The sequence below is a fragment of the Vanellus vanellus genome (genome assembly GCF_965231255.1).
Source record: "Vanellus vanellus genome assembly, chromosome: 1".
In the NCBI taxonomy this organism is placed as follows: Eukaryota; Metazoa; Chordata; class Aves; order Charadriiformes; family Charadriidae; genus Vanellus; species Vanellus vanellus.
The window spans coordinates 110,372,087-110,492,400 of record NC_138905.1 but is presented as its reverse complement, the minus strand read 5'-3'; the positions used below and the strand labels follow the sequence as shown (position 1 = coordinate 110,492,400).

Sequence of the window (120,314 nt, the reverse complement as noted above, 5' to 3'; positions counted from 1 at the left end):
GTGTATCAAATCAATAGAGAAACTTTTTGCTCACCAATTAGTCACACAATTTTCATAATTTAAGGCATTTTGCATTAATGTTAAAAAGTTTCCACATATTGCTGACAGCTTAAAAGAAAATCACCTTCAGAGGAGATGAAACATGGAAAGTTCCGCTCTAAAAAGAGTATTTCTGAAGGAGCTATAAACAAATGGAAAGATTTTCTCCCTTTCTTTTTTTTTTTTTCCAATGGAAATGCTTTCTGTAGTTTTCATGACCCCTTAAATGGCTACTGCTGTCAGACTCCTAATACACAGATCTGCCTTGAAGGTGATAGTATAAAAAGGGCAATTTTAGAAAATTGTAGTAACTAGATTTCAAAGCTTTGGAATAAATAATGTCTGTTTAGAAAAATAAACAAGAATGAGAGATGTTATGATTTGTTTCTGGTTTTAACTTACTTTTTACACTGGTGACAATATCGCCATCGTTTAGCAGCAATGACCATGTACTGCCCAGCATGGTGGGCATCCTTCAGGGATGAAGTACGTGAGAGCTTGTATCAAGCAGCTATATTTGGTTTTTAACACTTTCCTAACCAGTAGAGTGTCATGACACACAATACTGACTTTACTTTATATGACTTCAATAACTTTTTCTGAAATAATATATTTGGATGTTCTATCAACTCCTTATTGTAGGGAAGGACTAAAGTCAGCTTGAATTCCTCTAAGAGGGGCTTATGTTTTGGCTTTCGCAGCAGAGGTGTTTCGTCTTCAGGTTGCTTCTATCTAGACATCTGTGAAATTGCTGAATCTGTGAAAATATGTCGATGTGAGCTTAAATATGATTATGACTGTCAAGAAACAACTCAGCCAGGTCAAGGACTAACAACCACAGGGACCAGAGATGTACCGTGATACAAATACTCTGAGAAACGCATAGGTTTGCAAATGAAAATAGGCCTCCCTAACTCGGTACAGTGAGACAGGCATGGCTTTCAACAGAGCACAACACCCAACAGCTGCTGCTGTTTTACAGGAATCAAACCCTGCATAATTTGGGCTGATGGCAAGAGGATAAACGTTTATGGCCAACTAGTTGGTAACTATGGGCATGAGCTGTGGTTTAACCACTCCTGTCTCTAATCAGTAAGGCTTTGTCCAAAGGGCTTCTTGTTCAGAAAAATGTGTCAACTGAAACTTGTTCAAGACATTTGTAACTTCCTGCGAAGGCAGAGCAGATTAGATCTCAAACTGAGAAACTTCTCTCGAGCTATTCTGAGAAAAAGAATGAGGAAATTTCATACCACAAAGAAAAAAAAAAAAAGCATGTTTCCTACAAGAAGCACACCCAACCTTCTTTCATCTCTTAGTGGTCTTGTTAATCACACTAATCATGGATTAAACTGTTTGTAATAGCACAAACAGTCCTCTGACTGGCTTTAGCGCTGGATAATCTGAATAAAAGATAATTCTAGCAACCATTGGAGAAAGTCTAGTGGAGAACTGAGCTACTTTTGAGGAATCTTTAAAACGACCCAGAGACAGGGAAGAGAAGCAAGCAGCAGAGTTTTTTTTCCTCTCTGTCACTTGCTCAATGGTGTCATGTCCCTTTTCATTTTCATTAAACTTCCCCTACAGTTAAGGAGGACTACAAGGTTTGTAAGTAAGTCTCTTATTTGGAGACAACTGAGAGTCCACTGCTCCCCGCAGTCACAAAGCATACAAAAAGATGCAAAACCCATCAGTAATAGCAGAGGGGAAGCTAACAAGGCCAGCCCTAGTAGCCTTTAGCCGGTGGGGATTTCCGCTGCTGCAGAGGGCGTCAGTGCAGGTGCAGCAGACTTCCCCCCAGGGCTGCGGCGCAGGGCCGGCTGCTGGCACGTGCGCTGCCGCCTGCCCACAGCAGAAAGCCCATAACTCTGAAAGAACTGGGTAACCCACAGAGAAGTTCAAGTGGTGGTGGGCACCCTCATCCCCGGGGGAGAACCACCTCTGCTCAAAGTTAATGCTGCTTTTAGCAGTGTTGCCTCACGCTCAGCCGCATTTGACTGCCATCCACAGCTGGCATCGCGTTAAAGGAAGGGTGCTCTGTCATCAAAGAGGGTAGCAGAGTGCCAGGCCACAGCACAGTGGCTAGCTGGCACATCCTGGGACTCAGCATCCTTCTCACCAGGGTTTGTAACAAAACTTCTGAAAGTCAGTGGGCATTAAGTGCATCAGTGTAGAAGCTAGCAACAGGGGGGAGGTTGCATTTATTTTGCTGAGATGTGAATGAGCACATGAAGCATAAGGCAGAACGTGGGCATAACTGTGGAAATTCTGGAGGACACCAACCTCTGAGGGACTCAACTAATTACTGGCTGCCAGCTGGACTTTGCAGTGCTCGCACAACCCTCTGAGCCCAGCAGTCCAGCCAATTTTCCACCTACCTTACCGCTCATTTACCCATCCCATACTTCAGAGCCACGAGGATGATCCGAGGGCTGGAGCACCTCTCTTATGAGGAGAGGCTGAAAGAGTTGGGGCTGTTCAGCCTGGAGAAGAAAAGCCTCCAGGGAGATCTTATTGCGGCCTTCCAGTACCTAAAGGGGGCCTACAGGAGAGCTGGGGAAGGACTTTTTACTAGGGCATGTAGCGATAGGACGAGGGGGTATGGCTTTAAACTGGAAGAGGGCAGGTTTAGATTAAACATTAGGAAGAAGTTTTTCACTTTGAGGGTGGTAAGGTGCTGGAACAGGTTGCCCAGGGGGGTTGTTGAGGCCCCATCCCTGGAGGTGTTCAAGGCCAGGCTGGATGTGGCCTTGGGCAACCTGGTCTAGTGGGAGGTGTCCCTGTCTATGGCAGGGGGTTTGGAACTCGATGTTCTTCAAGGTCCTTTCCAACCTAAACCATTCTATGATTCTATGATTCACCAATCCTACCACTGAGCAGTCGGTCTCTCCTGTGATGTGAGGAAGCCCACAGCTTACTAGCTATGATATAAAAGGGGCCTTTATATCATAGCGCTTGCTCCCAGGTAGTGGCAATTAAAATATTTTCTGGCATTGTCAGGGGATCTGCATCACGCTGGTGGAGCCATTGGAAATAGACTACTACAGAAAGCACAAGGCAATATTGAAAGAAAAAAAGGATACTGCGCTTCACAGGTGCTGTGAACGAGACAGGCCAGTTTCTAGATGTCACTAGGTTCACAGGATGAGTACAACCTGCCCCTTCCCTGAAATCAGCTGTTCCATCAAGTCAAGGTCAGTACAGTTCTCTCTGCCCACAGATACACATATAAGTACACACACAAATCTGTGGTGTCAACAGTTAACGGAAGACATGCCATAGACTTTTTCAGTGCCTTGAGTCACATTAGCAGTTTGGTGTCTGTCCTAAGACAGCCTCAATGGCAGCTTTGCAACTGAGTCACGTGTCATCATAGATCGCTGAGCCTTCCGTCGTGTCAGAGGGAAGTAGTTTCATCATGCCTAGTGACAGCATGGCAAACCCTCTGCCTCTTTTTCACAGCTCAAAGATGAGGTTTTGGGTTACGTTAGCCACTGGAGACCTTATTTGCATCACACTCTGATGGCTGCTGGCTATGTATGTTGTACTACTGCTTTGTGCAATGACGCTCTTTGGTCAGTTCAAGAACGTTACATAGGACGGTATAAGCATCTTCTTTTGGTTTAAGAGTTCCTGCATGAGGTGTTCACTTGCACCCCTGATCTTTGGTTCCTGGCAGGCAAGGAGAAGATTTTTCCCAGCAACTCAGGGGAGAATGTGGAAGAGGCTATAATATGGCTGTGTAGAGCATTCAGTTTGTATGAGACAGTGTTTGTCTTACCTGATGAACGCATCAGCCTGTAGCTCCTTATCTGCCTCTGAAGTCCTTAGGGCTGGCCAAAGGGCTGGCACTAGCTAGCATCCTTGTCGCAGACTGACAACCAGCCAGTGATTCTGTCAAGCCCTATATCTTACCTGGCCCTAGAAAAAGGGTTTATCTGCCCACTGGAAGACCAACAAAAGTGGTGTCAAATCTTCTATTTCCTCCTGTCTCGGAAAGGACAAGAAATGCCACTACAAGCACATGGCAAAAGGGAGTGGGGGATAGTAGTACATTCAGGAAAACACAGCTGTTAAATCTACAGAGTGGCATCATGTATGCATAATAAACATCAGTCATTACAGTGAACCTGAATTTCTCAGGAAACACTTATTTTCTAGAAGGAGGAAACAGGTGGAAGGAGGTCCACGATAAGGTAGCAGGAGCTGAAACGGTCATTTCATTTTTTTTGGCTAGCCAGAATTTGGTTTGACATGCCCAGCAATCTCTGCTAGGCATGAGATCTGTCTGGGGTCAGCATGAGCACAGAAAAGCTGCCTGTGCCAGGAAGACATGCACAAATGAAGGACAAGAGGGCTGAAGGGCGAGTGGTGTTCCCTAACAGTTTGCATACCTTGGCTGCTTTAAACCTGGCCAGTGTCCCACAGTGTGCGTATTCCCCGGGCAGAGCCCACATGTCCTCACCTCCTAAAGCCCATTCCCCATGCCAACCAACTACATTAATGCCCTCACCACTCACTGGTGCTCTGATATGGGGCTGTGACAAACCCCAGCCTTTCTCATATGATCGACATTCGGGAATCTCAGATTTCCAAGTTTGGTTCTCCGTGGCTCCTCTGTGCTGACGGTGAGTGAGGATTAGATGCACCCTTACTATTGTCCCGTTACTTTCCCACTATAGAAGCTGTGCAACCAACGTTTTCTCTAAGATCTGTCTCCATTTCTCAGCCATGGTTTCTGCAGGTGTTCTCCACATATGGAAGGGCTCTCTTGTTGTGTGCCATACATGGGGTTTTAGGGTGGAATACCAAAGGTCTAGACATGTTGTGCAACTCGGCATTAGGACATGGAGACAGGCCAAGAGCGTGTGTGGCCATAGGGTAGTTTTGACAGATTCTGGGCAAGCTGATTGACACTGTTCGGCTACCAGTCATGTCCATATGGCCAAGAGAGGACATGGGAGGACTTCAATCATTCCCGAGCCTTAGCTTTCCAGCAGAAAGAGCCAAACTGTGTGAATCATAGCTACCCTGAGTGCAAACTAACATAAAAGTGTTATGAGTTACTCTGTGACTTGGGATCAAGTTTGAATACAGAAGTCTATACTGTGCTGTCATGACAGACAGCCTCTGCTGCTTCTACTCTCTCAGTTTTTGAAGCACCCCCATCTGGGTACTACTGACATGCTTTTCCTGGATGCCCAGTACTCAGTGCAGGTCTCAGTGACTTCTCCTGGAGCTGATTGGCTCAGCCAGAGCTTAAAAAACAGGCCCCAGCCTTTTGCCACTTTTCTGTGAAAAAAACCCACCCAACTAAGGTACTTTTAAGTTGTGCCTGTGACACACATTATATCACAAATCTCTTTAAAATGTTCACCGTCGTATTTGAGAGCAGTCCCTTGCTGGCTATCAAAAAAACATCCTCCAGGGAAAGCACTTTTAAAAATACTATCAGCAATAACCTTACACTTTACAGAGAGCGAGTAAAAAAGAAATGGAAAGAGAAAGCCACTCATGTGGGGAAAATACACTTTAGAGAAAAATGAATACAGCAAAACTGAGGAACTTGCATGATTTCAAAGAAATATCATTGTATATTACCTAACTACTTTGCCTCCTAAGTTTGCTCTCATCCCTAACATAAGAGGTGAATGACTAGCATCCTTCTTTACACCAGCATATTAAAACAAAATGTAACTTACTGGAAGAAGAGCTATTTCTCTTTAAATACATTTGTGGTAAAAATATACAGTAAATACTTATTTTACTTCAGTAAATACTTACTTTACTTCCTCGCCTGTCTGTCTAGTTACATGGCTATTTAAAGACAGTGATGAAGTATCAGAAGGAGCTAAAAGATTATTAGTGTAACTGATAGCTTTGCACTACTCAATTAATGCTATGAACATGCCTACAGGACATCTACCTGTCTTCTTAGTTCTGCTTTATTTTTAGACAAAATGTATTTGCAATCTTCGCTCATTTTAACTTTATAAAGCAAAATGTGCTTTGTAACCTAGAAAAGGCTTCCAGCTGGGGCTTTGGAGGGGTTGCTTTTTCATTTTGCTTTCAGAGTGAAGGGAAAGCCACCATTAGTCGAAGTGGTTGTGTGACCGATGACTTTGTCAGCTATGGCTCCCCTGCATTACAAAAAAAAAATAGGAAAATTGACTGGTTTGGACTGAATTTGTGGACATACATAAAATTTAGTTAAAGGATAAAAAAGTATTGTATGTTGTGAAAAGCATGAAGACTATGGCTATATAGGGCAGGCCCTACAGCATGTTAGTAAGGTCTATGAAAGGAAAGACGATGGCTGAGTGTCCAGCAGAACAGGACCTGTGTATGAGAGAAGCTGTACGTACTCTGACTTACACTTTTAACATAGCAGTGAACGCGTGTTCGCTCTAACACTGGTTTGTCCTGTGAGACAGATCAACCACCTCTAATTCTTGCATAAACTCAGTCTCTGCAGCACCATAATTTCGTGTTTTACTCTGGAAAAAGACCTAAGTCTTGCACAACGGGCAGAGAACATAGACACTATTTGCCAAAAATAAACAAATTTGTGTGAGACATGATTCAACAATATAAGATCCCAGATAACAGGATTAGCTACATACTGTACAGTACTTCACAGTTTCAAAAGTGAGTACAGGGGATCATTTAATTAAAACCTATTCAACTGAAAATCCTATTTATCTGAAACAAATGTTTGTCCTATCTATAATATCAACAAACTATTCACATGAGCAACTAGCAATAAACAACAGAAAGATGCACAATGAATGTCAATTAACACAATTTGCTTTCAAATAAACCTGCAGTTTATGTATACAGCTTTAGTACTGTCCTGTGTATCCATTATAAAGGTCAATTAACCTCAATTGCAGCTAGTCAGCTTGTTCTAAAACAAAATCAGCATAAGATACCTTTTTTTTTTTTTAAATCAGCATCGCAGCAATTCAGTTGCTTGGCACTGAAGAACTAAATTGCTGAAAGTCTTTGCTAAAAGTTTTACGTTAGGAAATGTCAAAAGAAAAAAACAGAGAGTAGGATTGGCTGAAATCGGTGAGGTTTCACAGTGTGGCTGCATAAGGCTTTTAAAAATATTCATTATTCAGCATATAATCAGGGATTCAGAACAAAGAGCTTTGGTATGTGTGTGCCTCAAAGGATGAAAATCTTCCTAAGTAAAGCTTTCGATGCATACACTAATCCAAGATTGCACTAACAAATCTCTTGAAATGGAAATCCTTGCCGAAAATGGCCTGCGTGCTCTAAACACTATCGAAGACCTTTTTTTTCCCCCTCTCCCCTTTGGCTGCAGAATGTCAGCATTTATGGTAAAAGTCAATCAGGTGCTCACTTGTTCTGCTTAATCAGGAAGAAATGGTATCACATGAATACTGGGAGCTCTCATCTGGAATTGCACAAGCATCACTAACTTAAAGGACCATCAATGTTGTAGAAAGCAAAGGCAAGTGGTTAGAAGTCTGACACATTGGTCTGTGAAAGAGGCATATGCGCAATATTTTTAAATGACAGTATTTATAGTCATACTCAGGCAAATACAGGTGAATCAATGGACTTAGAGAAATGCTTTTTTTCGCAGATGTTAATAATTACATTGCTAATTTAAAAAAAAAAAAAAAAAAAAACAAAACAACAAAGCCAAACAAAAAAACAAACACAAAAATCAATATGAATTATTGACCACTTTGCAGGACATCATCCTGTGGCCATTCCAGCCACTGACCACACCAACCATTGAGTCAGGCTTATATCCAACCTGTCAGTGTTTGAGAGGCTGTTTATCTCACTTCTCAAAAAGTAACAGGAAAGGAGGTGGCTGACATCATGAATCACAATGCTGGCCCTAGCAGGTGCTTCTACAGTCTTTTTGAAGCTGACGATAGTTATAAAATGACTACAGTGGTGTCTTCTTTCTTTAGAAAAGAAAACATATGAGACTGTACAAAGACCTAGGGGGGAAAAGATTGCTTTCTCGGAGTGTACTGACAAACCTTCATTCACAGAAGGTTAACAGGGGCTCTGTGCTTTCCGTGTGCTTTATGAACTTTGTCTTTGCTGTAGGCAGACAGTGTTCAGTCTACAGTGCAATTTTCCCATTGCTACTGCTACAGAGTCTTATGGAATATATATTAAAAAAAAGCTAAAACTTGAGAACATAATTATGCCGGACATAAAACTGTAGGAAAATGCTGAGTTTTCTGAGTAAAATTCACCTGTGTCCCTAAAGCCTCTGAAACACTGCAGTCTGAGACCTACAGAGTCTCTTGACTACATTAAAGTATCCTGACTCACTGCTTCATCTTACTTCACTGCTTAAGTCTTCCTAAAGGGGATCTTTACTTACCACTTCATTGCTATAGCAAACATCAAACTCTGTTACACTCTTTAACTTATGAGGATTACATCAGTAAAAAGAGCAACTACTATGCATAAAAAAGTAAGAGTCGCATCCCTGGGTGATGGGTATGCACTTTCAAAATTCAGCTACAAACATGAACATGGTTCATAACTACAGAAGAGACAAACCATTTTCTTTTAATTTGTTCACATTGCTAAAAGAAGCCCCCCCTAAAAACAAGTCAGTGTCTGACTCTTAGCATCATGGTTTCAGCGTGAGATAGAGAGAAAACAGATGCTTGGCTTGGCTAGCTAACAATGAATGGTTGATCTGTACAGACCAGGCTAGAAATCTTCTGCTAATGCTAAGTTTCATGTAAAAAGAGAAAATGTGCAGTTATTGATCCAGGATACGCTGAGATGCTGCAGTTCCTTCAACTGAAAAAAAAAAAAAAATTACTATGATTTCTCACTAGTTGAAAAACTTTGCAATGAAACAGTTCTCTACCCCGATAAGAACTATTTGTTAGAGGAAAGCATGCCTCATAAATCATGGGGTTTGGTCTGGTAATGTTATAAGAAATAGACCATCTGAGTCAGCCAGCTTGGAGTAAGGTAATACCTCCTAAAAGGCATCCTGAACATCATCAGGGTCTTGTGAAACAACATTTTGATTAGCTAAGTGAAAATGAATCACAAGTGTTGGCATACAGCTATGCTATCATTTTATTCAAAGAATGATCAATCGGTAGCAGAGTGATGAAACATTAAACAGAAAGATCAATTTAAGACATTATATTCTTACAAGACTCCCAGATCCTCTACTCAAGACCTGATAGTTTCCACAAGACTTATCAGACACGGATGATAATTACAAAGATATGGTAATTGAGGGCATTAAATCAAGCGTGCGAGCTAGATCTGCTGTCACAGCAAGAACTTCTTCATTGAGAACTGGCAGAGAAGGATTTTCTTCCCCTTCGACTGGCACAGCAGGATCCTCATCCAGCCACTGGCACAGTAACAGGTTCCACTTTAAATCTATCCTATCTACACCCTGTTGAAGTAATTCAGTTAATTGCGTGCATCAGTCTTTGGAGAAACCTTTCTTACTGCTAGTTATGTCCTTGGATAGGTACGGTAGCAATCAAGCACTGCAGTGACACACTGCTGCCTGCTAGATCTGGAATCGTCACTACAGAGCCAAGAGTCCACTTAAGCACCAAAGAACCAAGAAGCCCACAAGATCTTCTAAGCTTTTAAATGCTATAAATTACTCAAGAAGGGATGTGCTGTAAGCATAAATATTCGCCATGGCGCACAGCACTATATAGGGGGAAAAGCTAGCCAGAGTATGACTTGACAATTTAAAGAATTTGATACTAATCTTAGTTTATTAAATTACTTTTTTTAGCTTTAGGAGGGGAAAAAAAGAGAGAGAGGGGGGAAAAAAGGAGAGAGAGATAGAGAAAAAAAGAGAGAAAGAGAGAAAAAGAGAAAGAAAGACTGAGTAAAACCAATAGAACTGCAACAAAGGCCAGACAAAACATTCACCCAGACAGCTGAGACACAGTTCTTCTACAGACTGTGCCAATATTGACTTCCACATAAAGTCCTATTTTTTTATAGAAAAGGTTAACCTTCTACAATTTACTTACTCATGAAATATAAGGTGAACAGAGACACTGATGCAAATGATCCAGTATATTAAAAAATGCATTGAGCCAGGAAACACTCAAAGTTCTGTCATAAATTATCTTTTAAGGTCTGGGACAGTAGACGTAGCGGCTGTGCCAAGTCCTATTAACTGGAATAGCTGGATTTGGAAGGAATCTGCTTTTAGGGTTGGTCTCTAAAAGGTATAGGGGCTTCCTGTCCCACTCATACTTTAAAGATTATTTTTAAAAATGGTTATAGATAGCCTATTGTTGTTAGAAGTTGAGCAGCAAAGTAGATATGGGCAACTGGAAGTATATATTTCAAAGGGCAAGGTATAATAACAACTGTTTGATCTCTTCCTATCCTATAAAAATTACCACTATCATTTATAAGGGTGGGGGAGAAAGAAGGTAAGTTGGCTTGGTTAGCTTTTGATATGAACTGAAAATGTTAGGCTGTGGTGTTCTCCTTCCCCTACTGCCCTCAGACAGCAGGGTGGAGAAATAACCAAAGACAGGCAGGGAAGAACTGAGTTTATACGCTGCTGATCCGAATAAGAAAGGACATCAGAGAGATGAGTTCACACCCCCTCCTTTATTTTTAACTACTATTCCACTGAGTCAGAGAATTTGTGGTAATGCTGGGAGTTTGAAAGAGCAGGAGCCTACGAAGAAATTCCCCCAAACTTCCCACTGACAGGGGAGCTGAAAAGCCCGTAGGTGTTAGGTCCTAACTTAAGGCTTGATTGCATGAAATAGCCCATGTGGGGTAGTAATACTGGGCCAGCTTTCTGTGCAGACAATTTTATTCTGCTGTAATACAGCAATTCTTTCCTTTTTGTGAAGAAACTCAGGTTGTGGGGGAAGGTTTTGTACAGGAGACCAGTTCCAGTTAAGGCCCAAACTACAATACTCGTGCACATATTTATTGGAAGAGGCAAATCTTCACAACGAGAAAATTGCTAAACTCCAGAATCAGCGAGCTTAGAGATGGGACGAGTTCCTCTTTCTATAGGACTGTCCCTTAGTAGTTAGGCTTACAACTCGCCAGTATTTGCTGAGATGAATGGAAAGGTTTTGATACAGAGTCCTTAAAATGAATTGTACTTTTCCTTTAAACATGAGTAATGTGCTAGCTGGTGAGAAGTGAAAGGGACGAAACCAGAAAGGTGAAAAAAAAATAATCTTTCCTTGGGTACGAGATCTGATATAGAGATATTTGCTATGTAGGCTGTGCTGAAAACCCTCCAACACTTTGGAGGGACCACTCTGGTCTAGCTTACCCGCTGTGATTGAGGCAGAACAGGGTTAGTGTTGGGACAGCAAGTGAAATTCCCAGGGAAAAGGATTTCCTCTGGCAGGTATATTGATTCTGGATAACAAGAAATGCCAAAGAGATGCCGGATTTGAGAAGAGGTTTGAGGAGACATTGCTCCAGTGTCCCCACCATCAGTCAGCTTATGTGAATCCAGTGTCCCGTACTTTTGCAAAGCCAAAAGACACAGCAGACTATGCATTCAGCTGGGTTTGGGTTTCACAGTTCTTTGCTCAATATGTGAAGCTTTTGTGAGGGCCATGCAAGTTATCAGTCAAGCATGCAGCAACCCAGACACCATGTCCTCACATGTTCAGGCGCTCTTCACAAGGCGAAGTATTTTAATGCTGTATGAAGTAATACACCCAGCCAAAGATGGTTTCTCCCACTCCTGCCAGAAGGTCAATCAGCAGTAGCAATTTTTACAACTACACTTTCTCAGTTGTTTTAAAGTCAGTTGGTAACTTACGTGGTCACTTTCTTAGCAAGAAAAGGGCTTGTGCAGTACCTGCCATACATGCTCTAACTATCTGGCATTTAATCATTCTTTTTAATTTAACTTAGAAAGATAACTCCTCTTATGTCTAGTCTCTTCAGGAGGTGACTTACTTCCTGTGTAATTTCACTTTGTGTGGCATGAAAAACAACTACGGTGTTCATCTCTTCCTGTCTCCTCATTTTTAGCTCTAAGGTATAGAGCTCGGTACCGTTGCACGTTATGCCAGAGGTCTATTAAGCAGCATACTGGTGCACCGATCTGGAAAAATGTAGCAGTCAATGACGCTGGCTGCATTCAGCACGAGCCTCATAAATTGTGGGCACGTTCTCTGCATCGCTTAAGAGGTGCTGAGGTAAAAGAGAGAAGCTATGCTACCTGCATGCATGACTGATTGCCCGCACTGAAACATTCCCTCAGAGCGTGCAGCTGCTCCTTTGCCACCTTTGCTCTAAGGGGCACATCAGCAGGGGAGGCAGAGACGAGAAAGTGGGGCGCAGGGGATGCACCCGGGTTACACCACTGTCCATCTGTATTCATTGTGACAAAGGCCTTGGAGATGCTGCGAGATGCTACGTGTCATAGCAGCTCCCTGGCTGCCCCAACCCGGCTGTGGGCTGGCAGCCAGGCAAGGAGTTAGGAAGCCATAACCAGTTCCTCACTCTGCTTCAACAAACGTGGACTCAGCAAAGCTGAAGCTTTGGCCCAGCAGCTTTGCTGAACACAGAGCCTGGGATGTGGGTGTATTTTTACCACTTGCATTCTCCCTCGAAGTCTGAGACTGGAACACTTATGCAGAATTCATTCGCTGAGTTTTTAATTCTTTGCAGGCAAAACAGTGTGTCAGCAGGTATTGTCTTGCTCTCTGAAAGAAGTAATCATCTTCAGCAGCGCTTCCAGTCAGAGGGTCTCCAGGGCCGACTCCAAACTCTGCAAAGTCAAAGGGGGTGTTTGAAAGACAGGGCTCTGGATTCAGCTCCAAAGCCTGTCAGACATTTTAAGTATGTCACATGGCAGTCCTTGGGAAGTATCGTTGTCCCTCTATTATGGATGTAAATTGTAACATAAAGAGACACAAGTTTTGCTCAAGGCTCCTACACAAAACAGTGGTAGCTGCTATTACGACTGATACCCTAAGTTTCTCTATGTTCCCCATGCATCACGTACCTCTGAGGGTGGCAGCACCTCAACTCTCACTGGCGTGAGCTGGTGCAGAACTTGGAAATAACCTCTTAGCTGCCATCTGCGAGGGAATTTTGAAACAGTGCCTGCCTGGCACGGGAAGTGAGCCGCCAGCTGCGAGGCCGCGCTGCCCCAGCAGTTCCCATGCCGCTGGGCAGCCCTTGCAAAGTGTCCTCACCCCTCAAACCCTCTGCACCAAGTGCCCAAACAAGTATCAGGAATGATGCTCAAGTGAACCATTCACAGTATGGGCATGAAAACAAAAAAAAAAAAAAAACCCTTGCCTTGATAACCGTTTCTGAATTAAGACAAATACATCCTCCACTCGCTGGGTGTGACTGAAAAAATTAACGTCCTCTTCCTCCTCTGACCCTCCTATTTCTGTTACCACCGTGCCGGTGGCAGCCATCCCTCCTCCCCATACCTGTCCTCCCCATCTGTGCAAGGCTGCCTGTGCAGGTCTCCAGAGCTGCGGCGGACCAAGGAAACTTGATGGCCAAGTCATGAGGCCAAAAGGGTAGTGGTGAATCCTCCTTAAAAATGGTGGGGTGCATCTCACCCGAAGGTGGGCTCTCAGCAGGGCTGCCACACCGCTCTGCGACGTGGGCTTGCAGCAGCCATCTTGGGCTCAATGCTTGGTCTTGCCCGAGAAGTAACATCGAACTGCGTGGTGATGTGGGGAGACAGCGGGGAAACTGTAAGCCTCATGCCTGCATGAGAAAGACAGCCAAGCTGAAACCTCCTCACCCAGCAAAACCTCCTGGGGGCTGGGGGGTCTCGCAGCCCCGGGTGACAGCAGCCCTGGTCTCCATTAACGGCACACGGGGAAAGCACCCCCATGGTGGGGGCCGCCATGAGTGGCACATTGGGCATGGGTGAGGGGAAGGCGTGGGAGGTGGCAGTCCCTGGGCTAGCGCAGGGATGGGGAGCGCAATGGCAAGGAACAGCTGCGGGGTGGGGGGAGTGAGGGACCTCAGAGCCTCCTGGGCCTCCCCAAGACTTGACGACTTGGCTGACGGGTGCTCCTCCATGTTGTAAGTAGACAGGGAAGGGAGTGCCTCTCCTTTGGAAAGGGGGATAATTAAGACATGGGGGATGTAATTTATTTGGATTAGAAAGCTCCTGTTTTCTGTGGGGTTACAAAGGATAACAAATGGATGGAGAGGCCAGAGGACCGAGCTCTGGCAGACAAGGCGAGAGCCACACTGAAGAATACCTCATGTTAAACAAGCAAGATAATTATTCTGCTCTACTTAGCATCGGCTAGGCCTCGCTTGGAGAACAGCATTCATTTTGGGGCACCGCATTTTAAAACAGACAGAGAAATTGGAGAGAGTTCAGATGAGAGCAACAAAAATGATTAAAGAGTTAGTAAATAAGACCTCTGAGAAAAGGTTATGAGAGCAGGGCCTGCTCGGTCTGGAGGAAAGAGGACTGAGGGGAAGCATTACTGTCTACAAATATGCAAAGGGCTGTTATGGAGAGGACGTAGACCAATTATTCTCATTAGAGAACAAGGACAGAACAAGAAGTAATGGGTTTAAGATGCAGCAAGGGGGAATTTAGATTTAATATTAGGCAAATGTTATAACTATTGGAAATGTTAGGCAACAGAACAAGTTTACAGAGAAGACTGCGGAATCGCCCTTACCAGAGAAATACGTGGCTGAGATTAGAGATTCGTCTGTCAGGGATAGGATAAGACTCATGAAGCTCAGAGTCCTTCTCCAGCACACAGGGATATTACTGAGCCCCTCATGGGCAGATGATGAGGGCTCCTATCAAACAGAAAGCTATCACTTCAGAGGAAAATGAGAGGCTTGTGTACACACACATGCATGTGCGTGTATATGAATACTGCTGAAATTAACACTATACAAGGAAAGAAATGTTATCAGTGGCACAGCCCTTATTTTTAGCCCATATTTTGTCCCAAAATGCCACACCTCCACATCAGTCTTTCTCCAGCACTATGGAAACCATGACTGGGACATCAGTAAAACTGTATATATATTTTTGGGTCCTGGTTCTGCATTCTTTTTTCCCACAGGATCATGAGCTTGGCAGGAAGCTCACAGAGCTTGATTTACAACCAAAAGAACATTTCACCCCTACGCCTAGTTCAGGTACAACTGCACAACTAAACCCAGGTCCTTCCTACTCATTGACTACCTTAACTGCAAGCCAGAAATCATCAAAGATGGAAGCGGGGAACCACAGATGCTAATGGAAGGATTGAGCCACTCCTACTACTACCTGCAGTGTTTGAGCACTATAAAGCCTCATAAATGCCACTTTCTTGCTATGAAAAGAGAGTGCAAATAGCAAAATAGCAGATTCTGAAACTCAAACATTTGCTTATATTTAGATTATCACTACCACTCTGTGAAGTCCTAAACGTTTTGAAAATCAACATAAGCAACCATTGAGCTTTAGAAGTTTAATAGCTATCAATACATTTGGTGAAATTTTTCTAAAACAAGAATTTCACCTTTTGTCATGAAAAGAACATCCAATCCAAACCAGAAAGGCTCACACGCTTGGTCCACTGAATCTTCAAAGGCTATTCAGACAATTTGCAATTTTTTTTCCTAATAATACAATTAATTGCAGGCAGGCAGCTTAGGTACCATTTAGCCTAGAGAGAGGTTTTATGCTGAAGTTATAAATTCATTTGAAATGGAAAAAAAATGGGGTGGAGCTATCATAAACAAAGTGTTAGTCCAACTGTGAAACACTGAAAAAGGTGACAGTGTAGTCAAATGCAAGCACAAACTACTTATTTGCTAATATACCGTAGTCATCTGGAAACACTCCTCTCCTTGCTGTACGGCAGTGCTCTGCAGAGGTTATCATCACTGACCAAGCTCTTTGTAACGTTTTTTGAGGCTATCGTAAAGGCAAGCAAGAAGCATGTGTTGATAAAGAACTGATTTGAAATGTCAGCCGTATGGGAGAATGTGCCAGCAGTGCTAGCTGGTTTTTTGTGTTTTGTTTTTGGGGGTTTTTTTGTTGGGTTTGTTTTTTTTTTTTTTTTTTTTCACAAGTACAAGAGGATTAAAACCTTCCTGGTCAGGAAGCAAACCCCGAGGAAAAGAAGCCAAAAGTGTGACAGGGCTGTGAACCTCATAGCCATAGCAATAATTTTTGCAAATGACTAATAATAAGGAGTCGATAATCCAAAGGATGATCTCTGAAGTGAAGAGCACCAAATTACTTCGGGGAGAAAATCAATTATCTCCAATGCGGCTTTGTGGCTGCACAGCCTACAATATGTAAATGCACAGAAGTTACCATAGTCACAGAAACCTGAATATCAAACTTAAAGGAAAAAAATCCAAGGAATTTTGTAAGAATCACTGGAAAAAATATCCTCCTCATGAATGGATGCATATCTGCTTTATTGACACAGTTACAATGTTATTCTAGTATTCTTCATCACAAAGGCTGACAGCCATCTAGAGATGTCAGCATCTATGAAAGAGATACTGCACTGTGGTGAAAGCAGAACGGGGTGACTAGGTCTGGGAAGGAGTACAGAAATCAAATTATCATCAAATACTGTGGGCAGATTTTTAACATCTTTTCTCTTGCTGAGTGGTGTCTTACTCCATAACTGGGTCACTGAAATTAATGGAACTACTTTCAAGTAAAACAGTACTCAATGTGCCTTAGAGCACCAGAGTCTGACCCACAGTACATATTCAAATGTCACCTTGTATTTTAATGTATCTCAGACTTGAGGGGTTTTTAAAATTATTATTAATTTAGCAATAGATTCCTTATTGGGATCAGGCTCTTTCTTTCACTAGAAGCAAAAATGTCTTTAGAAGAGACATCTGAACATTTGGCTACTTGTTACTAAAAATCCTATTTCCATGCGTGTGTAATCCACGTTCCCTGAAGGTTTTGAGAGCAAGGAGCTTATTGTTGATGAAAAGGGGAAAGCGCAGCCTAAGGGCGGCTTGGGAACTCCAGATGGATGGAGGCCTCCAAGGGGAGGGTGCATTCCTCGAACAGCTGCTGGTAAGCCAGGAAAACGACTATATGGGACAGACCTCATTTACATTGCAGTTAAGGGTTTGGGCACTTTGGTTAAAACGCATTTAACCTTTGGATTTAAGGATAATAAAATGCTATTATCCCTGTTGGGGGATAATTGGCAAAAGGACTGTATCAATTGTGCTTGGAACGAAGAGCTTCCCTAATTACCAGCACCGCCTTTATGACCACACGAGGGAAACCTCTGAAAAGGCTGGAAAAGAAATGAGACAAGAAAAGTTTCTTCCAGAACATCCTATTTAGGAGCAAGGATTTTTTTCAGCCTCAGCGTATCACTCGTATTTTCTAAAAATGGGAACAGAATGGTGTCACTTCTGAGATGTTAAAAAGAGCTGAAAACACTTGGACTCAAGCCATGGAGAGAGAGCAACCTAACTACAGGACATGGATAAGGACCTCCTGGCTTTATTACATGATCTGAGAGAAGGGACAGACACTTCTCTTGGGGTTAAAAAAAAAAAGAAAAGAAAGCAGTGGGAGATCTTTCTGCCCCACAGGTGAATTTCCTCAATTCCAGACAATAAATTTTTAGATATAACATAGAAGATGGAAAAAGTATTTGTGAATTGCCTCAGTACTTATGGCTGTGAGAGACGGATTGGGGTTGAGACTTCACTTGGAGGAGGAAGTCTCACCTAATACTATTCCACTGTTTCTCAAGCTTATTCCATGACCCCTTTTACACACGCCAATAACAGGCTCTTCAGAGACGCTCACTGTCATTTAATGTGTGGGGCTGAGTAACACTGTCAGAGATATCTTCATTTAGTGTTCCAAGCTGCTGGGATAGGGCACTAAGCTGGAGTTACTTAAATATTCTCTAAAAAAAAAAAAAAAAAAAGTAACTTCTAAAAACTTGAATATAGACCTCATTATTACCTGTACTACTTCGCTGAAAGCATGGTGAGTTGTGAGAAGCTGCAAACTTGTCCAGTCCAAGGTCCACCCAAGTATATGTACTCCCCAGGCCACATGCCCGAAACCAAATATTGCCTCCAAGAATGGTTTAGGTCAGCCCATGAATTTCTGGGCTTTCAGACACCCTCCCTGCTAGGGTGTTGTTGCTGAGTGAATTTTCAGTCCTGAGTTAAACTGACACTGCACCAGCATAAGCATGAGCACTAAACACCCACTGAGGGAACTCTTCTTTTTTCATTGGGTATGCAGTATAGCTGAGTGGTTCTCAAAATAAACATTTATGGCAAAAAACAGTCAGTCATGGCCAAGACAGATGGATGAGAACTACTGTGTAAGTAGTGTCTCAACTACATTCCTCACTCTTTTGGAGCAGCACTGAGTTATGCACACTTGCTTACTATAGTATATGACGTGTTCTAATACTGAAAATATGTATATGGAAATAAATACTAATAGCAAGATCTACATACTACACACCATACTCCATGCCGCGGGGCTTTCCTTTACTTAGGCTCATTAGTATCAAGAATTACCATACTAGACAAATACATCGGTCTACCTAACATAGCAAGCGAAAAGAGCTGTCTCAGAACGAGATGCTATGAAATATTTACATATATGAATGCCGTGAAGGCACTTATTGCATACATAGGCCTTAGAAAGGTTTTGTCCTAACCCCTACTTTGTACAAGTTGGCCAATACTCTGCAACCTGAAAATCATTATCCTTTCCATCAGCTTCTCTTCTTACTCTTACCGTCAACCTGAAAGTCCAGTCCAAGGCACCCACAACATTTAGCCTTTTATAAGACAGATCTCATCAAGAATTCCGTTCATCAAATCTTGACAATAAATTTTATTTTGAGTAGCATAGGGAGTATGTATATATATTTAAAGATAACATCGGAGTTGGTTGCCTTAGTAACAGAATCTTTCAGCCATTGTGTTTAGTGTTTACTCAGCACTGGAAATGTACACTGTATTGAGAAGAAATGTGGTGTTTTTATTAGTCTACCCCTGTGCATGTGCCTATCAGCAGCAAATGCATGCTGTGTAGTTTGACTTTCCATTTCCGAGCTATATGAAACCTCTGAGAAGAGAGCATGCAGAAATGAAACCAGGGCACCTGGTGCAATGTATTATTTTTATAAGTTATTTTGAGAGAAAAAACTGTTGAGAGAGTTTAAAGCACTGCACTAAAGATATACCGTGTCTCACAATTGTATCTCCAGCAGCACAAGAGTGTAAAAGCATTTCAATTCCATAGTTTCATAGTCTGATGAAAAAATCTACAGAAAATAGTTATGAAATGGGATATTTCTACAGTGCCAGTTTCCACAACTGTACTAATGTGCAGTACAAATTTAACAAGCACTGTTAAATGCTGTTTTACCTGACATTTGGGGCGGACGAGTAAGGAAATATACATTAAAGGGCGGTTTCAAAGCCTGCTTCAGTCTGGGAGAAGCAAGGCAGCAGTTACAGCTGCATCGATTAAAATGCAGGAGAAATTAGATAGAACAGATCCGTTTAATTTTGGGTCCAGCCAGGACACCAAAAGGTTTATATCCCTTCTTCTGCAAACATGCCATGGGATTTTTCATCCTCCCAGCAAGACATCAGAGTTGCCTTTAGATGCTAAGCAAAAACATACCATCTCCAACTGCCCAGTGTGTGGGGATGGAGGCCCAGCTGACTGGGGACAGAGTGCCACCTACCGCGGCACCGAGCCCTGTCCTTCCCTCCGGGGCTATGCAGAGCCTGGCATCAGTTTGCTCGAAATCACAGGTAAAACTCCCCTCAGCTTTGACGGATTTTGTTTCAAGCCCTAAGGACTGCATCAGCCCCTTCCCATTGGGCTAGCAAGAGCTGACAGGATCACAGCATGCTGCCGGTGGTGCAACAGCATGTCACTCGGGACCTGACAGTCCCAAATGCACAGGGATGATGCTGGAGAAGACTCAACTGTGTGAACTAACACAGCAGTCTGTTCCTTGTAGTAATCTGGGCATTACCTCTTGCTCCTAGGTTAACCCAGCTATTGCACCAACAAGAAATCCACTCCTGGGTTGCTCGCTCTCATCATAATTTCAGATAGTGTAAAACACTTCTGTATTATATTAATTTAATATCTGATATGGCTTCTGTCATGGTATTGTGTCATACCCTTACAAGATGATGGACTCCAGTCTAATACGGCTTTTCCTTCTCTAACTACTGCAATCCTCTAACCATTTTGCCATTCAGATGGAACAGAGCCTGCTCAGATAGAAAAGCAGAATGTTATAGTCACATAAAATAACTGAAATGTAATGGCAAACAGAACATTTATGTTATATTAAAAAAATAAGAGCTGGAAAATAGACATGGAAAGGCACAACGGTAGTGAGAGGAGGTTGAATCAGACAGTTCGGCTGGTTAAAGCACTATCCGACAAATGCAGCCTTTTTCTTTTATCATGAACAGTTTTCTTCCCAACCCTGACTTTCTCAATTTTGTTTAGCTCTAAATATTGTTGCATAGATGGGTTTGCAATGGACTTTTTGGTTAACTGCGGAAAATGAGCCAGGAAGACTATGTCACCAGACGGCATTATCAGACTGTGCGCTCTCCCCAGAGGGGCCCGCACGTGATTCACCATGTTTTGTGTGCAGGGCTCTTCTGATGCTCCACGAGCTGGAAAAACCAGCAGTGCTACACAGCACGGGTGCAAGAGAGGTTGCAAAGCACCCAGCTGGATGGAGATCAGCAGCAGGAGGAGCAGAGAGGTGGATCAGTTTCCCAGCAACAATCACTTCCCCCGAGTCGTTTAAAATGTTTGTGCTTAAAAAGAAAACTGCCTTTTTTTTCTCCATTTCTTTTGCTGTCCTTTAGTACAGGATCAAGAAAGCTTCACGTGTCTGTCAAAAGAGGAGGAAAAAAAGATAGATGATATATGATGTTTAAAATGGCATAGAGATGGTAAGCTGATTTGCCTGACAGGCCCTCCATGAATTATCTCATTAAGATTATCATAGGCTGCAAACTAAACTGCATTTTTCTTAGGACTGCCTTTTACAGGAAGAGCTCTGCTCCTAACTGTTTATCACATATCTGGGCTAAAATCTATCAATCTGCACTAAAAAAAATAATAAATTAAAGAGTTCTTCTGAGAACTGGGGAAAGGTTTAAGCTAGTGAAACTTTTTGGCTAATGAACCTTCCAGAAAAAAATGAATAGGCTTTGCTTGTCCTGCTCAGATTTTAGGGCCATGCAATTCAAAACTAAAATATATAAACCAGTCACGCAGAAACAGGTTTATGCAGGCACAGATCTTTCCATTTGGACTATTTACCACTGAAATTGCAAAACCTTTCTTAACGTTTGTTTTTGTTTTATTTTGCTGATATACAAATATTGCAGGTATTGTAGGTGTGCAGCCGTTGCCTAACTATATTCTTTTTGAGTGGTACATCGTTATATATCTGTATCTATCCTACAGTTCTTCTATCATATCTAACTGCTTCTGAAATGGAAGCTTGGAAGATGGTAACCATAGCGTATGGCAGACAGAGGACAGGTAGCACGTTGTATTGTACCTTGGATCCTTTTCAGCAAAGTGAGGGTAAAGTATTGATGTTGTATGACATGAACTGAATCTACGTCACCTTGTGAGAGAGAGGACAGCTATGGTGGGAGTAGACAGGTAAGGAAAAAAAAAAAGGAATAGGTTTGTTGTTCCTGCAGCTAAAGCTGCCAAGGTCCTTAGGAAAGGGAAAATCTGAAAGAATCGAAATCTGTCAGCCTTGCTCACTTTGGGACTGACTGACAGCAAGAGAGCTGTTATACTGAGATGGGAAACATTTGGGGCTTCTCCAGAACATACAAGAGATGCATTCTCTGTTCAAACAATTCAGCAGAAATTAATATACTTCTATTACATCTTTCTGAGATTGCAAAATCCCTCCCTCACACCACTGTTGAATTGTAATTATTGATACTGTGGGAGCACCTCAGCATGCAGACAGCCCCAGCCCCCTTTGTGCTATGTGCTAAGAACAGAAAAAAAAAAAAAAAAAAAAGCACTTCTGCCCAATGAGACTGTTTGCACATAGTCAGAAATGTTTCTTAGAACCCCGACATAAACATACTGTTGCATTTTTATCAGTATTTTGTATTCGGTAAAAATATTCTGAAGCTTAAGGGCTCAGTGCCCACAAATATGCTGGCACACAGATTTCACATATCTTGCAAAGTCTACTACTGTGCTGGTGTGTGCATATGCAATAGCTGATTTTTCAAATAGGCAAAAGCATGCAGTTGAATATCTGAGCAGCAGGACTGAGCCAAACGCATGGCAACGAGTTACTGGCTGCAAGAAGGTATTGATGCAGTCCAGCAGACCTATACGCAGCACAATCATTCAAGAAAGAGAGAAAGCTGGCATGGGACTTTTATTTTATTGTGATTGCACAGAAAGAGTCATTTCTGCTTCTGTGGATGGATCATTTTCCGTAGTTGTGCACATTTCTTCTAGAATGGCTCTAACTTTACAGTATCTGCTTCCAACAAACTTCTCTCCAGGCTAAACAGACACTTGCTACTCACATGACAGTGCATGGGGGAGTGATGCTGAGAAAAGAAGACACGCTGTGGCTAAAATCTTTGCTTGTCTTGTAAGAGTAATCTGACTAATGTCGGAATGATTCCATCAATATTGTCAGAAATAGGTTTAAGAGCCCTCCAGGTACGTTGCAAGCCTTGGCACAGGCAAAGACTAATGCGAAGTGGATGCCAATTGACCAGAGGTTCTGGGAAGGTATGAAGCAACACTAAAGACCTTGACTTAGGCTGATGAGCCCAAGTTCTCTTCTTCTGTGCTCTTGACATTTCCCTCCCTATTTCAGATGGACTAGAGTATATAAGAGGCACTGTGGGATATGCTGTCAAGTGGTATTGGTTTCACATATTGCACTCAGAAATAAAACCAAACTGAATTTGTATAATGCTAGATGAGCTTGCTCACATCTTAGTCGTATTTGAACTGTGTATCCATTAAACTGAAGTATGCTGGATATTCACACAATAATGACAACTCTGGTTCCTGCAGGATAGATATGTGCTATAAAGATCACTAGGAAATGCCACTACTATTTTGCCCAAGCAGCAATTATAAATGAGGACACTTCTCTCCCATCAGATTTTTGCTGACCCTCCTTAATACAGACTCCTTTCCTTAAAAGAATGGAAGAAGGTTGATGTTGCTGTGAGCTCTCTGGAATGGTGTTTGAGACATCTTGCTTCAAACTGTATTTGGCCTCCAGGCTTGTTGTTTGTTCTTGAATCATTGAGTCACTGAATTTCTGTGTTCCTCTGGTTCACACTGTGCAAAGAGGAATAATACATTCTCTTACCTATTATTTCTCCTGTATACTTGGATTAGAAATAATTTGGGTCAGGGACTAGGTCTTCTATGAAAACAGGCACAGCACAGTTACTCCTGGAGTACCATAACACTATTTATAAGGGATAATTGAAATAGATCTTCTGTGTTAGTGGAAAGATTCGCGGTAAAGGCCCAAAAGTTCTTATCCAGCATACAAACCAACTGATGCACTCTAGGTGATATTTTGCAGAAAAAGAATAATCGTAAAACAGATTTTCTGAGACTTTAGCCTCAGTACCCCACAAAAAGAAAAGCAGGTCTTCTCCATCCACACATATTGCAAAACCTCTTTTCCTTTGCCTGAGGAGCTCGCTGTTAAGGCAGCTATGTTTGAGCACATTCCTCTGTTTAACCTTTTGTTGTCATTCCTAATATATAAAATTGACAAGCCTGACTGACATCTGTATGGATTTCATATACACAGCAACAACGTGAATGAGAAAATGGCCTCCTGGGAGACTGCTGGGACTCTTGTTCATTATCATTATCACTATCATGATTCATGCAGATGATGAGACTCTCAGCCACATCATCCTCCTTGTGCTCTAGGTTGCACTTTGCAGCACCTTGCTGTCACCAAATGGTTGTAGAGGCAATCAGTCTTCCTGTCAACTCCGGAGTTACTGTGGTATCGTTCTCCCTGCCTCCACACAGGACACCCAAGCTGAGCAGAAGGTGGATGATGCGGTCCAGACATCAGCACAAATCCAAGGCAAGATACGATTCAGCCCCACTAACCCAGGCTGCCAGTGGCTGGGGAGAATTCAGCCAATCTCACAACTGCCATTCAGCTGTTGGCCTTGCAACACCTACCCAAAATGGCACTTGAGTGAACCGGGAAGAGAAACTCTCAGTTACCAGACCAGTAAGTGCCAAACCTGCTTCATCTGTTCAATGAAAGGTCTCTGCTTTTTTTTTTTTTTTCCCCACACCACAGCAAGCTGTATCAGCATGCAGACCAACTGAAATTCAAATCGAAAAGTGGGAGAGAGACCTGTGAAAATCTCATTTCTCTTCCAGACTGTTTTTCCTGGACATCTACTGGGTTACATTATACTGCTATCACTGCAACTGTATTCATGAAAGGGGAAATAGTAATTTCATTGTTAACCTCAGAATGATTTTATGAGGGTTCAGTGAAATGGCTATGTTAAGGCAATTAAATAAACTGTAATGAAAAATGAGGTACCGTTTTCATGACTTATGCCTTTACAAGAATTTGGATAACAATTGCAAAAGCTTCATATGCTTTATATGAATCTGCAGGTATCTGTCGAACACCGAAAGCAGATCAGGGAAGCAACACTGCATGGCAGAGACATCTGCTGGAAGCTTCTCGCACTCGCCTCACACCTCGTAGTTCAGCTCTCCGGGGCTGCGAATCCTCCGAGCAGCCCCAAGCTGCTCCCGCTGCTTCCGGCTGGGGGGCGGTTTTCTGGCTAATGAAGAATTCAGCGCACACCTGCCTGGCGATGGCCAGTCAGCCACTCAACGGGAGCCAGAAATCTTTAAGCTATACGCTGGAATTTAAATGGAAACTTTTGCATTTAAATTGAAGGTTTTGCTTCTCTTCCAGCTGCCTGACATAGAACTGTCTGTCAGAGAAAGACTGGGCACTGGTGAAATCCTTTCCTTTCCCAACCATATACAGCAGGAGAAGATCAATGTTTTAATTAGGGAAAGGAACTATCAGTAGAGTTCTCTCTAATTTTGATGATGTGATTACGCTAAGGCTAAGAACCTACTTTTATGTAAGTTAAAACCTGAAAATGAGGTTTCAGATTCTAGCATCTAAATAAATTGCCTCCCTTCACACAGAGACATTGACTAAACTCTCCACCTAAGAAGTGGATCCAAATCCCTCTCCCTTTTCCTCCCTCACAGTGGGAAAACACAGTTTGATTATACTGTGTTGCTGGGATCATATTGTGTTTTGACTATTCCCTGGCACCCCATGTTTTGGTTTTGGACACTGGCTTGAAAATGATTGAGACGGTACAGAAAGAACTCACTGAATACACCCTAGAAAGAGGAAGCCCTGTTTTGTACGATGGCAGAAAAGAGGGTGCTTTGCAAATTTAATTCCCTTTTCTCCAAGTGCAGGGATACAGCTGATGCAAAGCATCCTACAGATGAAAATGAGTTGTATTTGATTCCATGCACACTGAATGCTTGAACTGCATTTAGCACATCACAGGTCTACGGTTTGAGCAATACTCCCCAGTGTACCAGGTTTCTTCCTGCAGACACCAGTTCACATCTGATGGGAGACTGCTTTAAAACCAGCCTCTGCTCTTACATTGTAAGAACAACTCTCTCCCTCAAGCTACTTGCAGACAAAAACATGTTTACCTCCACCTATCAAAGCACTGGGGGAAAGCAACAGCCCCTTGAAGGAAATTAATCCCCCAAAACCTTTTGAAATGTTATAAACAGCTTACTACCAGAGTAAATAGATGCACTAAGAAGGATAAACAAGCACTTGGCCCAGACCCTCAGAGGGAGTTAGCTGCATGCCCACCCTTCACTCACATCAGCAGCAGGCGAGTGTTGAGGGCCCAGTGGGTGGTTGCCAAAGGCCAGTGGATGCTGCACAGTCCGGGTATCCAAACCAGCAGATATCAGAAGCTTTTCAGTTCTATTAGCCCACTCCACCACAGCACCTTGTTTGTCCTCATTCAGCTACATCCAGGGGAGCTTTGTCACAGTGATGGGCTTTTTCAAAGCAGTTCTATGGGTCTGAACTTGCATTGCCCACCCACAGGGTGAAGATGTTCAACAAAACAGTATGCACCTTGTCTGCCATTACAGGGAATTGGCTAAATCACATAATTTCAGGAAAAGAAAACATGCCTTCCAGTGTCTGCCCCTAACCGTGTCTACATACTCCCCACAGGACAGTCTGTGGGGTAGGGGCTACCCATAGCTTTCCCCTCCCAGCCAAATCAGCCTCTCCCTCTATTGGCCAACAAATAATTAATTGTTCTGTGCAAAATCAAGCTATTTTTCTCCAGAAATACTGAATGTTCCCTTCCGCTCCTGAACAACCCACTCCTGGTTGTAGCACCCCCTCAGATAAGGGAAGAAAATGGAAACAGGTCCCACTCCCCTGGACAAGAGCTCTGTGAAGGCAGGTAAAAGATGCTGATACAGAAGACACTTTACTAATGCCCCACCCCCCCCACCCCCCGCCCCCGCTCCAAAAAGAACAAGCTCACTAGGATTAGTTCTGCCAATTTTTCAGATGCAAGAGAGGTCTGGCACCGCTGTGCAGAGTCCAGGAGTATCCATGAGCAGGTCCTGATAGGTCATGGAAAAGACATGGGAAAAAAATTACACATTTCCAGACTTCATCTGAGCATGTGTGCTGAAGATCAAATGTTGCCTTCAAGGGACTACGGAGTACTTATGGTGGATCCAGCCTTCAAATGACACAAAAGCCAAAACAGCTACAGGGAGGAAGGTGGCTGCTGAAGAAGTTTCTGGCATGATATACCTTTGCTGCAGGGCAGAAAGCCTGCTGAGATGCTCTCCTTGATTTGACTCCCAGGCAGGTGGCCTGTGCTGCGTAATTCTGCAGGGAACAGCCAGGCCTCCAAGGAGTCAGTCAGGTGGGGAGGCCTTGAATGATATGCTGAATTCATTAAGGAGCTTTGTTTTGAAGAAATAGAATGGAGGCTATATAAGAAAGGGCATTTGAAATCTGTCCTTCAGCAGGCATGTTATCAAGTGATCCCGATGTCTTTAAGAGTTTTAACCTCCATGATGAAAAGCAGAGCCTGGCCTATGCTTTAGAAAAGGATGAAATCTCTGAAATGAGGTTTTGTATCAGTATTTTTAAAAAACATCCCTATGTATCTGCATTCCACAATGTGACATTTCAGGGGCTCCCTATGTATTAGAGCATCTGGTTGCTATCAAATATCAAAATTATGAGCAAACCCCAGTTTCATTGTATGCCTTGTTTTCACTAAATCTTTTGTCCTTTCTGCTCACCATCCACTGACAGTTGCATAAAATACAAAGGGCCTGTGTTTGAGTTACACAAGTGAAGAAATACTGTAAACAACGATCACAAGTTTTCCCCCACTTAAAAAACTTAAGAACAACCACAATTACAACGGTGGCACTTCAAGAAACACGATTAAAGTATTGAACTGTGATGCATGGAAAATGAATTAGTTGGATGCATAATTAGAAAACAGATCATGAGTTACGAAGAAGGCTGAATGGCTTAACCTTCTCTTCCCTTACCAAGAAGCTTCCACCTCCTCATGCAGAGAGTGAATCACATCACTATGTTAATAATAAACGGAGGATGCATACTTTTTTTTTTAAGTAAAAGTGGTGCTGATTTTTGCATAAAGAAGCATCTCAAAAGAAGTAAGCTCCTGGGAATTACTTTCGGGTTATGTGTCTTTCCATCACTTAGGAGAAACAGAGGTGCTGGAGATGGTAATTGCAATAGAACTTAGTCTAACTTTTCTTTGACCATGCTGTTTGTTACTAGCTATTCCATCTATGAATATTTTCTGTTAAAAAGCATCTGACTTAAACCGCATTAAGGGAACACCAGATTCTCACACCTAATTCCTGCCTGAAACAGAAGCCCGATCTGCAGGAACCTGAAAATCCGTTACTCCGTATTAGAGCAGAGCTTGGCAGAGGGACAGCTTCTTGTCAAACCCACACAGCCCCTCACGTTGTATCCCGTGGATTAATTACTACTCCTGCTCCTCCCGGATGCATCTGAGGGGCAGGTTTCCTCCGCATTCTCCTTACTTGGCTAAACCTCAGGTGGGCAAGAAGGAACCGCCCCCCGCCAACCCGTGTCCCCCTCCTCCCCCCCTCCTTGCTGGTTCGGCACTGACGGATCTGCGGTCTCTAACGCCTCACGCCGGCGGGAGGCTGCTGGGGAGAGGTGGGGGAGCCGCGACAGCTGCCCGGGCTGGGCCCCCGCGCTACCTCCCTGCCCGGCACGGCGTCGTGCCGCCTGCCCCTGCCCCAGGGGAGGAGGACGGGCGGGCGGGAAGCTGGACGCTCTTACCCCCCCAGGCACCAGGCCGCCGGCACGGCGCCCGGTGCACCCCGCACAGCCATGGCGGCCGCGCCGCCACCAACCGAACTACCGCTCCCGGCAGGCACCGCGACCTTGCCGGCCCGGATTGGCGCATGCGCCGGGAGGGGTACCGCGCATCTTCCCCCGCTACCTGTTCCTCCCCTCCCTTGCCGCCGGACGCCTCTTCTCTCAGCCCATTGGCTGGTATCAGCCGGAAATAGCCGCGCCCCGATCCCCCTGGGAGTTATGGTTTTCTCGCCCCCTACAGTAGAGCGACGTCAGAAGGGCGGGCGGGCCGCGCGTACCACCAGTCCCAGCGTGCAGCGCGGCGCAGCCCGGAAGGAGTCGTCAGCAGTCGGCGTTGGCGGGCGCTGCTGGAGCCGACGAGCGGCAATGGCCGGGCAGATGGCGGTACTGGGTAAACGCGGGGGGGGATACACCCAGGGGCCCGGGCCGCCCCTCGGGCTGCTGAGGGGACGGTCTCCTGGGGGGCGGGCGGCGGTGGGGCCGGCGGGGCGCTGGGGAGCCCCCGCCCCGCCTGTGGCGGCCTCCGCCTGGCAGGGCCCAGACGCGCCTCGTCACCCTGCCTCAGGCGGTGGGCGCTGACCGCCACCGGCTGGGGCTGTCCCATTCGTTCTGCCAGCGTCATCGCACCGGACTGGCTTGTCAGGGTGGCATGGCTTCCTGTGGCGTGTTCGGTGTGTTCCTCTGTTTGGAAAGCGGAAGCGCTCTGTGGAGTATTGCTAAGAAATGCCTTGGCAGATTCACGGCCAAAAGTAAACCTGTTCTTCCTCGCTAGTCTGTTTCAAGCACAGTTGTGACCACCCTTCCCTGCTGTGGGAAACCGCTTATCCACTCTGAAACTTAAGCTATTTAGATTTCTTCTTGGCGTTTTGTTTGTTGGTGCTTTTTTTTTTTTCCCTCCTCAGAGGCATTGCTTTATGTTAGATGTTTGTGTTTCATGCTTTGATCTGTTGATTATATGTAAAATTAAAAAAAAAAACACCACTGCTCTGCACCTAAACGAGTCTACCCTTTGATTTCAAGGTGTAGAAAATATTCGGGGGTGTGAGAAGATGCTCTTTTGGGAGCTATAACTGAAATAGGAGGTGTTAGTATGGCTTTGCATCTTCTTATTTTTATACTTCCAGTGAAGTTGGAGGAGATGTTTGAATCGGGAGTTTGTCATTTCACTATGATTTTGTGCGGTCTCATTAAGTAGATGTCCCTTAGGGGTCATTCATAGGCAATTCCTCCAAAAGTACTAATTAGCCTAGATTTTTGAATTATCTTGCAGAGAGAAAAAGAATTATTACAGGGTAGTGGTATTTTTGGCTTTGCAGTACCTCTTGGGCTTTTTTAAATCAGTTTAGTATTTAATGCCTAAGATTTTTGACTCTTTTTGTTGAATTAGGAGACCTGAACTTGCTGGTGACCTTTGAAGAAATTGAAAACTAATTAGGTAGCTGAACGGGCTTCAGAGTGTGCAATAAAACTGCATGAGGTGTAATGTATAATACCATGTAATTTGCATTGACTTCTAAGTTTGCAGCAGTAGATACTCTAACCCTATTTTTTGAAAATCTGTTTTTCAGGTTCGGCTATTCTGGCTCTCTTGTTAGCTGGCTATCTAGCACAGCAGTATTTACCAATGCCTACACCGAAAGTAATTGGGATTGACCTTGGCACGACTTACTGCTCGGTTGGTGTCTTTCTTCCTGGAACAGGGCAGGTGAAGGTTATTGCAGATGAAAATGGGCACAACAGCATACCAAGTATAGTCTCTTTCACAGACAGAGATGTGTATGTAGGATATGATGGCCTAGAACTAGCTGATTCAAATCCTCAGAACACCATATATGATGCAAAAAGATTCATTGGGAAAGTCTTCACTTCAGAAGAACTGAAAAGTGAAAGTAGCAGGTATCCCTTTAAGGTAAGTAGCCATCTTCTTCAGTTCTGTCCAAGCAGTAAGCTATAGGACGCTGTAAACATGTAGTAGGTGACCACCTCTTATGACCATGAGTCATTTGTCTAAATCTGATATGCCTGAAAACCATAAGAGGTATCCAGAGAGGGGAGGAGGAAACAGTTGTGGAAGTCGCGTACCTCTGCATGAGAGCTGATCGCGATTTTCTAGAGAGCCCTATCTTCTGCTGTGAAATGTGTTTCTGGGTAACCTTCCAGCCCCTTATCTTCAAGTATGAATTTCAGCTTTAAATTCTAACTGTGCTTTGCTGGAACTTCACTTTTTTTTTTTTTTTTTTAAATCTTAGGCAAAAAGTCTTCTCTGTCCCAGTGCATTTTTCCCTAGTACTTTTCTAGTGCTTACTTGAGTAGCAGCAGATCTTGAGAGCTGCTTTCTAAAAAAACTATTACATTAATTTAGCATGGTGCAGTATTTGCTGAAAAGAGACAAATTTTCAGGTACTGCAAACAGTCTTTGAATTCTTTACTTGTTAAGAGAAACTGTTCCGGTACCAACCTGTTTGCCTTCTTTCAGAAATAAGACCCTGTGGGAAGCTTTATCAGTAGGGTAAGCCTAATGATCAAAAAGCATTACTTTTATCTTTGAATGTGGTGTTGAAGTTCATTACACAGTTGCTAGATCTTAACTTTTTTTTTAATGTGTTTTATCTGGGCACAGTGGGTGTTGTACTTGGACCCCTTAAGTGGCTTGTTTTTGCATAATACTTGTAGTCAAGGAATAAAAATGATTCAGGAAGTGGCAAAAGCACATTAATATTTTTCCAAAATAAGCAGACTATATGCAAATAAAATATTTGGTGGGAGGGCATAAGAAAAAAACTTCTCACCTCTGGGTTGTGTTGCTTTTTCTGCCTAGATTTTCAACAACAATGGATCAGCCGAATTTTCTGTGACAACTAATGAAACCTTTCGTATCACTCCAGAGCATATTGGCTCTCAGCTGCTACTTAAATTGAAGAGAATGGCAGAAGGCAATCTTGGCATGCCCATTTCAAAGGCTGTCATCTCTGTGCCAGCAGAGTTTGATGAAAGGCAACGGAATTCTACCATTAAGGCAGCTAACCTTGCAGGTGATGTCTCTTTATTCCAGCATTTTTCTATGAAACTTTCAGGTCTATGTCACTAACAGTGAAGTCTGTGGAGGATATAGAAACAGTGAATCAGTGACAGAGAATTTTAGGATGGATTTATTTTATTTTTTTTTTACAGACCATTAACAATTCTGAGGAACAGCAGAGAACTCTTGGGTACTGACAGGTGCAGTTGACTGATGCAAACATAGATAGGTAGAAGAAGTGAGTTTAACTTCAGGGAAATTAGTCTTTTTGGTAATCTCCAAATAAAAAGACTATACAGAGCATCCTTGGACAATAATTTAAACAGAAATAGAACATGTTAAATAAGTCTCCTTAGCAAGGTTTCTCTGGGAGAAATGTGTTTGGGCAAATCATGGTTCATGACTTCACCCTGACGCTGAAGTATACTACTGTAGACGTAAATAAGGAAATGAGTTCACTGAGTATTACTGCGTAGAAAACTATTTTCTTTAGATCTGACATTTTACTTAAGGTAAGTTTGATTTAAAAAAACCTCCAATCAACTAATTCAAAATGTCATTATGATGTGAGGACTGCAGTTTTCTTAAGCATACCTGACTGTTGCTTGGTTTCTTTGCTCTTCGTAGGGCTAGAAATTCTGCGAGTAATCAATGAACCCACAGCTGCAGCTATGGCTTATGGACTCCACAAAGCAGATGTGTTTAATGTTCTGGTGGTGGATTTGGGTGGAGGAACTTTGGATGTGTCTCTGTTGAACAAGCAGGGAGGGATGTTCCTCACACGAGCTATGGCAGGTGAGAAAAATGCTTTACTTTTTCATGGAGTGGGGGGAAAGGAAAGGTTCACCTGAAGTCACCATTAGAGGGGCTTTTTGAAACATACCAGCCTTGTCACAAAGTATTCTCCAAATGTGTTTTCGGCTGCCTTTCAGGCAAAATTAGGTTTGTGACTGGTTTCAACAATTAAGAAAAATTCAGAGGTTTTGGCCGACTCTGCAAGTAATAAGTTGTGGTTTCATTTTATCCATGGCTGTTAACTTTTGTGCTGACTAGTAAAAGTGCTGGTGCATATCACAATTACTTTGACTGGACTTCTGAGGGCTGGGGGTGTTACACATCTTCCTATTACCTTTGTCCAAACTGGCACTACTTCCCAAATCAGTGACTAGTGCTTTAGCCTTATGTTTGGCTCCAGCTCAGTTGGGCAGGGTTTGGGAACGTGCGTGCTGTTAACCCAGAAGTAAGTTTTGTGGTACATATGTGTGAAAGTGATTCGCCACTTGGCAAAGCGTTCTGGCAGCAATGCTTAGTAAAAATGTAGTGAATGCACAACTGCTTTTCAGATAACCTGGATTCAGACAGGTCAGAGATGCAGTGCAAACTGTCTGCATTGCCGTCAATAAACAGGTTTTGATGTGAGCTGCTGCTTAGTCCAGTAGAGTGGAACAGCAAGAAATATTCAGCAGCTTCATTCTGGTTTATTTAGACAGAGGTCCATGAAGTGAATTCCTGGTTTCAGTGAAAACAAAACGGTGGAAATGTTGAGAGTATTGTTCAACACACAGGGAAATCTGCAGGCCTTTTTTTAAACTCTGTTGAATGAAAATCACGAACAATTGTTTGAAAAGTTTGGAAAACATGATGCAAGAATAATCTTTCAGTAGACATTGGTTATACATTATACTTTTTTTTTCTCTCTCTTTCTTTCTAAATGCTAATATAAGATAAACCTGTTAATAGAGCTTGAAGTTCACTGTTTGCGTTTTATCACTTTCTTCAGCTTTCAGCAGGGTATATACATATACTTCAGTAGCATGTAGGTTTTTATGTGGTTGCATAAAGATGTTGGATACCTTGAAACTGTTAAAACAATAATCACAGTAAGCTGTACTCTGGAAGTGCTAAGAGAAAAAAAAAAAAAACATTCTGGGCAGAGAGTGAAGTTTGAAACATGGAATTTTACCTGGGAAAGCAATTCACTGTGAGAGATTGCACTTCAGTTACAGGGTTACAGCTAGAAATGTATTGTTACATGTTTTCTTCTGTAGAGAATACCTCTGAGTTAACAACCACTGCTTTTTTTCTGTTACAGTGTAGCAGAGCAATTCCAGGGGAAAAACATTGAGGGGGGTAGATGCTAAAATAGTTACTAAATAAAAGCCTGGAAATTACTGTCCATCATGCGTTCTTCAGTGGATAGCAACTATGTCTATTTCTGCAGCTCTGTGAGCTCTTGGGCTATGCTTTTGGTCCTAGTGTCACTGTTCTGGCCCTTGAGCACCGTCTCCCAGTAAAAGAGAAGATATGTGCTGCGTTCTGAAGCTTTGCAGGTGATGTGTCTGATGCGTTCTATTCTGATGTTTCAGGTAACAACAAACTTGGAGGACAGGATTTTAATCAGAGGTTGATGCTGTATTTATATGATCAGCTCCATCAAAGGTATGGTTCTCTGCCAACAAGAAAAGAAGAAATACATCGCCTCAGACAGGCTGTGGAAGCGGTTAAATTAAATCTGACTGTTCATGAGGCAGCTACACTAAGGGTGGTGTTGACTATGCCAGAAGGGAAGCTTACAAAAGAAATTCCAGAAAGTGAGGTAAAACCCACTGTGCTAAAAGGCAAGCCTTCACAAAAACCAAAAGATCTGAAAAATCTTGGAGACACTTCAAAAGTAGAGAATAAATTTGTTAAAGTTATGTTTGAAACAGAAATCTCTAGGAAGCTATTTGAGATGTTAAATGAGGACCTTTTTGAGAAGATTCTTGTGCCCATTGAACAAGTGTTGAAGGAAGGCCACCTACACAAAGCGGAAGTGGATGAAATTGTGTTAGTTGGAGGCTCCACCCGGATTCCTCAAGTACGGAAAGTTATTCAGGATTTCTTTGGAAAGGAACCTAACATCTCTGTAGATCCTGATCTAGCAGTTGTAATGGGCGTAGCTATCCAAGCAGGAATTGTTGGTGGGTCTTGGCCTCTTCAAGTCAGTGCTATAGAAATTCCTAATAAGCATTTACGGAAGACTAATTTTAACTGAAAAGAAACTCTTCCCCATTTTATTCCATCTCTCCAAAAGTGTACTCTGATGGTGCATACTTATCTGACTGGCAGTGGAGCCTAATCTTAACTGTATTATATTAATTTTTTATCTGTTCCAGCTTGGTGTTACTGGACACCTGTGTTAAAGCTAGATGTTACTTTAAAGGTACGAGTGATATTTTTTTTTTTTTTTTTTTAAGTCCTGAAGTGCCCTGTATTTGCTTGTAGATTTGGATATTGGATGAAAATGCTACTGATGATGCACCCACGTTTTCTTGCTAAATTTTATTAGCAAGTCCTGAAGAGGTGTATGTCTAAAACATAAAGGGAGTGTGACCAAAGGTTAGAGATAACGTGGTATGGTACTGTAGGTATTCCCAGGTCTAATGTATTTACTTTGAAAGAATGTGAAGCAGTATTAATGCACATAGCACTAGCAGTGTTGAGCTTAAATTTATTTATTAAATTGAGTCATTTGAGCATTTAAGCACCTTTCTAAAAGGCATGTTGCAGCTTGAATGAGACTTACGCACTCACTTGATTCTTCTGCTGTTCATAACAGCATAATGGTATTACTGAGGCTATATGGCACATTGTCTCATGGTTCGGCCAAACCATATTCAGAAACTTAGCTCTTGCTGATGTAGAGTTACTTAGCGCGTCTCCAAGGGTTTACTTCCAGATCTGGTTTTTATGGTGGACATACAGGTGCTGCTGTCATACCACTGGTATTCTCCGCAGAGAACAAGGGCATATCAGCAAATATTTATACCTCCCCCACCTTATTTGAATACTACCGTAATTTTATGTATCTTAAAAGCCACACCTGAACATCTTCCCTTGAATTTGACCAACATGTCTTTCATTGTTGTGCACCTACATGTCTGTCCCCTGGAGTACCTCAAGCTGTACTGTTTTCAGGGAGACAGTGTGGGACAGAAGGGACTGCCTGAATGAAGTCTAGTTCCTGTAGTCCTAGTAAATTAAAATTCACCCACCTGTTTTCATACCTTTTAGCTCACATCTCTGGCTTAAGTTTTGCCAAATCTCCACTTTAAACTGAACATAGATCAGAGGATGTAGCTGTTCTTTTGGGAAGGAAGCAGAGTGTGTAACTCGGGATTTGAGGTAGCACTTCTTGGAACTTGATTTTAGGCAAATACTTTGCTACCCAGCCATCTGGCAAATGCATGAGGAGAAAAAAAATAACAATTTGAACAAAATAAAAATTGATGACAGTTCTACTCTCTTTGGAGGATTAAATTGATACTTACAGGCCAGTTGAATTCTTTTATCTGTGTAGAACTTTCTAGAATGAAAACACTTCATTCAGCTAAGACTGGCTTCTACATCCATCAACCCAGTCCTAATCAGGTAGAATCTAGTAACAGGTGCTTCGAAGCGTTTTCTTGTATTCTCCAGAATAATTTTGTTTTTATTAATCTTGCCGAGATAAAGTGTGGGGCTTAGATTTATTGTTTAACCTATGACTGTATTAAAATAGGCTTATTATTCTCCTGGGAGTAGGCCTGGCACGGCCAGAAATCAATTGTGCTGATTCAGCTGTTTGCATAGCTATTGTCTAAACATATCTTTGAAGTAATCCAATTAAAAACCTCTTAAGTTAAATCTTAGTTGCACACAACCATTCCATCAGCTTTGTTTAACTTCACGGAGGATTCCCAAAATACTGCTAACATCTGTTTAATTTCCCTGAGTGGAAAACCAATTTGTTTGAAGATATTTGTTTTTTCCTTTATACCTCTCTTTTGAAAGAGACCCTGACTAAGTCTGTATGGAACATCCAGTAACTAAAACTCCTGCATTGAAAGAAGTGCCTCTTCAGAGAAATCATGGATGAATGCCAATATACAGTACAGTTCCAGTGCGTAGGTGCTGTCTGGGGCCTTTGTTTTGCAGTTATAAATGTATGTATTTAATTCAACATGTGTTCAGGGTTCTTTGGAGTCACTGTGGCCTTTCCTTCTGCCCTACTGTAGATTCATCTCAAAGTCTACTGGAGTTACAGTAGGTCTTTTTGTCTTCGTTGTTTGTTTTTTTTTTAATGCACTGTGTAAAATGAGCAGACCTGCCTAAAAGCAGAACTACATCACAGTGAAGTTAAACTATTAAAAGCTTTTTGCAATCTTGGGGCAAGTTAGGAGTGTGGGAATAACTTTAAACTGTTAAACTCTCAATGCAAATAAATGAAGTACTTTTTTTTTTCTTTCACGTACTCATTCATTCTGTAGGAGTTAAATCTCCTTCAGTGTTAATCTGGGAATTGTAAGGGAAGGGCAAGTTGTTTACTTGTAAAATAAAAAAAAAAAATCACAAAAGGCTATTTATTCAGATTTCTGTACAGATCTTTTTTTTTGAGTAGAGAAGTTACTGTACATTGGATATCTCACAATGCATCCTTATTTATTAAATAACTTTTCTGAATTCTTCAATCAAGTTATTTATTTTGTATCTTTTGATTTTAATACTGTATTTTGGCACAAACCGTTGAATTTTAAAGATGAGTCAACTGTACTCAATGGGTATTTCCAGGTATGCATATGTACTGCTTACCAAAAGTCTTTCTTAAACAAATTGGTATTTGAAGACTGAAATCTTTCTACAAACAATCCTTGAAATTGAGTTGCCTGTGGTGTTAGATGTGTAACGAGTTTATATAGCTAAAACTTGTTTTGTGAGTTGAAATTCTGAAAGTACAAGATGCCTCACCAATTATATGCTCCTGAATTGTTTCCAAGCGCAGATGATTAAATGCATTTTATAAATAATCTTTTAGAATGTTTTTAATAAAAGCAATTTCTATCCCTTGGACATGTCTTGTTTTAGTTTCTCAAGGAAATACTAACAGCACTATTTCCCTGTCTTCCTGGAATTCCTTTGGAGGTTAGAGGATGAGGTTGTAATCCCTCAATTTGTCAAGGGCTTGCTGTACCCTGGAGTGCTGGGAAGTGGCACAGAGGAGTGTTGGGAACTGGGTTGGGAAGGGAAAAAACCCTTTCTCCTTAAGCTGTGGTTTGGGGTGGAAGAATGGAACAGAAAAAAAAGTGCAGGTTTGTACAAGGAAAAGAAAGGGATGACTGGGAGGAAAGAGGAAACAACAGGGAGGGAAACCCTGGTCAAAGGGGGGAGACAGTGAACTTGGTCCCGAATGGAATGGGAGCAGTTCTAACCCCTCCTGTGCTCATGCTCCTTGTGCCCTGCCCGCGGGATTGCAGGATGTGGGGCAGGACCCTTCCTCCTGTTGGTCAACAGCTGCAGGATGGATGTGGAGAAAGGAAAAACAGGGCCATGGTGCCCTTTTGAGCCTCATTCTCCCTTTAGACCCTGCCCTGATACCCTGGATCTCCCACCCTTCCTTTCCCTAATCACAGCAACCTAGCTGGAAAGGAGGCTGAGCAGTAGCTCCTCAAAGGGATCAGCAGTTGGGTCCCTCATGCTATCTCCAAGCAAGTGAAGGTCACCTGCCCAGTCAGGCGCCCCTTTGAGTATGGCCCCAAGCACATTCTCAGCAGCTAGTGGCCCATACAGGGCAGAGCCTTTCACAGGTGGTGGGTGCTGTCCTGGTTTAGGTAAAACAGAACCAATTTTGTTCAGTAACTTTGCTGCTTAGCTGGGCCTCTTCTAACTACTGAAATTAACTGCATATTGTGCAGACAGTGTTCGCTCTCTCAGAGTGATAAGACCGGTTGTTTATAGCTGGTGCCCAGGCATGGGATGCAGAGAGGCTCCTGCTTATACTTAGTGCTGTAACCCCCAAGGCCAACCTTGTTATTTGCCCCGTTGGAGGGTCGGAAGCGGAAAAGCATAGTGGGGTCCCACCTGTGGGGAGAAGCGGACAGGACAGGTGACCCAAAACTGACCAACGGGGTATTCCATCCCATCTGCCTCATGCTCAGTATAAAAGCTGAGGGATCAAAGGGTCACTCTCTCTTCCTTCAATGGCCGACGCCTGAGGAGGACTCTGTTCGTCTGCCTGTGATCCCGACCCTGAATCCAGATCCGGAATCCAGTTCCCATCCATCACTGAGTCCAGCCTGGGACTGCCCCAGTGCCAGCCGGTGACGTGATTGTAATCTCGGGATCTTGATACGGTTTTGTATATATTTTTCATTATTTCTTTCTATTTTATTATTAATATTTCATTAAAGTAGTTTAGTTCCTTCTAAACTCATAAGTCTCTTTTTCCTTCTCTGCCTCTCTCTTTGAAGAGGGGCAGAGGGGAGCATCTGTCGGTCCCATCTGGGGTCCCTCAGGTCCCCAGTAGTGGATTTGGCCTAAACCACGACAGGTGCCCAACAGTAGTCCCACAGGATGAGTCTGAGACCTCATCCCCAAATGCCCTAGAGGCACAGGAGAATTGGTGTCTGGAGGAGAAAGTGCAGGAGAGGGAAGGTAGGTGCTGAGCTGGCCTTCAGGGCTACAACATGGCTTTGTCAGTACCGCCAAGGGAGTTCACCAGTGACACTGTGTTTGGTGGGTTTTGGTAGGCACTGCAAAGCTTGAATTTACGTTGATCTTGAGGCAGCCAAGCGGCCCATCTTTGTTTCTTAGAGTGAGTCTCTGACATCATGTGTGTGAGGTAGAGGTTGCAGACCCTGGGTGATATTCTTACTGCAAAATTGCCCTTTCCTGCTGACGCTAAGCCTGTTAGATGGTTTACTTTGGTAAGCTATTGCTTCACCATACCATAGCAGGGGCACATCATACTCCTTCTGCCTCCACTGCACCTCATTTTTCAAAATATTGCTATATATGAGGACTACGGCTTGCTGAAAGAGAAGGAATGGCTATTTGGCTTTTGCTGACACTAGTCCACCACTTTCTTTTCTCTCTGACTTTGCAATTATTCAGTCCGCAGCTTTTCCCAACTGTGGTCTGAAGGTAATCTGAAGCTGTAAGGCTATGTCAGCCTGCCAGTAAGCACTGAAAACGCTCCTCCCCAAAAATAATTAAAAAAAATTAAATTAAAAAGTAAAAACCACCATGGACTCATGCCAGTCCTCAGATTATTTTCTCTGGACCTTGCAAAAGTGGTTTGTCTCTGAGGTACTGCAGTCTACCTCCCCTAGCCTTATGCCTAAAACTTATTAATGCGTTTAGGAATGCCACTCATTTCAGTCCTTTCCAGTTACTCCTGCCTGAAATACTTCCAGGTAAGGGTGGGCTTGGAGGGGAGCACGAAGGTGCGTAAAGGATGGGGACAAGGTTGGGGGAAGCAGAGCCCCAGAAGAGCCTGCCTGGGGCACTTCGAACATCGTGGAGAAGTTAAATGTTGGTATGAGAAGGTTCTGCACTGTTGGGAAGGTACTGTTGGCCACACTTAGGGGAAAGAAGAGGAAAACAGATGAAAAGCAGAAAGCTGTTCTATCGCCACAGAAATGTTCCGCCATACCAGTCTCTCCAGGATTTTCAGAAGATAATAGTTACTTGGGCAAGTTTGTTCCTAGTCTAAAATCGTTGGATGCTTCTAATAGTTTTGTGCAAGTGACAGTATAATTGGCTCCAAAACACAACTAAATAAACTAGAGTACTCTGTTTCTAACGTAGGAAGACAGGCTTTCTTTTTTACCTTCAGGAAAGGATAGAGAAATCATTCGCCCTCACTGTAGTACAATCACATCTTTGAGGAACTCTCTTCAAAGAGCCTCCATGACTTCTCACCCCCTTTCTAAAACAGCAAACATAGTTTGCTTGCTATCAGGCAAGAAATTAAGATCCTACTTGATATTAACCAGGTGTCAATATTAAAGTAATACAACAGGGCTGTAGCCTGAAACTTTATTCATGTACTTTGGGTTTGTTATTTGTTTTTGTTTTTTTTTTTTTTTTAAGCAGTTGATGGGGATCTTCTCAGTTTTTGAAAATGAGATTGCATAGATTGAGTTGGTATTAAATTTGAAGAGTTTTAGGAACTGTAATAAAAATGAAAATTAATATTTGTGGCCTACAGAAGCATAGGCATGTTTAACTGACGCTTTCAGTAAATGTACATAACCTGTTCTGCTGCTGTAATTAGTACTGAGGTTTGCATTAAAATCTACTAGCAAAGAGAGAGCTGCACCTGACTCCACTTTTCTGGGATCCTTTCACAATGTAATTTTGTAATGCTCAATTAGATACATAAGAGATGGTTTTCAGTTATTTGACATATTTTCTTCAGTCATTTGAAATATTTTTTCAGTTTTTCAGAAATCACAAGAACATAAGGAAAATTAACTTAATGTTTTAAGTTTATTGCCTCAAGAATTATCTAAGTATACATGCAAATATGCATGCCCTAAAAACCAGCACCAAATGACATCTGCCTGTATGTCCACACAATAAGCAGTTTTGGTTTTTTATGAATTTGCAATCGTAATAAGAATATATTAATTAAATGGGAATAATGTCAGAGCAACTTAAGTAAGTACTATTTTTTAATCAAAACCAGTGTGCGAACAGAAAGATTTGTTTTTCAATTGGTTTTTACCAGTGCAACAGTTAAAACACACCATGAAAATTACTGCTTCATTATGTTGTTCCAGTGGCAATATGATCAAAATAAGTGATTTGTATAAAATCAGAAAGTTATTTTAAGAAATCTGATCAATATACACAGATTGTAGTTGTAGTAAACAGCAATGCTGAGGGGAGCTTTTGAGAAAGAGAGTTATTTTATATATGGAATATTTTATATTCCGTATATGTGGAATGCCCAATATCGCTTGAGTGTTTACTGGAGTAAGGAATTCTCATCTTCATTAAGAATTCATTCAGTAGTTTTCTTTATCTTCTTATCCCAGCCTCTGCAACCATGTCAGAAAAGGCACCTTTTCCTTGTAACAAATTGTGTGGTGTATCATATTCTAGAATCCTTCCTGTGTCCAGAACAAGCACTCTACAATGAAAAAGCAGAAAGATTACAGGAGAAGAAAAATCAGCTCTTCAACCATATTTTCTAGTCCTAATACAGATACCTCTAGATAACGGGAACTCTTATTTAAAAAAAATATCATTGCACTGGGTAATTCATTGGCTTCTAAAGCTAGGAACTCCTATATTAAGAAAGCCTTTTGAAAATGGCATTTTTGCTTAATTGGTAAAAATGCTACAGTATAGTCCATGTACTCTAGAGAATTAAGTGGTCTTAATAGTAGCTTATACCTGTACCTTAACAGCAAAAATATTAAATTAATTCTGTAACCAGAAGGAGGAAACAGAACACAGGTTATCGGTATTTAATTAAGATTGACACTCAAGTCTTTTGTGATACCTTGGATTGTACAGATACAAAGATACTACAGTAAAAAGTGTTGGAGCATAAAATGTATTAAGTCTGAAAACTGATACATTCAAAATAAACTATTTATTTTTGAAATCACTTACCAAAACATACATACCTCTCTGAATCCATGACTGTATGTAGCCTGTGGGCTATAGTTAATATTGTGCAGTTGTAAAACTCTCTTTTGATGGTGGACTGCACCAAGTTATCTGTTTCCATGTCAACAGAAGCTGTCGCCTCATCCAGGACCAGGATTTTTGTCTTTCGTAGCAAAACACGGGCCAGACAGACCAGCTGTCTCTGCCCAACACTGTTAAAAATACATTTGAGAAGGTCAGGTCAGGCACACTGTGGAAGGGAGAGCAATATAACGCTGGGATTACCGTGGAGCCTGTCTATCTGTTCTATCTTTCTTAACAACACTTCATACTTCTGAAAAGACTAGTGAAATATGTTCATTTTGTTTTGGAAGTTTCGAACTCTTCTTCCTCAGCATACCAATAATAGTTAAGGTGTGACTCCTAAACACCTATGCCTGAACTTTGTAGTGTAAACCTAGTCTTGCCTTCAGTTTCTATATTCACATTACAATGGGGACTTGGAATAAGCCAGACTGAATGCTAAACAACTTTTTAATAATGTTCAGTGTAAAAGTTTGGATAGTCCTATATGTTATCTGTGGTGTATGCCTTCTAGAAACTTCCTCCTGAAAATGATCTGTCAAAAAAAATCAAGTTGATATTCAGTACACTCCATTTATGACCTGCCCCTTTGCTGCTGAAAGCTTCCGTATTTGTCTCCTAGAGCTTAGAGTCCTTTCATTTCAAGTGTCACCCTTCCTACATAACTATGGGTTAATGTTTTACAAGGAAAAAATGAGTTGCTTTGCCTAAGCCAATAAAGCAAAGGAATAAGCTCTCTGCAGTTTGACCTTCTTTCCAGGTTTGGTGGCTGTTTTTTTTTTTTGTTGTTTTATGTTTTGTTGGTTTAGGTTTTTTTATAATTTTAATAAATGAGTATTTTTCTAACCAAATCTAATTAGGTGGTGTGTGCACTGCCTCCCTCCCCCCACCTTCCCCCCCACCCTTTACACCTACTTGAGCTTAAAATAGTCTACTTCCTTGGCTTCCCCTACAGCACAGGCCACAGGACTCTATACAGTTGTGACCAGTTGGCTACCTCAGAGAAACTCGTATTACCAGAGTAATTCTACTTAGAATGACAGGAGAAGTGTCATTGTTGTACTGACACTTTCTGAAGTAAATTCTCTGGAAGGAACGCTTAGTTTTACAGTACTAGAAAATACCTGCAATAGCACGTTCTTGTTTATGTACCTGAGATTTTCACCGCCTTCTGAAATCTCATGAAGGAGCTTCTTTGGGAGTGACTGGACAAAATCCTTTAAGTCACACAGTTCCAGTACCTCCCACAGTTCAAGATCAGAGTGTTTTCCAAGTGGATCCAAATTTGACTGTACTGTCCCAGAAAACAAGACAGGATCCTAAACAACAGCAGAATGTGAGTGCACAATTCCAACACAAACCTAAAACCGCCTGCCATAAATCCTTACATCAACATAGGGAACTGGGACAAATAACTTTGGAAATAAAGCTTTGCAAGGGAGATTTTGGAGCTGGTGGAAGAAAAGACAAAAATCACGTGGGGTCTCAGTGCACTCAGTTTCTTCATTAAGGTGAAACGTAAAGAGCAAAAAATTTCTCATGCATTCCCTGTGCTACCAGTTCTATGGCTGATTAAAGACCTGCCCAGCACCTGGCAACTGCAACAACATAAGAATTATTACTGTTGTCAAGTTTGTGAAGCACTGGATACTACAGTCATGAAAGTATCAGTCATGATACAGTCATGAGCACTGTTAAGAAAAATCAGAATGCTATGATTGTAAGTCAAATATCGTTAATTTTCTACAGGAAAGGTGACATACTCAGCAATAAGAACAAAAGCAATTATTGCATAAATGAGCATCACATGCTTCTGTGGACTGAATACAACCGGGAATGTCTGGAAAAGTACATGTAGACTAGTACATGCCAGGATGCATATAGGTCACATCCAGCACTTACGACTGCAGAAACAAGAATCAGTAGTTAAGTCTAAACACTATTTTTGGATGCACACAAAAGTCTTTTTCTTAAAAAGTCAAATTTAAGAAGTCAGTACTTGACAACATATGAGTATCTGCACAGATTTATCAACTGAATTGATGTTTTTAGAGGCAGCAAAGAGACACCTTGACTAAGTGCAATCACAGTGGCTGTGACCAAATAGGTAGACTGTAAAAGGTCAACAACATTCACTAGCAAGTTACATGCAAGCAGAACAGCGATAACTTTGAGGGAACTAGGTGACCAAAAAGGACTGCTAAAATAGTATGAGATCTTGTTCCTCATTTAAACTTCACGTTACTTGCATTAGAACATCATTAAAGTAATTTGCAACTCTGTACTTTAATATGATTGTTAAAAACTGTTTGTATGAGATATAGTTGACTGATCCAAAAAGGTATGTGCACACTGAAAGCTTTGGTATCTTGCCATGCCCTTTTTTCTGTGCCAGACTTTTATCTTCATCCAGTTCCATTCTCCCGACCTACACATTCAACATTCCAGACTCCACCCACTCTCCACAAGCTCCAGTCTCCATTTTTCTACCCTTCCAGTTCTAGTTTCCTTGTCTGATCCCAGCTTGTTAGTTGACTAAACTTTCCTGTACTCTCTCAATTTAGTTGCCCAGATATGGATCCAATATGTGTCATCCACAGTAAATCAGACCTGCAACTGCAGTTGAGAAAATACTGCGTAATTTACAACTGTTAGACATTGTGCAGATTCATAGAGCATTAGCTGCTTAAAACAAGAAAAATATTACAACTGAGCATGTATGAATTTTGAAGTCCTGCAGCATAAAGTAATTTGGTTTAGCATTGTCATTTCTGACCCAAAAATTTGTATTAAAAACTGTAAATTTATCATTCCCCAGAGTAAATATATTTCACAAAGGAAAAGCAGCCAAGGATTGAAAGATTTTTTTCTATTCAGCTCATTCTTGGAAAGAACCAAGATATTTTGGTTTAAATATTAGCCTCGTCTCCATGCACAGTCTATGGTAGAGACACACAGGAAATATCACCAGGGTTACAGCTCCAGAAAAGCTAGAATAAAAACAGACCTTCCTTTGGAAAATGTCAGATAAATTTATTATAAGTGATGTCAACATCACCCATGCACAAAAACAGTTTTATGAATGGCATTCAGGGAACACACACAAAGTCTTCAGGTGACCATTAAATCTGCGGTCTAGGTTTTACTTTATACCAGAGCATTTCAATGTAGTCAGTTTACCAGCACAAACACAATCCTAATGATATGGGAACCAACCTTCAGTTTCCTGCCCTGTTCTGAAGTAAGCAGGGACAGCTTTACATGACAGACCATAGCAGATAAATTTAAATGCACATTACCTGATTCATGCATACGTCCCTTTATTCCCTACGTTCTTCAGACATAATTAGAGTAATTTTTAAATATTTTTGCCTTCAGGTGGGACTTGAAAACACCATATGTAGCTACACACATACAGATTCTGGAAAACATGAGTTATTCTAGCTAAGACTGTTAAACTAAACCTGGCATAATAAAACCTAATGTCCTACTTGTGGTCTCCCTGTTTTGAGGCTTCTTCCACACAATTGCCAACATGCAGTTGTGACATTTTTCAGGATAGCATTATGTCAGCTGCACTGAAGATTACTGTCTAATCAAATAGCTAAGATTCTAAACCATTCAATTCTAAAACCTGAGAGGCCATCACAAAGTTTTCAAAGATCAGTAAAATTCTATTGCAGTTTTATGCCTCTGTCTCTTGGCAGCCTGTGGACTTTGGGGTTATAATTTCTAAAAAAAATAAAAAGTAAAATAGTTCTCTCTAAAACATTCTCACCTGTGGAATAATATTAAGATTTCCACGTAGGTCATGGAGTCCAATAGTTGATATATCAATTCCATCAATAATTATTTTGCCTTCAGATCCTTCTAGAACTCTAAACAAGCAATTTGTGAGTGTTGATTTACCAGCTCCTGTTCTTCCAACAATTCCAATCTGAAACAGAAAGTTTTCTGATAAAGCCTGTAACTTTCCATGCTACACATTCTATATGAAAAAATGATTAGTGAATTCAGTTTCAACTTTCAGTTCAAACTTAGGTTTCTTTCACCAACATGCAATCCTATAGGTGCATAAAACTCTTTAAAACTCACTTTTGGAACACGTGAGTGTGAAGAAAGCTCAGAAGCTGTACAGTCTATGCCTGGTTCAGTGGGAATCCTTCCCATTTCCCCTTCCTTTTTTCTAGCACTCCTCAGCTCAAACCAATGACTGTAAACTAGGTCTCACTTGGTGTTCCTTGATCCCAACCCCAAAGTTCATTAGCACTAATCTGGCAGTGTATTTTTCTACATATACATTCAGCACAGGCTACAGGTTTAATTTGGATCTTCCTTAAAACTGCCAAATTCATAAAATATTATCTCAGTTTCTAACAGGGGTAAGACTTTTTACATAGTAGGACAAAATACTTTTCCTTTTCTCATTTGTCTTTTTTCTAATGTCTTATCCACTTAACTTCCTTGTTCAACATCATCTTGCTGTATTGGGTATTGGAGACTCCTCATACGAAATTTTTTTGAAGTAGAAGTTTGGGAAACACAATTTTATACCTCTGATTTATTGTTATTATATACATTACCTTCTCTTTACTCCGTGTCTTAAAAGAGACATCATTCAGGGCTAAACCAAGATCCTTCCTGTACTGAGCCTTGTAGTTAACAAACTCTATTATTCCTTTATCGGGCCACCCCACTGGTGGTCTTTTTGACATTATCCATGGTTCCTGGAATTAAAACCATTGGTATTTCAGTATATGACAGTAAAAACATTACAAGTTAATAAAAATATTAGGAAAATTATATATATATATTTAAAAATCACAGCAGGTTTAGGATAATTCCAATGCAATATAAGGGAAGGAGAACTTACTTTCATGAACACTGGGCAGAAACATTCCAACTGTTTTTTTTAATGATTTTGTGTTTGGGTTGTGTTGTGGTTTTTTTAACAACATCTTATACACCCATTAAAAAAAGTAAAGTCAGTTTAACTGGGTAGTTGCTAATAGTCTGGTATCAGTTTCATCAATTGGCAGGAACTGAATTTAATCTGATGCCTAATCCCCCAGACATTTAAAATGTGTATTTTATGAGAAACATTTTGTTTTAAGAAGTAGAATAGGAGAGAACAAAAAGATGTTAACAAAGTTTAAGAAACATAAACATGGGGGAATGGTGAAAGAGAATGAAGAAGTAGAAGAGAGTCTTGTTTCTGAGACAGACCAAGGCCCTTATGCCTCCATACTTGACATGGACACTACTTTCAGAAAGGCACAATAACCAAGGCAAATCAGTTTGAAACAAACTTTTCTCCAGACATGAGGTGAGTAACAGTTAGTGGTCTGACAGGCCTCTTTTCCCCTCTTAAAATGCTCCTCTTGGTTGCGCATAGCACAGGGAGTTCACCTGAGCCGTAGCTGCATTAGTCTTACTACAAAATCTATTGCTAAGGATGATGCCAAGAAATTTACTGTTCAAAATAGGAATGAAACTGCTATGACTATAAATGTAATGAAGAAGCTACATATTGTTCTTCATGTAAAAAGAAAAGGTATTTAATAACAAATTATAACCTGCTACTACCACTCACCAATATTAAAGTCAATTTAAGTTAGTAATTTTCCATGCACATAAATTAAATATTCAAGAATGCTCACCATTTCAAGAAGAATGCTCACCTCTTTATCCATTTTTGTATATTCACAAATTCTTTCAATTGAAACTGCATTGGTCTCGATTTCACATGCTTTACGCACCCAAAAATTTAGACTCTGAATTATCTGAGGAAATAGTTGCATTGTACGTAAAAACGTAAAATAGAATGTAAAAAATTGACTCTACTGAAATACAGCATACTGATTTCAAAACTTACCCTGAATTTAATCATCTCATAAGCTGGACACTTATTCACAGAAGCCAGAAAGCGTACAGAAAATGATGGCACACCAAATGAACTATCACTTAGAAAATCACTGATCTCAGCATTCCCCTGAGCACTTCTCGTCTGCTTTCAGACTGCCCAATGGAAGCAACAGCTCCAGAAATCTGAAGCTACTTCAGGATGAACAGAAAATGTACAGTAATTGTATGATATGTTGAAAGGAAAAACATATATGGCTCATATTGTGGGTACATTATTGCACTGTTGCCTAGGTAAAGTAAGCTAGCAATACAGAACAAAGAATTTTTAATGGAGATATGTATTTGGTCTACCATGTCACTCAAATTTGTCATCTTCAAGCACTGGGAATGCTTCTGCAGACAGAATTGGTACCACTTCCATAGTACCACTTCTGTGGTTAAATATTCCCACTTCTATAGGAAAAAAGTGCGTCAAAAGAATTCTTAGAGTCAACCATTTTGAGATGTTGTATGTAACTAAATAAAGAATGGTGTCAATTTGACATTAGATGAAGATGCAGTACCTGTGACTGTCACCACCAAGTATATGATGATATAAAGGAGATTGCTCTTACGAGTTGGGGGTGATGTGGATATGCCATGACAGGTCTATGACATTGTCTATGTATTTTTTTGAATTTTTATTGATTGGAATCTGTCAGCTGTGTTTCTGAAACAGTTACCACAGCAAGAATCTGGACACCACCAGACTCCTAAATATCACAAGACTGAAGAAACTAGGATGCTTAGTTGGTGTATACACAATACTTAAGGTTTATTTTAACTAATAACTTATCAATAGTTTACGTTACTTCAAGACACATTTCAGATGTGGCTCTCACATATTACTTTTACAACGGTAATGCCAAAGTAAATGTTCTTATTTAACTTTTAAGTAAGCATTCCTACATAACATTCAGTAAGTGAACAAGAAATCAAATATGAAGAACAGTTGTACATGATTAGGCTTCTTATTTGGTTTAACAAAGAACTTAAAAATAAACCATACCTAGTTTCCTTAACTTGTTTTTTTAAATATGTTTTAATAATTACTATTTAATCTAAATTCAGAAGTGGAAAATGAACATGAGGCTTCCCAGATTTAATGGTAGTCAAAGGAAAACCCTGTTCTGCTTCCTCGATGCCACCATGTATATTTACCTGCTGAACTTCATTGTATGTACTGTTCCCTTTTCATAGGCAATGAGGTAGCAGCAAAAAATGTATACTATTACTTACATTTAGAGCATAGGATATTGACAAACCCACTGTAGAAGAACTTAGTGTATTTCCAGCCAGTACTACAAACAGTGCAGCAAAGAATACCATTAAATTTCCCAGAAATTCAAGCCTGACAGATAGCCACCTGTAGTAAATCAAGGCAAAGAAGAAAGTGATTATCTACATTTTTTTTATAGTATAGTGAACATATTGCTAATATAATAACTCTTTGAGATCATTATATTAGCAATTTACACACTTTACAAAAGAGATAGGAATGATACATGATACTACTTATCTTACAGGTGGACTGGGGAGGCAATATGACATACCTAGAACCGGTAGCAGCGCTAAAAACAAAATACAGGTCTCTCAACTCCTGGCTAGTGCTCCCTTCACTCCTACTGCTTTCCTACTCTTCCTGTCTAGAAAAGATTCAGGTATATGACTGAAAACCAGAACTGAAAATCTTCTCCCTGCTAATCTCTGCCTGTAACTGAACTGAATCACAAAGGAAGGAGAGGAAATAGACTTACTTCCTTAAACCCAAGACTGAACTACTACTCTAGGTACAGACACCAGGTTACTTCCACGTGAACTACTGAGATACAAATGTGATTTGTTCATAAACTTGTAAGAGGAACTGTTAGTTGAAATGTTGTACAGTCCATCCTCATGATCTATTGATAAACTTTTTTTTCTTCTTTATTTCTTTTTTTAATATTCTCATCCCAGACAGCACATGCATATTTCCTATAAACCTGCGAGTTTCTGGTACATAAAGAAGAAATCACCCTAGACATCATGCTTAGACATAATCTATGCATTCATTACAAAGACTGGTGGATAAACTGCTCTTGTCCTTCTGTTTCTCAGTGGGTTTACTTTGACTAAAGGTCAACAGTTGTGGAATTCTACAGAAGGTGGTCTCAGTCAGATGCAGAACTGCTGTAAAGTACCTGTTTGAGATGACATTGTTGTAGAAGTAAACTAAGTTCTCATACACAACGTCATTATTTTTTCTAATGAATCTCTCTTGGTGGCCAAATGCTCGAATTGTTGATCGCCCTACAAGAGTCTCACTGAAGTGGGAGATCACAGGAGAATGCGATGCTCCTGCTAGCCGTCGAATTTGTCGTGAACTCGCTATGTAGTATCGCTAATAAAACAGTACAGACAAAACAGACATTTTAAGTTGCAACAGCTTCTTTCAAATTGTTTAAAATATTTGCCACATTTATTTCCAGTTAAGTACCCTGTTAAGTAATTCCTGTATATTTTGAATATGAAGAAGTTGGAAGTGTCTACACATAAAAGCTGTTCACAAACAGTATAGAAAAAAAGAATCTGTCTCTTGGGACACACCAACATTGTAATGATGACATAACTGCAATGTATAAATTACTGTCAGAGTTAAAATATGATAATGTAACTTCCAAATTCTATAGAAAATGTGCTATACCACAAGAGGTGTGTAACAACCAACTAAAACTTCTGTGTAAACTTTCAAATTAGAACATTCCGCTTCTTTCTCAGATGAAAGTCAACCTTTATTTCTTCAATATAATGGTGTCTGTATTAAAACTCCTTAGCAGACACTGAATACAGGCACTCTTTTCCTTCCTCTACATTCTTATTTTAAGAATCTTTTAAGCTCTTTTGTCTCAGACCATACTTTGAACATCATGAAACAGGAATGCTGCCATTAACCTTTCTGAAACATTACTTTTTGGGTTCTCAGTAGCATGACTGACACTCTAGACAAAAAATAGCACAGGTAGTTTAGGCATCATTCTATTTACATCCACTGTTTCAAGGTAACCCTTCAACCTTTAACTTTCACTATAATATACACCCCATTTTTTCAGGTAACTTCATCAAATTTCTTGGTGCAATCTGTATCAATATTGTATCTTCTTAAGAAAAAGAAAAATCTAAAGAGAAAAACATAAGTTGTTAAAAGTTCCCAAGCATTACAGGACATATTCAAGAAGTGTTCGAATTTCCTTTTAAGAAGCATGAAGACTTTTTCTGAAAGCAATTTCAGGTGTGTTCTGTATATATGTATGCTTAGGGGTTTTTTTTTTGCACAGTAAGGAATAATTTAAACCTGTGTCCTTGATTGTTTGGGACATTTCATCCACATACATCTAGAAACCCTTATAAAAGCTTAATGCACTTACTTGGATAGTAAAATAAAAGTATCCCAGGGGAATAACTACCACTATGAATAGTGGTGAGGCAGATGTGATAACTAGAATGGTTCCAATAACATCTAGTGTACAATTCAGCCAAGTTCGTAAGTAGTAATGGAAACGTATGTCCACTATAAATAAGTCCTGTAACAATGCACAGAAGAATCAAGATTTTGCGTGTTAATTCTACTAAAAACTTTGAGAAAGCATCCTTTAAAAATGGAATCAAATTAAAATATCTTCAATAAAAATTAGTAGGATTCCCCCCTGATTATATCCTAATGAAATGTACTCATATATCATTATTATTTGTCTAAAAGTGAAACAGACATAATAGCTTTTAGACTACTCATGGTATGTCAGAGAACAGGCTCAGAGTGTGTGAAGTCAAAAAGAGACAGCTCTTGCTATTTTGCTATGCTACTACTTAGCTTACGTAAAGCATATCAGACTGAAAAGGAGGCTAGGAATTCAAATCCTAACTCTTGTGTATTCCTGTTAATAATTCTAGAAGTGTACTGAATTATTACTAATCTCTTACTGCACACGGTAAATCTTTTGCAAACCCAGTTTATAATATATTGCTAGCAAAGGCTAGGGGCTTCAGTGAAACCTAAATCAACTGATCTTTTAGTGTATTACACAACCAGTCTTCTAGAGAACACAGACATCAACAGTCACTGTATTTGAAGTAATTTGTCATGCATTGCAACAATCGAGTTACAATGAGAGAGGGAAGTATTAAAGTCATAGTAGATAACACTTGTATGTGTATTAGAGTTTCCAATTAAAGCCAAAACACTACAAAAACAGAAAATAACATTCACTTTAAGTGTATATACGTCTGAGAATGTGAATTTAATTATTAATTGATTCTGAAAATAACATTTGATTCTGATATGCAATGTACTATCGAAGAAAAACAAATGTTTTTTTTAAAACAGATCAGGTTTAGCACTGGTAAACTTGTTGCACTGCAGGAATGGTCTGAGGAATGGCCTCCTAATTATCTTGGATAGGTTCTATACAACTTCTACTAACAACATGCTTTGATGATTTTGTAAGAACATTGCTTGAGTCAGTTAAGTTTTTATGCACTGAAACAGCTTTCTATTGCTAGATATTGCATTCACTTACTTTGATATCTTTAATTTTTCAACAATACTAAATGGAATTAAATCTGTCAAGCTTCATATTCATAAAATGAAAAATATGTGTGAGTTCTCCCTTTACCTTTGTGAATCTATTGATGATCTGACCAACTGGATTAGTTTCAAAATGGTGAAGAGGAAGGTGCAATACATTGTCTAACAGCTGATGATGCAATGCCCGAGAAGCAGAGAGGGATCCCTTGGTGAGCACATAAGCACCACAGCAAACAAGAAGACCTTGTGAATGGATAAATTAAAAGACAGTATGAATGGTTGGGGAGGAAAAGGAGATGGAGCTTGTTTCTGTCACTGTTTTCTACCACAGTGAGAATTCCAACAGCTGCACTTCATATCTTAGTTTTACAAATGTATGTATTTGTATTTTGTTGATACATCTCATTACTTCATAAGTGTGGTTTTCCTGCAATTCAGTCTTTCATGCTAACATACTACTACACATCAACAGTGATTTCCTTCCTCATCGAGATGCCAACATAACTTCATTAGGTTACATTTGGATGTTCCAAGAATTCACAGAAGTATCATAAAATTAAATAGTGTTTTCTTCTACATGTCTGTATATGTCTCCTCCTCTCCCCAGGTTAAACTATTATACTGTGTTGCATACACTTCTGTTCATGAAACAACCTGCGTTATTTCTTTACTAATATACATTCAGGCAGATCAGACTTGGCAAACGGTGAGAAAAGAGTCATAAATGTTCATCCTTGCCTTGCATGAATCCCAGAAGTCCATAGATATGAAGTTTATAGTTTTGTGATTGTTTCCATTCTGTGAAATCACTAACTTTTGCTGTTTCTGCAGTCCAGGTGCTAAGCCATATATTTTGTCCAATGGCTAGTGCATTTTGTCCTAAATAAGCAGCTACGGTTAGCCACATCCATCGCCAGTTGAAGGCTTGGAGGTATTTCAAAACAACTGACATTTTCATCTAAATATATATAAAAAAAAGAATATACAAAAAAAAGTTACTCTGAAAATCATTACCATTGTTGAAGGCAAATACACATTGTATAATGGGACTTGGATATATTAAATTTAGAATAAATCTAAAGAATTTCTTAATTAAATCTGATAATTTAGCTATATAAAATCATACCATAGAAAGGTTTCCTCTCCCACTACACTCTGCACTTTAATACAACATCTCATAGGCAACCTTGCTTGTGATGCTTTCCAGTGTCAGATTTTTAAAAATCTTACATATGTAGATTATACAAAACAAACACACACAAACAAAACAAAAAACCAAACAACCAGACGAACAAGAGTGCAATTCCTCGGCAGTTTGTATGAAGCAAATTTTACTCTATTCATTACTGGAACTAGAAACTTCAGAACTGCCACTCTGGGCTACTGAAGACAAGGAAATTATTATCAGTAGGAGAAAGTTCTGAACCTAATGGGGCTAAACTCAGCAGGCCACTTGAAAGGTAGAACTGGTAGGAGCAGAATAACGACACACTCTTGGATTTCTTTACAGGGTCTGGAGTGAAATGAGCTCTAGTTGGCACAAACTCTTTCGTCTTTTCTGCAAAATCATTTTTTTCAAGTGCCTATTTCTACCATCCTGCTAGAAACTCATACTTTCTTCCCCTCTTCACCCTTCCCCCTCCTTCTTATTTTAATTCAACTATACCTTCCCAGGAAGATTTTACTTTCTCCATACTCTGTTTCACTTGTTCTTTTCCCTCTTTCTAACAACTGGCAGAATTTTTTAATGGAGACCGCAGAGACCATGCTTCTAACATAAAACAATACTGCAGCAGCATTACCACGCAAAATTTCTTGTCTCTTCTCCAGTACATGGGTATTTAAACTTCCTAAAAGTAGGACAGACAGAATGTTTTTCTAACAGAGGTAAAAGCTTTTTTAATCTTCTTTCTGAAATATGCAAAACAGACTAGAACTAGAAGTCACATGAAAATACAGCCAGTAGCAGATGATCAAAATAGAAAATCTACATACTGAAATTTTGGTAAAAAACTGTAAGATTTATTTTCAATGCAGTAATGAGATGTCAGGCAACCTTAACAAGAAACAGAAAACTGCAACTGCAACATAATACATTTTTATAAAAACATATATCAAAGCCTTTTCCATTTGTGATACTTACACCACCAGTGGCAACTGTTTCTTTACTGTTAGTGAGTATTTTCCATTGATCAAAGGAAAAACTGCAAACAAGAAATATTTTCAAATCTTCTTGTGAATCATCACATCAAGGATATATCCATTTATTCCCAAGTAAAAATCTTGTAAAATTTTCCTATGGAGACACAAACTATCTTCAGCTGTTATTTTTTTGTTCTTAGAATAATGTTATGGTGAGAAGAAAACATAGGTATATCTGTTTCGTTTCTTGTATAAATTACGTGTAGATAAAACTGAGCTTGCCCTGCAAAGGCATCAGGTAGAGATGTAAGACTGCCCTTTTCTGAGGCATATAAGTGTGGTGCAACTTGGGTCTCAGCCCTTGTTTAGGCCCAGGATTAGGGTTTACTATTTGATACATCCACTTCTACTACTTCTGGACCAGGGTGGTCAATTTAAGTGTTCTGCATTGTCTGAACTTGCTGGGTTGAGTGTCTTCTAGTTCATCTTTGTGCTATCTTGTACCACTGCAAATATACCACTACAGTGCTTTGCAAATTCATCTAGGCCATCATTCAACTATTTGAAACCCCGGAAGTTTTCTTAAAAGTGGTAAAAGACAAATCAATGTTACAAGGGAAAAACAAAGAGCATAAACAACTTGTTAATACACCAAGAAGTCAAATTGCTGCCAGGAAATTGTGGGTGCATCCACATCAGTGACTTCAGTTGGTCTTCTGAAAGTCCCCTTCATTCCTGCTTAATGTACTTTGGTTCACTCAGTGAAGCAGCCCATGAACTGGACCTCTTGAACTCATGCAGCACATTAACTGGATTTCTTTTGTATAAAGCACTCTAGCCAACTGCTAATGGGCTTTCATGCTTAACCCACATTTAAACAGTGAAGGATAGTCACACAGCCTTCAGCACTTAGGGTTGTTCTGGCATTGCATCAGTTAAACAATGGTTAATTTATTTTTTTTTAAATACTTACTGTTCATGTTTCAGCAGTTCTCTTTGTTGCAGACTCCTGCCCAGTTGGCCCTCTTCTTTTGAAGAGCTCACTATAACAGAACAAAAATATAAAAGTCTCTTCAATATTATACCATGAGTAGACAGGTACAGTAGAAGAAGCTAGAAATAAAAAGTGTGGACAGAATGATGAATGGGGATACTTTAAATTATGAACGTAAGTCTTGGGACAGCTACTACATAAGACAGACACGTTTATGACCAAATACAGCAGGAAAACCTCCCCCATGAGCCCAGGGCCTCTTTGGAATCCCATTCTTGCCTAGCAAAAGTATTAGTATCCCTGAAAATATTAAAATTAGTGTTTATCTCAAAGTATTCTTGCATCACAGTTGGAAAACCGAGCTTGCTGTTCTTCGTGTGTTAACGAAAGGAGTCAACACTTTTTTTTCTTCCAGGAATGGATTTTTTTCCCCTCTTTTTCATATTTGATGTTATTTTTGTCAACAGATCTGTTGAAACAAAGATATGTTTTCTACAACCATCCATCCTGCTGAATGTACTTCTGCTGTATAATTCCATATCACAACACGCTTAATGCTGTTTCTTCTCATTACTTTAGTTCCCCTTCCCTCTCTTTATTACTCTTCACGAACAATACAGGTCTCCTTACATAGCTACCCTCACACTTACATTCCTATAAGCTAACTCAAGACTGCTCACTGCTGCCTTTTGCAAATTTGTTGTTCTGTCTTTCTGCTCCTCCCTGCCAACCCCAGCAAATATTTGAGAGTGCTGGCTCCAGCATAGGGCCTGAATTAATAAGCCCACAAGACTGTGCATTGTACTTACCTACAGGCTCAGTTTAGAGTTATAAGCTAACTGGAAACTAGCGTTATAAACATCTGCAGTCACTTGTCTGTTATAGGAGTTTTCTGTGTCATGTGGAAAGATTCTTTCTCTCAAAATTAAATAACCACAATTAACATCCTCCTGACGTACATGACGAAAACAGGTCAAACAGACTGTATTGTCAATGTACCTATTTCTTTCCCATAACTCTATAAAAAGCACACATTGAACAACTCAGGTGCAGAAGTAAGATAAGTCCCAAACCATGTGAATGACTTGTAAGTATGCTTTTTAAGTACTATGCAGTATTTGTTTGTTTATGCTGTCTACTTGTTGGCTGGAAGTATTTCATAAGAGCACTAAAAGTTTAATTCATTTTTTTTCTCCTACAAATGGACCATATTCTCCTACTAGTTCTGCTGTGCTCTATGATTACAGCAGTGTGAGGTGATGGAAATGGGAAGTATCCAATATAAAACAGGACATGATCTTTGAGAATGCAAGATTGATTTGAAATGTCTATAAGTTATTTATTTGGTGATAAATCCTTAGCAGTATCAGGTAACTTTACCAGGTAATTGATACAGTATTTAAAACTGGAGAACAGCTGCATAAAGCAGCTTTATCATGCATTCATTAGTTGAAAGAGTAAATCATTTGATCTCGAGACATTAAAGCCTGATTTTTTTCTAGTTTATAACCTGTAACTCTACACCAAAACATAGACAGGAACACTCTATGTTCTCCAGCAATTATTCTACTCATTTCCAGGAAGGGGAGGAGGATTACGAGAAGCTTAAATGAAAAGAAGAACTACTAAGCAAATACATTATACAAATTTTCTCACCTTCCATTGGTGTTGTTTCTTCACTTGTATGCTCTGCACTGAAGACTTCAATAAGCTCAGCAAAATTAGCTCTCTTTGAAAGGAGTTCTTGGTAGGTCCCCATTTGGCTTATTCTGCCCTCTTCCATTACTATTATAAGATCAGCGTGAGGCAGGAGTGTTAGGTTATGGGTCACCAATATACGAGTCTGAAACACAATGTTTTCCATTTTACCATATAAATACAAAGCATATATTAAAAGTAGACATTATATTATGATAACTGGAATGAAATAATGGAATTTTTCTGGGTTTTTGCACATTTGTTTGTCTCCTTTATTATTATTGTTATTTATCGCCTACTTTACTACATTACTCTTAATTGCAGATTGTAATGTCTAAACTTTATGCTTATAGCTACTTGCTATTAGGTAACTGTTTTTTAATGTGTATCTTCTGCTCAGGAATAGTTTAGATTAGGTTTTAAAGAGAAGAGGTAGATATTACAGCTTTTAATATACTACAGCTTTTAATATACTACATGTAGTTTGATAGTCTTAATATTAAAATCTGCTTACAAGTCTACCATTACTGGAGTTCTTGCTTCTGCCAGATACTTATAACTCATGGAGCAGGTAAATTAAGAAAAGGGAGAAGAAAGAGAGGGAAAGTGAAAGACATTTACTTCATAGTAAGTAACATATTCATAATAGTAAATATTTCATAGTAATACATGTGTTTTGCAGGCATCAGCCAGTGGGAATAATCTGTACTAATTCATAACACGCAGGAGAGATTTTTTACAAGCTGTCTTACTTTCCCACATGAGCAGTTTTTAGATGGGAGAATCTATTTCTTCTGATTCTACTTTCCACAAGGAATTTCTTTGTTCAGCAAGCAGCCTTTTTTTCCATAACCTACACTGGGTATAACCTATTTAATGCAGCAAAGCATCAAGAGCAACCACAAAAGGGCTCCCCCTGCCCTCCATATACAGACCACAGCACTCCTCAAGAACTGCCAGGAAAAAAGAAATGAGCAAACGTTACATGAATCTTTCAGACTCCTGTATCAGGCCAGCTCTCCATCTTTTTTCGGTCTGTGCTATGTCTACCCTATAGGCTTCGAATTGGCACAATCAACTGTGCTTTTTATTTAGCTTTTTTATTCAGAATAGTTTTCATGAATACACTAGATAAGAGATGAGCTTTGGCAGAACGACTGGGACTTTTACTGTGTCTGTTGTATTGTACGAAGCAGTTCATCCCCAGTTTAAAGGAAGCCATACTACTTTACCTTGCTTTTTAGGAGACCTGAAGGCCCAATTAGCTTCTCAAAAAGATGTTTCCCAACATGTACATCTACAGCAGACAAGGGGTCATCCAGAAGATACAAGTCAGCATTGCTGTACACAGCTCTAGCGAGACTCACTCTCTGCTTCTGCCCTCCACTTATATTGACACCCTAAGAAAAGAAAGCCAAAATAATCCACATTTAAATATAAAATACTAAAGAAGATCAGTGGAGATGGACTAGGTGTACCTGGCTGAGCACTGATTAGTCATCGGCGTAAATTACCAAATAAATAATATATAAAAACATAAAAGCCATAACTTAAGTTATTCTGACACCTCAAATTCTTACCCTTTCTCCAATCTCTGTTTGGTCTCCATTTGGTAACTGTTCCAAATCTGGCAGCAAAGCACAAGACTCTAAAACAAGTTCGTAGTATGGCCTATTTTGATTTGCACCAAAGAGAATATTTTCCTGTAAACTGCCATTTTGAATCCAAGCCTGCTGAGAAGCATATGCCACTGAACCCTAAAAAGAATTGAAAACATTTTTTTTTACATAGGCTTTCCGAACATAAAAAATAGCTTTTAAAAATAGGTTTTAAACTCCAGCTTCACCTCAAAGTGACCATTACTTCCAAAACTTGCACATTAGTAAACTGTTAAAATTTTGACTAAGTCAGGTAATAAAAACAATCTCTTGAATATTCCTTTATAACAGTTTGCCTATAATTATTATAAGAGCACATACTTTGAACAAAACTGACAGAGCTGGGACATATATTTAACAAAGTCTTTCAGGGAAAGATCTCAGTGACAAACAGGCATCCATTGTAAGATTTATATGCAGCAAAATGGGTCCATATTAGGTATATATCAAAATACAGTTTGACTGTTTGTATTTTTACATAACATGCTGTGGAATGTGTCAGCCATCAGAAACTAAGGTTACAGCACAGGAATAACTGGAAATGCTCCTCAATCTTTTCTTACATTAAGCTACATGCCCTGTGAAAATCTATTAATTTTCCAACAAATTGAAAGTACAGATACATTGGTTGGGTGTATGCCTTCCTTATTAGATTCGACACAGCTGATCTTTTTCCCATTAATTACTACTCAGATTTGGAACACCTCAACTTCACATTCTTCCCCCACCCCCTAACAGTGACAGGATACTGTACTAGATTTCCACAGGAGTGGATTCTAGTTCAACACTTATTTTCAAGGCTGAGACACTTTTTTTAACATGGCCACATCCACTTGCAACCAGATTAACTGACACTGTGCTTATCCATTGATATTTATTGGCTCAAGCACTGTAGTCTGTCATCAGAGGTTAACTTCCTTCATACCTATTACCTATAAAAAACTTCCCTAAACTCTGTTCAGTGATGGGGACTTTCATTGCCCCATGTAACTACAACACAAGTTAAGCTACAGGGTTTCCTATCGCTAGGAGAGCCAGCACCTTGATTTCATCTCTGCCTAAAGTTCAACTTTTCCCTCTATTTCCATATTGTTTATCTTCTCTACATATGTGCAATTGCAAGAAAGATTATCATCTTCTACAACAGTTTGTAACTGCTCCCAGTGGGTCACGTTTGTACAGCTGTACCAGCTGTACCAGCAACCATTAGATGTTTAGGCTCAATATATTTAAACACTCATGATTTTTGCACTGGGTTATATATATTATAGAAAAAAATGAAAATACCTTTATTATTACTTGGGTTGAAAACAAACAAAAATTGTCACACTGTTAACAAAGTGTCACTGTGTTACTTTTCTTTGAAGATTTAAGAAGCTGGAGCTACCCTTGCCAGTATTTCTACAACCATAAATAGCTGAGGAGGAAAAACTGCACTTTCAGAAGCAGTTCTGCTAATTTAGGTATTGAGGACTGGGGCAGGGCAGGGGGACACGGATAGACAATCTTACTCTTCTATGAACTGTTCCTTCAAGTTTCTCCATTTCTCCAAGAATGGCAGAAAGAAAAGATGACTTTCCAGATCCAACCTGTCCCACAACAGCTACTAAAGAGCCTTCAGGAATGCTGACACTCAAGCTGGAAATATTGAGGAAGACAAATTAGTTATCCTCTTTGTAAATACTCCATCGTGTATGGGTTGTGGTCACTGTAAGAAAGAAATACTCTATTTTACCCTCCGAACAATGAGAAATTAGTACCTAACTATGCAATTCTTTTGACTATTCACCATTCAGAAACTTGCAATAATGACTTTAAGCATAAATTTATTTGTCTGCAAGTTAAGACGTTATGCCTTCATCTGGTCACAATAACATCAAATGGGAGACAGTCTAACCAACAGTCAACCAGTGTTCTTACTGTATTCTTCTCAGGCCTGCAGTTCATGTTCCATCTTACTCTGACAATCAACAGGTAAACTTCTCATGTAGCATCTACTGTAGCCAATGTGTGATTCCTCTTAAGTAAAAAAAATAGCTGTTTGGGTAAATAAAAGCTGCCCTTCATCATCTGCATATTTTGCTGACAAAATAAGTACACTATGTACTCATAAACTTTAGCATACGAGGAGAGCCACTTGCTGTATCTATTCTGTATGCTGTCTGGATCTAGATGTGTTCTGATTTGAAGGTCCTATTCTAAGACAAACACAGTCCCTTCAGACTGGAGCTTGGAGAACAAATGAGGTAGAGGAAGACTTTACCCAGAGACTTTACTAGACTTAAATGAAGTCTGTATATGATGCTGAAGGCAGCTCATACCTGGATGCTATCTTGCAGGCTATGGTGGCTGAGATGTGGACACTCAAAGCCATGTTATGGAAAGTGATCTCCCCAGCCATGAGAGGAACAGGGTAGATGGCATTGTGAGAGGGTTAGACTCATGGGCTGTAACCTCATCAGCTGCCTTAGTAAAATTTAATAGCTGTACAGAGCTTATCAAATAGGTTCATCATTCCACTCCAGAGCTTGGTTACTCCATTTCCTTGCTAACCCTCCAATGTGTTCACTGCATAGCAGTTTAAGCATAGCTGAATTTACACCTAAGAAAAACCTTGTTAAGAAATGACAAACAAAAAGAGAAGTGTTTTCAGGCAAGAGTCCACTGTGAGAAAAGCAAACTTTTTTTTTGTTTGCTCTTTCCAAAGGAAGTCACAGCCCAATTTTAAGATCAGTATTCAATGCAAGGCTGCATAAACTACCTTAGCTTACTTGTCGGCAATATGAAATGCTACACTGACTAAAGGGCATCTTGCCAGTCAATGCTCCCCAAAATGCAATACAAGAAAAAATGATATTGCAGTTAAATCTGCCTTGTGGAAACTGAGGGAAGAGGTGGGAAGGAAGAAGGGAGGGGGGGAGGGAGAAGAGCACTGGCTTCCCATAGCACTTATACAGTGCTATGTTGGGGACCATGCACTTTTCTGTGGTTCATCTTGGAGCATCAGGGAGACCAGGACAGATTTGACTTTCCAGACCACACTGATCACATGGGATGCTCTGGAAACAATAACTGACGTTCTTTTTGAAATGTAACATCATGAACTACTCTGAATCAGAATACATTAAACCTGAACAAAATTTCTATAGATATAACATTCTGCCAAAGGAGTTCATAAAGATAAGTAAGAAATCACTTACTTTTTTAAGACTGGCAGGCCATTTTTTTCCCAGCGGAAAGAAGCACCAATAAACCCAACAGCATGATCTGTTGCAGTAAAGAAAAAAAGAAATCGAAGAGTTGCTAATCCATCCCCTCAGTTGAGTTTCTTAATGATCACCCATATAAACTTATGACTGATTAAAAATTAATAACTATTGCTTACTTCCACTGTAGTTTGTATTGACATCCTCAGGGTTAAGATCCTCAGCACATAGAAAATCCTCTAAACGGCTCAGAGAAACTTTGGTCTGCAAATGAACATATACATATACATATATAATATTTATAACATGCCTGTGCTCCATACTTTTTAAAATAATATTTAAAATATTCTAGATAACATGGAAAGACATACTCCTCTTATTTGAAGATAGGAAAAATAAAAAAGGTTTTTAGGTATTTAAAAATTTTCCTTAAAGTATTAAACAATATAAAGTGGTTTGGGTTTTTTTCCTGAATATATTGCTTGGTAATTACAAAGTAACAGAGCATGCTTGACATAGCCAATGTTAGAAGATATAGTTGATCCTTGAATGTCTGGTTCCTCTGACTCAATTAGTTTGTTTTTATAAAACTGTGCTGAAAACAATTTAGCTTTTTTTTTAAAAAAAAAAAAAAAAAAAAGAAGAGAACTAGTGCACAGTAACTCTCTTCATATAACGAATAAAGACAACATTTTACTGTGAGCACATCAGGACATGTTCATCGCCGTGCTGCGACAAAGTGAGATAAACTTACATTTGTGCTATTTTTTAAGCTATTAGAAGTAAATTTTAGGAAAAGACAAGATTTTGATCTTACAGTATTCTAACCATAAATGAAATCAAATTAGGATGAGTATCTGCTCACAGTGGTCCCGTTCTTTACAAAAAGTTGAGTTCTGTACAAGCTGTGACAGAGTACATTCATGAGCAGCTCATATAATATGCCCATAATAAAATGTTAAAAGCTAGAAGTTCCCAACTCATACAGTAACCCTACTGGTGTACCATTAGAACTGAAGGTTGCTGATACAGTATCCTCAGCAGCTCTACTCCTTTTTCCTCTACTTCCTTCAGTGGTGACTTGAGAAAAACAGTATTGTAGAATCTGCAATGGGTCTCCCCTACCTCGTACCAAGGGCTCCACTATATAACAATGGCTGAGTGATTGAAACATGCGCAGCCCAAATTGTTCATACTTTATCTTTGGTGGACTATGAAGAAGCGAAGTTGAGAGAGTAGGAACAGAAGTTGAGTCTATCCCACTTAAAGAAGAAAAGCAAGAAAAAAGCTCAGTCGCAATTAGGTGTGCTACCCAATTTTCATTCTACTTAGAAGACTGAGAGATATCCTTTAAACTGCCTTCATGTTTCTCATTCCACAAAAATACAGTGCAGTTTCATTTCAATAAAATGTAACTTAAAATAATTAAATGACTTAATCACTCCTAGAAATAGATGAAACATGACAGAGTATAAACATCAGCCTTTTATAGCACTTGTTCATAATATGTTTACCTGGGCTACAGCAGAGATCACTGATGGTAAATCGAACAAAGGCAGTCGCAAAATGTTAAATAAAGAAATAGACGTAAAAACTTTAGTTGCTGTTAAAATATTCTCTTTGCCCAGATGAAAGAAGACTCCAAATGTAGCTAATGAGACCTTTTAAATAAAAAAAGAGACAAAGATATATCCAGAAGCAAAAATAACCTATAACTAAAATTTATACACAGATACTATTTCTGTTTGTATCTGAAAGGTGTAGGATCCCATTTCTGCTTGTGTATAAACTCTGTAACTGCTGCACATGGAAATTATTGCACAGCTGCAATACCGAGTGCAGGAATACCGTAATTTTAGTGAGAAAAAAAAAAAAACAAACCTACTGTGCTTGACCCAACCAGATACATATGAAACTATATGAAGTAACTTTCCTATCTTAGGAACTGATTTCTTTATTTTGAAAACACTCAAATATGATGTTTCAGGAAATTAACTTTTCTTTTCTTTCTTCTTGTTATTGCTATGATATTGGACATAAAATAAAATTATTTACTGCATGTATTTTTATTTTGACTGCTTGGAAATTTTTTCACAAATCTAGACACTAGTCATCAGAGAATAAGCAGGGCTCTTACACAACAGATACTCGAGCCTTCAGAATTACCCAGAAAAGCCTGGGTAAAAATCAACCTGTCCTATGGGGTCTTTTCTGCCTTTTATTGAGTTTAGGAGTCCTAAACTAAACTAGTCGTAAAGTAGAAGGACTCCTAAGAAAGTCCTAAATAGTAAGTTGATTATTTCATTTCATTTCATTCAAACTTTGAATTTTTATCACTCACTGCTTCAAATATTTCAGTTATGATCAAGTTTACAGACTGAAGAATGGTCTTAATCTTCCCTTTCAGTATTCCTAAGGAATATTCCTCTTCGCCTTTTACATATTGTGGGTTAAGCACTCAAAGATGTCAGTTTGTATAACTGAGGTTAATGGTTGTCATTTATCCCTAATGAAGGTTCCAGTTTGATCCATAGAATCATTTAGGGCAGAAAAGACTTTTAAGATCATCAAGTCCAACCATCAACCTAACACTGCCAAAACCACCACTAAACCATGTCCCTCAGCCCTACATCTACACGTCTTTTAAATACCCCCAGGGACAGTGACACAACCACTGCCCTGGGCAGCCTGTTCCAAAGCTTGATAACCCTTTCAGTGAAGACATTTTTCCTAATATCCAATCTGAGCTAACCCTGGTGCAACTTGAGGCCATTTCCTCTTGTCCGATCGCCTGTTGTTTGGGAGAAGAGACCAGCCCCCACCTCACTATGACCTCCTTTCAGGTAGTTGGAGAGAGCGAGAAGGTCCCTCAGCCTCCCTTTCTCCAGGCTAAACAATGCCAGTTCCCTCAGCTGCTCCTCATAAGACTTGTTCTCCAGACCCCTCACCAGCTTTGTTGCTCTTCTTTGGACATGCTCCAGCACCTCAACATCTTTCTCATAGGGAGGGGCCCAAAACTGAACACAGTACTCAAGGTGAGGCGTCACCAGTGCTGAGTACAGGGGGACAATCACTTCTCTAGTCCTGCTCACCACACTATTTCTGATACAGGCCCAGATGCTACTGGCTTTATTGGCCACCTGGGCACACTGCTGGCTCATATGCAGCCGGCTGTGGACAAACATCCCCAGGTCCTTCTCTCCAGGCATCTTTCCAGCCACACTTCCCCAGGCCTGTAGTGGTGCATGGGCTTGTTGTGACTCAAGTGCAGGACCCAGCACTTGACCTTGTTGAACCTCATACCATTGACCTCAGCCCATTTATCCAGCCTGTCCAGATCCCTCTGTAGAGCCTTCCTGCCCTAAAGCAGATCAACACTCCCACCCAACTTGGTGTCATCTGCCAACTTACTGAGGGTGTACGCGATCCCCTCATCCAGATCATTGATAAAGATATTAAAGAGAACAGCCCCCAATTGTGACTGATCACCAACTGGATTTAACTCCATTCACTACAACTCTTTGGGCCCAGCCATCCAGCCAGTTTTTTACCCAGCAAAGAGTACACCCATCCAAGCCATGAGCAGCCAGTTTCTCCAGGAGAAAGCTGTGGGAAATGGTGTCAAAGCCTTTACTAAAGTCTAGGTAAACAACATTCACAGCCTTTCCCTCATCCATCTTGTCATAGACAGAGATCAGGTCAGTCAAGCAGGACCTGCCTTTCATGAACCCATGCTGACAGGGCTTGATCACCTGGTTGTCCCGTATGTGCCATGCGATGGCACTCACGATGATCTGCTCCATAACCTTCCCCAGAAGTGAGTTCAGACTGACAGGCCTGTAGTTCTCTTGATCCACCTTACATCACCAAGTGGCTTGGTGAGCACTTCCACCAGCTACCTCAGTACCCTTGGGTGGATCCCATCCAGCCCCATAGACATGTGTGCATCTAACTGGTGTAGCAGGCTGCTAACCATTTCCCCTTGGATTATGGGGGCTGCATTCCACTCCCTGTCCCTGTCTTCCAGCTCAGGGGGCTGGGTACCCCAAGAACAACTGGTCTTACTATTAAAGACTGAGGCAAAGAAAGCATTAAGTACCTCAGCCTTTTCCTCATCTTTTATCACTATCTTTCCTCCCTGCACACAATAAGGGATGGAGATTCACCTTAGCCCTCTTTCTGTTGCTAATGTATTTATATACATTATATATACATATATATACATTTTTATATATATATTTATATATATAAAGCGCCTATCACCATATTGATAAACATTCTTTGGAAACACTCTAATTTTTTATTGTCTTTTACAGCAGTAGCCAGATTAAGTTCTAGTTGGGCTTTAGACCTTCATATTTTCTCCTTGCATAACCTCACGACACCTTTGTAATTCTCCCAAGTTGCCTGCCCCTTCTTCCAAAGGTCATAAGCTCTCTTTGCTTTCCTGAGTTCCAGCCAAAGCTCTCTTCAGCCAGGCCAGTCTTCCCCAACAGCTCATCTTTTGGCACATAGGAACAGCCTGCTCCTGTGCCTTCCTGGACTCCTTTGCTCTTCAGGACTACCTCCCAAGAGACTCTGTCAATGAGGCCCCTCAACAGGCCAAAGTCTGTCCTGCGAAGGTCAAAGGTTGCAGTTCTACAAACCCCCCTCTTTACTTCTCCAACAATAGAAAACTATCATTTCATAATCGCTGTGTCCAAGACTGCCTCCAACTATCACATCATCCACAAGACTTTCTCTGTCCAGCAGGGCCCCTTCCCTAGTTGGCTCACTCACCAGCTGCGTCAGGAAGTTATCTTCCACACAGTCCAGGAACATCTTAGACTGTTTCCTCTCCACTGTATTCTATTTCCAGCAGACACCTGGTAAATTGAAGTCCCCCATGAGAGCAAGGGCTAGCAATCATGAGACTTCTCCCAGTTGCTTATAGATCTCATCTGCTGCTTCATCCTGGTTGAGTGGTCTATAACAGACTCCCACCATGATATCTGCCTTACTGGCCTTGCCTGATTCTTACCCATAAACACTCAACCCATTCATCACCATCATCAAGCTCTAGACAGCCAAAACACTCCATAACATACAGGGCTACCCTATCACCTCTCCTTCCTTGCCTATCTCTTCTAAAGAGTTTATAGCCATCCATTGCAGCACTCCAGTTGTGCAAGTTGTCCCACCATGTTTTTGTGATTACAATTAAATCACAGTTTTCCAGCTAGCACAACGGCTTCCAACTACTCCAATTTGCTGCCCATGCTGCATGCATAGGTGTAGATGCACTTCAGTTGGGCTATTGAACCCACCACCTTTTTTGGGAGAGAAGCCCTAATTCCAATGTAACTGTTCTCAGGTGCTTCCATGGTTTCTAACACATCAATAACCCTTGCATCTTTGCTGACACATGGATCTCCATCCCCTACCTCCACTAAGACGGCAGACTGAAGGACCTCACTACCTCACTAGCACACCATCCCTCAAACACTGGTGTGCTGCCTCCAGGCTTATCTCTAACAATCCTGGTTTTATCCCCTACACCCTTCAAATCTAGTTTGAAGCTTTTTCAATGAGCCCTATTAACTCCTGCACAAAGATCCTTTTCCCCCTTTGAAACAGGTGTACCCCATCTGTGACCAGCAGGCCTGATGTTGTGTAGACCACCACCAGATCAAAAAATCCCAAATTCTGCCAGTCACACCAGGCTCAGAGACAGGTATTGATCTGCTGGCTCTTCCTGTTTCTCCCCTCATAATTCCCTGCAACTGGAGGGATAGAGGAGAACACTACTTGTGCTCCTGACTCCTTAACCAGTTGTCCCAAGGCCCCAAAGTCTCCTTTCTCCTACTTTCCAATGGAGTTTAACAGAGGAATTTAAAGACCCAAGGATCTGAATGCATTCCTGATAGAATTCCACTGAAACAAGGCTAGGCTGAATTTGGTTCATATTTTTGGTTATTTCTTTTTCATGTATTTAGAGTTTTACTGTTTGAGGTTTGAGAAAGGACAGTTAAAAATTAAGAGATCAAAAATGCATTCCCTTAAAACTTAAAAAAGGAGAAGTATATAGTTGATTTCTATGCAATAGAAATAGTAGGATTAAAACAGTGAAATAAGATTCAGGAGCTTTAGATTTGGTTTCTGACTTTCTAACAGAGGTTTTTAAAAGCTTGGTCAATTCAAAATGAATCTCATTTTTCTCCAGTCATATACATACTATTAGAACCTGAGAATTCAAGTACATTGTGTTGATAAATGTAATGTTTTCAGATACTGTGAAGCAATATATGGGAGCCATTCAGCTACTAAAGCAATAGGGAACACGAGAAACAGTCCTGCATGAATTAATATTTTTATAAAACAAACCATAAAAGGAATACACGTCAATGTTAGCATGGAGTAAGTCGTCAGATACCCAGATGACTTCAAAACATCCACTTCCCGTTCTCTAATGCTCATGACCTTCCTTTGATACGCAGGTTCCCATGCATAAAGCTTGAGGATCTAGACAATGAAACAAACATATTTTAATAAAACAAAAAAACAGTGACCATGTTTCAGAAAATAAGCTTAAGCTCCAAATATTGTTTTCAAATTTTCAGCAATTCCAAACTACAAAAATTTGAATGTGTTACAAATGAGAGCAAGACCTGAGATAACTCAAAATTAGGTAGTTCTTATGGAAGATATACTATAGTCACTTTTAATTCTTCAGATTTCAACTTGTCTCTTATGTATCACAAATGATGAGCTGGTTTATTTCCAAACAGGATAAATAACAAAAATGAGACAACTTTTAAAAGTGCTTTTCTTCTATGCTAAAATTTTACTCTGCTAAAGGTTTTCAGACAACTGTTAACATATTTTACATTCTCAGTAAAAACATAGTAGTAAAATTAATGTATCACGTACAGTAAGTTTTTCAAATCAAATTAAACCAGTAAATATTTTCCAAAAACCCTTATGTTAAAACATTATGTTAAAACATTTTCTCATTATCAGCTGAAATATTACTCATAAAACCTTAGTTTTTTTAATAACTTACTTTCTATCTTTACAACCTAACAAAAAAACCCACACGTATTAGTTGTGGCATTACCTTTATTCCATGTAACATTTCACTTAGTAGCTTGACTCGCTGATCTGAATACCTCATTTGGCTTTTCTGGTTAAAAGATAGAAATGTTTTCATTTTTCAATGAGTAAAAATATTTTGAAAGTAAAATATGCAGTGTACTGTAGGCAATAAATACTTTTTATGCTATTTTTACCTTGCTGAAAAACAGACTAGCACTGCAGTTTTACCATTCACAGATATATGTAGTAAAAAAAAAAATTCATTAGATATGATAAAGGATTAAATACATTAAAATAACATTTTTTCCCCTAAAATATCTTAAAAAGTGCATTTCAATTCTTGTCCTTTTTATTTTTCTTCATATTGAATTAAAATATTAACAGGCTTCCAATTCCCAGGGCATTCAGGAATGATAATATGGTTTTAATCTTCCAAATCACTAAGCAGGTAAATACAGACTCAGTAACAATATAGTACAACACTATATACACACATACATTAATATATACATAGCACTATACGGATAAAAAACACTGTATACCTATGTATGTATATACACAGGAGTTAGGAAGAAAGTTTCCTTTGTTACCAATCAACACATCACTATTAAAAGAACCAAGCAAAGAAACACAGAACTTCTCACTCCTATGCTATACTCAGGCTCTTCCGCACCTCACATTTTTAAAATACTAATTAACAGCGTCTTTAATGTTGTTGTGTTTGAATAAGTCTCTCAACAAGTTGCAAACTTTTAGACAGAATTATTTTATTGTCCTTTGTATTTCTTCTCTATCTCATATCACAGTAGGGATCTAAGTGCATAGGTAGCTGCTGCACCTCACCTGCAAGAGAGGTAAGAGGGTTTGGGGTTTTTTTTTCCAATGTCTCTAAAGTGTCACAGCCTTACAAAAGAATCAGTGGAGACCCAGAGTCTTCACTGCACGTTGCACCAAAGGCAGAATAAGACAGAGACAAATTGCCTTGATAGCAATGCCAAACTTAGGGTTGGAGTATTTTTTTTTTTTTTTTCAGTGGAGCTCACAGAAATTGTTATAGTAACAGGTAATACAATGCCAAGAGAACTGTAGCATCAGAGAAGCAGAAAAGAAGTCAGAACACATGCAGTACCTCTATGGGAACTTCCCTAATCTCAGGAGAACGTGCTATATTTGAGTGAGCAGCTTAGCCTGAGTAGTAAGAGTGGAAGAGGGCCATAATCCTACAAAATCCCTTATTTAATGGAATTAACTCAGGCAATATGCAAAAACGTAGCTGTTTCCTAAACTGAATCATACAGTAACTTTTACTAATACAAAAGTATTGTTTCGGTATAATGAAAATTTAGGTATCCAACCTAAATACTAGTTTAGCTGTCAAACATATGGCTTGCTTACTGCAGTTACGCTTCCATCCTCAACGAAAACCAACTGTGGCTTGGTATTGTTTATTTGTTTTGGGTTTAATTTAGATGTACCAATAGCATTCTTATACATGCATAATTTACTCCCCTTCCTCCCCCCATATTCCTACATTATGACAACTTAACCTCTCCTTACTATGTTTATTTAAATGTCTCACCTTCAGTCTTTTCACTTTGGCTGCAATAAGCGCATTTATAGGTATAACCAAAAGAAGCACTGCAACACCTGCTAGGACTGAGGGGCCAAGTTCTTTCCAGAGAAAGATGACAGCCATGATGACCTGAAAAGGTGCTGACCACAACAGGTTGATGTTTATAGTTAGCTCCATGAGTTGCTGAGCATCTGCTGACATCAGGTTAACAATTTCCCCAGTTGTATAGTTTCGACGTGCGGAATTCGCTAAAGTTAAGGCCTGCAACCAGAAAATAGAGAGGTCACAAACAATTTTGATGGGTTTAGCTGCCCAGGAGAAGCTAAAAGGACAATAATTAGAGCAAAGCTGAACTCAATGAAACAGACTTGCAACTCTTTACAGTAAATGAACTGGAAACCACAGCACAAAGAGGGCACAGAAAGCCTCAGCTTTGGCCTAGCTTAGAACATCCCAGTGCGGGAACCAGCAACAGCAGGCTTCACAGCAAGCACACGTATAACCTCTGTGTGGCAGGCAGATACTATGTCCCAGGTGTCACAGGACTGACACCCTGACAAACACATACACACACACTCGTGCTCTCTCTCTCTCCCTCCATCCATGTTAGTACCTCACATTTTTCCACTGTGTCACCTGCAACTCCCGAATGTAACAAGACAGTGCTGCAGCAACTCCACCATCCATCCCATGAGCAAAGCACAACCTGACCCAGCATTCACTAATCAACTCTACTCAGAGAGAGCAAGAAGCCGGATCTCTACCCTGTAGCTGTGGAAACTTGACAAAAGACGTGCCCGCCCCAACTGGAGCCTCTATTCCCCTGTTCATGACCTGATGTACTGACACACCTTGATATGCGCCTTGAAAGAATGAATTCCTTTATTTAACTGATTGGCCACTTACAAGTAAAATTTTGTGTACTGGTTCAGAAAACACCTGAGAAGTCTATGTCAAAAGATCAGTTTGACGCTCTTGAGAAAAGAGAATGTATTTTAAATTAACAAAGACAGTATTTTATTTCAGATTTGGATTACTTTTTGGCTTCCTTAACTCATGCTCAATAGTTAAATACTGCAGTAAAAACACCAATGTGCCACGTTCACAACAAAGTAAGCTAAAAGTGCAGCACTGAGACACCAGCTTCATCTCATATGCTATATATTAACAGTATCGTAAACATTTTTATGTTTTGCAGGTCGAACAGCTACTGTTACTTCTACATTATTAGCACCTGCATTTCTTGTAGCTAATAATATTGCCACCTCAGCATATCTTACTAAAGGTCGGATGAGTTATAGATAGATTTTCACAGCAGTTAGCTATCTTTTAAACATCCGGAAAACAACGAACTTACTGGGTATTCAACTCAACAGAAAATCAATTTCACTAAAATCAGGAGGAAAATTTCAACATCCAAAGGAGACAATGTGGCAAACTTCAGCTTTGCATATTCACTACTATTACATAGTAAAAACATTTTCCCAGACATCCAACCTAAAAAGTTTTACCAGTTCATTCAGGAAATTTGGGAAATTAACCCATAATCAAAATAAAAAGAGTTTGGTTTCTCCATATATCTCCAATATTATGTCTGTACAGGTGACTGGCAAAAATACATAATTTCGGGATTATAATAGAAATGCTGCTGAAATTGATGATTATTATAAATAAATAATCATCAAAATATAAAGTCAATCTGTTAGCCTGTTACCAATGTATAATGTTCTGGGTTTTGGTCATGCTGGTAAGCATATTGTCTTTTAACACCATGTGTTTCTTTTAGTTTTTGTTTTGAAAAAAAAAAAAAAAAAAGTAGAATACATGATTACCTTTTTGTATATCAGGCCAACAACTGCAGTCTTGATTTTGACTGCAGTAAGCATGTTGTTATGCTGGTATAACTGATGAAGAAGAGTTTGTGAGAGAACTACAAAGAACAGGGCAACAGCATAGCCACATCCACTCCCATATGAATTACGATGATTTTCACTGACCATTATAATTGCTCTGAAAATGAAGAAAAATAATTTTAAATTCTGTGCATTAAGTCAACAACTGACAATAAAATGTTCAATAAACTGACAAACTGACAACTTGTTTAATTAAGTCTATTTTGGATCCAAATATGGTTGAAGGTCACGAAGAAATGCGATGTTAAAAATAGGCAGGTCTTATCTGTGTTTTCCAATTTGTTGGAAATTCTCAAATACTATTCTAGACAAGAATGTGCTATTGCTGACTTCACTGATAATGGAGTACAAATAAAGAATGGCATAAAACAAAACAGAAAAATAATTAGATATTTGTCCTTAGAAAGGTTGCAACTACCAACCATAAAAGTGAGAGAGAAAAAAAATTAGTGTAAAATTCTTATTCTTGTGTCAATAGAAGGTTATCTTAAATAACCAGCAACTGTGATCTCTTCAAACAGATTTTATAGTTAACAATTTTGTTCAGGATTACACTGATTTAGGTTATAGCTTGGAGGTTTACAAAAACTGTTCATTAACTCTTTTCTTTATAAACTCACAGGTATTCGATAAATTCTTAACACCTCTATGGTAAGCACACTGTGTAAAAACCACTTCCATCAACCTCATGGTACCACCAACATGATAACAACAAAGTCACTGCAGTTTTCCACTACATGCTGAAGCTGTAGATATTATTATATATTTAAGTCTTTTTTTAAAAAAATAGAGATGGAAAAACATTGACAAAAAACCAGGGAAGTTAAATATCTTGGTACTCCATTTTTCTTAACATTTGATTTTGTATTTAAATATATTAAATACTTAAATACAATATTGTGGAATTGAACTTACACTGATTTTGTCTCAGTCCTTTGGCTAAGAAATTCCCGATCTCTTTGAGCTTTCCCTCATTAGATCACGTTCAGATACTCACTGGGGTGGGGGGAGGGGTGCAGGAAGGAAAAAAAATCTTTACACATCTAAGCTGCTGTTTAGTTTGGTTTTGATATTGGTAATCCTTTAGCTTTATCATTACTGTTACTCTCTGAACATAAAGAGAAACACATTAAAAACTTACTTCATTATTTGTGGACTCATGAAAGCCAGAATGTCAGCTGTAGCTTTCAGAAATGCAACTTTAATCAATAAAAATTTAAATGTTTGCCATAATGGGAAAATCAAAGATGGTTTATGGAAACTTGTTTTCTTAAATAGCACTCTTTTGATGTAAGAAGCCTGCAAGATTACAAAAATATGTACAGAATTAAGAGAAAAAAATATTTTTTACCTTCATCCACATTTACAAATATAAAATCTGTAATATTATAGTGTCCATCTAAAGCCATCACTGTACTTACGACCTGAAAAAGTACATTTCCTACAGTTAGAAGAAAAGCTTTGGGGCAAGAAATGAAGTCCGGTTTTATTTAGCCTGGCTAGTACTGTTTCAGGAAAGGATAAATATCATTTCTAGAATTGCCCCAGTCATCCACGAATATAACAAGAAAATAATTCGATCCTCAAATTATTATCACAGGTCAAAAAAACTGAATCAGAAAAACAGAGGTAAACTTCACCTTAAACACATTATCATTTACAGCAGGCTTACAGCAGCTTTCTATTTAAGGTTGAATAACCCTTCTATGCTTCCAGAATATTTTCTGTTGTCAAGTAACTATTTTTTTCAGTTTGAATTTAGCTCAAACAATTGCAAATATTCTCACAAGGGCTCAAAAAAAAAAGGAGTTAGTCCCCCTTAACTACCACAGCGATGAAGGACAGGATATTTTTTACAGAATAATTACAGAATTTCTCACTTGAATAATAAAAACAGTATTTGAATTTAAAATTATCCTTATTAAAAATACTTTTGAATGCTTTAGTAGAAAGGGTTTTGGTGTGTACACCATCAGTGGAAGAAAGGGCAAATCTACAAACAGATAAGAAAAATACTGAAGAAATGCAGTAAGGTCAGACTCTGCAGAAGCCCTCTTCTCAGTAAGTCATTAAAAAACAAAAGCTACACTCTTACTGGACTTACAGGTTAGGTCTTCTCTCCTCTGATCTTCCTAACATTACAGAGCTCCTAGTGCACTTAAACTACAACAACAAAATAGTTACAAAATAGTAACTGTGACTGAAACTGTCCAGGACTTTCATGAAAATCACACAGGATAAGTCAAGCAAAAAACCCAAAATATCTGTAAAACTCAATATTGTTAAAACTAAAGCCTGTTTTGTGTGTTCTGTAAGCCAGAGCATCTACTGATAAGCGGGCTGATAATAGACTTCTCTACCTACCCGAAATACAGATGCACAGATAAGACACCAGGAAACATACAAGCTCAGAGAAAAATTAGTCTGACAGTTTTGACAAAAATGGTAATTAATCACTGAAGTAAGAGTAACGGTAGATTCCGTATCATTTGAAGTGTTAAAATGTAACTGGATAACTTTCTAAGAGGTAAGTCTGAACTTAAACATTTGAGAAAAATTATGTCACCACACTAGAGATCACTGACCCCAACTCTGAGTGGCCTTCGCAGTCTACAAAATGTAGGCTGTTCAATAAACAACAAGATTTTAAAAATCATCTCCAGCTCCTAGATTCCTTAAACTTAGAGAAAGATATTGCCTATTGTCAGAATTATAACTACCGTTAATCCTGGGGCAGATTTCTGGATTTCTTTTCTCCATTGCTTTTCAAATTTAGGACACACACTGTATGGTGAATCCCTTTCATTCAGCTCAAATAGATCATCCCTCTCCAATGGCTTCTTATAGCCTATAGATATTAGTCTGAAAGAAAACAATGAATTTAGACAGCATGAAATAGAGCAGCCAAAAAAAAAGCAGAACTACTAACTCCAAAAGTTAATAATATCATTTAGTGTATATAAATAAACTCTATAATCAAAATAATGTATGTAATCCTATAAAGGTTACAGACTAAGTAGTGAAGCATACTTACAGTCACCTTAAATACACAGAACTTCAGCTGAATTAACAAGAGCCCAAGCAGATTGTCACATTTGAACAACAAATTCTGAGAAACCTTTGTACCTCAGAATCAGTCTACATTTCTGATCCTATATTTCTTTATAGGAAAATATACTATTTCATAAACAAATGGGTGTAGCATCATTACCCACTTAATTCTTGTGATCTGGAATGAAATAACTTTTCTATCACAAGACTGCATTACATTACAACTCATCTTTAACCAAGGTAACAACCTTAAATTACTGGGTTTTAGCACAAGTACAACAGAAGTTTCCTTTCAATAGATCTTCAGCTGTTAAGCTGTTTGAAAGAACAATAGACAATTTGGAATTTTTGATGAGCATGTCAAATTTACGACTACTCAAAGCAAACCATGCCATACTGTTTCTGAGGTGAGGAAAATATAAAAGGATTAATGTTGACAAGTTTCTAACTTAAAGGAAGTCAGCGCTGGGCTTGAGGCTACTGTTTGTGCCATTGTACTTATCACAGGACGGAAAATAAGCCTGAGAAACACTTTTTTTGAGGTTGTAAAATACTGGTGGGGGTGCACGTCACTATCCCCAAGAGCCACACAAACATCTACTGAAGCTGTAACATTAATAGAAAGTGAATTTGCTTTATGCTTCATAAGTTAAAGCAAAAATAACACAGCTTCTCTCAGAGCCCAGCTTTTGACACAGATGAGGAAAGCAGACTAATTGGTACTTGAGTGAGAACTGCTGTTTAGGAATTCTGCATAACTCATCTCAGTGTAAAACTCACTCCTGCCAGAGGATAAATAGATTTACCACATGCCCTTCACACTCTAATCTCCAGATTGCCTGAATTCTAAAGAAACATGTGTTATGAGTTTAATGTAACAATTAATTTGAGATTCCGTCATCTAGATTGCAAGCACTTAAGGCAAGTATATATTAGCCACAATCTATTGGGTTTGCTTGTGACTGGAAAGATGGAACATATCTAATGTTCAGAATATTAGTTTAATTGCATCCAGATAGTTATTTCATAGATAAACCAGCAATCACAGAAAGGAATGAAAGTCCCTTCCCCCCCCCCCCCCCTCCCCCCCCGCTTCTTTTGTTAAACATTGTTGAATTGCTTAAAAAATATAAAGGAAAAACTAGCTAGAACATTTGGGTGAACACTGTGACATAATGAACAAATAAATGCCATATAGAAGTGCTGCACTCAGTATACAGCACAATTTTCTAAAAAAACTGCAAATTTGTATTTATTGTGTAGAATGCAGGGACTGGTAAAAACCACAGCTACTCTAAAACTGATGGTGAACTACTAACTTCAACAGGGCCAGAGTTTAACCCAATACTCTGAATCCTTGAAAAAATCTGATTGTTTTGTCTCAGCTTATTAATAGCAAATAGCATTTTCATTTTTTCCTTAAAATTAATAATACTGAATAAAGCAAGAACAAAAAAGTTTAAAATGAACAATGATCACAAGACATAACACATGAAATTGTTTGAAATAACATCCAAATTTTAAGTGACAGGAAGCTGCATGACTTGATATAGTTGAACTTTCAGTTCCTATTTTTGAGTGGAAAATTTCCCAAGAAGCAAAGGGACTTTATTGGTATTTATGAGCAGGTGATCTACAGTAATAACATGTGGCCTGCCATAAAAGAGAGAGGAAAACGAGCATGAAATTGGCTACTTGGAAAATACCTTAAATGTACTACCGAATATTTGTTCCTGGAGATATAGGAAATTGCTGAATCACTACATGGGGTATAAATGAAACCTTATTTGAATTTCTGTCTATTGCCAAACTTTACACAGACAGATAATAAAATGATAGCCTAATTTTCCTGATTATATCCCATTGTCTAAAAATATTGCCTATTGTGACAAGAACATCGTGCTTAGTTATCAAATATTAGTTTTAAATAATGTCATTAGATAATGCATAAAATGACTGTTATTATGTATAAACAAAATATTTAAATATAACCTCTAAAAGTTGTAAACTTTGATTTTTGTACAAACAGCAAACAGCAATTTCAGGCTTAGGCTCTGGGTCAAGCTAGAATGATGGTGTGGAATTTAAGCGCATGCTTGATAATTCTGTGACCATCAATGAACATCAACAAGCAGTTTATTAAATACTCACCTGCTAAACCAGGAATATGTTACTTTACTGAAGAAAAAAACATTCTCTTCAGGGCTGTGTTTCTGTTTAAAAAAAAAAAAAAAAAGGAAAAAGTATCAATGTTACTTGAAGGACTGAAGAAGAAGTTGGGTTTGTTTTTTTTTTGTTTTAATAAACAAGTAGGTTTTGGAGCTATTTAATTCTGAGCTATAATAAGGTCTATACTTACACTTCTTTGCCTGTTAACCTTCTTCCACCAATACACTCTAAGACAAGGTATGAAGAATGAAAGAGATCTACAGTTTCGTGACCTACTAAAACACTTTAACTTGCTGTACGAGGATATTAACCACCACCTTAGGTTGATTTTACATTGCTTACACATACTCTACAGTATGATCACACCAACAGTAAAGCATGGGAGTTGGACTTGATGATCCTTATGTGTCCCTTCCAACTTGAGATATTCTATTCTTCCATGTCCAATACCAGCAAACCTTCCTTATATCTTTGACGGTTAAAATTCTGTGGGTTCCCCCCCACCCATTTGAAAACGTGGCTATTGGAAGTTATCAACTGCTAATACCTAAATAACAACAAACTCCTTTCAGACCCTAAGAGATGAAGTACTACTAACGTGTACTGTACACACAAATGAGGAGAAGAATACGAGGCTAGTGCACCGCTTCCAGCTTCATAAGTCACTGCAGATAAGTGTAATAGAGGTAAAAAAATACGAACTCTCCCACACTTCTTGAGGAATGCTTATCCACACCCAAGAATGACTTCAGCACACCTAGGGAGTAAATTCTGTCCCTTGGTAATTACCGTCTTAAAATAGTTTCTAACCAAAGATGCAGTTACAGTTCTTTTCGGCAGGTGGTGTAAAAAACTCACCTATCAAAGAAGGTACGCTACGGGTGCCCTGAGATGCTGTACATTTTCCACAACATTTTTTTTTTCTTGTACTTTCAGTGAAAAGCCAAAAAAACAACAAGCCCCAACAAGTACGTACGTAACAAACTCCTGTAAGGAGCACATCTGCCCGTGTCTCCTCTGGCCCTTCACACCATCAGGCATCAACGTTGGCCACGGTCCACTACAATTTCCGAATTTTCCACCCAAACAGCACAGCTTGTTTAAAATACGGCTTTTTTTACTAGTGAAGAACACGGCAGAAGCCTTTGGGGCACGGACATTCCCTGCTCAAACCCGTGACACAGCTCCTGTGTCCTTAGGAATAATAAGAAATACCGAAGGGAACCCCGGCCCTCAAGATTCCTCCCTGCCTCAGAAAGCCAAAGGGTACACACCCCGCCACACACCAGTTGCCACCAGCCGCATTTCTCTTTCTTTTTTTTTTTTTTTAACCAGAACCCAGCACGAATCCTACATGAAATCCCACCAGGTTTAAAGCAGCCACCCGCGGCTGCCCCGGGTGGGAGCCGGTGGTGACCGGGGGGGGGGGGGGGGGCCGAGCGGCCGCTCGGGCCCCCCCCGGTCGCCACCGGCTCCCGCCCGGGGCAGCAGGGAGGCCCTCAGCCCCATCCATAACGCCTCCTCCCCGCTCGCCGTCTCACCTTTTCGCCGGTGGGACTCGGGCGCTGGTAGAAGCCTCCCTGCTTCCCGCCGGAGGCGGCCATGGCTCCGAAGTGCCCGTCCGGGCCGCTGGCGCCACCCGGAGTTGCGGAGAGGGCGGCGCCGCCGCCTCAGCCTTCCTGGCCGCTGGGATGCCGCCAGGCCCGTCGCGCTGCCCCAGCCCCAGCGGGCCGAGGGGAGGGCGGCAGGGTTTGTGGTGAAATGGGACTTTATGGACCAAAACGCCGCCTGCAGCCGCCGAGGAGGGTGGGCTTGTCGCTCTGGTGCCCCTGGTGTCGTGTAATGACGGGCCCGATGTGTCTTGTGTCAGTGGGGAGCAGAGGGAATAGCGGAATAGCATGTGGTGGTGGTGGTGGGTCCTGCACTTGGGTCACAACAAGCCCATGCAGCGCTACAGGCTTGGGGAAGAGTGGCTGGAAAGATGCCTGGTGGAAAAGGACCTGGGGAGTTGGTCGACAGCTGGCTTAATATGAGCCAGCAGTGTGCCCGGGTGGCCAGAAGGCCAATGGCATCCAAGTCTTATGGGGAACGACTGAGGGAACTGGGGTTGTTTAGCCTGGAGAAAAGGAGGCTGAAGGGAGACCTTATCACTCTCTACAACTACCTGAAAGGAGGTTGTAGAGAGGTGGGGGTGGGTCTCTTCTCAATAGTAACAAGTGATAGGACAAGAGGAAATGGCCTCACATTGTGCCAGGGGAGGTTTAGGATGGATATTAGGAAAAACTTCTTCACAGAAAGGGTTGTTAAGCATTGGAACATGCTGCCCAGGGAAGTGGTGGAGTCACCATCCCTGGAGGGATGTCTACCTGTCTTTTAAATAGACAGGTAGATATGGTGCTTAGGGACATGGTTTAGTGGTGGTTTTGGCAGTGTTAGGTTGATGGTTGGACTTGATGATCTTAAAGGTCCCTTCCAACCTAGACAATTCTATGATTCCAAATAAGGGTTCTTCATCCACTGTGCAAAAAAAAAAAAAAAAAAAAACAAAACAAAACAACAAACCAATCAGCACACTTGAGTCGAGATATTTGTCTTTATTTCAATTCTGCAGAATCGGGTGCCTGGCATTTCACAACAGCCAGTGCACCACACGTTTCTGACAGTCCAATATTTATAGTGATAAGATACATCTGATTGGTGAGCTGTATTGTTCCTTTGCCATCCCTCATCATACATATACGTTCAAGTTAATGTTTTAAACATTTTGGGAGATGCCCTTAATTAGCTTGCTCATTATTTACAAGAGGGTGTACATTTTAGTATTATAATCTCTCAGACACATTCTTATCTAGAATCCAATCCCAAGACTATACGTCATGTCATCCTATACTTTGATCAGAGACCAGGAGTGTACTCCGTCCCTGGGCCTTATTCACTTTCAGTAAGCTTTTGATATGGTAATCTTTCAACAATTCAATTTCTTTGATCTAAGTTTTGGTTAATTGTTTCTACATCTAGTCCTGGTGGATGTGCAAGGAGACAATGAAGTTTAATTGTTTTCACATCTAATCCAGGTGCAAAAGGCCCAATTAACTTTTAATTTCAGGAATTCAGCTAAAAATTCAATCAAAGTTCTATTACAATTTTATACAAAGCACTTATGTAACTTTTTAATCATATTATTTTGACATCAGTGGTGTGTGTGCATCGTATCTTGTGACTAAACATATTTAAAAACTTTTTTTTTTTTTGACTAGCTCTTAGCTCGATGTATGCTACCAGAAGTTCATTAGTGCATCAGAAAATTACAAAACCAGTGCTTTCATCTTAGAGTTGGGCGCACAGTGCGAGCCGCTTCGTGACACCAGCTGTGCCTCCCAAGTAGAGCAGGGCACCGCAGTGCCACTGTTGCTGAGCAGATCCAACATAAAACACTTTCAGATAAAACTTGGAAAGCACGTGCTTGCTGTCGACTGAACTACTCACTCCACCTGGGACCAGCAGGTGAAATGCCGGCTCATCTCTGGAACAAGGCTGCTGCAGCACTGGGAACTCCAGCAGATTGCATACCAGATAAGCAGGTTTTGACCTTTGTTGCTTCTCAATACTTTCTACTTTTGCTTTTTGGAGGCTTCGTACAGCTTGCTCACTAGTATTTAAATGTAAAGGTAGGTAGGAAGGAAACTATAATAGTAATTTCCACTGCTTTGTTTTTTTCCTGAACATAAAGTTTTTCCAAAAGTTAATAAAAATCTGTATCTTGATTTTACTCGATAATTAATATGGCACCTCCCCTTTGACTCCTGTTGACCTGGCACATAGCCAGCTTAAATGAGAAGACATCACTGACTGCAGTGATACTGATTTGTCCAGAGTTCACGAGATTGTAACAGAAATAACTATGCACTGCATTCTATATAATAAAATACAGAGAAACAAGTCTAAACGCAAGACCTATGTGACAGCAGGGAAAACAAAGTCTTGCAGCCAGCTAGTAGTGTGGGAAGTGAAAGACCAGGACAAAATAACAATACTTTAGAATAAGAACTAACATAGAAAACATTCATTTCATATTCATAAATAATTTTAAAGAGTGACTAAAACAGATAGGGGGTTAAAGAAATATTTGGTTGAGGCCAAACTCAAACTTTTTTTTATTTCCAGTATCTTTAATTCCTAAACATGGTGACAATGAAATTAAAATATTAACAGGGCCCTGACTAAAGTGGCACCTTAAGTTAACAGATTTAGACAAGAAAATTAGTTATGGCTAAAGTAATTTTAGCATATTCCCACATGCCCAGCTTTTCTTCTTTTAACACACTGATGAGTTTTAGGTAAGCGGATATTGAGAGGTGTTAAAATCCATACCTCTTTCAGGAAAAAAAGACTGGGAAGAAAGAGGGTAAGAAAAATTATTTCTGTAGAAGAACTGTATTGATATTGCAGCCATATGGAGTATGATCCTCCCTGACATTCCTTTTGTAGAGTATAATTGCATAGAACAGATTATCTTATCTATCCACTGGGGAAGTCTGATAAGGACACATTAGCATAGACCTGACTAAGATACTTTTTTCTGTAGGCTAACTCTGGTTTAGGCATCCATCTGCTTTCTCTTTTGTCTGATGAACTTCACTTCTAACTTAAGCTAATATTAACATATTCTTCCTCTACGTGATTATATTTCAATTTCTTTAACATAAGGAACAGGTTAAAAGAAATCCAGTGTATTTCACTTGTTAACTTTTTCCATCATTGTGGCAACTTTTGTGATCGGTGACTTACTGGTATAATTTCAGCAGTATCTTCCAACAGAAGTTGGATTACATCTACGTAGTTTAGTCCTAAAGTTACTGGTGGGGAAAATAAAATAACCAGAAAGATAAAGGGGCAAGTGTTTGTGTGGAAGGGTAGCAAGAAAAATGTAAAGAGACTGGACAGACTCAGCAAGTTTCTATAAAACATAAGGCATAAATCTTATTTAAGGCACAAACCTTTGTTACGTGAATTCTTTCTAGAGAAGGTTGAATGCAGTTGCTAATGACGTTTCATGGGTGCCGTACTGTGGCGTTATAGGAATGTCTCTTAAGCTCAAGAATTAATCCCTTTGGGAAGTTAAAAGCAGTGTCTTGAGAAAGTGATTATATTAGATGTGATTTATCTTATCAGACAAAAGAGAAATCATTGCAAGCTAAACGTTCTTCCGCTTCTGAAACTTATTTGGGCTTGTAAAACATATCACCTTTAAACCAGTAAACTTGGATATTCTTTCTCAATACTGGTGTAAGGGTGAAAACTATTCCTTTCAAGCAATCCAATGTTATAACCAAGAAAACTGAGTTTAATAAAACCAAAATCCTTTTTTACTGGCTGGTTCTATGTGAAGACTACACGTAGTCTGAACAGAAGACTCAATTTTAAGCAATATTAAATAGCTGAAAACTAAGTGTTTTGCTTTCGCATGTAATAGGATCTTTAAAGTGTTTCAACTGTACTGCATAAGACAATACCTCTGTATCTGTCTACAGGTTGTTGGTGGCAGTTGTGAAAGGTTATTTGTAAAAAGGTTATTTGACTATTTCAATTCATCACAAAATGAGATGGTTTCTTCTTCCTCTGCTAAACAAGGGAAAAACTTTTCTTTTAAGAGGTAGTACTAACTCCACTGACTCATGCTTTTGTGCTATCAATTAGATCAGATACTCATTAAATTTTTCATCCATTTGTTACAATGAACATGTAGATTCTCAAATAAGCAAATAAAACACTAGAGAGTAACTTTATAGAAAGATGCATATATATGCATGTAGCTCAAGTCAATACATACTGCATCCATAACGTACATACATTCATTTGAGTATTGATACATATGTGAGCCTTGTAGTTAGTGCAAATGCCCATATTTTACCTCAAATTTACTACTGGAAAAAACAGTTCTAATAACCATACAAGGTGATTCTAACCGAAAGTAACAACAGAGCTAAGTCAGAAAAAAGTTATAGGTGTTGATACTTAAGTGACAAGCACATCTCTGATGTGACACTGAGAATTTCTAGCCCGCTCACTTCTTCAATGGCTTCAGAAAATTCTTACACCATTCACAGAAATACATTCCATAAGTGATGGAAGTGATACATATGCTTCTTAAGTGGCTGAAATTATGTATTTTCATAAAGTTTCTATATTAATGAAATAATAAACGTCCGTGATTGGGCGGGGGGGGGGGGAGGGGGAACACGACACAGGGGACGGACAGGACCAACTAATTTTTTTCCTTTATTAGCAAAACTTTATCTTCCTAAATAATGTTTCCTATACCTTAAATAGTACTTTCCTCTTTAAATAGGTTGAGATTAAATAAAGTATCAGTATACTTTATGCCATAACACATTTCAAAAATAATATGAATCTTGAACATTCCTTTTTTAATAAAGTGCAAAGATGAAAGATTGACTTTCTTTCAAATAAAAATAGCAAATATAATAAAAAAAGATAAATCCAGTTACACAGTATTAATGCATCTTTTTCTTGGCTTTGCACTTCTTGTATTTTTGGTCATGGTCTCTTTGCCTCATTTTGTCATCCTCGATACTAGTGTCACTGTCACAACTTTGCTGTTCTCTCTTTCTTTTAGAGGTCCTTTCATCCACCTGGTGCTCTTCACAGTCACTTGAATGTGGCAGGGCCAATCCAAAAGAACTCTGTGCAGACTTAAAATTTCCAGCTTGATTCTGACAGGGAGAAAAGGAAAAATCTGAAGGCAGTGGTGGAGTCATCTGATAGTAAGGAAGTTGCTGACCCATTGGACTCTGTACTGTGTACTGATGTGCTAAAAAATGGTTCATCTAGAGGAACAGAAACGTGAGTTGTTAACACTGTAAAGAGGAAGTTCTGAAGAGTTTAATTTTGCATGCATTACAGCTTCTACAATGAAAATACTGATAAGTTATAAAATAACATAACAGAACACTTGAGAATAAAGCTTATATATTTTATTATATCAACTAGTATAGTCAGAAAAAGTAGACAATCTTTCATGGCAGAGACATAATCTGATTTAAGATTAAACTGCCAGTTAGTCTTTGTGTAAGGTAGCCAAACATGGCATTCCTTTCATTTCTTCTATGTATTTTATAAACATTTGTAACTGCAGTGCCTATTGTTAATGTAAAGACATGCACATCTGCATTTTTTTTAACCTCGTTTAACTAATTTTAAAGTTAATGTGGAACAAGGCATTCCAACAAGGTATAGTGATTCTGTAGACCAAAGCCCTTGGAACAACACAGTGAGTGCCCAGCTTATTGCTACAGTCCCTAAAGTATCCCAAGAGTCTCTTATACAAAATGGACAGAAAGTACAGAAATAGAATTACAAAGGTCAGAAAAGAGCAGCTTTCTACTGACTGACAGTAATCGGAAAAACGATGGGGAGCATGTCTGAGTATGTTACATGTGCAGACAGACTCCAAGTGAGATACCTGCCTGGCTCACCCAAATAAAGGTAAGGCAGATTTGTGAAGGTGTGCACATGACTAGATTGCTTCCAGCTGAAGCTGCACCAAACCATCATTGGAGACATGCTGCAATTATCATCCCTTCTAGGAAGCAGAAAACGGGATGAAGTTGGTTGTGTGTGCTGGTCTGCTGAGTTCAGTCTTTCATTGTTTGCATACTGCATTGTTACTGAGAAGTGGGTTCATCGGTGTGCACAGCGGGGGAGATGGTATGCTCCCAAAGCCTTCCAACCACAGAGGAAGGGACAGGAAAGTTTGTGCGAGCACCAGCTCTTCTGAGGGCACAGCCTGGGAAGAGTGGAGGCAGGCCACCACCACCACATCTGTGCAACAGGGAACAGACCCTCTCCATTTTCCTGCTCAGATTGTAGCTAGCAAGAGTAATCTAGCCAGATGTCACCCCTTCTACAGTTATAAAGGGCTGGCCATTCCCCAGTCAGACTGGGTGGCAGCAGTACTGTCCACAGTTGGTACCTCACATTACATGCTGGGTTTCTTCAGCCCTACTGATGAGTCCATACTCATCCGATTTAGAAGACTCGTGATGTGTTTGGTGACTAGGGTTTGGCCCACAGGTTGCTATCTGAAGAGACCAGTTCCCTTGCCTTGTGAAATATCTCAGGCAAAACAAATGAGGACAAGAATGGTGCGCCAGAGTCAGAAGGGAAGTGGAACACAGGTTCTCACTATCTACTGCTGTGAACTCAGTCATGAATGCGAGAGCTGCAGGGGCAGGAAAAACTTCAGGTCAGAAACCCTCAAACTGTTGTTGCCCTAACTTGGGCAGTGCTGATTTGTTGGGGGAGTTTTAGGTTTGGTTTTAGGACATTGCAAACTTCTGCTGGACGTTTCTGAATTGAATAGAAGAGCTAAGAGGTTCCCTGACTGAATTAGGTGTATATGAAGAAGCTATTGCTTGCACGATTGTAATTTTACTAGGTTAGCTTGTCTCACCAAGGGAATTTGATTTGGAACACAGTACAGGAAAGAGCTCCATGTACACACTGACATTTCCGGTCTCCCTAAGCCTCCCCACCTTTAAGACGTTCCTGCAGTAAGAAAATAGTTTGATTTGGTAGATCTCCTGTTATTATAGTACTGTTAAGTGCTAAAATAAACAAATCTAATACAGTCAAAGTTACCAGCCTAAACCCCATTTTGAGAAATTAAAAAAGCACTGTTGTTTGCAGAAATACAGAACACCTTCAACTTCATAAGAGGTCCCAAATTTTTAACTTTTAACACAAACTCACCATCTTTTGAAAGGCTGAGTATTCATGAGGTAAACTATTGCTCATTGGAAAAGGAGTAACAGGACATGGAGGATTTCCATAAGGCTCTTGACACCTAGGAAAAACAAGGAAACGTACAAAGACTAGACATCCACTAAATACTGCTTACCAGAGTGCTGAAACCTAACTCTTGGGCTATAATGAGTATGTCTAAGAAGAGAAGACATTAACAACTGGACTTCTGAGAAAAAAAAAAAAATGATAAAACAAGGAAATACACTCAAAGGTTCAATTAATGAGTAATCCTCACATGTACTTAAGTGCAGATGCAAGAGAGTTCTGGATTTCACCGTGGGAGTTTAGCTTCCACAGAGAGTTCTGTCACATTTGTAAATAAAAGTGTTGAAACATTGAAAAATACTGAATCTAGGGTGTTCAGACTTCCATTATAACAGGTTTATACCTGTGCATTCATATGTGTGTGACAGCTGCTTGTACATACGCACACAAAGAATACAGATATAAACTCAGTGGGGTTTAAAAAGATTATCTCCTTGCCAGATTTCCCCCCCCCCACCAACATCTGCAAACATTGCTAGTACAAACACCATATTTCAATATTTTCTCATGGTCCTGTATCTTGCAGAAACAAATAAAAAAATGGAAAATTCAAGCTAACTGAACCTCTTGCAAGCTAAACAATGAAATGTTAAAATTAACTAGAGCTTGCTGCAAGTCGTTAGTAAGGATGCAATTAAAGCATGCAACAGCTGTTTTAATAAATGCCCAGAGATGGCTCTACCACATCTACTAATTTTCTTAATAAGATTTTTTTTTAATTATAATCATACAATTCATTCACAGGTGATCTTTGTTACCTATACGAAGGTGAATAAAAGTCAATATAGTTCTCAAAACCATGTGTAGGACTGTTTAGTTCTGATGAGTGAGAACTCCCTGTAAATAAGAGAAAAGCATAATGACTATTCAGTTACAACTACTCAATTAACACAGAAACTGTTCTGTGTCATCTGTAGTGTGCTAGTATTTCTAAGCTAGTATATAAAGGTAAGGTGCCATTTTATGGCAGATAATCTATAGCATCATTTTACTGCTTGAAAACATTCACATATTATTTATTCACTTACGGAAGCATAAATCAGGGCCGAAGTAATCAAGAACATAGTAATTCCCATTCAGTTACAGACACAGGCGATGCTTCTGATTTTAGGAACCTCAGCCATTCTATTTAACTGCTCTGTACAGCCTTTGAAGGACAGACTGGTACAGTGCATAGTGGGAATATGAGTCCTTAATGCTGGGGTTGTAAACGCTGCCTGATCACTAGCTTTCTAGGTTTATTTTCATAAACATAAAATGAAGAATGTGACTCTCATTTGACTATATTTGTTGAACTGCAATCCCATACACTTAAAAGCAAAGCTCTGGTAACTCCGTGGCTTTAGTATAAAAACTATCAAAGAGCGTGACAATTACTGCACTTACTGAATCAACGTTTCCTGCCAGACTGCAACTCAAACCCCGATTCCTAAATGTAATCTGACATAAGAACCTGTGCTGCTGTTTTCCGTACAGTGTGGTCTGAGCCAGTTTGCAAGTTATGCTGTTCTGAACTAACTTACTGTATTCTCTTAGTAAACAACAAAGACTGAATCCTTCGCTATGCAAAAGCCACGAGGAGTTTTTGTTTCTTAGAAAGAATGGACTGTAATTCGTTCACTATAAATTGTCATCTTTGTAAAAGACCGTACGACTCAAAAATAGTAATTAAAAAAAATTAGAGCGTTAATCGTTGAGACTACTAAACATACCAAACCGATACTGCACTTTAATTGGTCTTCCATACAAACGGATTCCATTCAGCAAAGCTATTGCATAAGGCACCGATTCTTTGTGTTTAAAGCAGACAAATCCAAAAGACTTAGGTTTTCCTTCTTTGTCCTTACAAATCGTCACTTTGGTTAATGGTCCAGCCTGAAAGAAATTTGTATTATTTTCTCACAGAAATTAAGAGATTGACTCTTCATTCTGAGTATATATTTCATAATGATGTATATTTTGCCACAGTCGGAAATTGTGCAAATTTCTCAGTGTAAGAATCTCTACTAAATTTTGAAAATGTCTCCACATTCTCCAAGCTCAAATTCTGAGACTTCTACAAACAAAAACCAGCTCCACAAATGTTAGAAAAGAACCAAGCATCACTCCATGGGTGATGTTTAGTCTTTAATAACCAGAGGTTTTGATTATTTTTAAAATATAGTGATAGCTGCAACAGGGAAGACTGATTTACTGACTCCATAGCAAAAGTTATCTTATGCATGTACAGCTGCTAGTACAATTGTAACTAATTATAACTAAGCAAATTGATAGTATCTGCTATGTAAAAGTGACCTACTCCATTAATATGCTTCTATTTTACTCTTGCTTAAATTCATAAAATGGGCAGCATCAGCACTGTAGGAAAGCAAACCTCAATAGAAAGTAGTGCTTCTGGAACCACCAAAAAAACCAAGTTTTCTGTACTGCCTAACTCTCATCACAACTGCACAGAAAGGAATCAAGAGACCCTATCATCTCATCAGAGACAACATACTGTTTCTGCTCCCTCCCACCCCCCCAAAAAAAACCAAACCAAACCACCAAAACCCCACCAACAAAACAAAACCCAAAACCACACCCTTTGGCTGAAATATCTTTATTGAAAAGTTCCATCTCTGCCTACACATACCATTTTAATCCTTGCATAGTACTTCTAGAACCAAATTAAAGCAGTGATATTCCATAAATACTGACTCCACTTTCAAATAAATTGTCATTTTCATAATAGATATCAAAGATGATTAATCTTCTCGACACAAGACTGAATCAGTGTATTAGTCACCGAACTAACAGCTTCTCATCAAAACAAACCATGCGCCTGTACAGCTGATTTAGCAGAGGAAAAAGAAATGGCCAACAGCAATCTCCTGCCACAGCTCAGGAGTGTTAAGGATGCAACAACTTAACTTTAGAAGGATATAATATCCAGATGAGCAATGAAGTGAACATAAGTTACAAAAAAATTCATCAGTAAAAAAAAATTACCGAATTCTAAATTACTGTAGTAGAGGGAGAATTCATTCTTCTGAACTAAAAACCAGCACTCATCAGTAGAACTGTCTTCCACTACTACTAGTGATACAATATGTACTTTTCAGTAAAAGTCACTCAAAAGTCATCTATAGCTTCAGGCAAACACAAGTTTACTCGTAACAGCTTTACAGCAATTAAACTGCATAAACCGTTGAACATTCAAAATAAACACACAGCATATGCTCAGAGGAAGAAAATAAGCCAAAGAAAGTAATTTCCTTTATTATTCTGCATTTTCAATGATTACTGCCAAGCAACAAATCTGCTGTCTGCTGTGAGCATTTAGAGTGATGATGTGGAGCCATCTCCCTTATTATACCCTCCATGTTGTTGGACCAAAGATATTAAGGATTGTCATCTGCGATAATAATGTCTGATCGCTGTATGCTTTTGCCAGCTGTGTATGAACTACTTACCTTAAATAACATGCTTTTGCTGCAAAAGGAAACACCCCCACCCCCGGTGAAAGTAGGGAAGTCATACAGACAAAAACAAAGGATCGAAAATAATGTACTATTTTTTATTATTGGTGCAGAGGGTGATCAGGCTATACAGCAATGGATACTACCTAGGTTGTCCTGTGCAGGCAATCTTCAAAATGTTGATCTCGTCTTTCCAAATATCTTGAAGTATGAGGTTTTTTTTTGTTTGTTTTTTTTTTTTTTTGGGGGGGGGGTATTTTTTGTTGTTGTTGTTTTGGTTTGTCTGTTTTTAAAGAAGGGATTCAGTAAGATTCTGAACATGTTTATTTCTCTTGAGTTAGCTCCTTAAGGCATTTTTTGTTGTTGTTCTGCACTACACTGCAGCTTTTAAGAAAATTACATATATCCAGTCTTCTGATTATTATTATTTGCCTAACAAGGAGGATCTGGTTCTTCAAGAACTAGATGCAACAAACTCGTCCTTTGCAGATCAGTCTTTTAAATATGTAGTCTTCCTGTTCATAAATAAAAATATTAATAGTTTAGAATAATAGATACTTGCTCATAAATTGATGGGGGGGAAAGCTACAGGTCATGAGTGCATCTTTAGGACTATGCCACACTGGGAATATTGAACTATATAGTTTCCAAGAAAGGACAATAATGCAATGAGAAGCATATGTTGTTGCAGCTAAAGACAGAGAAAACAGAGTGAGAACAAGATGAAGGGACAAAAAAGAGATTAAGTAGGTGTTATTGGGATGACCTAAAGATCCAGACAAAAGTCAGCAGTGGAATGACTGCTGCAGATTATGCAGAAGAGTCATGCAAAACTGCACTCTGAGAGCATCCATTTATTTTTATCACTTTTGTACCAGAGATTGTATGGTATTACTCAGTCCTCTGGTAAGACAAGCTTTCTTAATCTAACATATACAGTTAAACAGCAGACTACTGTTTAATATTGGAAACAGAGAGGAGTACTGCATAGAAAATAAGGGAAAAAAAATGAAGAAACAACTTTTTCTTAGCTAATTTTAGGGAAAAGTTAAAACCTGAAAGTTAGGAAGAGATGGGAACAGCTAAAAACCCAAAGGGCTATAATATACCAATCAAAAAGGCCTTTCAATGTGAATGGGGTAGCATGCTGAGGTCTTGCCTAGTTAGCACGACAAATATCAGATTAATCAGTGGAATAAAACTGGTGAGTAGAAATAGTTCTGATTAGCAAATAAAGTAGCAAGAGAACAGACGATTCTGCCCACCTCTTTTTTTGCACTCTTTATTTTGCAAACATACCAGAAGGAAGCAAGGTTCATTCTGAGACTGGGGGCAATTAGGAGACTGAAAGAAGCAAGTTTATCACCAAGCTGTTGGCTGAATTGTCCAGTCAGCGTCTGGGGCCTCTTAGCTTGACAGAGGGTGACTGGATCATGCCAGGAGGAAAAAATAAACCAATCAACAAAACAAACAAAACCACGAAACAAACAGACCATAAACAAATTTAGGAAAAGTCCCTCATCAGCAACTATTGTCAATCCATCTTAAAATTTGATGCTTGCATTAGCGATATAATGTTCCCTCTGCTCCATATCCTTGTTAACAAGCCTGGCGTAGCCAGAGATGGTGTCAATGTGGGATCAAAACTGAAGCCAAGTTAGTATCCTAACATTTTCTGTCTTTGCTATTTGCTTTCCTCCTTGGCATACCCTATTTCCACAGGTTTGAAACAGGTCCAGCTACTTAGTATGTTCCCACCACCTCCCTGAAAATCCCACCGATGGAATTTTTAGTATCTTTTCAAGCATTAAAACATTTTGATACAAAGGTCATTTATGTGGAAGTCCAGAGCCCCACCTGCAGATCGTTCCTATTGCCTCTCACATTCTGTTAATAGTTTCAGCCTTGCACAACAAATTTTCAGGTTTTGCAGTGATTATTCTTAATCGAATCATTGATCAAAACATTTATTGCTCAGAATAGATAAAAAAAAAAAGGTGTAAAAAAGATTTTTCCATGCGGATGTTCAGAACATCTTAAAATCACTTAACTTCCTCACTAACATGGGGCCCATCTGTGGCCCCAGCACTTCCACAGCCGGGAGGAGACAAAGCCCAGGGAGACGGCCGAGACCAGGACCAGGGCCAGGGCCGGGGCCGGTCCCAACCGCAGCGCGCCGGGGGTCACGGAGCCGCAGCGGCGGTCGCCAACAGGCGGAACGCGAGAAGGGCTCCTGTCCCCGCCGACCGCCCCGCGCGGTGCCCTGCAGCCGGCAGCCCCCGCCGGCTGGCGCCGGCCCCGCACAACCGGCGGCTTCGCGCTTTCCGGCCGCCTACAGCGCTTCGCTCCTGCGGCGGAGGCTGCCGTAGCCGCTCCCGAGCCGCAGCCCGGCACCTCGCCTCGGCCCTGCCCGGCCCCGGGGACAACACGACGGCCGCCGCGCCCGGCTGGGGCCCGCCGAGGCCTCCGCCCTGCGGCCCACGTCCCGCCCTTGGGGGCCCGCCCTCCACCTGCAGGAAGAGCTCGTAGAGGATCTCCTCCCGCACGCGGCTCTCCAGGTTCCCCACGAACAGCGTCCGGTCCGCCTCCTCGGACCGCCCCGGCCAGGACATGACGGCGCCACCGCCGCCGCCGGCTCCCGCCGCGGGAGGGGGACGGGGGAAGCGCCCCCGCTGCCGTAAAGCGCCGCGCGGCGGGGCGCCGTTGCTAGGGAGCGGGCTCGGTGTCCTAGCAACGCGGGAGCGCCGTCGGGCGAGCTGCCGGAGCGCCTCGGGCGAGGGGCAGAGTGTCGTGCGGGCGGGGTGTGAGGGGACAGAGGGCAGGGGAAGGCCTTGGGGCGCGGGTCCCGCCGGGGACCTCGTCATGGCAGCGACAAAGCCTGCTCTTTATTTAATAGGGCTTTGTGGGAGACGCCTCGTCAGTGTGATAAAGCGTTGTGGTAGTAATAAAGTGTGGGATGTTGTACATTTCTTAAAATTTAAAAAGAACTGGGCTATGATTGCTGTCTTCACAGCAGAAGTGGTACCTGCCTTATAACCCGCTGTTGCGCGGTTGCTACAAACAGGTCTCAAGCACGTACGTTCAGCATTGACTGTATATTTTTAAAGAATTATTTTGCAAAGGAGCATGTTTTCAGAAGTCACCCTGATGACAGAAATGTGAAAAATATTACTAAAGATTTTTTTTTTTTTTCCCCAAGTATAAACGGTGTGCTTTTGCCTCATTATTTTCTAATGGAGGCTTAGTTAACTGACTTGTCTACTTAGAAAGGGCTTATCAATTTACAGGAACTACAATCCTCAGTGTAGAATATATAACGAGTCTTACATTTCCTCCAACCAGTCAGGGTTTTTCCCTTGGTAATGTTTAGACAGCTTTTTTTTTTCTTTTTCATAGTTAAACATACGGCATTGCAAAAGCCAGGTTGTGATTTCGTCTTCCCTGAAAGGGACCAATGCTCTCAAGCTAGCACTTAGAGAGGAATTTTTCTGGAGAAGTGGCTTGATTCGTAAGAATTGTTATGAGAATGGGATTTCCCAAGATTGTGAAATCCCTGTGGGTAGAGAGAAGATTAGAAGAGGAAATACATTTACATGTGACCGCAGATCAGGATATCAAGGCTTGCATAAGAATTCGATCTTAATCTTGAAAACCATGCTGAAATGTTTTTAGCTGTTACTTTATCAGAAAGTTTTGGGGGTAAACTAAAGTGTAAAAGTGCCATTCTGTTACCTGTAAATCATAGTAATCTTGTACTGTAATAAAATCAAGTTTTTGTATATTTTTTTCAACTTGAATACTTGGCCAATCTTGAGGGTTTTTTCATTGCTGGTGGACTGTGGGATCTCCCCAAAGCATCAGCATTCGTTCAGGAGGTACAACCCCTACAGTCCTGAGCACTGTGGGACACAGTCAGAGTGCTGAAGAGGCAGTGCCGGCATCCTCCACTGGTTTGTGTAAAGCATTTTTGGTGGAGGTAACTGAATTTCAGTGCGAGAAGTGTACCCACATGAGAAAAGCAGTGGACAGAACAATATGCAGTGAAGTGGGATGGGCAGTAGCTGAACTTTGGGGGTCTCATATCTGTTGGTGACAGTGTACCTGAAACTCAGAGTCGCCTTGAAGGATTTACCTGACAGTGTGATGTCAGTAGAAACCACAGCGTAAACAGTAACGGTCGTTAAGATTTATGAATTTCTCAGTGGTATAAGTACCACTGTTGGTGAACAAAGTCCCCTTGACGTATGACAAAGAGGTGAGTCCAACAAGTCTGAGTTCAACATCCTGATTAATAACACAAAACTTTTTGGGTGTTGATTTAGTAAAGGAGTCCTTTCCTGAAACTGATTTCAGAGGGCTTTAAAACTGTTTTACGGGTTGTTATGTCGACATGGATAGCACAGTGCTTTATTTCCATGTGAGCTGGGCTTACTGGTTTTCAGTTCAAGAGGAAACTTAAAATTTTCTTTCTTTTCCCCATTCATGTGTAAAAGAACAAGTGTTAATTTATTCACAACTAGTGGCATTACGTATATGTAAAGGTGCATCTATAGGATTTTCTTCTAAGATCAGGTGATTGGCTCTTGGGTAAGTGCAGCAGATATTTTGCTAGGGCTGTTACAGATTTGTTTTCAGTGGTGTTGAGCTCTCCATGCTTTAACTTGTATATGAATGCGTACTTCACACTGAGTGAGTGCTGAGGCTGCATAGCTGGTGGTTGATTGGGTGCACTAAGTTTCTGTTGTAACAATATTTTAAAAAGTAGTGAGGAGAAAGAGCCAAATCGGCACTATACCATTACTTGTTCCAAGTAATACGTAACGTTGGTAGGGCTGTGCTTTTATGAGAATAGTTGGACAAAGTGTCAAAGATTTGACATGAAGGGGGAATGCAAGGAATAACAAGAGCCGCCTTAGTGAACTTTACTGAGAATAAAGTGACAAATTTGAGAAATGGAAGCACAAAAGTAATAGAAGGTCACTGGTTAAGACGAGCTGATTTTCATATGAGTGGACATCCTGCATCTTCCCCTTGTGGCTGCATTCAAAGAGGAAAAGACTTTGAGGAGATTTCCTAAAGGCTGTCTGCTGCAGGAGCTTGTGTAGCACAGCTTTGTTGAGCTACGCAGAATCAGAAAGCCGGCTGAAGAGACTGATCACTTAAAAGTAAATAATGAAATACAGACTCACACCCCCTTAACTGTTGTGTATGGAGAAGAAGGAGACCTCGACCTTATGTTTAGAAGCACTGTGAAGGATACACTATGCAAAAAAGGCATTTCTGGGATGTATCTCTCTCATATTTGAGTGGTTATGGTTTGTTTTTCTTCTTGCAGTGGAAATAATTGGGGCCAGATATAGACAAACAGCATCCAGACATCTCACTTGAATAACACAGAGTTTATCTGCTTCTTTGCCTCATCATTAACTCCAAGAAACTGAAGTTTGTCCTCATGTATTTACCCAGTGAACTGATTTGTAAATAAATGAGCTTCACAAAAATAAATGGTTCTTCATCTGTTTTGTAGTTGGGGACATAGAGGGAATGAAGCTACATACCCAAAACACCCAGCAAGTCAGTGCCTGGATGAGATTTGTGGGCTCTGAACTCCATCTCTCTCGCATATGAGCACTTTCACAGACCTCCTCTGCATTTAGTTTAGAGAATGACTCCTTGGATAATTTTGTGCAAAAATAATCCACAGAGATGGAGTTCTCAGAATTATTTTCAAGTTCTTAGAGAAAAATCATTCTGCCACCAGAATGACTTTTTGTTCTAAGTTTCTTTTGCCTGTCTCAGTGCCTCAAATTACAGTTGAGTGGCACATTTAAAAAAAGACACACGGTGGGTCTCTAATGTGAGATACCTTTAGTTACTCTGCTTCCTAAATTCCATGTGTGTAACAGAGTTGTCAGTAATATATAACATTGATTGCTTACGTGTAAATCTGCTGATAGCCAAAGAAAGAGGGAAATAGATTAAAAACCAGTCCCAACCCTTAAAGAACAGAAACCACCCTACCTACTGAAGTCATTCAATAGGAGGAGTCATGAATTGCAGAAGCTGGAATACAGCTTTGCTTTCTGCTTCCTGCTCTACATGTTACTTACTTCATTAGTGGCAGTCAGTTAGGTTAGGAATCCAGCATACTGTAAGAAAACACTAGATTTGCCACTTGTCTGTGGATATTACATATTGCTTTTCTCCATTTCCCCATGCTGAAATTGTGTTTCTTCATCTGTTTGATATACTGGGTGAAATCAGGTAAGAACCATTAGCTTATTCTTTGTGATGTAGTCTCTTGGCTCTATTCAAGCGTAAAAATTGAATGTTCCTTCATTTAAATTGGCCAAAAGATTAAACCTAGTGAATTATGCCTAATGGAGCAGATGATTGGTAAAGAGAATTTGATCACTTTGAAACTGAGACGTAGCTTTTAATTTTAAAGTAAATAGAACAAAGCCCGATACTTTATCTCTGGCTGTACTTTGCACAGAGAGACACTCAGATATGTGCACTTTGTACAAAGTAAAGAGGTAATTGTGAAATAGTGTTAACGTATTAATGTAAGTTTATTGTTTATTGCTGATTTGATAGGTTGACAAGTTTTCAAGTTACACATTATGCATTAAGTAGCAAAATTTAGTTACAAAAAAATCAGTGTGCAATTAAGATTTTCCCCTTTTCAATGACAGAAGATACTTGCAACGCTTACAAATGTACACAGGAAAGTTAAGATTGTATATTAACTGGGTTAAACTGCATATGTACCTGCCCAACACCTACCTGTTTGTTCTGACCGTACCAAAAAGTGTATGTGAGTACTCCCGCAAGTGTGCACAAAGGGCAGCTGGGTATTCCTTCCAGTAATCAATCAGAAATGGGAGTTGGAAAAACCTCCCCTCAATGACTCCTCGCTAAACAATTCAAAGTATTAAATCCATAAATTTATTTATAGTACTTACCTAATTCCACAGTAAAGACATCACCTGTTTTTTTTTTTTCTATTTACTTTTCAAAGAATAACTGCTGTCATTTCACAGCCATAAGTAAACTAGTTGTTTCCTTTTTCACATTTGCCAGCTAGTAAATAGGTTTCGTCAGTTAATTTCCTTGTAATAGATTTCTCACTTCCATTGGCCAGACTGTGTCTCTGTTTTATGTCACTGTCATTCCACTGGCTTTAGAAGAGTTAATTCTTATTTCTACCAACCAAATGATAAAAAATCAAAACATATGAAAGGATATGGAGGAACACTTCAACAATATCTTAGCATGAATCTTTTATATGTTAGATATGTAGGAGTGAATTATATGGATCAGTGATTAAACTTGGATTTAAGAACAATATTAGGCAAAAATGAAAGAGTTTCATGTTGTAGCTTTGAATCTGAATAGAAAAAATGTAATTAACTGGCTGTTTATTATCATTTAGATTTGCGTATGACATTTGCGTAATATAATTTTTATTCTAATTTTATTGTTGTATACCATTATATGAAAACCAGAGGTTAAATGTGACAGATTCTATTAACATCTCAGTATCATGTCACGTGTATGACATTTGTCCTTGAATATTATTTTCATTAAATTCAAGGCAACTGCAGCTGACCATCTCTTAATTTCAGAACTACTTCTTGGATAAGTCTCAACAATGAAACTGAGATGCTTTCCTGTGTCAGTAGCTAGTTAACAACCTTACCAGTAATCTCAGTAAAAGTTACTTAAATTATTCAGTGTCCGAATGAGGAGAATAGTGATATTTATTTTGAAATATAGGTAATTCTAACTTTTCCCAGACGTAATAATTGTAGCTATTGTCATAAGGTGATGATAGGCATGAAACTTTTGTCTGGATGGTTTGAGACAGCAAATTGAGTCAGGCCATTTCTAACACTCTGTAACTTCTACGCTGCTCTGCTTTGGAAATATCCATTATTTTTTGTGATGTTGAGTCCAGAGGTGCCTGGTCTAGTCCTTGTAGATACACGGTTTGGCCTAGAGGTCTAGTACCCTAAATGAATTAGTGTCTTTACCATATTAAGTGCTGTACTTCACATAATTTAGCTTTGTTTATGTCTGCACTACAGTATCAGATATGTTTTTCAGATACTTTGTTACCCCCCCTGCACTTGCCCCTTACAGCTTTATAAACCAGTGAGGGCTCTCTGTCCATCTCAGATGTGCAAATGCGGTGGATTCGGTTCTGCCTCCTAACTCCTTGCTGGGAAAAGGAGAAGAGCTGGAACTGCCTCTCCTATAACTCAAATATTCTGAGAAGTTCAGGTTAATTTTTTTATTATTTTTAAGGAACTGAGTAGGTGCTATCCCTCTTCCTACTTTTGATTTTAGAAGTTGACTGACTCTTGTTTCCCAAAATTGTTCGTGACAGGAAAATTGAGAAACGTGCCATCAAATATCAGACAAAAGCCTTGTGTAGAGTAGCGTAGCCCACTAGAAGTCAAAAGATTGTCCCAAATTTCTTTGTCCATAAGCCAACTAACACCACCACGAAGGTGAAGAGGCCACACAGAAGAACTGTGACAGGCATCGACATTGTCCCCGGAATCCTGAAGTGGCTTATCCACACAATGTGACCTCAGCAGCCAAAGGATATCTTTTAAACTATTAACTATTGACGTTGATCAGCACACAGGGGGAAAAAAATAAAGTCTTTTTAGACTCTTTTGAAAATGTCCATCCTCTTGTTGATCCTGACTGATCTACAGCTTAACCTTGTATACCATAACTGTCCGAGTACAGAAATGCTAAATACTACAGTTTTTCTTATGCCATTATGTACATTGACCTCACAGATTCTTATTTTTTCAAACTCAGAACAGGATCCTGTGTTTTTTCTTTCTTTGTTCCTTGTTAATGGTGTCCTTATGGTGATCCAAAACTAGGGAAGGGTTCTGGGTCATCCTGTACTGTTAGGCAACTGTTTCTTATTGCTAGATTAAACAGTAAGGCCTAAGGATTGGCAACTTTGATACGCTGCCCAAAAGAGGAAGAAACAACCACAGCAGTCTTCCTGTTTATACAACACGCACTAGTTGTGAAAAAATTCTGAGAAAGTGAATTTGATGGTTAAGCAAAGGATCTTATCAACACTGACTACTAATTTGTATTTGTTATGGAGAAAATATATGGTTCAGGAACAATTAGAAAGGTTAATTTTGTATTTGAAGGGTGAGAAGCACAGTGGTACCTGCAGAGTCATTAGTTAAACTGTGTCTCCTCATTGTTCACTGCACATTCTGGCACCTCATTCCGAAGGTCTGGAGTGAATAAAATGGAAGTTCTTCCCTTTTACTGGAAAAATGTGGAAAGAAAAGTGAAGACATGGTATTTCAGGTGGTCTAACTTATCAAATGACGGTCTTTCATCTTTTTCAGATGAGGAGAAAAACTGTCCCGAATTTACAGATCTTAATATAGGCAATGCTTTGACTGGAACAGAACTCCAAGTCCAGCTACTGCTATACACAAGGGAAAATCCAAATTGTTCTGAGAGACTCATTGAACATAATGTTACTGCATCTGAGTACCTTAATACCTCAAAGAAAATTGTCTTTGTTATTCATGGCTTTAGACCAACGGGATCTCCACCAGCATGGCTAGGTGACATAAAGGAGCTTTTACTGTCTGCAGAGGATATTAATCTCATTATAGTTGATTGGAATCGTGGTGCTACAACTGTGAATTATATAACTGCTGTTGAAAACTGCAGAAAAGTTGCAGAAATACTGAAGAACCATGTCGACCAGATGCTGGTAAGGCAGAGAGTTGCATCTGTTCTGAATAAGTTTAAATAGCATCATTTGGGTGGGAATGGATATTTAAAATATGTCTAAAGAGAAGCCCAGTGAACAATATAAAATGACATTTCTTTACCAAAGTATTTCCTAACTTTACATGCAGTTATTACTGCGTATCTTTAACTCCACCTGAATTCTTATTTCCCTTTCACTGAAGTATGTCTAAGAGTGCGTCTGATTTCTTTAGCCAGATGGAAGTTTTCGGTCTTCTGGAAGGAGTGAATGCACCAGTGGGGAAGTGAAATGACAGATGTTCAAATAGTATGCAACATTACAATTCTACAAAAACATTACACTACTCTTTTCACTATTAAACTACTGTAACTAAAGATTTTAAAATAAAAAGAAATCACTGACAGACATAAATATTTGTTCCAAAATGATACAAACTTCTTGATTCTAAAGGGAGTTGCTGAAACAATTGTTGATGCCAGTGGTCTTAACTGGGCTTTAGAGTTATTCCTTAATCAAATGAACAAAACATGTTATCATCTCATTTATGGCATTGTTAGATTAATCACTTGATTGTTCTTCTATTCTCATCACTTCTTTTTCCAGCCATTCTCAGAAATTTTGAATGTTGTGCAGTCAGAGAATATTCATGTGAAATTTGAATAAACCCCCCAGCATTTTGTGAAAGGATGAGGTGAAAGAAGAGAGACCCAATGAGAATCTGCCCTTTGGGACTAGATATAGTGATAATAATGGACTAGAAAAATAAAATAGGACTATAAGAACAGGCTCCAATGCGGAGTGGGTTAAGAAAGTGTATTTTGCAAATTTCTTGATGCAGATTTTTGGTTAATTGCTGGTTGCAGATCTGCCTGGCAAAGCAACGACTGCAGGGCATGCTTGGGCCCGTCTTGTGCAAGTCATCAAAATGATGGTGGTGGGCTATGTTGTGTCCCACAGCTATCGGTTTCATACTTGCAAGCTGTCGTGAGGCCTTTGTTAATGCATTTTGAGATGCATTAATATTTCAGATCCCACATATCATCCCATCACTTTGTAGAGATTCTAACGGGTCTGCTGATACTCTTTCAGAGTTTGTTGGTAGGTTGTTGGGTTTTTTTTAAATACTGCCTGCTTTAGAAAATGGGCACCTTAAGGCTTTTCTGCAGGTTTGCACTTGGCACCATTATTCAACATATCTATGGCATAAGTGTTAATGGTATTATGTTTTATATTTATTTTATTGGAAAGATAAGGCAGGGGGAGATAGATTTTTTTTCCCTAGTTCATAGTTTTGGTTCATCTTTCTTGTGAATCTGGTAAATATCTTCCTCTTCTGTCCCCATGCTCCCCTTATAACTAGTGTGACAATTTGTGAGAAATGAGACTCAAGCTCCCTTTTTACATTTTTCTAGTCAAAGAATTTCATAATTACTACACTGTTTAACTCATACAGAATGTCAAACTGAAAAGAACTTTGTAATTCCCATTTGTTTTCAAAGTTAGAGTGTTAGAAATATAACTTAGGGGTACTGACAAAAAGTGAAAACTAAATCAGTCTACTGAGGTCCGTTCACTTAACCATGTGTGTCATTGTGGCTTTGTTTTGTTTTGTTGTTTTTTTTCCCTTGACAGGTAGATGGAGCTTCTCTTGACACTATATACATGATTGGTGTTAGTCTTGGGGCTCATGTAGCTGGTTTTGTTGGCCAGAAATATAATGGCAGAATTGGCAGAATTACAGGTAAGGCTTTTAATCCTGATACATGTATTCTGATGTACCTTGTACTGTTGTCATAACTGCGAATCACATAGATGCTAGCACTGAAATATCTACAAATCAGAACTGACTCTTTAGTAACATACACAAGGAAACAGTGTCCCTGATGGAAGTTCAGAAAATTGCAAAAGTCTGCCTTCAGGACGTAAGTTACAGCTGAAATTTCCCAACCTGTTTACCTCTAGTCTCTCAAATGAAAAATGAGTGCTATATCCAAAAGCCACTTAAGTTAAATGACATGCTATCTGAGTTTCTGTCTAGTGGATGGAGCAAGTCAGGTCCTTGCAAAGGAAAGTTCAAAAGCTCTTGGTCAGACCACAGGAATCAGGCACAAGGATTTAGTTTCAGTTTGAGGTATCTGAACATGGTGCAGGCTTTAGGACGTTGAGCTATCTGTTGCAGGGAGCTTAAAGCAGGTGTCCAGCCTGTGTATGGATACCGCAAATCTTACCTCATACTTGCTACATCGTCAACACTGTCATCTGTGGGAGTGGTGCATACAGTGAAAATTGGAGTAACCTCCTGTGGGTACAGCTTTCAGGACCAGGGTCGCATGAAGTTTGGGATTAACTTTTAGATGCTGGTTCCTAGGGCAGAATCCACCATGCTAAGTTGGGTGCACAGGCTCCAGATACTTCTTGTGGTGAAAGAGCAAAAGTCACCACAGCTAGTGTGTTGAGGAGGAAGCTGACTAAGCTAGCTATCAGAAGGGTGTTAAGTAGAGTAGGGACTGTTGGATCCTGATAGTGTTTAGGATATGAGAGCCGCTATTTTCAGGCTGAAAGGAGGCAGTTACCTTTCCTTGAGATCCATAGCTCCAAAACCTCTCTTCAGAGTACTTAAGTAATTTTTTTTTCCAAAATGTAAGAGGAGCGGTAGCCAGTCTTAAGAAGGGGAATTAGATACCCCTTCCCTTTTCATACAGTAATCTGAAAGCCAGGGCATTTTCTAAGAGTGTGATAGGCTCCAGTTATATTCCTTTGGTTAAGATTACTCATTTCCATGCAAACCCTAGAGTTTGTTGGCATCACTGGTTAGGAACAGTCTTGATTGCAATGCTAGGCTAGCAGGTCTGTGTCCTCTATGTACACTAACTAGGAGCTAGTAGAGCCATGTAATTTCTGTACTCAGATGCTCACAGTTAAATGGAATTATATGAGATGTTTCATTCACTTTCTTATAATTACAGATATGGATGAATAAAGGCAAAGACTGAGTGGTCCAAACACACAAGGTTCATAACCTCTTATTTGATTGTTTTGATACTTTTTCTTCCAAACAAGTTGAGCCAGTTGTTGGAAAAATTAGATTAAAAATAAAAAAAAAAAAAAAGAAAAACATATTTTCTGCTTCACTGTTTGGAGGTTTCTGGAATATAAAACTAATTAGTGGACTAAAACAATGACCTTTGTCACCTGGGGTACTATGAATGTGTATTCCTGGCATTCCATGATCCTCTGCGTAGTTTGGGTCTTGGTTATCTTGAGAGAGAAACTTCCTAAACTAGTTCTTAAAGCACATCTGCCATTTAAATTGTAATACAAATTTGGATAATTTAAGGTCATACACTGTAACTGACTCTCAGTCCGTGAGAATGTAATTAGGAGTCAGTTAAGTGTAGCGATAAGTTTTGCCTTGACAGTTGTATTTTCCATCTTTGCTGCTTTTTATTTTCCACTCTTTGTCTATGCTTTTGTTGTCAAGAACATAGGAGCAGAGCAAACCTCAGCTAACAACTTCCCTTTCCTGTGAAAGACAGACTTGTGACCAAGGATGAGGAAAAGGCTGAGGTACTTAATGCTGCCTTTGCCTCAGTCTTCAGCAGTAGGACCAGTTGTTCCCTGAGTACCCAGACCCCTGAGCTAGAAGACAAGGATGGGGAGCAGAATGAAGCCCCTGTAATCCAAAGGGAAATGGTGAGGGACCTGCTTCACAAATCTATGGGGCCAGATGGGATCCACCCAAGGGTACTGAAGAAGCTGGCGGAAGTGCTCACCAGGCCACTTTGCATCATTTATGAGAAGTCCTGGATAACTGGGGAGGTCCCAGCTGACTGGAGGTTGGCAAATGTGACACCCATCCACAAGAAGGGCCGGAAGGAGGATCCAGGGAACTACACGCCAGTCAGTCTGACCTCGGTACCTGGGAAGGTCATGGAACAAATCATCCTCAGTGCCATTACACAGAACATGCAGGAGAATAAGGTGATCAGGCCCAGTCAGCATGGGTTTGTGAAAGACAGGTCATGCCTGACAAACCTGATCTCCTTCTATGATAAGGTGACCCGCTTAGTGGATGAGGGAAAAGCTGTGGATGTTATCTACTTGGATTTTTGCAAAGCTTTTGACACCGTTTCCCACAGCATTCTTCTGGAGAAACTGGCTGCTCATGGCCTGGACTGATGTACTCTTTGCTGGGTAAAAAACTGGCTGGATGGCTGTGCCCAGAGAGTGGTGGTGAATGGAGTTAAATCCAGTTGGTGTCCAGTAACAAGTGGTGCCCCCCAGGGCTCGGTGCTGGGGCCAGTTCTCTTTAATATATTTATCAATGATCTGGATGAGGGGATCGAATGCACCCTCAGTAAGTTCACAGATGACACTAAACTAGGGGGGCGTGTTGATCTGCTTGAGGGTAGGTTGGCTCTGCAGAGGGATCTGGACAGACTGGACCAATGGGCTGAGGCCAATGGTATGAGGTTCAACAAGGCCAAGTGCTGGGTCCTGCACTTGGGTCACAACAAGCCCATGCAGTGCTACAGGATTGGGGTGGAATGGCTTGAAAGCTGCCCGGCAGAAAAGGATCTGGGGGTGTTGGTGGACAGCCAGCTGAATATGAACCAGCAGTGTGCCCAGGTGGACAAGAAGGCCAACAGCATCCTGACCTGTATCAGGAATAGTGTGGTGAGCAGGACTAGGGCTGTACTTGGCTCTGGTGAGGCCCCACCTTGAGTACTGCATTCAATTTTGGGCCCCTCACTACAAGAAGGACATTGATGTGTTAGAGAGTGTCCAGAGAAGGGCTACAATGCTGGTGAGGGGTCTGGAGGACAAATCTTATGAGGAACGACTGAGGGAACTGCGGTTGTTTAGCCTGGAGAAGAGGAGGCTGAGGGGAGACTTTATCACCCTCTACAACTACCTGAAAGGAGGTTGTAGAGAGGTGGGGGCTGACCTCTTCTCCCTGGTGACAAGTGATAGGATGAGAGGAAATGGGTTTAAGTTATGTCAGGGGAGGTTTAGACTGGATATTAGGAAACACTTTTTCACAGAAAGGGTTATTAAACATTGGAACAGGCTGCCCAGGGAGGTGGTGGATTCACCATCTCTGGAGGTGTTTAAAAAAGGGGTAGATGTGGTACTTAGGGACATGGTTTAGAAGTGGTTTTTGTCAGGGTAGGTTAGTGGTTGGACTTGATGATCTTAAAGGTCCCTTCCAACCTCAGTAATTCTATGATTCTATGATCTTGAAAATTATCAGGCTTTGGGGCTGCACAACAATAATTCCCTATCCCTAAAATGAATGAGAATATGCAGTGTTTACACTTCAAATACTTTGCCACCCAAATTCCCTCCTCCTTGATATAATGTACTTTTTGTGGATCTCAGTTGGAATCTCTTTTGTCATAGTTGAGTTTTGATTTGAGTATAAGATTTCCAAGTCTCCTTCAGGTGAAAATGTAGTCGAAAACTGGTGTTTCACTTAGGTGTATGCAAGAATTGTTTTTCAATAAGTAATTCCAACACCAACTGATAAAATGATGGAGGCATGTTTGAAATTGTCTCCATCTCAGATGACTTCATCTTGTATTCTGGTGGTGAGAGTAGTTACATTGTGCGTTTTGTTTTTATGATGTACACAATAGGTACGGTATTTTCTGGGAAAAAGGACAAAATTAATTCTCCTGATTTTATCCCTAATGCTGTTGGCCTAGAATTCATCTGGAGAACTGGGAGATGAGCACAACTAATTAGGGGGAGAGAGAAATTCAGAGATATGGGTTGATCGGTCTTGTGGTAGGAACCCTTGCTTTGCTTAGCAAGTTGAAGAATAGAAACTTGAGAACAACTGTGCTGTTTTTTATTTTTGTTATTATCCCGGGAAAATTAAAAGTCATTGATGAATAAGGCCAAAATGTTGGTCTGGTATATATCTGTAGAAACAGACCCCAGGATTTGTAATGCTAGTTTTATCTTCATTTAGGTCTTGATCCAGCGGGCCCTTCATTCTCTAGAGAACCACCAGAGGGGAGACTGGATCCTACTGATGCACAATTTGTTGATGTAATCCATTCAGATACTGATGGTAATGACATAGCCTTAACTTTCCTATTTCAACTTGAGGAAAGGCGGGGAAGCAAAAGAGAAGGGATAAGCTGTTTCAGTAACATCCAAGTAGTGCTGCAGAAGTATATTTTGTGTTATCAGTTGGATCCCTATGCTGTTGCTTTCTTACAATGTCTATACTTTTGAAATCGTACTATATGTTATTATGCTTATTCATCAAGAAATCGAAACTCAACTTTGCTAATGACTTAAGCAATGATGGGCTGTTTTGTTCAGTTCTGACGTGAGTAGCCATGTTATTGAGTGAGGGAAGTTTCATGACTGAACCTGAAAATATTGAAATAAATTTTATGTCCAACAGCTGACTGAAGGCATATGTAGATAACCATATAGTCAGAAGTCCATTTAACATCATGCAAAAGTAGTGATTACACCACTGTCATTTGTCTTGTTTGTTGTATGTATTCCTTCTGAATACAAAAAAACCCACAAGTCTGCACATTGAATAAAGCGTGCCTAGTGCGTTAATTTATGATACTGCTATTTGCGAAATAGTCTAGCGTTAACATTCTTTTGCTGTATTAGTATATGAACATAGAGGTTGTAAGCACATAATTATCACTGAATTAGTCCCTTCTGAGACAGCCAGTCTCAGCTGTATCATGTTAGTACACTGCAGATCCACTGCTTAAAATTCTAAGTCACATTAATGTAGGGTTAAAATGAAGAACATTGTAAAGTCTGCTTCATCTATGCTATAATCTGGGTTAATTTTTTTCTCAAAACCATAAGTAAACCCTTCAAACCTACAACACTTGTCCTATTATTTGTGTAGTTTCACGTCAGTTTCTTTAATAATACTAAAAATTAAGCATTTTACTATACAAATCTATATGTGAAGATGTAAAATACCAATTTTTTTAATGTTCTAATTATGTGAATAAAGATAATGTGTGGTAAAAAGGAAGGTGAGTCAGACTGAGCTAAATCTTACTCATGGTCTTTTATAGGACAGATACAGATTTTTCTACTGTACTGCTTATATTAGTGTAGCTCAGAACCCAATGTCATGCAAAAAATGGAAAATCTTACTCTAATGTTGGGAAAGAATTTTGGTTGCTGGAGAGAACATGAATTTCATAAAGTTCTTTGTGCAAATAATGTCTCAGCTACAGCACTAAATAGTTGTTTCTCTTCTTTCATTTTTCCTTTGTGGCAGTAGGAATCTTACAAAAAATTTTATGTATTTGTGTACAGCATTTTACATGTGTATAATTTTCTTAAAAAGAAAAAAACGATGGATTTTAACTCATAACATGACTTCCATTTACAGAACAAAAACGCAGTATAATTGAAAAAATTTTCTTTGACCTCCGTCTTATTTTATAATGAATGTAATGATAAACGATTGCATAATTGTTTATGTTTTTTTGATTTATGATGTTTTTACTTTAGCACTAGGTTTCAAGAAACCTTTAGGAACCATTGATTTCTATCCAAATGGAGGAATGGATCAGCCTGGTTGTCCACAAACAGTATTCGGTGGTAAATAAAAATGTGTGCAATTAATGAGAAAAGAGTTTGAGATCAAATCTAGAAAGGTTAAACTGAATTCAATGGACACTGCACATATTCAGTAATATGGGAGCAGAGGGCATTGTATTCTTTCTTTTCCATACCTGCTCAGCAAATGAGAAATAAGAAAAGACATTTGACTCCTTTTTTTTTTTTAAATAAAGATTTTCCTATAAACAGACGTATTCCACCATATCATTATTATTGGTATGATGGAATTATTGTATTATATATACAATTTGCATATAGCAATCATTATTTTTCTGTGTTTATATATGGCTAGGCATGGGGGAAGATGTTTGTGTCCAAGTAGTTTGGACAGGATCACTTGTGTATGACATGGAAGACAAGGCTTTCAAGTCTTCACTGTGTCTTAGGTGCCTCCTGGTTGGCAACAACGAACTAGGTTTTGGACGGGTCTTTTAGGCTCTAGGGTGAAAACAGTTTTATGACATGATCTTTTGCTGCAGAATTTTGCTTATTTCAACCTCTATAAATCTTAGACAAGGTTGCTGCCCAATGTTTTTGTTTACTCTTTTTGGATATGTTTATGTCTGTGTACTTTTCTATTACTAATCTGCACACTGCTGCTAGGAATTAGAGTTGCTGCAAAAGCATAGGGTTTTCACTTGTGTGTCTGTGAGTATGGGAGAACCCCTGAAGACTCAGGATCATCTTCATCTGTACAATTCTAGTTTGTTTTGCTAGGAGAGGAAGGAATTTATTACCCAAAAAACTTAGAGAGAGGAATCTCTGAAGCATTCCTCACCTTAATTTTTCTGCCAAAACATTCTGCAGTGGATGTAATAAGGTGAATTTTAACTCAGATTCATGTTTTGTAGCACAAATTCTGTAAATTTGATAAGACTTAGTAGACTATTTCTTGCATATAAAACCCTGTAGACTTTTCTCTGTACCTGTAATATTCAAAACAGTCTTCAATTTCTTCTTCTTGTGCACGTGCATCCTTTTTTTACACTTGGTGGTCAAATAACCAGAGAAGAAAAGCATGGCTAACTAAGAATGGCTCAGGTAAATTGGATTACTTTGATAACAACTTCTCTTTCACAATGAAAAATGATTACATAGTCTTTGTATATTTTGTTTTTTCTTTCCTGAAGGACTGCATTATTTTAAGTGTGACCATCAAAGATCTGTCTTCCTCTTCTTATCGTCTTTGAAAAGAAGGTGCAACATAATAACATATCCTTGTGACTCTTACTTGGATTACAAGAGAGGAAAATGTGTTGATTGTGAAGCTTTTCAGCCACTGTCCTGCCCAGTATTGGGTATGTGTTACGGTATCTGCTCTGGGCTGGGTGAGATTTTCCGGGAAATCCAGTCTACCTCTTTCTGAAGATACCCCAGAGATCTGCAGTATCGTGTTAAGGGATGTGTAGAGATAGATCGTGTGCAGAACTGCATACTGTTTAAAGTAGTTTAAAGTTTATGGCTTTTTCTGCTTTATAGTTATCTCTGTTCGACACAGGTGCTGGATGTTCCTAATCTTTGATTATTATGCTTTCCAGTGTGAAATGGGTTCACAGAGTATTTCCTCTCTACAGAGAAACTGCTTCTACTTAGTTGATCACTTTAGGCACTCATAGTGTGGTATCATCCCTAGAGTACCTTTGGTTTTTATTTAAAAGTAATAATGTTTATAGTAACTTCACGGTTTCTCTGCACTTCTTCTGGAATCAAGCTTTTATTTGGAGGGGTTTTTAGTTGTTTGGGGTTTTACTGCTTTTAGAGAGCTTGTGGGGACAGTTTGAAAACAGCTACAACAGTGTGTAGTATGCATTTCCTAGTGGTTAGGGTTTTCTTATGAATGAAATTTTAAAAATACTTAAATACAAATTAACTTTCAATTCGTACCTTGTCTTCTTTACATCTTCCTATTAGGACATACACCCTGCATGAATTAGTTAGATCAGATTTGAAGAAAAAGCATAGACAGACAGATCTGTATAGTATATTATAATAAAACCCAATAATGGGGCCTTATAGTAGGGCACAAAGACTCCAGGACTTCCCCAGCACAGTTATCAGCCATGCCTGATGCATTTACATAGAATGCCCAAGATAGAGGTAGAGAAATATTTGACCAGTCAGCTGCCACCTATTTTTTTTAATAACCATTCAACATAGGAGGAAATGGCAGGCAGCTGAATTTGGGAACTGGGAGGAGGAACAGGATCCTCCTACTGCAAACTTTCCTGCTTGCTGCCTTGCAGTGGCATCTCTGCATCTTGGAACCAGCTCTCATTATCCAGTCTAGGTAAAGAAATCAAGAGGGAGAGAATAGGATTCACCACTTTAGAAACAAGCCCCAAATACAATAAGCATAGAATTGCATACAACAAAAAATGCTTTCTACATTACATCCAAGAGCTTAGGAGGTTTAAAGAGTATCTAACATATTATTAAATAATATCCACAATTATAGACTGGAGGGTTTAAAAATATTTACTTTAATGATTCAAAAAAGAAAGGAAAAAAATTTACCTAATGTGAAGCTGTTCTGTTACGGTTCTAATTTTATTAGGAAAAATTTCTTCACGGAAAGGGTTGTCAAGCATTGGAACAGGCTGCCCAGGGAAGTGGTTGAGGTATCCCTGGAGGTGTTTAAAAGACATGTGGATGTGGTGCTTAGGGATATGGCTTAGTGGTGAACTTGGCAGTGCTAGGTTAATGCTTGGACTTGATCTTAAATGTCTCTTCCAACCTAAATGATTCCATGATTCTATGGTTCTGCAAAGATGTGGGCTACGTTTTTGTGTTTGTTTGCATTACCTCTGCAGGAGTTTATAAGCAGTATTTTTTGGAGATAGTACTCTAGACTAAATAGATTCCAGCATTATGACAATTTTAGTGATACTAATGTATTCGAAGAATTAAATACTTGCATACTACATTCTATTATACTCAGGGGATTCTTGCATTTTCCAAGTCAATTTACTTTCTCAGGGAATGTTTAAGAAAAGTAAAGCCAAATCTGTCACTTTGGGTGAGGGTTTTTTTTGTGTAATTATATGTGGATCAGGTTTTTGCTAAATGTCTGAAAGTAAATATTTAAACTTTGAATTTCAGGTTATTATGCTGATAGATGGAAAAAACTGTTAATCCCACAGACTTCACCGATGAAAACTTACTTTGATACCTCGGACCAAGACCCATTCTGCAGTGAGTGGCTGAATACATATGTAGCAAACTCTTTATGAAATGTTATGGCTGTTATTTGTTAGCTGATCTGGAGTTAAAGCAAGTTAAAAGTAGAAAGTTATTGTTAGTTGCTGTATAAAATGGTGTAATAAACCGTGAGCTAAGTGTCAGTTTGCAGACTGGAGGAAGAAGGAGAATAGTTGTGGCAGAAGAGTAAGCAATACATGAACTGAGAAAGAAATATGACTTTAAAGATAATGGGATAGACTGCCAAGAGGAAAAAGTAAGCCAGAAAATAAGAATCAAGTGACCAGGAGAAAGCTGGACTGAGAGAACCTGCTTAGATGGGATCAGTGCGACCATTTTTGGAGAGCAAAAATGGGAAGCAAGACTGCCCTGGCTCAGGGACGGAAAAGAGACACCTCTATGTTCCACCCCAGGAGGGGAGCACCCCACAGTCAACTAAAGCTACTTCAGCTTTTAAAAGTCCACGTCTCCCTAGGAGTAAAACAGCGGAAGGAAAACCCAGCTGACTGTTTCAGGTTTATGCTGTATGGGAATGAACTCTTATGGCATGCGCTTTAGCTGCAGCGGTTTAGATATCCATGTAGAGGTCAAGTTTAGATTCTCATCTAATTTCTGTTCTTATTAACAGACTTTATGACCATATGCAAATGTTAGCACACTATTCTATTTGGTTATGTTTAAGGTTCTTTGATTTGGAGCATGGGGATTGTCTTACAGGGAATTCAAGAGATATGATTTTTTCCCATTAGATTTTTCTATCATCTCGGCAAGTTTTGTGACCAAGGACTGAAATGTCTCTTGTTATAGTGGTAATCATGCTTACTTACATCACTGTTTCTCCAAAGGGCCAAGGAGAGGTTAGGAAGATGTGATGGATTTTACATGAAATAACTCCTATTCCCAGTGGTCTTTCAGCTCAACCCAAACCTGCTACCACTGTTCTCCCCTGCTCCTATCTGCTTGGGCTTTGCTCGTCCATGCTCTCAAGGCTGCACAGGCTGCTAGGTCTGTCTCCTCATTCATTCTCCCTGCAGAAAATATGGCTTTGCTTTTGCTCTCACACATATTAAAATCTGGGCATTCATCAAAAATCCAAGCAGGTGGAATCCTGGTGATGGAAAGAGTACATTGCAGAAGGAAAAGATTACATATAGTATTCTGGTACAGGGGTGCTAGAAGAAAGAGGGGGAGAAATATTACCAAACATAGGAGGAGGTACATGGAGAGGAATAAAAAACATTTTAATGACAGCATAAATTTAAGGGAAAATATGCAAAGTCAAGAAGAAAAATGAGTCTACTAAACCAGTCTGAAAAAGAGGGTATTTATTAACTAAAGCCTTATTTTAATTCTTCAGTATTTGAAAACATGAGGAAATAGAAATAAAGGTCTTAAAACTAAGTGAAACTGTAAACCTGAGCTGGACAAGTTTTGCATATGAGGTGAGGGAGAGAATGTTAAAAAGCAACATGCCAAAAAAAAAAAAAAAAAAAAAAAAGTTGAATAGCTTCCTTACTTTGGGAGTAGTAAAGTGATGTTTCCTCCGGGTAGCCATAGCACGGTTACAATATTGGTGGTGGTTACAGGAGTGCAGTAGCATGCCAGGTCAGGGTTTCTGAGGGCACAGCGGAGCACGTCGGCTCTGTGCCAGTGCAGAGAGTGTGCCAGCCCCGGGTACCCAGCCTGTTCTCCTGAGGCCGTGGGCCCTCCAGGGGAGGGGGAGAAGGGGCTGGAGCGTAGGAAAGCAATCAGATCCCTCTCCTCTTCCACAGTCCTCCCCATGCACTTTTTCTGGTATCCACACAGAGGTTTTGGCAGGTTGACTTATCTGAGGGCAGGGGTGCTTGGATGCCCTGTGCTGCTGCACCTGCTCAGGCTGGGCAAGAAAGGCAGAGGAATAATGTCTCTCTCCAGCTTTTACTACCTCATTAATCTGCTCACGTAGCTAACTGCCCACTTTGCCTGTACATAAAGCTTGTCCCAACGCTCTTCCTCCCCTCTCCCTACCAGTGTATCTCATCTGTTTTCTGGACATGTCACTTTTGTGGGTAACATGATAGAGTTGCTACACTCGTAGCTCAAATATCTCCTTTGCAGAGCTTGCCAAAACCTGAAGGTGTTAGTTAGAGCTTGATTTTCCATTTTTTTGCTCAGACAGCTCAAACTCTTCATGCTAATTCTGATGGTAGCTTTCTGATGCAAATCGTTTCCATGTAAGAACTGGGGGAAATGGTACACTAATTATGCATAACTCCAAGCAGCCATTTGTTAGAACCTAATTTTTGTCAATAGCTGCCTTATTCTGCTTTGAGCTGGTAACTTAGAAGTAAAGAGTCGCTACTCCTATCGTCAACCAGTTAATACTTTTAACAGGGTGATAATAACAACTGTATCCTGTTGAGGTCATTCTTTGAATTTTATTATTTCCTATTTCTTTTTGCAGTGTATAACTACTTACTGGATATTACTACCTGGAATAAAAGCATTAGGAGAGGTTTCATTAAAGTTAAAATAACAGATCATGCTGGAAACACAGTAGAATCGGATATGAATAGGTATGTTGTTCTTTGTCTCTTAATCTTTTTTATCACTTTATAGGACTAATTTTCTGAGTTTCCTAAACCTTTTAAGTTGTTAGACAAAAAAGTATCACGAGGTTGTTAAGACTTGGCCGTGGCTCCTGGATATGGCGCAGTCTCAGAGGCAATGCTCCTCTCACTGAAATGATCCTCTCTCCATTTATGGACTAGGCCAGGCCCTTGAATGGTACTGGTTTGAATCCAGTTCTAGGTGTCCTTGTTCTGAATGCTCAAAGTCAATACATCTTACAAGATTTCTGATCTTAATAATAATGCTTAGCGATAATGAATATTACTCAGCTAACAAAACCCTGACTGGAAATAATATTTTTCTTTAGTGAAGCTTCAACATTTCAGCAGTATAAAAGAGTCAAAATACTAACTGGATTTTACCAAGACCTCGACAAAATATCAAAAATTTCCTTGACCTTTTCTACGAAGACTTTAATAGGCCCAAAACATAAGCTTAGGATTCTCCAGATGAGGCTGAAATCTCTTAATAATCCAGAAAGGTAAGTGTTTGTAACGTATCAAAGTTGTCTGTCAACTAAACTGCTCAGGATGTTTCCTCCGAAATTTCCCTATATAGATTTTTTTGGTCACATATTCCTAAATGCACGAATATCCTTTTCATCCTACCTAGGATCAAATTTGTCATGTGGAAGAGCTGCTCTGTACATTAACATTTAGTGCACGGCACCCGTGTACAAGTAGATGTCACGCATGCTGCTTGTTACAGCAGGCTGCTGCTGCGGTCTGGTCACAATGGGTTTTCAAGGACCTCTTAAAATAAACCAGCATGACGTACACCTGCATGGTTAATTTCTCTTGCAGAAGATAAATTTTATTAAGTACTTTTCTCATTTTAGTCATGTGTCCAAACACAGCTTCTCACACTCAGATATGAAATGGAGCACTTTTAGCTACTTGTGTGACTGGAATGGGTTTTTGGTCTTGTTGCTGAAGGTAAAGACCTTCCAAGACCAAAACACAGTCTATGCTTGCCTACACTTAAAATAAAATAATCTGCATTTTTTGATAATTAAGTGTAATTACTAAGCTTTTGTTAATTATTTCTTGTTTAAAATACTTCAGCAGTATTGCTGTATGTTCATTTTTTCGATCTCCAGAGTTACTTGTACAATAGCATTAGCAATTAAATTTTCCATTGACATCCTGTGAAAATAATGTGTTACATGGAATAGGTAAGAGATATCCAGGAGTAGCAAGAGTACATTATTTTAGAGGTGTTACGTTTATTTGTTTCATATGAATGGCAGATTCAACAAATCAGAATTTAAAATAAAACCTAATAATGGTTATCAAATAAGTAATGAGTGGGAATAATATTGCAATAGGAGTAAGTCTTTAGTCAGTATCTTTTGTTAACTTGAGAAATAACATTTAAGGCGTTCTGATTTGGTATATGATCATAATCTAGTAGGAATTGGGTATGATACTTTGTGAAAATTATGAAACCTTGTGAAAGTAATCTATTATTTCACATTTACTGGGAAAGAAGAGGAGACAGGTGGGAGAGACTTAGGAAGAAACAGAACCCTCAGTAATCAAAATAGTACCCCAGAATGTATATACATTAGACTTTATTAGCTTGTTGAAGGCCATAAGTCTCAAGTCGTCGGGTGAACAGGCATGATTTTATTTAAAAGGATTTGGTGATGAGAGATAGTCAAAGCTTTAAATCACGTTACAATTTTTTTTTTCTCAACCCAATGGTGGTAAATCAGAAGCTACATTTCATGCAAACCTATCAGCATTCTGGACTTTTTCAAATACTGATCTAGCAAATAAAGAAGATTTTTAGTGAACAGCCCTTATTGGTTTTGAGTTTTCATTCCTGTTACTCTGACTCTTTTAAGTTTTAAAGTAAGATGCACTTGATTTGCTTTAATATAGGATCCACTACAGTCCTTCATTGAGCCTCATCAGGTGGCAGTCATATAGGCACATTAGATACTTTTAGATAGCAATGGAAAATAGTGTATTGAATCCGCATGTGAAGGTAATTTAAATGCAGATGTTGGCTGGTATAATTACATAATCGCTCATTGTAATTATAACTACCTATATTTACCTTATTTAGTTACATATAATTACAAAAATTACTTGAATACAGGATAATCAACTAGAAACTACATTTAAAATATTTAAATTATTCATATAACAAAGTAGTAGGTAAAAACCAGGGGACAGGTGCAGGGATAAAAGACAATAGGAGTCTCAGCCTCTGCTGATCTGGGTTAAGAGCAGACAGTGAGAGTTGGCAGAATATCACTGACAATTGTCTGCTGGGCTTGTCCATTATTCACACAGATGGTGTGTGAATGTGGGAGTACTAAAAGGTACATATAATTTTCAGACTCTTCTTCTGGTCTCTGAGATAAATCATTCCGGCTCACCCATAAAACCGGAAAGCTTTCCTAACTTGCGTGTGTCCAGATGTCAGTTCTTTCAAAAAGCTTTTGAACCTGTCAGTCAATTCAAACTCAATTGATGGGGAAGGTGAATGTCTCAAAGATATTTACCACAGCAACCTTTGTTTTTTTTAACCAAAACAAGAACAGGAGGAATAAAAAAGAAGACCTTATTAATTCCTCTACTGAACAAGAGAGTGTAGCATACCCTTGATTTTTAGTAGACGGCTGAGAAGCCACATGGGGTGAGAGATTATTAAAGCCTCACCTAACAAAAAAGTTATTGTGTTTTTTGCTTCTTGCGGTGAACTAGAGAACCTGCTCCTACCTCAGGGCTGCCCTCCTGTAAGGCATTCCTGGTACTCAACAATCACGAGCTTAGATGAATTGCACTTCAAATGATATATAGCATGTTGGAAACCATATGGTTTTGTTTCCAGTATTCATCATTAGGATTTGACTAAGCATTGTGTCCCCTGCGGTTAGATAGAGCCCTTCCCAGGTGACAACTGCTGTTGGAGAACTGGCTATGCTAACACATCCGGCTGCTGTGTTGCAAATACTGTTGTAAATGTGTTAAAATACAGCATCGTGTTGTTACATGAGATATTGAAAATCAACTCAGGAAATAGATGCATGCAATAATCTTACATTGTTCTGGTTGGAAATTTGTCCTGTGAATTCTTTCACAGGTTTTTATAAAAATTTTTAAAATGCTGGCAATTTCTGTGCTTCTATGTCTTTTTTTTTCTTCCTCTACAAAACTAATATAACAAACCATTAAATTCAAATCAAAACAAATTGCGGATGAAGGACTGGATGAAATTCGATGCTTTGCATTATACAGAATACCAGAATCTGTCTTGAACTTCTTAGTCATAAAATCTACTATCTTAGCTTTGTGGGGTCCTTAAAGGGCCTCAAATTCTTACATAGAAATCCGACGGTCCTTTCACATACAGACAGGTGGAGCCTTAACTGACTGGAAATCTCACAGTAACAGGCAACAACAGTTGCCTGACGGGATGTTCTTTCTCAGGCTTTGTCATTCAGCTCTTTCACTATATGCTACATCCCAGACAGAGGTGAATTGTGTTGTAAAGCCACATCTGTGAGTTCAGAGCAATACAGAAGATAATTTTAAATAAAATTAGTATCACAGCTTGTATACTCCTAGAGGTGCCATCAGAGGGTATGCTAGTCATTTGCCTGTTCAAACCAGCTCTTGCTGTCTATTTATAGTAGCACACGAAGGGCAGCACTACAACCTGCCTCTGCCCTAAAAGGCAGAGCATCTAGGCTGACCTCAAAAAGTAAGATTTTGTGGGTGTGAGTCCCTTTGTGACCTCTGTATGTGTTCATGTAGTATTATGCAGTTCTAAGTTTTATAGGTGTTTAGATGACAAATTATTCTCTCGCATGAAACTTTCTTACACATGCTGTCATTGCAACTGAAAGAGTTAGAAGATATTATGATATGGTTTTCTACTTTCCTCTGTGGAATAAAAGCAGAGAAACTCTTGTACCTAGGGAACTCAAAATAAATTATTCAGGCCCAGTGTTAAGAGGAATTAGGCTGTTCTTGGACCGTTGTTCTAAAGAACTAATTTGAATGCAGATTAATGGCTTTAATGGATGAAGCATTGCATCTTCATATTTCAGAGTGATGTGATACGTTTCTTACTCATGCCAGTTTGCACCATCCAGCTGATGTCCTGGTTGTGGTTCACAGTCTGGCAAAACTACTCTTGTGATGAGTACAATAGGGTGTAAACATAGACAAGAAGACATTTCTTATTGTCCTGAGTACCGTATCTGAGAGGTGATAAATACTGGAGGTTTAATGATTCCAATGATGAAATATTTTTCTATTAATGTTAACTTTTTCTGTTGTGCACATTTTTTTCTTTATCTACTTCTGTAGGCTGCAGCTGTGCAGATATGATTTTGTACTGATGGAGAACACTGAACTGACCTTCAAACCTATCCCTTGCCCAGAGAGGGGTAAACGAAGAGAGAGCTTCTAGTAACTTAATTTCTCTTACAGCAGTGACATTTTGATTCTTCCTCAGGATAAAGACTGCAATGAGAAAGGAAACGAGATAAGCTAGATTTATTTTCAAGAGTCTACCTGGTAATATGCATTACTTGCTTTGAGTGCCTTAGGGTGAAAGTAATTGAAAAGTTCAGATATCTATGTATTTGGGAAACTTGAATAAAGTAAATGTATCATGGTGGAGACCATGCAATGGTCTATTCATTATTATTTGGTAGCGTGAAGCAACTACTGAATTAAATATGAATTATCTGCATAATCCTGGCACATTATTTGTCAAGTCATACATATATTTAATTATTTATTATTTGTAATGGCTTTCACATAGAAACATAATTATCTGTCTACTAAGTGAATTTAATACACTGTGCATGTGATCTACAGATCTAATACACAGCAGTTTTGCTGTGCTATGTTCATTGGATAAATGAATTCACATTTTCTCATTATATAATTTCTCAGTCTGAGAACTGGAACAATAAGATTTGTGGGCACATATGTAAATTTGCTCTTTAAATCAATTATCTTTATGTTCATTGTAGATGAATATTATTGCAACCATTCAGATTTTTTTTTATTAAGCCTATGGACAGGGCAGCAATGTTTCAGGTATGAAATTCTGAAGTCTATTTTGAAGAGAATAGCTTAAAGATGAAATAAATGCATTTTCATTCTATTTCTGTTTGGGTGTCTTGGAATTAGAGCTGCTGCTCAGGCTGAGATTGATGGCAGCTTTTCACCTACGGGAATGTGAGTGGGAATGTGAGTGGGAACAAGCCCTCCATAAAGAAGTCCTCCTCCAGTTCAGAAAAAGGTTTTCCAATGCCAGATTGCATTTCCTGATGGTGCTGACTGAAAAATAGATATGTATATTTTTCTTTTTTAGGTTCTTTTATGTATTTAACCCTGGTTTCTTGTGTAAATGAGTCCTATGCATGTTATCCTTTTCCTTTCTTTCCTGTACCCCCGCTGTCCCTGCTCTTGACAGCAGTAGTTGGTTGAACCTATTCATCAATTTCACCTGAATGTTAGAGTGAGATGTCCAAAAAGTTTTATTGAAAGACAACAGCTGGGTTAAAAGGAAGATGGAAGATAGCATCCTAAGGAAGGAAAGCACGTTATAACATTGTCCTTTTCATTGCAAGATGTGATTCCAGCATGCTGGTCGGTATATGCAAGGCTCTGAACCAGCCATTGCACATGCTTTTACTTGCCTAGACAAGCAAGTGCTTGGACACACCAAAAAAATACAGAACTGTGGACACGCTTGCTGATGGACTGAGTTTCTTCTGTAGAAATGGTAATTATGTTACCATAGTTTTTCTCAGGTGGTGTCTTTCTCAGCTTTCTCCTTTTATTGTATACCTCTTTGTTCCTTTCCTCTGAGGAGGTCATTAGGAGATAAACAGGAAAAGACATTTTTGTCTGCTTATATGCATGAGTATGGAGGGGTGTGGGGGTTTTGTATTTCTTCTCCCTTTTTTTTTTAAACTGCTGTTATTCTGCTTAGTTTTATTCTGCAGGTTTTTGTCCAGCCTTGTTCTCATCACCTCTAGTTTCCCCTTTACAGGTCTCTGAGCCTTCTTTCTTTCATCACCTTGCCTCCAAATACCTGTTTCTTATATCACTGTAAAAAAACATTGAGACTTGAGAGTAAATTTCAAATGTCTTGAACTAGAATCTTTCAATGGGTGACACAGATGCTCAGGCATAGAAATGTATCAGATGTCCCCTTAAATTTCCTTTTAATGTTGCTTTCTACAACTTCTCTGAAGTTTTATATTTTTATGTTTTTAATTATTTTTTTTTATGTTTTATATCCTTGCTCTTTTTTTCATTGATTTTATGTCCTGCTGAGAACTGAAGTACAGGGGTATGGATATGATTTTTAACTATAAACTTTTATTTTGCTTGAGATATTCAATCACAAGTTGCTATCTGGAAAAATTAATGAAATTGTATTAGCTCTAAAGTGGCAGCATAAAGGGTAGATATACTGCTCTTTCCAGTAATGGAACGGAGTGTTTGTTTATTACCACAGCTATTATTGATGCAGTTGTCAAATGAGTGCTTTTTTCCCCCTATTTTGTGGATTGTTTACCCATATGAGCTTGATTTTCAACAGCTTACTCTATTTAAAGGCAGGGACAAATAAAAGTCTACCATTTCAACATTTTCTGGGGTTGGCATTTTCACTATGAACTATATCCTTTGCCATTTACTTGCTCTCAAAATTAGGATAGAACTCTGGTATTGCAGCCCTTGGAAAGGTCAACTTGCACTAATAAATACTTTTAGGCA

The 120,314-nt window shown here is 39.6% G+C and overlaps 4 protein-coding genes across 4 annotated transcripts; 2 read left to right on the top strand and 2 right to left on the bottom strand.

Moving 5' to 3' along the window:
• Nucleotides 1-28,916: 28,916 nt before the first annotated feature.
• Nucleotides 28,917-34,769, top strand: HSPA13 (heat shock protein family A (Hsp70) member 13; the record flags this gene model as incomplete). Its single annotated transcript, XM_082480337.1, has 5 exons — nt 28,917-28,941; nt 30,119-30,459; nt 31,369-31,582; nt 32,197-32,364; nt 33,936-34,769. The coding sequence occupies 5 exons, from the start codon at nt 28,917-28,919 to the stop codon at nt 34,601-34,603; spliced, it is 1,416 nt and encodes a 471-aa protein (XP_082336463.1). The 3' UTR covers nt 34,604-34,769.
• A 6,150-nt stretch (nt 34,770-40,919) lies between these two features.
• Nucleotides 40,920-79,619, bottom strand: LOC309677287 (multidrug resistance-associated protein 1-like; the record flags this gene model as incomplete). The annotated part of the gene is made up of 28 exons (XM_082490061.1): nt 40,920-41,503; nt 42,006-42,200; nt 43,225-43,391; nt 45,851-46,009; nt 46,656-46,799; nt 47,754-47,855; nt 49,216-49,342; nt 50,157-50,356; nt 51,381-51,536; nt 52,626-52,780; nt 53,276-53,495; nt 54,681-54,741; nt 55,653-55,722; nt 57,330-57,516; nt 58,604-58,771; nt 58,952-59,128; nt 60,541-60,667; nt 62,230-62,296; nt 62,415-62,499; nt 63,750-63,896; nt 68,599-68,736; nt 69,332-69,397; nt 70,889-71,143; nt 72,715-72,892; nt 73,937-74,094; nt 75,516-75,657; nt 77,998-78,059; nt 79,557-79,619. 28 exons carry the CDS (start codon nt 79,617-79,619, stop codon nt 41,392-41,394), a joined length of 3,888 nt encoding a protein of 1,295 aa, XP_082346187.1. The 3' UTR covers nt 40,920-41,391.
• A 4,909-nt stretch (nt 79,620-84,528) lies between these two features.
• On the bottom strand, nt 84,529-92,956 carry RBM11 (RNA binding motif protein 11; the record flags this gene model as incomplete). The annotated part of the gene is made up of 5 exons (XM_082482969.1): nt 84,529-84,863; nt 86,788-86,881; nt 87,645-87,723; nt 88,599-88,761; nt 92,855-92,956. The coding sequence occupies 5 exons, from the start codon at nt 92,954-92,956 to the stop codon at nt 84,531-84,533; spliced, it is 771 nt and encodes a 256-aa protein (XP_082339095.1). The 3' UTR covers nt 84,529-84,530.
• A 3,603-nt stretch (nt 92,957-96,559) lies between these two features.
• Nucleotides 96,560-117,984, top strand: LIPI (lipase I; the record flags this gene model as incomplete). The annotated part of the gene is made up of 10 exons (XM_082489123.1): nt 96,560-96,608; nt 99,743-100,119; nt 101,752-101,860; nt 106,097-106,198; nt 107,635-107,724; nt 108,876-109,043; nt 110,845-110,937; nt 113,387-113,498; nt 113,861-114,034; nt 117,882-117,984. The coding sequence occupies 10 exons, from the start codon at nt 96,560-96,562 to the stop codon at nt 117,982-117,984; spliced, it is 1,377 nt and encodes a 458-aa protein (XP_082345249.1).
• Nucleotides 117,985-120,314: the final 2,330 nt, after the last annotated feature.